At 43.3% G+C, this 136,155-nt stretch overlaps 5 protein-coding genes across 5 annotated transcripts in view; all 5 read right to left on the reverse strand.

The window, feature by feature from the left end:
* The window catches only part of LOC148064540 (NLR family CARD domain-containing protein 3-like), a 13,904-nt gene extending 10,382 nt beyond the window's left edge, over positions 1 to 3,522 (reverse strand). Inside the window, exons 1-3 of the mRNA XM_087808554.1 lie at positions 3,303 to 3,522; positions 1,379 to 3,173; positions 168 to 341 (exon numbers count right to left, since the gene is read on the reverse strand). Of these exons, the coding sequence (XP_087664680.1) occupies positions 168 to 341; positions 1,379 to 3,173; positions 3,303 to 3,504 (2,171 nt within the window). The 5' untranslated portion in view covers positions 3,505 to 3,522. The remainder of the gene's footprint in view (positions 1 to 167; positions 342 to 1,378; positions 3,174 to 3,302) is intronic.
* Positions 3,523 to 4,005: 483 nt separating this feature from the next.
* On the reverse strand, positions 4,006 to 8,040 carry LOC148064541 (uncharacterized). Its single transcript, XM_087809705.1, has 4 exons — positions 8,016 to 8,040; positions 4,490 to 4,568; positions 4,267 to 4,416; positions 4,006 to 4,183 (listed from the first exon to the last, which is right to left on the reverse strand). The coding sequence occupies exons 1-4, from the start codon at positions 8,038 to 8,040 to the stop codon at positions 4,066 to 4,068; spliced, it is 372 nt and encodes a 123-aa protein (XP_087665831.1). The 3' UTR covers positions 4,006 to 4,065.
* Positions 8,041 to 40,669: 32,629 nt separating this feature from the next.
* On the reverse strand, positions 40,670 to 46,006 carry LOC148064542 (stonustoxin subunit alpha-like). Its single transcript, XM_087809706.1, has 4 exons — positions 45,942 to 46,006; positions 42,016 to 42,189; positions 41,661 to 41,707; positions 40,670 to 41,220 (listed from the first exon to the last, which is right to left on the reverse strand). Exons 1-4 carry the CDS (start codon positions 46,004 to 46,006, stop codon positions 40,679 to 40,681), a joined length of 828 nt encoding a protein of 275 aa, XP_087665832.1. The 3' UTR covers positions 40,670 to 40,678.
* An 18,325-nt stretch (positions 46,007 to 64,331) lies between these two features.
* On the reverse strand, positions 64,332 to 78,427 carry LOC148064543 (protein NLRC3-like). The gene is made up of 8 exons (XM_087809707.1): positions 78,416 to 78,427; positions 78,038 to 78,257; positions 76,114 to 77,908; positions 72,612 to 72,788; positions 66,077 to 66,250; positions 65,843 to 66,016; positions 65,488 to 65,534; positions 64,332 to 65,047 (listed from the first exon to the last, which is right to left on the reverse strand). Exons 1-8 carry the CDS (start codon positions 78,425 to 78,427, stop codon positions 64,506 to 64,508), a joined length of 3,141 nt encoding a protein of 1,046 aa, XP_087665833.1. The 3' UTR covers positions 64,332 to 64,505.
* A 372-nt stretch (positions 78,428 to 78,799) lies between these two features.
* Positions 78,800 to 82,169, reverse strand: LOC148064544 (uncharacterized). The gene is made up of 4 exons (XM_087809708.1): positions 82,095 to 82,169; positions 79,230 to 79,308; positions 79,001 to 79,156; positions 78,800 to 78,917 (listed from the first exon to the last, which is right to left on the reverse strand). Exons 1-4 carry the CDS (start codon positions 82,129 to 82,131, stop codon positions 78,800 to 78,802), a joined length of 390 nt encoding a protein of 129 aa, XP_087665834.1. The 5' UTR covers positions 82,132 to 82,169.
* Positions 82,170 to 136,155: the final 53,986 nt, after the last annotated feature.

Here is a 136,155-nt window from a genome sequence, read left to right on the forward strand (position 1 = left end):
ACCCAGCAGAAGAACAAATCAAGTTCAAGTGTGAGAACCTGCTGAAGACTGAGGTCACTTAGAATCATCTGCTTCATTGAAGAACTCACTGGAGACTCAACTTTGACTCTCTGGAGTCTCACCTCTGACTTTCACATGTTCTGAAGCTGAAGACATGATGTTCTGACCTGAGAGTCTCCAGGTGACAGTGTGGACTCTTCAGTCCAGCAGACAGCAGCTCCACTCCTGGATCCTTCAGTTTGTTGAGACTCAGGTCCAGTTGAGTCAGACTAGAGGACGGAGAGCTGAGGACTGAGGACAGAAGTGAACAACTTCTCTCTGACAGTCGACAGTTTCTCAGCCTGTGAAAGAGACGAGTGTCGTCAACAAGAGGATTGATTTGTGTTTATATGAGAAACAAACACAAGATAACATAAGGAAAAATAAAAAGAGTCACAAAACAAACAACAATGACAAATGAAAATAAAAGGTTGTTACATGTATATTGATCATAATAACACATCATTGATTCTTTTTCTATTCACTTACTTATCTCTGTGTTTTTGTGTGTTTTCTCTCAATTGTTGTGTCTAATTCTTTTCCAGAGTAAAAATATCTTCAATTTAATCAAGACACTGATTCAATCGTGAAGATTCACTTCAGTCAATTTATTCTATTTGTTTTTTAACCTTAAATTCAATATGAACAGGTTTACAAAGTTTTTATTCATAACAGTGTCAGGTGTGAGTGTGAAGGTGTTGCAGGTAATACAAGCTCAAACAATGTGTGTGTGTTTGTCACTCACACTCCTGCACTCTCTCAACATTGTTGTCTTCATTTGAATGTTTACAGTTAGAAAATTCAAGGTGAATTCTCTCCATCTTTGGATCCAGTGGATCTATGTTGTGACACAGATGGAGTTTCAATCATCCTCCGTCACATTCACCTTCATTTCTTCTCCATGTTTGCTTCACATGCACTCAATTACTTTCAACTTTTGAGTCAAGTTTGGAGACTATTTTTGAAGGAGGTTGTTTCTGAATGTTATTTTCTGTTCTATTAACACTGGTTAAACTTTTCATTTTCTTCATTTATGTTCCGTTTTCACGCTGGATTTTGGGGACAATCCTAAAATAAACCCTGTCTGTGCCTGAGGGAGAAACATACAGTTGTTCATTCCCTGTTTGTGTGTTTGTGTCCACGACACATGTTCAAGTGTTTGCTCATGAAATTCAAATATAAGTTGAAAAGTGACTTTAGAAAATGATGGATTTACAAAACAACGTGAAAAAAGACCATGAAGAGAGAAAGGAAGTTGGAGTTTCTCAGCCTGAATAAAATGAAGAAGGAAATCAAACATTCATGGTTCATATCAGAGATGTTTCAATGATCCACTTACAGAACTTCATTTGAAGCTTGAACCACCGGCAGAAGCCTCTCAAGAACCTCCTCTGAGGTAGAGTATTTCTTCAGGTCAAACACTTTCAGATGTTCCTCTGAGGACAGTAAGATGAAGGCCAGGCTGGACCATTGAGCAGGAGACAGTTGATCTGTGAAGAGACGTCCTGATCTCAGCTGCTGTTGGACCTCCTCCACCAGAGAAGTGTCCTTCACTTCATTCAGACAGTGGAACAGGTTGATGATTCTCTCTGGAGACACATTCTCACTGATCTTCTTCTTGATGAGCTTTGCTGTGTCCTGATTGGTCCAGGAACTACTTCCTGTCTGTGTCAACAAACCTGTCAGGAGACTCTGGCTGGTCTGCAGAGAAAGACCCAGAAGGAAGCGCAGGAACAAGTCCAGATGTCCATTTGGACTTTCTACAGCTTCATTGATGGTTCTCTGGTAGAACCTTTCGATTGGAAGTTTGTTGCTAAACATTCTTGACAGTCTGGATGGTTGTTGTGAATCAAGCAAGTTGACTCCAGACTTGATGAAGTTCTGGTGAACATGAAGAGCAGCCAGAAACTCCTGAAGACTCAGGTGGATGAAGCAGAACATCTGGTCCTGGTAGAGTCCTCTCTCCTCTCTGAACATCTGAGTGAAGACTCCTGAGTGAAGTGAAGCAGCTGTGATGTTGATGTCACACTCTGTCAGGTCTGATTCATAGAAGACCAAGTTTCCTTTCTTCAGGTGCTCAAAAGCCAGTTTTCCCAGAGACTCCATCATCTTCCTGCTCTCAGGATCCCAAACTGTGTCTGTCCCAGATCCTCCGTCGTACTTCAGCTTCTTGACTTTGGACAGAACCACCAGGAAGTGGATGAACATCTCAGTCAGGGTGTTGGGCAGCTGTCCTGTCTCTCCTCTCTTCAACATGTCCTCCAGAACTGTGGCAATGATCCAGCAGAAGATCGGGATGTGACACATGATGTGGAGGCTTCGTGAGGTCTTGATGTGAGAGATGATGGTGCTGGTCTGCTCCTCATCACTGGACCTCTTCCTGAAGTACTCCTCCTTCTGGAGGTCAGTGAACCCTCTGACCTCTGTCACCATGTCCACACACTCAGGAGGGATCTGATTGGCTGCTGCAGGTCGTGTGGTCATCCAGAGACGAGCTGAGGGAAGAAGATTCCCTCTGATGAGGTTTGTCAGGAGGACGTCTACTGAGGTGGACTCTGTAACTGCTGTCAGGACCTGACTGTTGAGGAAGTCCAGAGGGAGTCGACACTCGTCCAGACCATCAAAGATGAACAGGACCTGGATTCCTTCAAAACTGCTGAGATCTTTGGTTTCAGGAAAGAAAAGATGAACAAGTTCCATCAAACTCAACTTCTTCTCTTTCAGCAGGTTTAGCTCTCTGAAGGTGAAAGGAAACATGAGGTGGAAGTTCTGGTGGGCTTTGTCTTCAGCCCAGTCCAGAGTGACCTTCCGTGTCAGGAGGGTCTTCCCAATGCCAGCCACGCCCTTCGTCAGCAGGCTCCTGATTGGTGGGTCTCTCTCAGGTGAGGCTTTAAAGAGGTCTTCTGTTCTGATGGTAGTTTCTGGTCTGGTCTGGTTCCTGGTGGCTGCTTCGATCTGTCGGACCTCGTGCTCCTGGTTGACCTGGTCTGTGCCCCCCTCAGTGATGTAGAGCTCCGTGTAGATCTGATTCAGAGGAGCAGAGTTTCCTGCTTTAGCGACCCCCTCAGACACACTGTGGAACTTCTTCTTCAGGCTCCTCTTCAGTCGTCTTTGACGCTTTCCAGCATGACTTCCTGAAGAAGAGAAGTCACATGAACCTCAAGATTCTAGAAGATCAATCTTCTCATCAGCTGCAGGAACTTCCATCACAAATTTACTTCAAGACGTCATATTCAGCAGGTTGAAGGTTCAAATCCTCTTACTTCCCCACAGGCGACCAGCAAGCTCCTCCTGCTTCATGCTCCTCAGGAAGTTCAGGATGATCTTCAGGAAAGCTTCTCTGCTGCTCCTCATCTGCTCCTCTTCACACTTCGACTCCTCCTCTTCCTTATCATCCAGTTGTTTCTGCTCACCTGGTCTGAGAAACTTCTTCACTCTCTCCAGTTCCTCCTTCACCAGGGTCATGACCTTCTCCTCCAGCAGCTGAAACACACACGGACACATGTGACTAGAGGCAGGTCTCAACTTTCTTCACGAGCAGGACGTGATATTACGTCTCTTATTGACGTCATAGAAGGAAAAATTCAATTTAAATCTCATCTTCTCTCCAGAACCAAACAAGAGTCTCAGCCACACCAGACCTTCTGGTTCATGTAGGAACAGCTCAAGTGTGAAGCTGACAGATGCAGGTGTCCAGTACTCAGAGCTTCATGAAGCATGCAGAAGCAGCTGCTGTAGTTCGCAGGTGAGGCTGAAGAACGTACCTGAATCGTGGACTCCACATCTGTCTGATGCTGCTGGACACACTGGAGAACATCTGAGACCTGCTGATCCTCTCTGTGAAGAACATCAGGTAGTCGATAAGTTCTACTATTACAATGTCACCAATGATCTGAGCAAGACTTCATGGCTTCAGTTTGTTGCTTCTTCTCTTGGATGTTGACTTTCTTTCACGACTGTCTGCAGCACTTTTGACTAACAGTTCATGAGCAGTTGGTATCAGTGGAGAAAAGAGAGAAGAAAACCTCACCTGTCTCCTGAAGACTCTTGTCCACCTTTGAAATCAATAGGATTTGCCATTGATGCTTCACTCTTCAGAGACTCACAGTTGAGTTCAGACTCTTCTTGTTTCTCCTGGTAGATCCTGAAAGAGACACAACTCTGATCAACACTTCTGTCGTTCACCATCTGACCAGAAGATGTCATGTTGCTCCTGTTGTCTCTCACCTCTGATGCTTCTGTTCACCTTTGAAGTCAATCGATCTTCCTATAGATCTGTCACTCTTCAGAGACTCACAGCTGGGAGCAGGTCCAGGTCCAGGTCCAGGTCCAGGTCCAGGTCCAGGTCCAGGTCCAGCAGATGTACGTAGCTTTGATCTGAACACACACAAGTTTCAGTGAGAAGAAGATTCCAGTATTTGTAGGTGTGACAGAGACGTGATCTTCTCACCTCTGAGCTCTGGTCTGACTGTCATGGTCTTCACCCAGAGGAGGTTTAGAGGCAGGATCTTCCTCCTCTGTGTCCACACCTGCACACAAACACAACAGCATCATCACTCGTCATCATTGTGTTGTTGATACTATAATAAAACCTCATCAGTACAAACAACATGTTGTTGCTCAACCACACATTCATGTGTTCACTCTCTGATACTGACTGATGTAACAACTTGTTCAGTAACAAGCCTGAGAGGATCATTGAATCTTATTATCTCCTCACTGGCTTGTCGGATCACAATATGACTCATGTTGCAAGGAAGTTGACAAAAAACAGGTTTACTTACCAGCAAGAGATAATTAAACATTACTATGGAATAAGTAAACGGGACATGAATGCATTTAAGGAAGAAATAAGCCAAACTGATTGGAGTGATGTTCTACTCACAGATGATATAGAGGCCTCTTGTGAATCATTGTTAGATGCCATAAATAGAATTAAAGAAAAATACACCAAAACGTTCAGAAATGGACACCCCAAGGTCAACCTGCCTTGGTTCAATGACAACTTGTGAAAACAGCACTAAATCAATTAATGATGGACGAGTTTTTACTTCGTAACAAATGAGTGAATGAACCAAAGAAGGCAAAGGCCAACTTTTTTTATGGACATTATCAAAGAAGGAAAGGGAAATAGACTGATGTGGAGGAACATTAATGAATTCACAAAGAGAGAGCCGGATCAGGTAACTGGACATAAATTGAAAATACATAGAAATTTAACCAGTGATTGTAATGAAATTACCTCTGCATTTAATAATTATTTTATTGAGTCAGTGCAGAATCTATCACATACATTTGGTGCAAGAATTAAAGACATAGCAGCACCAAATTATACCAAACCTGTTTTTAAGATAATTAAAGTACTATGCTAAGCTGTGCAGTGTCCCTGTTAAATAAAGGAAAAAATCGAATGTATTCACATTGATTCATTTATTCACCTCACTCTTGATTCATGTATTAACTTCACTCTTGATTCATTTATTCACCTCACTCTCGTATCATGTATTCTCCTCACTCTTTATTCACCTCACTCTCGTTTCATGTATTCACTTCATTCTTGATTCATTTATTCACCTCACTCTTAAATCATGTATTCACCTCACTCTTGATTCATGTTTTCACCTCACTCTTGATTTATTTATTGACCTCACTCTCGTATCATGTATTCACCTCACTCTTGTTTCCTTTATTCTCCTCACTCTTGATTCCTTTATTCACCTCACTCTTGATTCATTTATTCGACTCACTCTTGATTCATTTATTCACCTCACTCTTGATTTGTTCATTCACCTCACTCTTGATTGGTTTATTCACCTCACTCTTGATTCATGTATTGACCTCAGTCTTGCTTCATTTATTCACCTCAATCTTTATTCATGTATTCACCTCACTCTAGATTTGTTAATTCACCTCACTCTTGATTCATGTTTTCACCTCACTCTTGATTTATTTATTGACCTCACTCTCGTATCATGTATTCACCTCACTCTTGTTTCCTTTATTCTCCTCACTCTTGATTCCTTTATTCACCTCACTCTTGATTCATTTATTCGACTCACTCTTGATTCATTTATTCACCTCACTCTTGATTTGTTCATTCACCTCACTCTTGATTGGTTTATTCACCTCACTCTTGATTCATGTATTGACCTCAGTCTTGCTTCATTTATTCACCTCAATCTTTATTCATGTATTCACCTCACTCTAGATTTGTTAATTCACCTCACTCTTGATTCATGTATTCACCTCACTCTTGATTCATTTATTTACCTCACTCTTGATTCATTTATTCACCTCACTCTTTATTCATGTATTCACCTCACTCTTGATTCGATTATTCACCTCATTCTTAATTTATGTATTCACCTCAATCTTTATTCACGTATTCACCTCACTCTTGATTGTTTAATTCACCTCACTCTTTATTCATGTTTTCACCTCACTCTTGATTCATTTATTCACCTCACTCTTGATTCATTTATTCACTTCACTATTGTATCATGTATTCACATTACTCTCGATTCATTTATTTACCTCACTCCTGATTATTGTATTCACCTCACTCCTGATTATTGTAATCACCTCACTCTCGATTAATTTATTCACCTCACTCTCTTTTCATGTATTCACCTTACTCGTGATTCGTTTATTCACCTCACCCTCGTATCATATATTCACCTCACTCTTGATTCATGTATTCACCTCACTTTTGATTCATGTTTTCACCTCACTCTTGATTTATTTATTCACCTCACTCTCGTATCATGTATTCACCTCACTCTTGATTAATTTATTTACTGCAGTCTAAATCCATGTATTCACCTCACTCTCGATTAATTTATTCACCTCACTCTCTTTTCATGTATTCACCTCACTCGTGATTCGTTTATTCACCTCACTCTCGTATCATGTATTCACCTCACTCTTGATTCATGTTTTCACATCACTCTCGTATCATGTATACACCTCACTCTTGATTAATTTATTTACTGCAGTCTAAATCCATGTATTCACCTCGTTCTTGATTAATCAATTCACCTCAGTCTTGATCCATGTATTCACGTCAGTCTTGATCTATGTATTCACGTCAGTCTTGATTCATGTGTTCACCTAAGTCTTGATTCATGTATTCACCTCACTCTTGATCCATGTATTCAATTCAATCTCGATTAATTTATTCAACTCAGTCTTGATTAATTTATTCACCTAACTCTTGATTAATTTATTCACCTCACTCTTGATTCATTTATTCACCCCAGTCTTGATTCATGTATTCACCTCACTATTCATTTATGTATTCACCTCACTCTTGATTCATGTATTCGCCTAACTCTTCATTTATGTATTCACCTCACTTTCGATTCATTTTTTCACCTTAGTCTTGATCCATGTATTCACCTCACTCTTGATTCATGTATTCACCTCAGTCTTGATTAATTTATTGACCTCACATACTCTTGGTTAATCTATTCACCTAACTCTTTATTAATTTATTCACCTCACAAACTCCCTCTTGACTCATGCATTCACACTCTGGCTGGGGAACATGGCAGCATGAAAAAAGTCACTGACCTGTGAGCAGCTCTCTGCTCTGAAGACTTGTGTCCATGTTTGTAGGTGAAACTTCCAGGTGAGCTGAGCTGCTTGTGATCCAGACTCAGGGAAACACTGATCAACCGTCAGTGAGGAGGTGTGTCCTGTCAGAGACATCAGTGCAACATAGTGTGTAGTTGACTCACACTTTTATAACATAGTTCAACAACACAACATGTTCTGACAAGTTCAGACACGATCTTGCTCTAGAAGAAGGAATGCAGTCTTGTTCACCTGTCGCTGCCACACCTGTCGCTGCCACACCTGTCGCGATCACAGCTTTATCTCTTTCACTTGTTTATTATCCAGTTTCATCTAGTTTTGTACTTTTCATCCAAACAAGTCTTGGTTCTGATCCGGGTGGTAGTATATCACCATTATACGTTGACTGAGTTGGTAGTCGGCCATCTTGTTCGTGTTTATGGCGGTGGTTGGACGTTAATCCCGTAGTTGTAACGGCTCAGGAATAAGTGCTACCCAGGCCCCTTTACAAGTTTGGCGAGCCAAGCTTAGAGGTCAATCACCGTATCGATCCACGAGCCTGTCGAACTGGGAGGTGGAGGCCCGGTGAAGGTGAAGGCGGCTTTCAGGAGCAGGGACAGAGGGGCCATGAGGTCAGCAAAGCAGGAGGTGAAGCGATGCTGGGGAAAGTACAAACGCTGTAGAAGACTTCCTGTATAGTTCCAGTCCCGAAAAAGATCCGGCCGAGCGAGCTGAATGATTACAGACCGGTGGCGCTGATGAAGACACTGGAGCGACTGGTCCTCAAACATCTCAGGCCACATGTCCAGCACGCACAAGCCCCCCGGTGTAGAAGATGCCATCCTTCACCTCCTGCATCGGACCTACTCCCACATGGATAAAGGAAGTGGCTCAGTGAGGATCCTGATCCTGGACTTTTCTAGTGCCTTTAACACCACCCAGCCCACTCTGCTGCAGGACAAACTGACAAAGATGCATGTGGACCCTGGTCTGGTCACCTGGATCTCGGACTATCTCACTGATCCACCACAGTATGTCAGGCTGGAGGACATCACTTCTGACACTGTGGTGTGCAGTACAGGAGCACCTCAGGGGACAGTACTGGCCCCTCTCCTCTTCACCATCTACACTTCAGACTTCTGCTACAACTCTGAGCTGAGTCTCGTCCAGAAGTATGCTGACAACACTGCCATTGTTGGATGCATCAGGGACAACAGCAAGGACGAGTACAGAAGTCTGATACATGACTTTGTGGACTAGAGTGAGAGGAACCGCTTGCAGCTGAACACCTCAAAGACCAAGGAGCTGGACTTTGGGAGGTCCAGGACAAAGCCATGTCCAGTGACAGTTAACTGACACAGACCATGTGTATAAGAAAGTTCAGAGTAGACTGTACTTTCTGAGGAGGCTCCGTTCATTTAAAATCTGCAGGAAACTGCTCTGCATGTTCTACCAGCCTGTGGTAGCCAGTGTTTTGTTCTGAGGTGTGTTGGGTTGGGAACAGAAGTGTCAACAGGTTGGACAGGTTGATCAGGAGGGCTGGCTCTGTGGTTAAAGCTAGACTCACTAGTAAACTCCTGTGCATTATGTTCTATTTGTAGTTTTACGACTAATTCTACTTCTACTTTTACTACTCATTCTACTACGCCTTTTACTATTTATACTACTTATACATTTACTACAAATTCTACTTCTACTTTTGCTACTAATTATACTACTGCTTTTACTACTTATACTTACCCTACTTTAAATAAATAATAAATAAGTAATATAATAATAAAAAATTAAATAAAGAGATGTTTGGAAATGTCTGTCAATGGTACAAGAACAAAAATTCACAAAGGGTCCAAAATCACATTAATAGGACGAGAAAGAAAAAATTAAGCATACCAAAAGTTCACAATTAAATAAATAATACCTGACCTACATTACAACTACAGTTAGACATTTCTCTAAAACTTCCATACACCATACCACCTCTGAGTTCAAGCCCAAACAAAACTATCTATTTCCTTTTTTTTTCATTTTTCTCAATTTTATTTTTTATTTTTGTTAAAAAATATTTTCTTTTCACAATTAAATTCTTTTTCTTCTCCCCTTTGTGTGATTTGTTTCTTCTCTGTCAACTCTTTCATCCCTTTCATTGCATACTTTCAGTCGTGATGCAAATATTTTTATTCTTTTTTTATCTGGTTTTAGACACACCCCTGTCATTGGCCCGGATGTAGAGAATTGACCAACATGATGTTCTGAACTCCATTCCACGAACCATATGGTCTTTACCAAATGTTTGGTTAATGGTAGGAAAGGGGGTGATAAGGGTGAAACACATCAATCTGTGTATCAGTGACTCTATTGCCAGGAACCCTATGGACACCCTGGGACCATCTTAGATGAGTTGGATGACATTCAAGGTCGTACAACAACCTTGGCCTTGATAAACATCGACGGTTTCCCCACAATGACCAAAGGGGGATTTGTATTCATTTCTTTTCTGAATAGTGTAAAATAGCAGATTATAATATTCATTATAAAATGATCTATGTTTTCTTAATTAATACTGATTATTAATTTGGTGAATAAAAACATATGAATAACTTTAATAAGTAACTACTGTGTGTTAATTTATGATCAATATTGATGGTTAATGTAACTGATGTGAACATCTCAACATGGTCACTGAGGGCCGCCACATGGTCGAACCAGCTGAATCGGGCGTACGCCACCTTGCGGGAATTCTGAACGTTGCACTGCTCTTTTCAGTGTTGATACATATGGACTTTGAAAGGTGAAGAGTTTTACGGATCGAAGAAATGGGAGTTCTTCGACGAGAGCGAATCAGAATTCTCGCTGCCGAGTTTTGTTTGAACTGCAGGTGAGACAGATCCTTCTTGTTCAGACACCAACATAAACTCGAGTAATAAATAATAGACTCTTATAACCTGAGTTTTCTGGGATGTTATTGAACGTTGACATCATTCCTGCAGATCATCATCATCTGGAACAGTGAGAAAGCTCTGCCCAGTCGGAGCAAGTGGCCGCTCATGCTGGTTCCTCTCACGGTGACGGACGGCAGACGGAAGGTAAGAATCTCGTCCTCTCTGTGACAGGTGTGTCGCTCATGTCCCGTCCTGACTTGTTTGTGTCGCAGGCCTCCAGTTGGTTTCTACCTCACGTTGCCATAGAAACGGAAGCTGTGCTGAGCCTGGACGAGGACACGGTTCTGCTGACCAGTGAGGTTTGTGGACACGATGGCGAGAAGGAGGAGCTTCAGGATTGACTCTTGTCGTTCAGGTCAACTTCGCCTTCCTGGTGTGGAGGAGCTTCCCCGAGAGGATCGTGGGTTACCCGCCCAGGAGCCACTTCTGGGACCCCCTTCTACCACAGGTGACCACCTGAAGAACTTCTTCCATCTGAGGCCGACGTGGAGCTGTTGTTCGTCCAGAAAAGTCTCAATAGTCTCCGTTACAGACGCTCGACATGTGCTGCTGTCAGCTCGACCTTCATCAGAGCCACAGAGTTCAAAAAAGGCTGAAAGTAAAGTCGCTCCAGCTCAACGTGTGGTTCTCTCTTCACCATGTCGAGGGTGAACATATCCTGAATCCAGGGTTCCATCATCTGAGCTCTAGTCCATCATCACGTCATACTCTGACATGAAAGAAGCTCATCACGGAAGGAATAAGATCCACGACTGACACATCAAGCGTTTTATAAACTGTTCAAACACTTAAACATCATCATTAAGAGAAGAATCTCAAGAATAAACCATGATTTCACAGATAATTCAACAGAAGAAAATAAATAAAATAAAATAAATAAAAATAATGACACAAACTGTTTACTAACATTAAAAAGTCAATCAAACACATCAGTTGCACAATGAGAAAAATATATTAAAAGAAAGTGGATTTTGATCAAAAACAATATAATTAATACAAAAAAGTTTTTTCAAAACAAAATATTTAGTTCAAGAAAAAATGCATTTAAAGATTTTTCCTTTATTTGAACCGTTTTCTTCTATTGAATCATCTTTTTTTTAGTTTAAGCCTTAATATCGTAAAACATTAATTCTTTAATCCTAAAGTTTCTATAATAAAAAGATATCTTTTTAAGTTCAAAAGGTTGGAAGTAGTTTTGTATCGATTGCTTTTATGGTTTACTGAATAATAAAGAAACAAATGTTCAGACGTTAAAGGTTGAACTTCTGATGTGACTGGACAAGAAGTCTGTGAGTCTGAAGCGACCTCTAGTGTTCGCTCTGAGAACAGCAGTTTCATAGGACTGTGGTAACATGTTTCAAACTCTGGATATGTTCGCAGGTACTACCACTACCTGTTCACTCATTACCTGCCCCAGTCCCTGAGAACTCTGGTGGACCGCTCGTGCAACTGCGAGGACATCCTCATGAACTTCCTGGTCTCTGCTGCGACGCACCTGCCGCCAATCAAAGTGGTCCAGAGGAAGCAGTCCCAGGAGCTCCCGGGTCCACAGGTGGGCGATCCTCTTCCTGAGATCCTGCCGATGCTCTTAGTCTCACCACCTTCTCTTGACTCAGTGTGTGTGTGTGTGTGTGTGTGTGTGTGTGTGTGTGTGTGTGTGTGTGTGTGTGTGTGTGTGTGTGTGTGTGTGCATGTGTGCGTATGTGTGTGAGTGTGAGTGATTGTGTGTGTGTGTGTGTGCATGTGTGCGTATGTGTGTGAGTGTGAGTGATTGTGTGTGTGTGTGTGTGCATGTGTGCGTATGTGTGTGAGTGTGAGTGAGTGTGTGTGTGTGTGTGCATGTGTGCGTATGTGTGTGAGTGTGCGCGAGTGTTTGTGTTTGCTTGAGTGCGTATGTGTGTGAGTGTGAGTGAGTGTGTGTGTGTGTGTGTGTGCATGTGTGCGTATGTGTGTGAGTGTGCGCGAGTGTTTGTGTGTGCGCGAGTGTTTGTGTGTGCTTGAGTGCGTATGTGTGTGAGTGTGAGTGAGTGTGTGCGTATGTGTGTGTGTGTGCGAGTGTTTGTGTGTGCTTGAGTGCGTGTGTGAGTATGTGTGAGTATGTGTGAGTGAGTGAGTGAGTGAGTGAGTGAGTGAGTGAGTGAGTGAGTGAGTGAGTGAGTGAGTGAGTGAGTGAGTGAGTGTGTGTGTGTGTGTGTGTGTGTGTGTGTGTGTGTGTGTGCTTGAGTGTCTGCTGTGTCGGGATGGTTGCAGAGCAAAGGAGGTGATTCCACAAAAGGTCAGATAAATAAATAGATTCTAAAATGCAACTCTAGTGTAGTGAAGTCCTTCATGTTTGATTTTGCTTCCACTAAAACACCAAAGTCCTCGTTTTACGACTTTTGAATGCAGACCCTCCCCCATCTATCTTCTGCTATCTAAAGGCCGGCCATTAGCCACACATGGCCGGAGAACCAGAATGACCTCAGAGAACCACAAGATGTCTTTCAGAAGATTAAATGTCATCTTCTTGTTCAATAACATATTTTCATACATCATACATCTCAATATTGTGTTTTCATAAGAAGTAATGTTTGACATCATACTGATCCTTAGAAAGAGCTGGAAAGTTAGGATAAGTTAGCATTATGTGTGAGCCTCAGATCTTTCAATAACGTCAAATAAAAGAAGTTTTAAAGTCAAGACCCAAGAGCACCCCAACGTCAGCGCTTCCAGCCGCCACGCCGTCTGCACCGTGGTCCCTGCCAAGTCACTCCAAAACACAACTGGATCCAGGGCCTCGGCTTCTTGAGCCTGCTGCTGCTCATCTTCCTCCTCCTTCTCACCTTAACCTCCTCGTCATCATCACTCCTTCCTCTCTCCTCTCGACGACGTAAGAAACTGTAACATTGTCACTCATGCATTGGTTGATGTGTTTGGATTTTTCAAATTGATCCGAGGTCGCAAGATTAGCTTAAGATAAGTTGTAAAGCTTTCCCAGAAATTGACCATTATCAAAGCCTTCAAGTCCGTTACGTTCTGAGTAATTATTATTGTTCCTTCCATGATATCAAAGTAAGCATCATCGTTCCATTCCATTGTTCTTAACTGTTCTTCCTCTTCTCTTTGTTTCTGTCAATAAATCCTATAAAAAGTACGTCAGTTGCCTTTAAAACTTTTCATATTTTTGTATAATCAATTTAGAAGCCTCTTACTCAGTAAAGAACATTAATCACGACAACAAGTAGTGACTTCAGTAAATGAGATTGATTTATTAAACTAGTGTTTCATAATTATTATTAAGGCCACTTAATTAATTATTATCCACGTAAATGTAATAGTTTCCTTTGGACTAAGACTCAAAGGTGGTGCTCCATTATTCCAGGTATATTCTTAAAATATTACATTGTAATATTTGTAATAACCATAGTGCTGGTCGTTCTGTTAAAATGTAACCCTATATTTACTACACTTCAATACTATCAATACTATCAATACTACACAGTTCTCGCTTAAGTTATTTCTAGAATTAACCTGACAGTTTTCCAGTAAAAAACATACCACTCACAGAGCAACATTGAGACTAAATGAAGATTCTGGGAAGTCAAAGTCAAAGACTTTAGAGATACAGGTCTACCATCAGGGGAGAGCAGTCGAATATCAACGAGCGAGACGTCTCCCTGAAGGTCAGAGGTCACAGACAGCAAGGGTAGGACATCTTCACTACACAAACGCTTATGACCACCTGTTCAATGTTTCAGAAGCTTTTTTTACATTTTTTTAAACTTTTAAAAAATAATTTTACAACAAACTATTGAAGAGTAAATGATGTAACCTTTTTTTTTATTAGTTGCAATTAAACCTCCGACCTCTAGATGGCAGCAGTCGTTACGTCCTCCACAGCTAAAGGAAGAATGATGACTGAGGACGAGAGGATACAGTGAGTCCAGCAGCTTTTAAAGCTGATGTTTGTACATATTTTGGTTTGAAAACAAATGAAAGCAGTTACGACTTTGTCAAGAGTCATGTGGTCTGTAAATACTACAACACCAGAGTCAAGTACTGGACAATGCTACACATATATACTTGTTACTACACTATCACAACACCAGAGTCAAGTACTGGACAATACTACACATATATACTTGTTACTACACTATCACAACACCAGAGTCAAGTACTCAACAATACTACACATATATACTTGTTACTACACTATCACAACACCAGAGTCAAGTACTGGACAGTACTAGAAATATATACTTGTTACTACACTATCACAACACCAGAGTCAAGTACTGGACAATACTACAAATATATCCTTTTACTACACTATCACTATATATCACTTTATATCGTATCCTTGTATTGTGATACGTATCAACACAATCTTGACAAAGACACACTCTTACTTACAGGGACATCCTCAGATGTGTGTAGTACTTCAGGGATACATGAGTAAGTCGTACTTTCTGTGGACTCATTCAAGTTTATTTACGGTGCAGCAAAATAAGTCTCAGAAGTAACTTTGAGTGATACAGTAACTTCCAACATATCTTTTTATTATAATTCCAATAAAAATACATAAAAAACATTATATATAAAAAATAAAAAATATATATAAATGTTGTTATAATAATATAATAATCTTGTCAGATTATTCGATTCAAACTTAAATTCAAGCTGTGAAACTACCACTAGAAGGAAACTAAACACTGTTTCTTGTTGATCATAACCACACGCACTCTGCTGTGATTGGTCAAGCACAGAGGTTTGCATGGAACCTGGACGGAATCTTTTCATTGTTCCTCCTCAAAGTGACTGTAAATCCTGCAGTGACGGAGCGAAGGCGACACACTCGGCTGCTGCTGATTTACATCCACATCCTCTAAGCGGCGTCAAGTGTTGCTGTGTGAGGGTCACACTGGCCCTGATGTCACGCTTTCATATTCCCTTTGTTGCAGCAGAAGCTCTCAGGGATTGTGTGACCCAGCAGTGACCCTCGCACACTTAAGTTTTTTAACTTTACCTTCACTAAGAGTTTAACTTCAAGTAAATGTTCTTCTCTCCAAGACGCAGTAACTTCTCATCATGACCATGTTTTACACTCATTACTTTATAAAGTTGCTCTGAAATCAAAGGCTGAGGACAGATCCAAGAGAACCAGAACAGTGGATTTACCCGAGTCAGCCGACATCATGGTGTCACTGGACACTTTCAATAAAGCTGTCTCCGTAGAGGGATGTTTACGGAAGCCAGACTGAAACTTCTCATGGATGTCGCTCTGATCCAGGAACAGCTGCTCAGACACCACCTTCTCCAAGATCTTGGACAAGAAAGGGAGCTTAGAAATAGGCCTGAAATGACTGAGGTCAGTTGGGTCTAAGCCTCTTTTTTTGAGCAGAGGCTCCACAATGGCATGTTTAAATGCATTGGGAAAAACCCCTGAGGAAAGGGAGAGGTTCACCATATTGGTAACCCAGGGGCCAATTACATCAAATACTTTGATAAAAAGCCTACAAGGAAGGACGTCATCTGAGCAAGAGGAGGGTTTCATCTTGTTCACTAGTGCCGAAATATCACCCAAAGATACAGCAGTGAAGGGGTAGCAGTAGGGGTTCCAAACAAAGGGGGAGAGATTTTCTCTTTGATCAATTTAATTTTGTCAATGAAAAATCTCAACAATGCATTGTTGTCAGCTTCACAGAAGACAAGCGTGATTTGAGGAGCAGGAGACACGAGAGAATTAATCGTGTCAAACAACACTTTGGGGTTTTTCTTATTTGCTGCTACCAGTTTTCTGATGTAATCAGATCTAGCAGTTTCTACCATCTCATTGTAAGAAGTCTTCAGATCCCTGAGGTGAAGTCTGTGCACCTCAAGTTTAGTGGACTTCCAGAGACGCTCAGTCCTTCGACAAAGTCTCTTCAGACTCAGGAGATCTTCATTTGTCCAAGGGCACCGTTTTTTATGAATTTTCAAGTTCGATTTAACAGGTGCCACTTGATCCAGTATTTCAACACAATGATCAGTGAAACAGTGAATCAAACTGTCCACGTCTGGGCAGTCAAAGGAAAGACGTTCAAACATAGCAGAAAAACTGTCTGCAGTATCGGCTGAGATGACACGTCTCTGAGACCTAACTTTCAAAGGCTTAGGTTCAGGGATGAAGTCCAGGTTAAACAAGACAAGAGAATGATCACTCAGATGGACATCATGTACAGATACATTAGAGATGTCCAGGCCAAGAGTAAAAACTAAGTGTAAAATGTGGCCTTTTTGATGAGTGGGTTCAGAAACATGTTGCTCAAAATTAAAGGCTTCAGTTAAAGTTAAAAGTTCTTTATCAGAACAAGATGTGACGTCATCAACATGAAGATTACAGTCTCCAAGAATAAGAACAGATTCCATTTGAATAATGGAAGATAAGAAGTCACTGAAGTCTTTCAAGAACACCGCCGCAGGACCAGGCGGGCGGCAGATTGACACACAATAGAAAGGTCTTGTAGAACCAACCAAGGTCATCTGAGACTCAAAAGAAGTGAATTATTTTGAAGCGAACAGCGGTCACGTGGGTACCAGCTGTCACTCACGTTCAACTCGGTAGTAAAAGCCGAATTAAAGAGTGGAAATGAAATAATCTTACCAACTTTCGTTGAGGTCTTGACAGACGGCAGCGCTGACGTGTCGTCATGCTCTGCAGCGAGAGGAATGTCGATCAAACATCGATGACGTCCGAGTTGTTCCGAGCGATCGCGACTGCGCGTCTCATCCGGACCTGTACTCCAGACCGACTCGATCGCTTGTGGAAATCGCCCGGTACCCGAGAGATCAAACGATATTCCACAGAGTCCAAGTCGATGAGAAGCGTAGCCGGAAACACGTTCACCGGACGTTGGAAACGGCCGCGATTATAATCCTCCATCGACTCTCTGATGTTGAAAAGAGCATCCCGATCATAGATGCTTGAGACATATCTTTAGTGATATGAGCATAACATCCGGACAAGTAGTCGTTAAAACGATTGTTTTTGTCAATTATTGCAGGAGCTTATGTTCAAGCAGCCGATCAAAGGCTCACCGGAAGACGATAAATAAAACATTAATGAATACCATATTATAATAGATAAATAAAATAATAATGAATACCATATTTGTCAGGGTGCGGAAGGAAACCAAGGCGCAGAAAGTGTCTGGTTGTCAAACTTGACAGATTTATTGACAGCAGGCAGAGGGATCGTCACAGGTAGTCCAGGCAAAATACATCCGACAGGTACGAAATCCAGAAAACAGGTCAAGGGCACAGGCAGGCAGAGAAACTAGAAGACGTACCAGGGGTCAAAACCGGCGAAACAAAAACAATCTCGAACAGGGAGTCTAAAACGTGAAACACGAACTAGATGAACAGGGAGCGACAAGTGTGACCTACCGACAAAGACTGAGGGGGAGTGAGCAGACTATGAAGGCTGCCAGCAATCACTGGCAGCTGCAGGAAACAAGACAGGTGAAGACAATAACAATCAGCAGGGGGAGGGACCGGAAAGGGAACTCAGACACAGAAACAGGAAACACCAAGAAAGACACACGAGACATAACAATATTATATTAGATTCATAAAATAATAAAACAATAATGAATACCATAATATAATAGATAAATAAAATAATAAAACAATGATGAATACCATATTATAATAGATAATAAAATAATAAAACAATAATGAATACCATATTATAATATATAAATAAAACAATAATAAATACCATATTATAATAGATACATATAATAATAAAACAATAATGAATGCCATATTATAATATATGAATAAAATAATAAAACAATAATGAATACCATATTATAATAGATAAATAAAATAATAAAACAATGATGAATACCATATTATAATAGATAAATTAAATAATAAAACAATAATGAATAACATATTATAATATATAAATAAAACAATGATGAATACCATATAATAGATAATAAAATAATAAATCAATAATGAATACCATATTATAATATATAAATAAAACAATAATAAATACCATATTATAATAGATACATATAATAATAAAACAATAATGAATGCCATATTATAATATATAAATAAAATAATAAAACAATAATGAATACCATATTATAATAGATAAATAAAATAATAAAACAATAATGAATACCATATTATAATAGATAAATAAAATAATAAAACAATGATGAATACCATATTATAATAGATAAATTAAATAATAAAACAATAATGAATAACATATTATAATATATAAATAAAACAATAATGAATACCATATTATAATAGATAAATAAAATAATAAAACAATAATGAATACCATATTATAATATATAAATAAAACAATAATGAATACCATTTTATAATAGATAAAAAAAAAATAAAACAATAATGAATACCATATTATAATATATAAATAAAACAATAATGAATACCATATTATAATAGATAAATAAAATAATAAAAAATAATGAATACCATATTATAATAGATAAATATAATAATAAAACAGTAATGAATACCATATTATAATAGATAAATAAAATAATAAAACAATAATGAATACCATATTATAATAGATAAATAAAATAATAAAACAAAAATGAATACCATATTATAATAGATAAATAAAATAATAAAACAATAATGAATACCATATTATAATAGATAAATAAAATAATAAAACAATAATACGATAAAATCAATAATAATGATTGGCTATTTGAGTATTAATAAAACAACAATCATTAAAACAATAATAAATACTAAAATATAATCAAAATAACAAGATGAATATGTAAATAGTAATACAATAAAAGCAGTAATAACAAAAACAACAATAATTAAAAAACATTTTTTTCAATCGAAAAAGTAACAAGAAAAAAGAGCCAAGTTCATGTACTAGTGGATCAGGTGAAAACATATATTAATAAGACCAACAATTAACGTCTTAAGAGAATAATAATAATAAAAGAGTTAAGGTTTATCATTGAAAACGTTGAAAAAATGTCTAGAAAAATACGTGAAAAAGACTCAAATACTTAAGTTCAAGTCCCAGCAGACCATGTGACCACGAATAAATGTTGGAGAAATTGTGAGTTTCTGAAGTTTGAAGTCTGTAAAGGAATAACAATGTAACAAAATGTCTCTAAAAACAGGAGGAAAAAATGCTTAAAGACTAAAATGTTACAGAAATTTGAAAAGTCCAGAAAAAAACTCAACATTTTTTTTTCATTCAATAAAGTTGAAAAAAATGACTGTGAACTCAAGGAAATGTTAGCAGAATGAGAAGTTGTAAAAACCGGGAAAAAAAACACCTTTTTATAAACCAACGTTGTGACACAGCTTTCCTGGTGTGTACTGTTAGGGGTTTCTCTGTTCCTCGAACACCGACCCCTCCCCAGTCTCGTACGTGGTGGTGGATAAGAAAGACAGACACAGTATTGAGTTCAAGAGAAAAAATGCTTGTTTAGTGAATTATGCAAAAGTCAGAGATAAGAACTTACGTGATCATGGGCGCTAGCAAGCAGAGATATCTATCGCAGACGTCTTCGAATGCCAGAACGCAAAGATCTCACAAAACGGTGGATCTTTATAGTAGAATATTCAGGTTAACGCCTCTAGTCAATTCTGAATGTAGGATTGGTCAGTAACTGTAAACACTTGATTCTAAGATGGCCGTCGCACGTGGTCGTAGTGGAAATTTACCAAAGGTTGTTGTTTTCTAGAGAGAGAAACTGTTCCCAGCGACTTGCTGGCCTGTTGTGTCTTTCAGTGTGAGTTCTCACACAGGTGTCCAGAGACTTGCTGGGAATCTGGGATTGTTTAATCTTTCTGTGTGTGTGACCTGACCTGTGGATGTGAACCTGAGTAGTTTGAGTTTAGTTTAAGTGAATGCAATGCAAGACCATGATTATTTAACATGAATTAAATATATAAGATTATCAGTTAATCAAGTGACTATTTGAAATGTGTGTTAAATCTAGATGATTGATTACAGTAAAGTTGTCATTTCCTTACATTCCCCCTGATTGCATCATGAAATAATGATGCTTAAAACAAAGACAAGTCTGATTTCAAAATAATCGCGAATCTGATTATAAACTAAGCATGCTAAACTATCATCCCTATAGTGCCACACAAAGATTAAATTTGGTGAGAAAGCAACATAGTAAACACATATTCATGCGGAACACTATTCGGGTGGACTGATCATGGCGAGGTTCAGCTCCAGTTAAGTCTTGCCACATCTGGAGACACCGGTGTATGTACTCTCCAGGTTCCTCCATTGGCTTCGGTGGCAGATTAGAAAGTTGTGAAGCAGAAGTGAAGCAGACAGGAAACTGTCGTCTGATAGCATTATACACAGCCACGCGGTGATACTTCGAAAGGATCGTCAGGATTGACGTCTTGAGTATTTGCTTCCTGTTCAATATTAGCTGCAGCCGTTGCGCCAGCAGCCCTGGAAGTGATGATGCGGAAATCTCTCATACACAGTTTGTCGCCCATAGTGTGATGTTCAATGCTACGAGTCCAAGGTGCACCTCCCTGAGAGAGAGGAGGCATATTCTCCACTATTGACTGCAAATCCTTACGAGTGTAAGGAGAGTATAGGGCTTGTGTAGGATTGTTAGGAAAAGAAACCATGGGCATTTGAGGAGTACCACGGGAAGGGTTCCTTGCATACTCTTTTAGTGATCGTAAATTATATTCACGTTTCGGCTTATTCGAGTCTTAGACTTTGCACCTCTAGGAGGTTGGGTAACTACTGGCGCCAGAAAATCTTCATTTTCAGGATCACCTTCAACAAAGTCACATGCTTCCGATTTTGCAGTTGGAGAACCATCATGTGCAGTCATGTGAAGCGAACTAAATGCAACAGGTGGGATTAACTCACATAGCTGGTCCCTTGAGGCTTGCTCAGCCTTACCTGCGGGAGTACTACAAGTATTTGCAGCTGACATTTGGGCACGTATATTTCTTGTCGGATCCTGATTTGGCATTTCCTCAGTCAACTCTGCGTCTTGGAATTCGGCTTTCAACCACTTTCTCAGGTTTCGGTTTCTGTCATTAGTGCTAACCAAATCAAGCATCCCAGAAACCATGGTGACAAGTGGAGCTTGAATATCAGATATCATCTGATTGTTTATCTGAGGACATTGTTTTACCATTGTCTTTGATGTATTCAAATCTGTATCAAAATCTGTGACACAGTGGCGTGATAATGCAGCTTTAGCTTCTTCATAGGGGTCAGGATTTTGAGCAGCCATTGCAGAGGGTCTACAGGAATGAATGGGTGGAGCCACAGGAAATAATGTATTCTTTTTTTTTGGCCTCTGGAAAAACTGCTAATATCTATACTGACTCAGCATCATGCTGTCTATATTGATCTTCCTCATTGGAAGAGGAAAGGGTTTGTTACAGCCACAGTGGCTCCAATTAAACATCTCTCTGAAATGAATGACTTTTTGATGGGTTTATCATCACCACGTGAGGTTGCAGTATTGAAATGCAAAGGTCATCAATCAGGGACTTCTGTGGTTTCTAAAGGTAATGCTGAAGCTGACAAGGCCGCTAAGCTAGCGGCTAGCTATCGTGCTAATTTGATGGTTGCTTTACCGGTCCTTCAGGGGGAGGTTTCTTCCGCCATTTCTGAAGAAACAGTTGAACAGTTGCAGTCTTCAGCCAGTCACGAAGAAAAATCTTTGTGGTTGAACAGAGGTGCTGTGAAAGTGGGTAAACTCTGGAGGCATAGTGATGGGAGACTTATTGCTCCAGCGGTAATACTAACGAGTTTGTGGCAAGAGAGTCATCATCTTGGTCATGTTTCCAACAAGAAAATGATGTCGAAAATTGAAAGGTTCTGGTGGCATCCCTACTTGAATGATGTGGCTAAACTGACTGTTTTGGACTGTCAGGCATGTCAAAAGTACAATCCTAGAGCTACCCTCAAAGTGGGGATGGGTTCATTTCCGCCCCCTAGTGGACCATGGAAGGAGATTGTTATTGACTTCACAGACATGGGACTTGACAACAGGGTAAAAGGTTTGAGATACATACTGGTGTTTGTGGATGTGTTTTCTAGGTGGGTTGAGGCTGTTCACACTAGAACTGAATCGGCAGCGGAAGTGATTAAGTGGTTGATACCTAGGTTTGTCCTTCCTAGGCGCATTAGGTCTGATAATGGTACACACTTTTCTAACAAAGACTTGAAAACAGTGGAAGACTTATTTGGCATCAAACATAGTTTTGGTTCTGAGTATCATCCTGCTTCGCAAGGTCTGGTTGAGTGAGCCAATGGGACACTCAAGAGGATGTTGGCAAAACTGAAGTGGCTTGATGCATTGCCATTAGCGATGATGGCAATGAGATCTTGCCCTAACGAGACTTTAGGTCTCTCCCCTCATGAGGTATTGACCGGAAGGTTGATGCCTGGACCTAGCACATCTGGTCCATTTAGAGAACTGGACGGTTCCCTTGAAGACATTAGAGTTGATCTTTCAGATTATATCTCTGCCTTGAATAAGATTGCACAAACTCTCACTCACCAGGTGCCGGAAATCCTTCAGAGGGACCTGGAGGAAGGAGATCTACAACTGAAGCCAGTGGATTGGATCTGGCAGAAACCCTTTAGGGTTCACTGGAGTCTTCCAAAGGGGAAGGGTCCGTTTGAAGTGTTGGAAGCCAAAACTCATTCCATTAAGGTTTTGAAGGAGGGAAAGCCCCCCAATTGGATACATCTCAGCCACTGTGCAAAAGCTGAGGATCCCAAAAGATCCCTCTCTGATATCAGATCTGACCTAAAAGCAATATGTCAGACAACAGCCGAAAGACCTGGCATCCCTTAAAGAGACCAAGAATGTTCAGAATTTTAGCTAAAATAATAATTCTGATACTCATACTGGAAACAAATCTCTCCATCTCAGATACATTCACTAAGGCCACTGATTCTGCTACAGCCAAGATCAAAACAAAATCTGTAGTATTGGCCAAGCCCATGAATTTGTCTGCAAGACAAAAGCGTCAGGCCCCAAACTATCCTCCTATCTACAACACCAAGGAAGGAAAGGATCTGACATTTCAAATTGACCGAAACTGCCACGCTCTAGATTTATTGTATGGCGTTGTGTCTGACAGTACTATTCCTCCAATTTTTACTCCCATTAAGAATGATTACACATGTCTCAATAGGGTGGGATGGGTGAACGAGAGAATACGTAATTATGGTTGGTTAACTGATAATTGGTGCCCTACTAATATTAATGTTACAACTTGGAATAATGCTACATCTTTGCCAGTCCGTAGAGCTGACCTGTTCTGGTATTGCGGTGGTCGTACCCTTCACAACATACTTAAGAAGAATTGGGAAGGGCAGTGCGCTCTTGTAAGATTAATGCTGCCGGTAACTATGATTGGCCCCGAACTATCCTCTGATTTGTCTGTTGATTGGAACCATTTAGATCCCTTAAATAACTACTTGAGCAAAAGACCAAGAAGGGCAGCTTTTGATGTAGATTTAGATCTTTCAGAAGGAGGTATCACTTACTATGACGCTATTGGAGTACCTAGGGGGGTGCCTGAAGAGTAAAATGGCTAATGAGATACTATCAGGATTTGAGTCTATCTTTGTTTGGGTCACTGTCAATAAGAATATCAACAGAATCAATTTTCTCCATTTTAATATTCAGATGTTGCAGAATCTCACCCGGAATGCAATTCAAGGTTTAACCGATGAGCTTTACCAGAATTCTCTTATGACTTATCAGAATCGGCTTGCTTAAGACATGTTACTGGCTAATAAAGGGGGTGTGTGTTACATGTTTGGTGATTCTTGTTGCACGGTTCTGCCGAACAACACTGCTGAAGGGGGCTCTGTCCAGATTGCGTTGAATGGGTTAAGATTATTGGCGGAGAAAACAGCTCGTGAATCAGGTATAAGCAATCCTGTGTCTGACTATCTGTCTGATCTATTTGGTAAATGGAAGGGGGTAATTATGTCTGTAGGTACTACCCTACTGACTGTTGTTGGAGTCCTAGCACTAGGTTGCTGCTGTGTCATTCCATTACTGAAAAAAATGTATTGAGGAATGTATTGTTTCTGCTTTGTCCAGAGAATGCGATGCTGTTCATCTCTTTCCTATGTTTCAGGACGAGCTCAATGATGCACTGTTGACGGGGAGTACGTCAACAACGCTTCACCAGACGAGCCGACATCCATGGTCGCCGAAAACGGGGCTGCTCCTTCCTTTTTACCTTAAGAAGTGGATACTGGCTCTATATCAATATATATTCTAACAAAATCTTTACTTCAATATAGGCTAATGAGATTTTAGTTAGCTAGTGAATATGTTTGTTTTGATTACTTAGCATTCAATGAATCTAGTTTTAATGCATAATTACAGTAAAGTTGTCATTTCCTTACAGTACTGCAGTTGATACAAAACTCTGTAGCCAGAATTCCGAGCCGCTCCAGTCGTTAAAAGTTTCAACTCGTGAAGAAAAGTCAGTCTTTCATATTTTATTAAGTTCCATAAACATCAATAACTCTTCAGTTGTGATACAAAAAAATGAAAGTAACCAAGTCGACAGTTCTTTGTACAAACACACTGGAACCTTTCAGTCGCTGCCGTAGCTTATTACTGCACTCGGGTGGGAGGAGGCCCCGGGTCCGGGCCGCCCCCCCCTGCGGACTGTACAACATCGGGAAAAACCCCCAAGAAAGTCTTTTGTCTGATTTCGCACACGGAGACGATGAGAAAAAAGGCAGATGGAAGTTTGGAGTCTTTTCTTGGAGGTAAACGGTTCTGACCCGCCGGGAGGTCCGGTCCCCGACAAGAAGGTCCCTACGAGAGTCGGACCGGTTGGCTACGAGTCTAAGACGCCGGAGACTTGTTGTTGTGTGACCTGGACGGGAGAGAGGAACGGTTGAGAACCCGGAGTCTGTCCCGCAGCACTCGGCAGCCATGTTGGATCGAGTCCCAGAGTTTGACCTTTGACCTTATCCGTCAACGCTCCCCCTCCAGAAGAGTTTGTGCTCACAAACAAACATGTTTGTTTTTTAACTGTAAGGAAATGACAACTTTACTGTAATCTAGATGATTTAACACACATTTCAAATAGTCACTTGATTAACTGATAATCTTTCATATTTAATTCATATTAAATAATCATGGTCTTGCATTGCATTCACTTAAACTAAACTCAAACTACTCAGGTTCACATCCACAGGTCAGGTCACACACACAGAAAGATTAAACAATCCAAGATTCCCAACAAGTCTGTGGACACCTGTGTGAGAACTAACACTGAAATACACAACAGGCCATCTTAGAATCAAGTGTTTACAGTTACTGACCAATCCTACATGTACAAGTGACTAGAGGCGTTAACCTGAATATTCTACATTAAAGATCCACCATTTCTTTTTTTATTGAAATTTTTTATTTTCATTTTTTCAGAACAAAATAGTACATGCAAGTATAAAGTAAAGATTGAAAAGAAAGATGAAATACAAAGTAATAGTAATGAAAAACAAATTACATAAAATTTACAAAATACATATATTTTTCAAGAGTAAGAAAAAGAAAGTAAATGCATCTAAACAGACAGAATGGAAAATAATGGTTTGACATATTCTGTCCATTTGGTCCACATCCTGTAGAAATTGTCCATTTCTGTTTGGAGGTCAAAGGATAACTTCTCCATCTTATAGATGTCGTAAATGATGTCTATCCAGTTCTGTCGTGGTTCAACTTGGAACCACTTCCTCGTGATACATTTTTTACTCGCTGCCAACAATATGAAAAAAAAAATTCTTGTCTCCATTGTTCCAGTTTTCGGTTGGTAGGTCACCAGGTACATGTTTTCACCTTTACAGGGAAGATCCACACCAAAAATGTTGTTAATATGGCTGTGGATCTCTGTCCAAAAAGTTTTGATTCCACTGCAGCTGCAAAAGACATGCCAGTGATTTGCTCCATTATACCCGCAAAGTCTCCAACATGCTTCATCCGTGTTTTTTTGAACGGGTGTGATTAAAAAATCGAATAATATTCTTCCAACAGAACTCCCGCCATGTATTTGATCTTGTTGAAAACCTTTGTAGATGACAATTTTTTTCCCAGATCTCATTTGTGATTGATACATATCTCCATCCTTTTCCCATCGCTGCCTTATATATCCTGTGTTCTCTTGTTTAGATTGTAGAAATCCTTTGTACAATTTAGATACTATTTTATTACTATTATTTGCCTCCAATAATGAAATAAAAATCTCTAGTAATCCTTTTTCACATGCATCAATTGGCTTTTTCAAATTTTGATTAAAATAATTTTTGACTTGTAAGTATCTGTAAAAATCCTTTTTTTTCTAAACCGTGTTTTTTCTGAAGGTTTTCAAAACTCTGAAAATTCCCTTTGTGAATAAATGATTGATAATCAGTTATACCTTTTAAGATCCAAGTCTTAAATCTGCCGTCCCTTTTATTGCGCACAAAATTTTAGAAAAATGCTTGTAAAAGTATCATCTTCAACCTTCACTTCATCCTGCAGCTTCTTGTCTGCCATGAGAGCAATCAATGGAACAGCATTTACGCTAGAACCTTCCAAGTTCTTCCAGCCTTCAGTGTAAGATCTCGAACAGAGACAGATTAAGGGCCTCAACTGTGCTGCATGGTAATAATGTTGAAGGCAGGGCAGGCCCAGACCTCCCTTCTCTTTACTTAATTGCAGTGTTTTATATCTGACCCTGGGTTTTTTCCCTTCCCACACAAATCTTGAAATTAATCTGTCCCGTTCTATAAATTGTTTTGGTGGAATTTTGACCGGGAGACATTGGAAAAGATATAATATTCGTGGCAGAATATTCATCCTGATGGAGTCTTTCCTTGAGATTTAAATACGGTATAGTTGCCCATCTTTGTAAATAAAACTTAATTCTTTCACTCAAAGGTCCATAATGGATGTCATACAGTCTCAGCACGTCTCTAGATAGGGACACCCCTAAAAATTTGATGAGTTTTGCATCCCATTTCCAGTTATACATAGTCCTGATGTTTGATGGTGGGTCATAGTTCAGTGTTAGAACTTGGGTTTTATCAATGTTAATTTTGTAGCTGATAACATCTCCATCACTTTGGGGAGTGTCTGAGTAGGTTGTGTTATGGTCAACAGTAAATCATCAGCAAACAACGCAAGCTTTTGCTCCCCCGTGGACATCATGACCCCTTGGATTTCTGCCCTCTGCCTGATCCATTGACCCAGAGGTTCTATGAAAATGACAAACAAAAGTGGTGACGCACAACAGTCTTGTTCCTCTCTCCACAACAAATGATTTGGTTAAATCTCCATTCATTTTAATTCTAGCCGTTGGTTTTTTGTACAATGCTGCAAAAGTATCAATTATAGTTTCATGAAATCCAAATTTTGATAAAACTTTATATAAAAATGACCAACTTACCGAGTCGAACGCCTTTTCTGCGTCCAGACTCAGTAACAACGTTTCCAAGTTTTGATTCCCAGCTTGTCTTATAATGTGTAATGCTCTCCTGATGCTATCTTGAGTTTGTCTATTTCCAACAAAGCCTGTCTGATCCTCATGAATTAATTTCGGTAAGATTGGTTCAATTCTTCTTGTAAGTATGGAGGTGAACAGTTTATAATCGATGTTCAAAACACTCACTGGACGATAATTCCCACATTCCATAGTATCTTTCCCTTCTTTGGGAATGACAGATATGATCGCTTCGCTCCATGAGGTACAACTTCATGTTCTAAAACCCAGTTAAATGTTCTCAGGAGTGTAGTAATTAGTTGATCTTGCATTATTTTGTACCACTCGGAGGTAAATCCATCTGTCAGGGGATTTCCCTCCTTTTAATCTTTTAATTGCTGATCGAAGTTCATCTTCTGTGATTTTTGATGTTAATTTTTCGTTTTGTTCATTGTTAACCTTTGGAAGCTCAATTTGGGATAAGAATTTGTCAATCTGGTGGACATTAGCTGTTTGAGGTTGAGAATAGAGCTTTTCATAAAATTTGAAGAAACATTTCTGAATGTTTTGTTGATTAGTTTCCACTTTTGTGTATAGACCGGTCAGCTTGCTGTTTTCTCAACTTGTAGGACAGGAGCCTCATAGATTTTCCACCAGCCTCGTAGTATTTTTGCTTGGTGAAAAGTAGTTTTTTTTTGTATTTCCTGTGTATTTACTTCATCTATTTCTTTTCTTAGTTTTTGGACTTTCAATTTAGTGTCATCATCTAAGGACTGGGAGTGTTTCATTTGAGTTGTCCTCAGTTTGTCTTCTAGTTCCATAAGTTCTTGTTGTCTAAGTTTCTTCTCATATGAAGAGATAGAAATTATTTTACCCCTCAACACAGCCTTAAGAGCATCCCATAATATAGGTGGTGATACTTCCTTGTTATCATTTAATTCTAAATAGTCTTCAATTTCAGCTTTCAGTTTATCTTTAATAGCGTGGCTATTTAGAATGTTTGAATTTAGTCTCCAGACTGTTGATCTACGCTTTTTCCCAGACCAACCGTCATGTAGACCGGACCGTGGTCGGAAACACTACTGGGGCCTATTTCACACTTGTTTACCCTTTGATCCGTTTTAAACATGAAGAAATAGTCAATGCGAGAGTAAACATTATGCGCTGCTGAGTAATGTGTATATTCTCCATTTTTTGAGTTCAACTCTCTCCAAGTATCAATAATTCCCACTTCTTCCATAATATTGTTGAACATTTTGTTGATGTTTCTTGTGTCTGACTTGCCATTAGATGAGTCCATTTTGGGGTTAAGTCGAATATTGAAGTCGCCCACAAATCAACATCCCTTGGTTTTTTGTTGTCATTATTTCAAGTAAACGTTTATAGAACCAGTCGCTCCAGGTGGAACATACACGTTAAAGAAACTCACCAATTCCTCTTCAACTTTACCTGTAATTATTATAAATCTACCTTCATTATCTTTATACTCTGAAATGTGCTGGTAATTTACTGTTATCTATGAGGATCACACTCCCCTCCTTCTTCCTGAACTATGAGAAGCAAAATAGACGTGTTTAAATCCTGATTTATTCAGTTTACCATGTTCTGTGTCATCAAGATGTGTTTCTTGTAAGAAAGCAACGTGAATTTTAAGTTTTGACAATATCTTCGCCCTCTTAACTGGGTTGAATACGCCGTTAATGTTAAACGACACAATATTTATTGATCTTTTATCCATTACTGGTGTCCTTTTCCAACAATTTCACAAAACTGTTTCAAAGCTCCCTCCCCCCCCTCAAAAAACGAATAAACAAAGCCAGAAAAAACAAACAAACTCAATAATACATTCAACTTAATAAACCATTTGAGTGACTCCCAAAGGAGGGGTCTCAGGAACTGACCCTGTTCAGCCATATTAGGTGGCTTGAAGGGAAACCCCCCCATCCCAATCCGCAGGGGGCCCTTAGGTGTGAGGCACCATGACTTAAAGCAAGAGTCTCAAAGAAACCTTTTCAATTCTACGTTTTCCTTCCGCTGATGTTAATTATGAATAATAATAATAATATTCGTGTCACAAACCGCTGATGGAGAGTCAGTTGATGGGCGGAGCAGGTGAGGATCTTCTGAAAGTTTCTCCTTGTAGCTCTGATCCTGACGTGGAAGTGTCTCAGTGACTCTGGTCTGACCAGTGTGACGTCGAATCGTTTTCTCATGTCCTCTGTTGCTTCCTCCACTGTAGGTTCTGGTTCCGTCTTTGTATTTCACTCGTAGTCTGGCCGGGAAGAGAGTCTGAAATTGAACTTGGTTTTCCTTCAGGACTTTGCGCACTTCTGCAAACTCGCGCCGCTGTTTGATGATGGCTGGAGGATAATCATGATCCATGTTGATTTGGTTAGATTTCCAGGAGAATCCTCTGCTCTGCCACACCTTGCGAAGAATCGATTCTTTCGTAGTGAAACTCAGAAACTTGACGACGATGGAGGTCTTGCTGTCGGGCAGCTGAGGTCCAGCGTCGCTCTCTCCATCCTCAGCTCCGCTCTCTGTCGTCCCAAGTCCGTCACGAAGCAAGTTCTCCAGAAAAGTTATCATGGAGGATGACTCCTCAGCCTCCTCCGGAACGCCATAGATCCGTATATTTTCCCTTCTAGATCGGCTTTCCAAGTCCACCATCTTCCCCTCGACTCTCGCGTGTAGCTTTAGCATCTCTGTAGCAACTTCCTCGATGTTCTGAAGCCTTTCTTCTGCCGTCACAATCTGTCCCTATGCCTCTTCCATCCTTTTCTTGAGCTTCGACATCTTCTTTTAATGATTGAAATTGAGTTTTACTCTCCTGTCGGAACCTCTCAGTTCTTGCAGGATGAGATCCATGTCGGCCATGTTGGTTCGTTAGCTTCGTTGTCTGCGCCGCTACAGGTGTTTTCGCTGTCCTTTGAGACACTTGTCTTTCGGGTCCAAATCACGGAAGAATTCTTGCCCCCTTTGTTTAAAATGTAAAATCTTTAGAAATTTCTGTGGTTATTTAGTAAATTTATCAGGTTCTATTGAGAGCTTCTTCACCACGCTGCCATCACATCGGTGTTCTCCCGGAAGCCCATTTAATACTTTATATAAAAGTTTATTTTTTAATATTGAATCATTTAATACCTTATTTAAAGGTTTATTTTTTAATATTGAATCATTAAGAGAAGTCCAGAAACTTTTGGTAGAGAAGTCCAGAAACCTTTGGTAGAGAAGTCCAGAAACTTTTGGTAGAGAAGTCCAGAAACCTTTGGTAGATAAGTCCAGAAACTTTTGGTAGAGAAGTCCAGAAACCTTTGGTAGATAAGTCCAGAAACCTTTGGTAGAGAAGTCCAGAAACGTTTGGTAGAGAAGTCCAGAAACCTTTGGTAGAGAAGTCCAGAAACCTTTGCCAGAGAAGTCCAGAAACCTTTGCTAGAGAAGTCCAGAAACCTTTGGAAGATAAGTCCAGAAACCTTTGCTAGAGAAGTCCAGTAACCTTTGGTAGAGAAGTCCAGAAACCTTTGCTAGAGAAGTCCAGAAACCTTTGCTAGAGAAGTCCAGAAACCTTTGCTAGAGAAGTCCAGAAACTTTTGGTAGAGAAGTCCAGAAACCTTTGGTAGAGAAGTCCAGAAACCTTTGGAAGAGAAGTCCAGAAACCTTTGCTAGAGAAGTCCAGAAACCTTTGCTAGAGAAGTCCAGAAAACTTTGGTAGAGAAGTCCAGTAACCTTTGGTAGAGAAGTCCAGAAACCTTTGCTAGAGAAGTCCAGTAACCTTTGCAAGGGAAGTCCAGAAACCTTTGGTAGAGAAGTCCAGAAACCTTTGGTAGAGAAATCCAGAAACCTTTGCTAGAGAAGTCCAGTAACCTTTGGTAGAGAAGTCCAGAAACCTTTGCTAGAGAAGTCCAGAAACCTTTGCTAGAGAAGTCCAGAAACCTTTGCTAGAGAAGTCCAGTAACCTTCGGTAGAGAAGTCCAGAAACCTTTGGTAGAGAAGTCCAGAAACCTTTGCTAGAGAAGTCCAGAAACCTTTGCTAGAGAAGTCCAGAAACCTCACCACTATCGAACTCGGTGCAGCGTCAGAGTCGCTCTCTTCATTTGAAAGTTAATGGTGGTAGTTGATGGTCGACTTCAACGTTTGTTGCAGAAAACTCTTCATGTTCTCACCCTCAGCTCCTTCTGGAACTTGATATATCCGGAGATTTTTTCTTCGCGACCTATTTTCCTCATTCCGGGCTGTCAGGTTGCTTCTCGTTCAGAAGATAAGGAACGTTTGTCCGTGTAGCTTCTGTGTCTCTTCACCACAACTTATTGTGTTTGTGTTGTCGCTCCTCCAGCTGCTTGATACCTTGAGTTCTTGAAGTGAAGTCTCCAGTTCAGTCAGAGTCTGGTGTGACTCTGGCCTTCTCTCTTCACGGAGGCTGGTTAGCTCCGCCATTAGCCTCGACTCCGGCTCGTCAGCGATATCATGTTATTTTCAAGTTCTTGTCCAATTTGTCTTGTCGACTCGTTCCCTTTCCTCTGAATGAGGTTGATGTTGTTCGTGTCTTTTTTGACGAGCAAATTCAGTTTATTTAGTTTTCTTAGTTTTAATGACGGAGCTGAAGTTCTACACTGTTGCCTGTGTCATGGCGTCACCGGAACTCAAAAGTTTATTTTTTAACATTGAATCATTAATATCATCAATACTTTATTTAAAGGTTTCTTTTTTAATATTTAATCATTTAATACTTTATTTATTTAAAGGTTTCTTTTTCATATTGAATCATTTAATACTTTATCTAAAGGTTTATTTTTTAATATTTAATCATTTAATACTTTATTTATTTAAAGGTTTCTTTTTTATATTGAATCATTTAATACTTTATCTAAAGGTTTATTTTGTAATATTGAATCATTTAATACTTTATTTAAAGGTTTCTTTTTTAATATTTAATCATTTAATACTTTATTTATTTAAAGGTTTAATTTTTAATATTGAATCATTTTACATTATTTATTTAAAGGTTTAATTTTTAATATTGAGTCATTTAATACTTTATTTAAAGTTTAATTTTTTAATATTCAATCGTTCAGCTGAATCTCAGTGTGTGAAAGAACCACATTTCCCAGAGTGCACCAGCAGCAGCTGCTTCAGTCATTGTCACTAATGAGCAGCACCTGTGAACTGTGAGGTAATGGAGGGTCTCAGTCAGTCAGTCAGTCAGAGAGAGAAGACGCTCCAAGTTCACAACAATGGCTTCAGTCCAAAGACGCCAATGGTCGGTGAAATGTTTTCTTTACTTTGATTTAGTGCTTGTTATTAACAATAACATATAAACATATAGAACCTAGCTTCTCCACCAGCAACCACAGCAAGAGCAACACGAGGGACAGAAGTGTCAGAGAGCATAGAGAACCTTGTTCAGTAGTTAGTTCAGCAGCCACACCATCAGGACCACAAAAATGTCATCACAAGAGTCAAGTTCATGTTTGCGACCAGATCGTGCCATTTGTCTTCATCATCACGTTCATCATCATCCCAGACATAGTTCTTAGTGCAGTGTGGGGGGTCCAAAGGTGGATCATAGGAATGAAGTCTCATAAGTCTTTTCAAGATCAGAGAAATCAGATAATCATAATCATCTATAGACAGCCAGGTTTAAGCAGAATAAGTCAATGGTTTTATCTGACATGAGTTCATTAATTAGTGCAGCTTTTGAGGATCGGATATTCAACAATCCACACTTAATTCTCCTCTACAATGGTAGTGCAAGTATTTATTTGATTCAGATTTATTTGAATTTTCTTTAACAGCTCTTCTAGTGACATTTCTTCTTGTTTTTACTAAGTGGGTCAGATTGACCCTCTCTATGCGGTTAAAGGCAGGTGGCTGTTGTAGGAGCAGAAGAAGGTGAAGATGCAGTTCTTCTGATCTGTGCTCTGAGTCACGTTACACTAAAACTCTCAACACTGCTAGACAAGAGAGATGCTCCTTCCAACGTGGGATGGATCAGTCTCTCCTAAGCAGACCAGGTTTTCCCCAGAAGGTTTTCCAGTTGTTAACAAAGCCAACCCCATTTGCGGGGCAGCACTGCGACAACCAGCCATTAAATGATGAATAGCGACTAAACATATCATCATGTTGGGAAGAATCCAGAGAACACTACGGAGTCCGACATTGTTTGTGCGAACAAACACACCGACGCACTTCATCCAGCTGTGACGGAGAGAAACGAACGTGACGGAGCGAGAGAGAACGAGAAGGAAGACAGAAGAAGAAGTAAAGGAGGTCATTTAAGAACAAATAAAGAAGTGTTGAAGAAGAAATGACAAGAAAGAATGATAAGAAAAGAGAAGCAAGAATAAAAGAAAAATGAAGAATGATAAAGAAGAGAAATGGAACGAAGAAGAAGAAAAAGAAAAGGAGATGAAGAGGATGACGTCATAGAGTCTTCTCACCCTGGTTGAACTTTGACTGCAGCCTCCACACTGTTCCTCACGTCCTTCTCGCCTCCGTCAGGACAATACGCCACTGTGCCTGTGGCGCCCTCTGGTGCCGGCACCGCCACAGTGCAGCCGGACACGGACTGCAGGAATGACTTGGGAGCGCTGGAGAGAAAGTTTATTTATTCATTTTCAATCATTTAATACTTTATTTAAAGGTTTCTTTTTTAATATTCAATCATTTAATACTTTTGTTATGTCTTGTGTGTCTTTCTTGGTGTTTCCTGTTTTTATTTTGAAACCTGCTCCCTTCTGTGTCTTTGAGTTTCCTTTCCGGTCCCTTAACCTGCTGATTAGTTATTGTCTTCACCTGTCTTGTGTTCTCCTGCTGATTTAGTTATTGTCTTCACCTGTCTTGTGTTCTCCTGCTGATTAGTTATTGTCTTCACCTGTCTTGTGTTCTCCTGCTGATTAGTTATTGTCTTCACCTGGTCTTGTGTTCTCCTGCTGATTGTTATTGTCTTCACCTGTCTTGTGTTCTCCTGCTGATTAGTAATTGTCTTCACCTGGTCTTGTGTTCTCCTGCTGATTAGTTATTGTCTTCACCTGTCTTGTGTTCTCCTGCTGATTAGTTATTGTCTTCACCTGTCTTGTGTTCTCCTGCTGATTGTTATTGTCTTCACCTGTCTTGTGTTCTCCTGCTGATTAGTTATTGTCTTCACCTGTCTTGTGTTCTCCTGCTGATTAGTAATTGTCTTCACCTGGTCTTGTGTTCTCCTGCTGATTAGTTATTGTCTTCACCTGTCTTGTGTTCTCCTGCTGATTAGTTATTGTCTTCACCTGTCTTGTGTTCTCCTGCTGATTAGTTATTGTCTTCACCTGGTCTTGTGTTCTCCTGCTGATTAGTTATTGTCTTCACCTGTCTTGTGTTCTCCTGCTGATTAGTTATTGTCTTCACCTGTCTTGTGTTCTCCTGCTGATTGTTATTGTCTTCACCTGTCTTGTGTTCTCCTGCTGATTAGTTATTGTCTTCACCTGTCTTGTGTTCTCCTGCTGATTAGTAATTGTCTTCACCTGGTCTTGTGTTCTCCTGCTGATTAGTTATTGTCTTCACCTGTCTTGTGTTCTCCTGCTGATTAGTTATTGTCTTCACCTGTCTTGTGTTCTCCTGCTGATTAGTTATTGTCTTCACCTGGTCTTGTGTTCTCCTGCTGATTGTTATTGTCTTCACCTGTCTTGTGTTCTCCTGCTGATTAGTAATTGTCTTCACCTGGTCTTGTGTTCTCCTGCTGATTAGTTATTGTCTTCACCTGTCTTGTGTTCTCCTGCTGATTAGTTATTGTCTTCACCTGTCTTGTGTTCTCCTGCTGATTGTTATTGTCTTCACCTGTCTTGTGTTCTCCTGCTGATTAGTTATTGTCTTCACCTGTCTTGTGTTCTCCTGCTGATTAGTAATTGTCTTCACCTGGTCTTGTGTTCTCCTGCTGATTAGTTATTGTCTTCACCTGTCTTGTGTTCTCCTGCTGATTAGTTATTGTCTTCACCTGTCTCGTGTTCTCCTGCTGATTAGTTATTGTCTTCACCTGGTCTTGTGTTCTCCTGCTGATTAGTTATTGTCTTCACCTGTCTTGTGTTCTCCTGCTGATTAGTTATTGTCTTCACCTGTCTTGTGTTCTCCTGCTGATTGTTATTGTCTTCACCTGTCTTGTGTTCTCCTGCTGATTAGTTATTGTCTTCACCTGTCTTGTGTTCTCCTGCTGATTAGTAATTGTCTTCACCTGGTCTTGTGTTCTCCTGCTGATTAGTTATTGTCTTCACCTGTCTTGTGTTCTCCTGCTGATTAGTTATTGTCTTCACCTGTCTTGTGTTCTCCTGCTGATTGTTATTGTCTTCACCTGTAAAGGTAGTAGTATGTCTCAAATCAAACTCTGCTGCTACACACTAGCAGGAAATGACGCGACAGCTTCTTCTTCTTCTACTAATTAACGATGATTGCAATCAGCTGTTGGAACGATATCGACACCTGCTGGCAGCACGTTTTGAAACTTTGGGAGAAAAAGAAATGAAGAAAAATATGAATAACGAAATATTCAAGAGTTATTTACGCCGCTATCAGCAGCGAAGACGTCTCATCCTTCTACTGCTGGCAGAAAATGTACCTGTAAGTATATGAATATATATGCATATATAAATTTATATATAGATAGATATGCATATATATGAGATTTTCTTTTTTTTTTTACCTGATAAACTGTGTTCTTTGCTAATAAACTTTATGTGAAGGAAGGAAAGAAGGAAAAAAGGGAGGACAGACTAGAGGTAGGGAACAGATCAATCGGATAAAAAAAAGAAAAAACGTAGGTCTGTGATAAACGGAAGGAAAAACTTATTGTGGATGGAAGAAGGAAACAGATTGGGTCAACTTGACCCAGAGGTATAACAGGTAAATATATTGTAAATAGGATATATAGATTTGGTTATGCTCAAGATGAAAAAATAATCATAACAGGTGTTGGGAAAACATCTTCTAGTCCTACAGCAGTGACGGTGTTAATGTCCTTTGAAAACCAACTAGACAGTAACGTATAACTGCTGCCCTACCAGTCAAGCATAATTGTAAAACACAAGAAGATTTAATTAATATAACTTTATTAAAACATGAACTTTTTTTCCTCCAACAGGCTCCAAACCCCAGGCAGTACTGCCAAATAAATGCCACTTTACTGTACTTCGATAGTGGAGACCTCCGTCCCGACTTCTGCCTCTCCAGGCCATCTTTTAATGCCCTGATGGTTGCCCTCGGCGAGGCGAGTGACCATGGCTGGGGACCCGTCATTGAGGCCTTAGTTTTTTTTTCTTTGGTTAGCCAGTGGGACCTCTTACCTTGTGGTGGGAAGAGCCTTTGGCATGCACCGAGCCACAGTCCACCGTGCCATACACAAAACGAGCACAAAGGTCCTCACCCTCCTCTCCAAGGTCGTCCGTCACCCATCAGAAGAGGAACTGCCACTGGTGGGAGCTGGTTTTGCCCGTTTGGCTTGGACAGCAGCCTTCCACAATGTTGTTGGCAGCGTCCACAACGTCCTCAACATCCTCAACGTCCTCAACGTCCTCAACATCCTCAACGTCCACAACGTCCTCAACATCCTCAACGTCCACAACGTCCTCAACGTCCACAACGTCCACAACGTCCTCAACGTCCACAACGTCCACAACATCCTCAACGTCCTCAACGTCCTCAACGTCCACAACGTCCACAACGTCCTCAACGTCCTCAACGTCCTCAACGTCAATCGCCTCATCCATCGAGGTGGACCACTTCCAGGATGCGGCAGTGACTTCACCCCCCTCTGTGCTGACCCCAGTTGACTTCAGCTTCTGTGAAGGAAAGAATTAGAGGGAATGATATTTTTTACATCTCTATCCTTATTGTCATATGAAGCCATTTAACTTCTAATAATGTTTCTGGGAGTAATGTGTTTGCCAGCAGCACATCTTAGCTTGAAAACCAACCTTGTATGCTTGCATAAGGTTTTCCCACTTCTTTTTGACGTAGGCTGGGGTCACCTTCCCCCCCAGCTCCCGGGCCTTAATGAACACCCTGATTGAAATACAAGTTGACACAACTATGCAATGACACTCCTTACAGTAACATCAATGTCTACAAACATGTAAGTTATGAAAGGTGTCATTCATGTTAGCATGATCAAATATGTTGTTCATTCACTTCCTCATAGCCAGTGATGGCTGCATTGATCGCCACTCAATGAGGGCCCTTGTGTCTTCATCGCCCCCTTAAAAATAAATACATTTTTAAATGAAAATAAATACAATAATATCTATACTCAGAACAGTAAAAACAATAACGTTTATATACTGTGTGCTGATACGCTAGCTTCAGCATTTCGGCTGTGAACACACATCTTATAGTACAATAAACGTAACGTACATGTCATGACCTATGTTTAGTGAGTGTTCGCTCACAAGCTAGCGAAATAACATTAGCATTCACGTTTTCATCCAAAATACAAATAAACAAACGTTACTGACGTTTCTATACAACAGCACTAGTGCAAACATATGAAATGAAAAACTTACATCGGTATAAAGTTGAAAAATTGACCGAGGGGGCGTCGCTCTCAACGTGCTCTCTTGCCTCCATTTGACTGGTAGTGACGTAACTTCCGTTCACAACGTCAACGTCATTAATATGGCGGCCATTTAGGGTGGTTAGTGTCCATCGAACCATACTCAGTTCTGTGGGAATGTTAGTAGAATCAGAATCAGAATCAGAATCAGAAAACCTTTATTAGTCCCGCGAGGGGAAATTCGGTTTAACAGCAGCAAGAGAAATAAAAACACCCAGAAATAAAAACGAGAAATAGAATAAAAGATAAATCTGCGCTATATAATATATACACAATCATATTTACATAAATAACAAGAGGTGCAGTTAAATAGTTATCTTGGTGTGTTCTTGTTGTGGAGTCTGATGGCAGCAGGGAGGAAAGACCTGCGGTACCTCTCCCTCACACACCGGGGATGGAGCATCCTATCACTGATGGAGCTCCTCAATGCCCTCAGTGTGTGCTGGAGAGGGTGAGACAAGTTCCTCCTCATGGAGCCCAGCTTGCTCCGCATCCTCCCTCCAGTCACTTCCTCCACAGGATCCAGGGGGCGCCCTAGGACGTAACCGGCCTTCTTAATAAGGCTGTCCAGTTTAGCCCTATCCTTTGCTGTCATGCTGCTCCCCCAGCAGACCACACCGTTGAAGATGGCAGAGTACGCCAATTTAGTGTGCATGGCGCACTTAATTTCGCATACTATGAATACTAACTTTGAGTAGCTAGTATGCGATTTGAGACACAGCACTGCTTCAGTCATTGTCACTAATGAGCAGCACCTGTGAACTGTGAGGTAATGGAGGGTCTCAGTCAGTCAGTCAGTCAGAGAGAGAAGACGCTCCAAGTTCACAACAATGGCTTCAGTCCAAAGACGCCAATGGTTGGTGAAATGTTTTCTTTACTTTGATTGTGTATTGATTGAATGCTTCTGAGATGTTCAAATGGATGTTTAACTGCGTTTAATATTAGTTAAGGAACACATTGCAGCATTATATGGATTTTGTGTCAGATCAAAAAAAGTAAGTGTGTGTGTGTGTGTGTGTGTGTGTGTGTGTGTGTGTGTGTGTGTGTGTGTGTGTGTGTGTGTCTTTTAGAAGTCCTTCTTAATGCACGCCTGCACACCAACACATGACACAGTCGCAGTAGAAAAAACATGAAGGAAGTTTACCGGCGATATGAAGAAGTGTGATCTATCACCACGGTGACGAGGTATTATACCTGTAGGCCTTTATTTTCTAAAAATATAGAGCCACTCGATCCGTCCTTGAATTTGAAACGTTGTTGATTATTGTCGACCGTCTCAACATCTTCATGCTGGTCATCTGCATATTCAGAGGCAAGACCGTCAACTGCTGAACCCACATGGTCGGCATAATCGTCAGCAGTTCCCCCAGGAAGTTGGTCAACGGCGATGACATGAAAATCTTTTGTGGGGCTCACTGGCGATGAGAACACCTTCCTGGGTCGTGGCATCAAAGGCGACTGTGATGTCTTTGGTCTTCATGCACATGTGTGAAGCTTGAAGATCTGCAACGACACCTGATCCACGAGCATCTGTTCAACAGTCTTGAAACAAAAGTATCATTTGTTTAAATGTAAAACAGTGGATACATAAAGCAAAGTGACGTCGTATTGAATTGATGAACTTCATGAAATCAGGCGGAAGTGACGGAAAATGTCAACATGACTCGTGCGACTCCAACAGGAAACGGCTCCAAAAAAAACCACGTGCGAATCGATCGATTCAGAAGATACTTGGCAGACTGACAGGTAAATATGTACTTTATACCTGTCTGACCTCACATCTACCCGTCTGACCTTCTTTCTAACCTTTTATTGTGAAGTGACCTTGAGTCTCTTGAAAGTTTTAAACCAAATGTTTTATTATATCATGATGAACATCATAAGTGACACTTGCTCCACTGAACTTCAAGTCTTCAGTCGACTCAACAAGTGATGAAAGAGTTTCTTCAACAACATTCAGATCAACACGTTTGTTTCAGGAGCAGATTTCTTCCATCATCACTGTCAGCACTTTAATGATGATTGACAGCAGCAACACACGTGTGTTGGAGGAACACACTCACACACTCAGGTCACACACACACACTGAGGAACCAGAACCAGGAACCTCTGTGACTCCAAATCCCAGGTACAAAGGTTCAGTGGAGGTGAAGAAGGTGTCGAGGTGTTTCTTTCCATCAGAGGAGACACTGTAGAAGGTTAAATATCCAGGTTCACTAAAGTTCATCAACATTCCTACTCTGTGAGAAACTTCTTGACTCTTGATGACATATTCGTTCTTATCGTGACAGAATTTATATCCATCATCATCAGAGCAGCTCAGACTCCAGGAATAACGGTTCTGTCCAAACTCAGACTCGTCTTCTTTCCCTCCGTCTCTTCTGAGAGTCAGTGCGATAGAAGCTCCTCCTCTCCACTCCAGCTCCCAGTAACATGGTCCAGTCACAGCTTCTCTGCTCATCACCTGAAGACACCGGTGGAAACTGACGGGATGGTCCAGATAATCCTGATCCTGCGTCACAAGTTCCACCGTCCTGTTGTCGTTGGACAGTAGGAGGCGCCGGTGTGCTGTGTCCGGGTCCAGTGAGAGTGGACGGAAGTCTGAGAGAAGAAGACACGAGAGGTGATGATGGTGGAAGAACTTTCTCTTCAACACAATCATGGACTCAGTGTCCCAGCAAGCTAGGGAGGGCTGCTCTGTTTGTTGACATCTAGTGGAGATCATCTTCAAAGTGAAGTCAACAGTCTTCTGAGACTGGGACCACCTCCAGAGAAGAACCAGGAGGAACATGCCAGAATCATCTTGTCACATTTGATTGACACCAGTGTGTCCATATCAAGTCAGCAGCTAAACTAGCATGTAGCTAACATGATGTTTCTTCATGTTCTTGAAACATCTCTGCGTTCATCTCCACCATCATCCTGGACTTGATGAAGCTCCATCAGCAGATTCAAGTGTAACAACATCTCAACATCACAACTGCTCCACTAGAAGCTGACAGAGTCAAGGAGTTCTCATCCATCAATCAAATCAAACTTACACTTCTTCCATCCAGATGTTAACCTCTGTGGTCCACAGTGATCCAGCCTGGAGGAGGAAACATTGAGAAGATCAGATTCATTTGACTTCAGATGCTAAGTGGACGTTCTTTCATGACTGTGTTGACCACAACAAAGATGGATCTAGAAACACTCGCTCAGTCTCCACTGTCTCCTTGTTCTTCCACTGGTGTCCAGCAGGAGAACATGGAGAAGCTCTGAGAGTTGGATTCATGTGCTCAGTTCAGATGAAGAGTCTGAGCAGCGTCACACACTCACATCTCTCTGCTTCTGATCACATGTTCAGTCTGAAGATCTTTGGAGCTCAGTCAGTGAGTTCTGCTGCTCCGTCCATACCTGAGAGTCTCCAGCCTCCAGTCTGGACTCTCCAGTCCAGCAGACAGCAGCTCCAGTCCTGGTCCTCCTGGATGATTGAAGCTCAGGTCCAGCTCTCTCAGATGGGACGGGTTAGATGTCAAAGCTGAGACCAGAGAAGAACAACCTCCTGCTGAGATCTGACACGCTGACAGACTGTAATGAAGGAGAAACAGTTTCATTAAATCAGAAGAACTGAAGACATGATGTTCTGACCTGAGAGTCTCCAGGTGACAGTGTGGACTCTTCAGTCCAGCAGACAGCAGCTCCACTCCTGGATCCTTCAGGTCGTTTCTACTCAGGTCCAGTTGAGTCAGACTAGAGGACGGAGAGCTGAGGACTGAGGACAGAAGTGAACAACTTCTCTCTGACAGTCGACACCTGATCAGCCTGTGAAAGAGACGGAAACGTCAACAAGAGATTTTTTCTCTATTTTGACTTGAAAGCCTTGATTGGAGGAAACACTGAACTCTTGACGTTCATAAGATCATCACATGATTGTGTGAACATTTGAAGACTTTGATTTCAATCAGGATCAACTTGATCAAACACATGAAATAATGAAGTTTTCATCAGTTCAACACTTGATGTATAAATGATCACATGACTCACTGTTGTGAGAGGATTGATGTGTGTTTGGATGACAAACAAACACAAGAGAAGAAAACATGAGAAAAACACAAGTGTTTGTGTTTAATGTCAGTGTTAGTGTTAGTGTTGTGTAACTCCACTCACACTGTTGTTGTGTAACTCCACTTAAGCCTCATTATATTTCTGTCAATCTGTTTGCATAACCTTATCACCTGTATTCGTTCATTATCATTGAGTGTTCTATTCAATAAAGGTCAAGCCCGAACACTCAGGAAACGTGTCAATAACTTCTGTCTGTAACTTTCACCCCATTAGTCAGACATAACACCAGCTGAATGTTACCTTATAAGGACTTGTGTGCAACAGTAGACAGACAACGGCCTTGTAAGATAACGGCCTTGTAAGAATATATGTGCGTTTGTTCACACTCGTAACTCAGAGCTCTGAGCTTATCGGAAGAATAAACGAAATGGAGGCGGAAGGCACTTCGAAATTAACATTGAAAGGGAGAAATAGAGCAGGAAGAGTGAAAAATCTTCAAGACACATAATGTTTGGTAAGATGGTTGCATCTGTCCACTGCTCTGCTTGTGACTAAATCAGTTACAGGAAGTACAGCTGCTGGTATCAAAGGGGTGGAGTCAATCCCGCCCTCTGAGAAAGAGGCGGGGGAAGATTGGAAAGGAAAGTTGAAACGAGGCCTTTTCGATTCCGAGACGAACTCTGAGCTGATTGTTCTCCAGGCAACCAGGGATCCCACTATACCTTACTTCAAGAATCAGGTGAGAAAGATTTTATCTTATTTTCCTCATAGATTTATAATCTAAAATTAAGTTTATATTTGGTTAGGAAAAGATTACATATATATTTTATATTAGTTTTGGTTGCCTGGAAGAATAAACGTAAGTCTCTGGTTCTGTCACAAATTTAGATTATATTTTTCAATAGTGCTTTCTCAAGCTGATGCTCGTTTTTTGGGGTATTGCATGATCAGGATTTTATAATGGATTTTAATTAGTTAATTTAAGTTTTGGTTCTTAATTTAGATTTTTAAATTCTTCCTCTTTTATATTTTCATTTAATTATTTTTTGATAATCGCTTCTTTACTTATTATTATTATTATTATTTTTAGCATTATTATTAATATCATTAATATTATTATTAATTTGTTCTATTCATTTATTGACAAGACAAAAGTAACTATTACTACAGGTGACAAGTTAAAGCTCCTGACAGGGAAGAAAAATAAGAAACTTTAAACTCTGTTTTAACTTAATGGTAATTAATTACACAAAGTGCCCTTATTGAGCTCTTGAGCTAGCCAGATACAGCTAATTAGGATTCAACTTAAAGACTTAAAAGAGCTTCTCTAAAAATAGAGAGATGATAGTTGATGATAGTTCTAGGGTCCTATCATAGCTCCCTATTGGCCACTGGCTGGAGTGCATGGGTGTGGCAGGAGAAGAGGACGAGGGTATGGAAACAAACAAAGAATTTTGTTCAACAATGGCGCATTTTTGGCTTTTAGTCCAGGAACTTTGGTCCAGTTCCCTATTGATGACACCTACAGTTGAAGAAATCTTTCTGAGCTGAACAAACAAGAACTCAACCTCAACAACTCTCCACCAAGAATGAACTTCTGCTCCAGAGAGGGAGGAGCTGTACTGGTTCAACGTGATTGAACATCTGATTTCTCTGATCTTGAAAAGACTTTTGAGACTTCATTCCTATGATCCACCTTTGGACCCCCCACGCTGCACTAAGAACTATATCTGGGATGATGATGAACGTGATTATGAAGACAAATGGCACGATCTGGTCGCAAACATGAACTTGACTCTTGTCTGCGTGACAATTTTGTGGTCCTGATGGTGTGGCTGCTGAACTAACTACTGAACAAGGTGTTCTCTATGCTCTCTCTGACACTTCTGTCCCTCGTGTTGCTCTTGCTGTGGTTGCTGGTGGAGAAGCTCGGGCCCTGAGATAAATGATTAAGAAATGCAAAGTTGTTTGTGATTTGACGAAAAAGTACACAAATCTAGCCTGTAAGAGACATATCTTCCTGAGTCTAAAATGTAACAGTAAAAAAGTAAATCCCAGAATAACATACTCTGATTGCTCCACTCAGAGCTATGAAGAAAGCAGCCATAAGAAAATTAAACAAAAACTTGTGTGGTCGACTGATGCAGAATTTTATTTAAACTAATTAAAAGTGACTCTGTCTAGAGCTGCTGACTTGTCACCTCCAGAGACTAGACTATAGAGACTAAAATACTGTAGGAGGAAAGGTCAAAGAAAAAAAATAATAGATTAAGAGATAAATTAAAAGAAACACTGAGAAATTTAAATATGACATTCTTCTCTCTAGAAGAATAAACCAAATAACTATAGACTAATAGGAAATCTCCTTGAAGTGAATATTTGAAACTAGTTAAGATAAGCAAAAGAGTAATCTAGAATAGATACTGTATTTCTGTTGTGGGTAAATAATTAAAGAGCTATGACTGACACCTGATCTAATTAACCATTACATTCATAAAACACATTTGAACTCACACAATACTCTCGGACATTCACATAGATATTACAAATAACACTGAGCTCAGAGATAAACAACCAAACACATGATGTTTTCAATTTAAATTGAATAAGATAAAGAGGTGTCTCTGCTACGACCTGCTCCCTGTGTGTGTGAGAGAAGAAAGAATTCCCTCGAACCTCCGCCTCGGTTTCTCTCTTCACCATGAAGTCAAAACATACTGATAATTTGAACTCTCTGCTAACTTCAAGGTTTATTAAAAAAAAAAAAACACATGACAAACTTTAACAGACATCCACAGATCGAAGTTATGACTACACAACTCGTGACACACACACAATATCCTCATCATCACCTGAATAGATTCAAAACTGACCTTCTCATAACTTCTGATCATTCTTATCCTGTTAGAGGTGGTGTTGAGAAGCCCTCCAGAGAGGGAGAAATAAGAAGCCACTGTCCACTGCAGACTTAAATATATCATAGAAGGTAAACAAGAAATATGAGCCAGCATGAGTAAAGCTAAAACTTGCCTAGCAAGTTTAAATATAGTTTAGGAAACTACTCTTTGGACATGTGGTGATATAGTTAAGATGTGTAAATTACCAAACACAAGAAATCATGATTTAAGATAAATACAACTTCCCTCAAACTAATAAGACTTTACTTAATGCTAAAAGAAGGAACATAGTGGTGTTATATATTTAAAAGGACATTCAATCGGACTTGACAAAATATCAAAAGGTAATCGTGCGGCAGATGCATTGGCAAAACAAACCGCGGGTTATCAGCCACAAGGGCAAATGATGGTGGTTCCAGCTGAAGAAATGGATGGGCAGTCATCTTGGTCAAAAATTCTTCACATTCAATCTCAAGCATCACCTGAAGAAATTTCAATGTGGATAAATCAAGGCTTAGGGAAAACAGAAGAAGGTGTCTGGTGTAAAAGGGGACGCCCGGCTGCACCAGTAGCCTATCTGAAATCTCTAATCCTTGAGGCACATGGTCCTACACATGTAGGCAGAGAAGAAACAATTCGAAGATTGGACAATTGGTGGCATCCATTTAAAAACCAAATGGTGAAACAAGCACTAATCTCGTGTAATGTTTGCAATCAAGCTGCAATTAGGCCTACTCTCAAACCATTACCAGGACTAACACACCCTTCAGTTTTCTTTCCAGGACAAATGGTTGTTATCGACTATACTGACATGTTGGTCCCAGTTTCTGGATACAGGTACCTGTTGGTGATGGTGGACGCCTACTCAGGATGGCCAGAAGCATATCCTTGCCGGAAAGAAGATGCAAAAAGCGTCTCTAAACATTTGGTTAACCATTACATTCCAACTCATGGTTTTCCCCATTGTCTGAAAAGTGACAATGGCACGCATTTCAAGAACACCCACTTACAACAGGTGGAGCGCCAATTGGGCCTCAAACACAAGTTTGGTTCTGTTTACCACCCCGAGTCACAGGCACAGGTGGAGAAAATGAACAGGACGTTGAAGGACAACCTCAACCGAGTCATGATAAGTACCGGAGTCAACTGGCTCGCGGCACTACCAATGGCACTGATAAGTGTTCGAATGTCTGTTAATACCCGGACGGGCTACTCTCCATTCGAACTCCACACAGGTTGCTGTTTTCCAGGACCCCACGCTCCATTACCAATATCAAACCTAAGGGGTTCTCCAAGCAGACTGAAGAGGACCCCAAGCAACCCGTCCCACTGCAGGTCACCCCGTGTGTCTACCTGAAGGTGCTCAAGCGAAAGTGGACGGAACCACGCTGGACTGGTCCTCATCGCGTACTGGAAAGGACGTCTCACGCCCTCCGGCTGGAAGGCAAAGGAGACACCTGGTTCCACCTGACGCAGTGTGCATAACACCATCTGGATGTTACCTTATAAGGACTTGTGTGCAACAGTAGACAACAGCCTTGTAAGAAAATATGCGCATGTTTTCACAACAGTAGATAACGGCCTTGTAAGAATATATGCGCGTGTTTTCACACTCGTAACTCAGAGCTCTGCGCACCTGTCGTTGTTATACATCTTGTGTAACTTCTTAATAAACCTTTTTGCCTGACTTCACGGACCGGACTCTGTCTCTCTACCCAAAGGATCCAACGAATCTGCTCGACTACTTCAGGACTCATCATGTATGTGAACAATCGTTGGTGTAACCCTGGACATATCTCTGTGAAGAAAGTCTCATGTTGCCGTAATCTCGAGCTACTAGCTGTTAGCCTGCGGCCATATTATCTGCCGAGGGAAATCAGTCACGTAATCAAGCTTTGTGTCTACATTCCCCCAAACACTGACGCAGCCACTGCCTGTGAGAAAATCCACTCCGTCACATCCAGGCTTCAGACACAGCACCCTGATGCACTTGTGATCCTTTCTGGGGACTTTAATCATGTAACTTTGGACAGTACATTGGCTGTGTTTAATCAAGTTGTTGATTGTCCCACACGGAACAACAGGACAATAGATCTCCTGTATGTTAATGTTAAAGACGCATACAGAGCGACTCCCCTCCCCCCACTAGGGAAGTCTGATCACAACTTGGTTCACCTACAGCCTTTGTACACCCGCCTGGTCCAAAAGTTGCCTGCTGCAACGCGATCCATCAGGAGGTGGTCCCCAGAGATGGAGAATGCCCTGAAAGACTGTTTTGACACCACGGTTTGGGATGTGCTGCTGGACCCGCATGGAGAGGGGATGACACACTGCCTGACGGATTACCTGAACTTCTGCACTGACGTGGTCTCACCTGTCAGGACTGTTCGCTGCTACCCTAATAACAAGCCCTGGGTTACGCAAGAAGTCAAGGCTGTTCTCAACAAGAAGAAAGTTGCCTTCAGGAGCAGAGACAAGGAGGCCATGAAGGCTGCACAGCAGGAGGTAAAACTCTGTGTGAGGGAAGCTAAGGACACCTACAGGAGGAAGGTGGAAGAAAAGCTGAGGGAGAACAACATGAGGGACGTCTGGGAAGGTGTGAGGACCATCACTGGTCTTAACACAAAGACCAAAGCCACAGGGGGGGACTACTGAGAGGGCTAATGAACTTAACACCTTCTTCAACCGCTTTGACCAGTCCCTACCCCCCACGCCCTCATCCCCACGGCAGCCACATCTCCTTCTTCCCTCAACACACCTCCCCCCAGACACCTCATCACCCCACCTCGTCTCCCCTACTCCCAAACAATCCCCGCCTCACCTCACCACAGACCAGGTCAGAGGACAGCTGAGGAAAATCCGACCCAGGAAAGCAGCAGGCCCAGACAAGGTGTGTCCAAGGGTACTGAACACATGTGCTACTGAACTGGGTGAACCAATCCAACGCGTGTTCAACCTTAGCCTGAAGCTAAGGAGAGTGCCCACCATTTGGAAGACATCATGCATCGTCCCCGTTCCAAAAAAGAACCGGCCCAACGAACTAAATGACTTCCGACCAGTGGCACTCACTTCGCATCTGATGAAGACTATTTCTCAACCCCAGGTACAACATGCCCAGGACAACCTTCAGTTTGCCTACCAGCCAGGTGTTAGTGTGGAGGATGCCATCCTCTACATGTTACACCGAGCCCACTCCCACCTGGACAATGGAAGCGGCACAGTGAGGATTCTTTTCCTGGACTTCTCTAGTGCCTTCAATACCATCTGGCCAACCTTACTACGGGACAAACTGGGCGGGATGGGAGTGGACCCCTTTCTGGTAGACTGGATCTCTGACAACCTCACTGGCAGGCCCCAGTACGTCAGGCTAAAGAACGCCACGTCTGACACGGTGGTCAGCAGCACGGGAGCACCCCAAGGCACAGTTTGGCTCCTGTTCTCTTCACCCTGTACACCTCAGACTTCTGCTACAACTCGGAGCTATGCTACATACAGAAGTATGCAGATGACACAGCCATTGTTGGGTGCATCAGGGATGACAGAGAGGAGGAGTATAGGAGACTGGTGGATGACTTCGCTGCATGGAGCCACACAAACCACCTACAGCTTAACACCTCAAAGACAACGGAGCTGGACATTGACTTTAGGAGGTCTACCGCACTAAATTCGCAAGACACGCCCCTACCGCGCGAAATTCGCAAGACACGCCCCTACCGCGCTGAAATTTGCAATACACGACCCTACCACGCGAAATTCGCAAGACACGCCCCTACTGTGCGAAATTCGCAAGACACGCCCCTACCGCGCGGAAATTTGCAAGACACGCCCCTACCGCGCGTAATTCGCAAGACACGCCTCTACCGCGCGAAATTTGCAAGACACGCCCCTACCGCGCGAAATTTGCAAGACACGTCCCTACCGCGCGAAATTCGCAAGACACGCCTCTACCGCGCGAAATTTGCAAGACACGCAACTACTGCGCGAAATTCGCAAGACACGCCTCTACCGCGCGAAATTTGCAAGACACGCCCCTACCGCGCGAAATTTGCAAGACACGTCCCTACCGCGCGAAATTCGCAAGACACGCCTCTACCGCGCGGAATTTGCAAGACACGCCCCTACCGCGCGAAATTCGCAAGACACGCCTCTACCGCGCGAAATTTGCAAGACACGCCCCTACCGCGCGAAATTCGCAAGACACGCCTCTACCGCGCGAAATTTGCAAGACACGCCCCTACCGCGCGAAATTGGCAAGACACGTCCCTACCGCGCGAAATTCGCAAGACACGCCTCTACCGCGCGAAATTTGCAAGACACGCCTCTACTGCGCGAAATTCGCAAGACACGCCTCTACCGCGCGAAATTTGCAAGACACGCCCCTACCGCGCGAAATTTGCAAGACACGTCCCTACCGCGCGAAATTCGCAAGACACGCCTCTACCGCGCGGAATTTGCAAGACACGCCCCTACCGCGCGAAATTCGCAAGACACGCCTCTACCGCGCAAAATTTGCAAGACACGCCCCTACCGCACGAAATTTGCAAGACACGTCCCTACCGCGCGAAATTTGCAAGACACGCCCCTACCGCTCAAAATTTGCAATACACGCCCCTACTGCGCGAAATTCGCAAGATACGCCCCTACTGCGCGAAATTCGCAAGACACGGCCCTACCGCGCGAAATTTGTAAGACACGCCTCTACTGCGCGAAATTCGCAAGACACGCCCCTACCGCGCGGAAATTCGCAAGACACGCCCCTACTGCGCGGAAATTTGCAAGACACGCCCCTACTGCGCGAAATTTGCAAGACACGCCCCTACCGCGCGAAATTTGCAAGACACGTCCCTACAGCGCGAAATTTGCAATACACGCCCCTACCGCACGAAATTCGCAAGACACGCCCCTACCGCGCGGAAATTCGCAAGACACGCCCCTACTGCGCGGAAATTTGCAAGACACGCCCCTACCGCGCGAAATTTGCAAGACACGTCCCTACCGCGCGAAATTCGCAAGACACGCCTCTACCGCGCGGAAATTCGCAAGACACGCCCCTACTGCGCGGAAATTTGCAAGACACGCCCCTACTGCGCGAAATTCGCAAGACACGCCCCTACTGCGCAAGACAGGCCACTACCGCGCGGAAATTCGCAAGACACGCTTCTACCGCGCGAAATTTGCAAGACACGCCCCTACCGCGCGAAATTTGTAAGACACGCCTCTACTGCGCGAAATTCGCAAGACACGCCTCTACCGCGCGAAATTTGCAAGACACGTCCCTACCGCGCGAAATTTTCAATACACGCCCCTACTGCGCAAGACACGCCCCTACTGCGCGGAAATTTGCAAGACACGCCCCTACTGCGCGGAAATTTGCAATACACGCCCCTTACCGCGCGAAATTCGCAAGACACGCCCCTACCGCGCGAAATTCGCAAGACACGCCCCTACCGCGCGAAAATTTCCAAGACACGCCCCTACTGCGCGGAAATTTGCAAGACACGCCCCTTACCGCGCGTAATTCGCAAGACACGCCCCTACCGCGCGAAATTCGCAAGACACGCCCCTACTGCGCGAAATTCGCAAGACACGCCCCTACTGCGCGAAATTCGCAAGACACGCCCCTACTGCGCGAAATTCGCAAGACACGCCACTACCGCGCGGAAATTCGCAAGACACGCCTCTACCGCGCGAAATTCGCAAGACACGCCTCTACCGCGCGAAATTTGCAAGACACGCCCCTACTGCGCGAAATTCGCAAGACACGCCCCTACTGCGCGAAATTCGCAAGACACGCCACTACCGCGCGGAAATTCGCAAGACACGCCTCTACCGCGCGAAATTTGCAAGACACGCCCCTACTGCGCGAAATTCGCAAGACACGCCCCTACTGCGCAAGACAGGCCACTACCGCGCGGAAATTCGCAAGACACGCCTCTACCGCGCGAAATTTGCAAGACACGTCCCTACCGCGCGAAATTTTCAATACACGCCCCTACTGCGCAAGACACGCCCCTACTGCGCGGAAATTTGCAAGACACGCCCCTACTGCGCGGAAATTTGCAATACACGCCCCTTACCGCGCGAAATTCGCAAGACACGCCCCTACCGCGCGAAATTCGCAAGACACGCCCCTACCGCGCGAAAATTTCCAAGACACGCCCCTACTGCGCGGAAATTTGCAAGACACGCCCCTTACCGCGCGTAATTCGCAAGACACGCCCCTACCGCGCGAAATTCGCAAGACACGCCACTACTGCGCGAAATTCGCAAGACACGCCCCTACTGCGCGAAATTCGCAAGACACGCCCCTACTGCGCGAAATTCGCAAGACACGCCACTACCGCGCGGAAATTCGCAAGACACGCCTCTACCGCGCGAAATTCGCAAGACACGCCTCTACCGCGCGAAAATTGCAAGACACGCCCCTACTGCGCGAAATTCGCAAGACACGCCCCTACTGCGCGAAATTCGCAAGACACGCCACTACCGCGCGGAAATTCGCAAGACACGCCTCTACCGCGCGAAATTTGCAAGACACGCCCCTACTGCGCGAAATTCGCAAGACACGCCCCTACTGCGCAAGACAGGCCACTACCGCGCGGAAATTCGCAAGACACGCCTCTACCGCGCGAAATTTGCAAGACACGCCCCTACCGCGCGAAATTTGTAAGACAGGCCTCTACTGCGCGAAATTCGCAAGACACGCCTCTACCGCGCGAAATTTGCAAGACACGTCCCTACCGCGCGAAATTTTCAATACACGCCCCTACTGCGCAAGAAACGCCCCTACCGCGCGGAAATTCGCAAGACACGCCCCTACTGCGCGGAAATTTGCAATACACGCCCCTTACCGCGCGAAATTCGCAAGACACGCCCCTACCGCGCGAAATTCGCAAGACACGCCCCTACCGCGCGAAAATTTGCAAGACACGCCCCTACTGCGCGGAAATTTGCAAGACACGACCCTACCGCGCGTAATTCGCAAGACACGCCCGTAGCGCGCGGAAATTTGCAAGACACGCCCCTACCGCGCGAAATTCGCAAGACACGCCCCTACCGCGCGGAAATTTGCAAGACACGCCCCTACCGCGCGAAATTCGCAAGACACGCCTCTACCGCGCGAAATTTGCAAGACACGCCTCTACCGCGCGAAATTCGCAAGACACGCCTCTACCGCGCGAAATTTGCAAGACACGCCCCTACCGCGCGAAATTTGCAAGACACGTCCGTACCCCGCGAAATTTGCAAGACACGTCCCTACCGCGCGAAATTCGCAAGACACGCCTCTACCGCGCGAAATTTACAAGACACGCCTCTACTGCGCGAAATTTGCAATACAAGCCCCTACCGCGCGAAATTCGCAAGACACGCTCCTACCGCGTGAAATTTGCAAGACACGCCCCTACCGCGCGGAAATTCGCAATACACGCCCCTACCGCGCGAAATTTGCAAGACACGCCCTTATTGCGTAATTAGATGACCTGTGTGAGACAGATGGAGAGGATGCAAGGAGGAGAAGGTAAACTTTTGAAGAGGGCAACTGACACCTGATGACAGCGAGCAACTGTCACCTGATGACAGCGAGCAACTGACACCTGATGACAGCGAACAACTGACACCTGATGACAGCGAGCAATTGACACCTGATGACAGCGAGCAACTGACACCTGATGACAGCGAGCAACTGACACCTGATGACAGCGAGCAACTGACCAAACTGCTTTTGGCAGTGGAGAAGGGGACTCTATCACAGTATCAAGATCTTACTCTTGGTGACATCGATATTGACCCTGAAGGTATGGATACATCTGTGCATGTTGGTGTATATTTGTACAATATATTAATTCAGATGCTGGGGCAACCCATGCTTTTTTACTAATGATAAATGCATCACCAGTACTCTTTAACATTAAGGTAATGTTTATGCTGTATTTGGTAATTGAGGTCTTGAGATGAAGAACCTTTTCAATCAGTTTCAATTTGGAAGAATGGAAATGCAGTGTAACAGGTTGAATATAGATTACTTTCTCCTTAGATAGTGATAAATTGATGTATAACACTATACCTAAACATTTTGATTTAATGTGGGCCATCAGAATCAGAATCAGAATCCTTTATTTGTCCCGCGAGGGGAAATTCGGTTCAACAACAGCCAGAGTAATATACCAAGAAAATAAAACACCCAGAAATAAAAAAAAATAGGTCCAGGCGGTTCTCGAGGTGAACACCCAGGAACTTGTAAGACGTGACAATCTCAATGTCCTGTCCCCGGATGTTCAGTGGTGGGGGGAGATGGAGGGACACCGCCGGAAATCCACAATCAACTCCTTAGTTTTGCTGGAGTTGATCTTGAGGTGGTTTTCCAGGCACCAGTCAACAAAGTCCTGGACAAGTCCCCGGTACGACCCGTCATCCCCGTCCTTAATGAGGCCGACGATGGCGGAGTCGTCCGAGAACTTTTGCAGGTGACTGGTGGGAGACAGGTGTTGGAAGTCTGTAGTGTACAGTGAAAAAAGGAACGGTGCCAACACTGTTCCCTGGGGGACCCCTACACTGCACAGTAGAGTCTTCGAAACACCATCCCGGGTCCTCACGAACTGTGGACGGTTGGTGAGGTAGTCCACAATCCAGTCCGTGAGGTGAGTGTCCGCTCAAGACAGCTCCAGCTTGTCCCTCAGGATGTCTGACCTGATGGTGTTGAAAGCACTGCTTAGATCCAGGAAAAGGATCCTCACAGTGCCTCCAGGCGACTCCAGGTGAGAAAGTGCTCGGTGGAGAAGGAAGATGATGGCGTCCTCCACGCCGATGTCAGGTTGGTAGGCAAACTGCAACGGATCCATGGAGGAGCGCACCAGAGGACTCAGGTAACTAAGGACCAGCCGCTTCAGAGCCTTCATAAGGTGGGATGTCAAGGCCACAGGTCTGTAGCAGCTGGGATCCTTAGGGTGCTGAGTCTTCGGCACCGGTACCACACAGGACGTCTTCCACAGTAGTGGAACTCTTCCCAGGGTCAAGCTCATGTTGAACAGAAGTCCAACAATTTCACTTAACTGGTCAGAGCACGTCCTGATTACTTTGCCACCGATGCCGTCTGGTCCAGGGGCCTTTGTTGTCCTGGTTCTCCTGAGCTGATTTCTCACCTGGAGAGGTGTGAGGGACAGGTTGGGATGGGGGGGCATTGTCCCCTGTGGAGTCAGCGGGGGGGCTGAAACAATACAAGCTCGGGGGGGAGGAGAAGGTAAAAGAAGAGGTGTGAATGGTGTAATAGCGGGGCGGGGGGAGCCGACACCTCAAACCTTGAAAAATAACTGTTTAAGTTGTCGGGCCAATTTTTATCCCCCGCCGCTACAGAGAGCCTGGTCTGATGTCCGGATATGGATTTCAAACCTCTCCAGACATCTCTGGTGTTGTTGCTGGCCAGACTCTCTTCCATCTTCCTCCTGTACCTCTCCTTTCCCTCCCTGATCTTTCTTCTGAGCTCCTTCTGAACTGCCCTCAGATCCTCTTTGTTTCCTGACCTAAAGACTCTCTTCTTCTCCTTTAAGAGAGCCTTTATATCAGGATTAATCCAGGGTTTGTTGTTGGAGAAGCATCGTACAGTTCTGGTTGGTACAATGCTCTCCACACAGAAGTTGTAGTCCGTGACACAAGTGGTTAGACCGTCAATATCCTCCTTGTGGGACTCACTGAAGATGCTCCAGTCCGTGGTCTCAAAGCAGACCTTCAGAGCTTCCTCAGCTTCTTCAGACCACTTCTTGACCGAGCGAGTCACTGCTGGTTGCCTGCTCACAAGTGGCATGTAAACAGGTAGGAGATGGACCAGACAGTGGTCATCTCGTCCCAAAGGAGGAAGGGGGGATGATGAATAAGCGTCTTTAGTGTTCGCATAAAAAAGGTCCAGTGTGTTATTGTCCCTGGTGGCACAAGTGACGTACTGCATGAATTTGGGCAGACAGGAAGAGAGAGATGCATGATTAAAATCACCGGAGATGATAAAGAGGGCCTGAGGGCTCTGAGTCTGTAACCCGTTCACCACTCCAGTGATGACATCACATGCTGCCTCCGCGCTCGCCGACGGTGGGATGTACACAAGCACCGCGACAACATGTGAAAACTCCCGTGGCAAGTAGAAGGGTCTCAGACTCAGCGCCAAAAGTTCAATGTCAGGAGAGCAGTGTTGATCCTTTAAAGTGACGTGCCTGGAAAGGCACCACTTCTCGTTAACGAACACCGCCAGCCCTCCGCCCTTTCTCTTCATTTAGATTTGACTGTTGGTTTTTCTTCTTAAGGCTAAAACTGCTGAAGCTATGCTATATTTGTTTTATTTTCATATTTTCTTCCATTTTCACAACAGAAAGAGTTGATTCCTCACAAGAACATGTCAAGTGATGAGGGAATATTGAGTCGTCTACTGAGGCAACAGGTGAAGGACCAGGAGCCACCAGACACTCCAGCTTTACTTCCGACCACGGTCTCCAGTTCCACCCAGTGTTCTTCGCAATCAAGGTTAGTCTTGGGTTGGATTTTCTGCAATATGAATCTAACCTAATAAACTTGGGGCCTCATGTACTGAGGAGTTTTACGCACAAAAAAGCATGCTGAGCAACATTTCCAAGTCAATATGTATTAATACTGCAAAGAGCGGTACAAAGTTCATAATTCCCTCCAGGTCTGTAGGTACGCAAGGATCAGGTGTGCAGATGCACGTCTCACTAGTCAGGTTGAGATGTTTACATCAGTTACATTAACCATCAATATTGATCATAAATTAACACACAGTAGTTACTTATTCAACTAATTAATATGTTCTCATTCACCAAATTAATGATCCGTATTTAATAAGACAACATCCATCATTTTATAATGAATATTTTAATGCGGTATTTTACTGTATTCAGGAAAAAAAGGAAGAATTATGAGATTGTTTTTATAATATAACAAAGAAAGTTATTCTGAGGCTTCAAGTCAACAAAAGTCATGAATATTTTTGTGAAACAACGTTTGATCAAAGTGAAGCTGACGAATGAAAGCAGCTGAAGCTGTGATCACGTGATTTGAGTTTCCGGACATATTTAGTAGAAGATCTATGAACTTCTTAGTACATGAGGCCCCTGGTCTTACTGCTCAATACTGACACCTTCAAGTAATTGTGCAGCAAAACCATCCACTCTTGTACTGTGGATATGTTTTAAATTGTGGTAAAAATAAAGATGGATATTCAGAGCTTCCTTTTTCCACTTAGGCAATTTAATGATAAATGGAAATGATGGCTTCATGATGGCCTTCATGATCTTGAACTTTAACAGTACTACTAAAAGAAAGAAGAGCTTGTGAAATCATTTTTGGATGGACTTTAAAAATTGATTTTTGTAATCAGACACGTCTATTTTTTCCTCCCAAATGACGGAGGTCTTGCCTCCAGATGAAAGTGTGAAGACAGCGAGGTGCCTGCAGTGAACGACACAAGTGAAGGTTCCTCAAAAGATCTTCTGCAGGAACTGCATCGATGCAGAGCCGTCACTCGAAGAACCTGGACTGGAGTAAAGAATGATGTCAGGAATCGTGTCACTAAAGAGACAGACTTGTTCTAAGAACTCACTATAGCTACTGGTTGTGTTTTTTATTTTAGACGCTTATGTTACTTTTGTTTTTTTTCCCAAAGCCCTTGTTTGTTATGTAGCCGGGTCTTGTTGTAGATTAGATCACTTATCATGTTGTTAGCAAGACCATGAAAAAAAATGTTCAAATTGAAACCTGATCGTTCTCAAGTCAATATGTCGACTGAATGATTTCATCATGTTCCTAAAACACAAGTGAACAGCAAAAGTGTGTTTGTTATTATTTCATGCAGATGTTCATTGTGGTGCGACTGAGACATGTTGAGTCTCTGGACCTGCATCACTGGTCTGGAGAGTCTTTTGTGATTGACAGGTATTCGTGATACAATAGGACAGACGTTTATCACGGTATGTTGGGATCACGACTGACATTGTTGAAGTTATCAATATATAACTTTGTGACACGTCATCATAGGACAGATGATGCTACTGTAGACCAGTGTTACTCCATCAAACATCATACTGTAGACCAGTGTTACTCCATCAAACATCATACTGTAGACCAGTGTTACTCCATCAAACATCATACTGTAGACCAGTGTTACTCCATCGAACATCATACTGTAGACCAGTGTTACTCCATCAAACATCATACTGTAGACCAGTGTTACTCCATCAAACATCATACTGTAGACCAGTGTTACTCCATCAAACATCATACTGTAGACCAGTGTTACTCCATCGAACATTTTATGTAGACCAGTGTTACTCCATCAAACATCATAATGTAGACCAGTGTTACTCCATCAAACATCATACTGTAGACCAGTGTTACTCCATCAAACATCATACTGTAGACCAGTGTTACTCCATCGAACATTTTATGTAGACCAGTGTTACTCCATCAAACATCATACTGTAGACCAGTGTTACTCCATCAAACATCATACTGTAGACCAGTGTTACTCCATCAAACATCATACTGTAGACCAGTGTTACTCCATCAAACATCATACTGTAGACCAGTGTTACTCCATCAAACATCATACTGTAGACCAGTGTTACTCCATCAAACATCATACTGTAGAACAGTGTGACTCCATCAAACATCATACTGTAGACCAGTGTTACTCCATCAAACATCATACTGTAGACCAGTGTTACTCCATCAAACATTATACTGTAGACCAGTGTTACTCCATCAAACATCATACTGTAGACCAGTGTTACTCCATCAAACATCATACTGTAGACCAGTGTTACTCCATCAAACATCATACTGTAGACCAGTGTTACTCCATCAAACATCATACTGTAGACCAGTGTTACTCCATCGAACATTTTATGTAGACCAGTGTTACTCCATCAAACATCATACTGTAGACCAGTGTTACTCCATCAAACATCATACTGTAGACCAGTGTTACTCCATCAAACATCATACTGTAGACCAGTGTTACTCCATCGAACATTTTATGTAGACCAGTGTTACTCCATCAAACATCATACTGTAGACCAGTGTTACTCCATCAAACATCATACTGTAGACCAGTGTTACTCCATCAAACATCATACTGTAGACCAGTGTTACTCCATCAAACATCATACTGTAGACCAGTGTTACTCCATCAAACATCATACTGTAGACCAGTGTTACTCCATCAAACATCATACTGTAGAACAGTGTGACTCCATCAAACATCATACTGTAGACCAGTGTTACTCCATCAAACATCATACTGTAGACCAGTGTTACTCCATCAAACATTATACTGTAGACCAGTGTTACTCCATCAAACATCATACTGTAGACCAGTGTTACTCCATCAAACATCATACTGTAGACCAGTGTTACTCCATCAAACATCATACTGTAGACCAGTGTTACTCCATCAAACATCATACTGTAGACCAGTGTTACTCCATCGAACATTTTATGTAGACCAGTGTTACTCCATCAAACATCATACTGTAGACCAGTGTTACTCCATCAAACATCATACTGTAGACCAGTGTTACTCCATCAAACATCATACTGTAGACCAGTGTTACTCCATCAAACATCATACTGTAGACCAGTGTTACTCCATCGAACATTTTATGTAGACCAGTGTTACTCCATCAAACATCATACTGTAGACCAGTGTTACTCCATCAAACATCATACTGTAGACCAGTGTTACTCCATCAAACATCATACTGTAGACCAGTGTTACTCCATCAAACATCATACTGTAGACCAGTGTTACTCCATCAAACATCATACTGTAGACCAGTGTTACTCCATCAAACATCATACTGTAGAACAGTGTGACTCCATCAAACATCATACTGTAGACCAGTGTTACTCCATCAAACATCATACTGTAGACCAGTGTTACTCCATCAAACATTATACTGTAGACCAGTGTTACTCCATCAAACATCATACTGTAGACCAGTGTTACTCCATCAAACATCATACTGTAGACCAGTGTTACTCCATCAAACATCATACTGTAGACCAGTGTTACTCCATCAAACATCATACTGTAGACCAGTGTTACTCCATCGAACATTTTATGTAGACCAGTGTTACTCCATCAAACATCATACTGTAGACCAGTGTTACTCCATCAAACATCATACTGTAGACCAGTGTTACTCCATCAAACATCATACTGTAGACCAGTGTTACTCCATCAAACATCATACTGTAGACCAGTGTTACTCCATCAAACATCATACTGTAGACCAGTGTTACTCCATCAAACATCATACTGTAGAACAGTGTGACTCCATCAAACATCATACTGTAGACCAGTGTTACTCCATCAAACATCATACTGTAGACCAGTGTTACTCCATCAAACATTATACTGTAGACCAGTGTTACTCCATCAAACATCATACTGTAGACCAGTGTTACTCCATCAAACATCATACTGTAGACCAGTGTTACTCCATCAAACATCATACTGTAGACCAGTGTTACTCCATCAAACATCATACTGTAGACCAGTGTTACTCCATCGAACATTTTATGTAGACCAGTGTTACTCAATCAAACATCATACTGTAGACCAGTGTTACTCCATCAAACATCATACTGTAGACCAGTGTTACTCCATCGAACATCATACTGTACACCAGTGTTACTCCATCAAACATCATACTGTAGACCAGTGTTACTCCATCAAACATCATACTGTAGACCAGTGTTACTCCATCAAACATCATACTGTAGACCAGTGTTACTCCATCAAACATTATACTGTAGACCAGTGTTACTCCATCAAACATTATACTGTACACCAGTGTTACTCCATCAAACATCATACTGTAGACCAGTGTTACTCCATCAAACATTATACTGTACACCAGTGTTACTCCATCAAACATCATACTGTAGACCAGTGTTACTCCATCAAACATCATACTGTAGACCAGTGTTACTCCATCAAACATCATACTGTAGACCAGTGTTACTCCATCAAACATCATACTGTAGACCAGTGTTACTCCATCAAACATCATACTGTAGACCAGTGTTACTCCATCGAACATCATACTGTAGACCAGTGTTACTCCATCGAACATCATACTGTAGACCAGTGTTACTCCATCAAACATCATACTGTAGACCAGTGTTACTCCATCAAACATCATACTGTAGACCAGTGTTACTCCATCAAACATCATACCAGTGTTACTCCATCAAACATCATACTGTAGACCAGTGTTACGCCATCAAACATCATACTGTAGACCAGTGTTACTCCATCAAACATCATACTGTAGACCAGTGTTACTCCATCAAACATCATACTGTAGACCAGTGTTACTCCATCAAACATCATACTGTAGACCAGTGTTACTCCATCAAACATCATACTGTAGACCAGTGTTACTCCATCAAACATCATACTGTAGACCAGTGTTACTCCATCAAACATCATACTGTAGACCAGTGTTACTCCATCAAACATCATACTGTAGACCAGTGTTACTCCATCAAACATCATACTGTAGACCAGTGTTACTCCATCAAACATCATACTGTAGACCAGTGTTACTCAATCAAACATCATACTGTAGACCAGTGTTACTCCATCAAACATCATACTATAGACCAGTGTTACTCCATCGAACATCATATTTCATCACTAGGATCTGAATGTGCAGGTCATGACCTTGAATGTCCCCAAAGGACAGCGAGGACCCCAAAAGGGACATTTATCAGTGTGTATGTGTGTGTAGCTGAAGTCCCCACAATGGACGTTAACATTATTTTGTCCCCAATCTCAAGGTAAAAACACTGATGGGACAAAAGAGGCTGAAAACAAAAATCTCAACTGATTTTCATAGTCAGGAATTTTTTTGTAATGTTTTCGTGTTGCCAGCATCTCTGTAACACATTCAGAAAGGTCTGTCCTCGAAGGGGGGTATTGAGAGGCGCGCCCCCAAAAAGGACATAAGTAAGTATGTGTGTGTGTGTGTGTGTGTGTGTGTGTGTGTGTTTTCAAAGTAAGGTAAGGTAAGGTAAGGTAAAACTTTATTGATCCCTCAGGAGGTCTCCTTCGGGAAATTGTTTAAAAGTCCTTCTTAATGCACGCCTGCAAACCACCACATGACACAGTTGCAGTAGAAAAAACATGAAGGAAGTTTACCGGCGATATGAAGAAGTGTGATCTATCACCACGGTGACGAGGTATTATACCTGTAGGCCTTTATTTTCTAAAAATATAGAGCATCCCTTTGGGTCACCCTTTCTGTACTTGTACCTTATTTATCTGAAGTACTAGATCACCTGCCAGACAGTCTTTACCAAAGAACTTTGTTCACTTCCAGGGATTTTAAAGTTGATGGACATGAACTGGTATCAAGAGGGTGAAGATGGCAGTTTAACTCCTTGAGAGTTTTACCCCATCTCTCGTGTACTGGTTTACTGCCACTCGATCCGTCCTTGAATTTGAAACGTTGATTATTGTCGACCGTCTCAACATCTTCATGCTGGTCATCTGCATATTCAGAGGCAAGACCGTCAACTGCTGAACCCACATGGTCGGCATAATCGTCAGCAGTTCCCCCAGGAAGTTGGTCAACGGCGATGACATGAACATCTTTTGTGGGGCTCACTGGCGATGAGAACACCTTCCTGGGTCGTGGCATCAAACGCGACTGTGATGTCTTTGGTCTTCATGCACATGTGTGAAGCTTGAAGATCTGCAACGACACCTGATCCACGAGCATCTGTTCAACAGTCTTGAAACAAAAGTATCATTTGTTTAAATGTAAAACAGTGGATACATAAAGCAAAGTGACGTCGTATTGAATTGATGAACTTCATGAAATCAGGCGGAAGTGACGGAAAATGTCAACATGACTCGTGCGACTCCAACAGGAGACGGCTCCAAAAAAAACGACGTGCGAATCGATCGATTCAGAAGATACTTGGCAGACTGACAGGTAAATATGTACTTTATAATATAACGGGGGTTCAGAATAATATCTTACCCACCTAAGAAGATTCGTGGCACGTGTACTGGACCAAACCGAAAGTTTTAATATTCCACAGAAACCATGTCTTCGACGTCATCAGCATCAATAAATATTGGTGAACGAAGCCGTTTGACGCGAATACATGATCCTGCAGATCTTCAGGTCAAAAGTGACACGTGGACGATCGTTTGAAGAATCTTTGCAAACACACTATTAAAACTAACTTCTCCTCCTTTTTTCAGATGAATGTCATTGGAAACCAAGAAATGGTTGATTAACGTAAGGTTGACGAATGTGTAAAGTGTAGTTCCTCCTCAGGTGTGACACGTGGTAATGTTGAGCTCAATATTAATCCTCACAGTAGAGGATCTTAGGATCTGTGGGAGACACTGTGAAAAAAGGGAGTTGATAGAAGAAAGTGATTCTTTCAAAGGATTTCATATGTTGAACATGTACTTTATAATTACTGCAGTACTTTTGACAAGACATCAGGCAAACTTCACTCTTAGTACACACATAGAAACTACATGACAAAATTCACAAAAACACATTAAAACGTGTTTTGAAATTGATTTGTCCCAATAGTTTGACCCCTGACCCTTCAGAAGTGCACCAGTGTGAGGAGATCCTGGAAGTAGGAAAAAGAGACAAAGAGAGGGTTAGAGTTCGGCTTCTGTTATGAAAGACAAATGAATGACAAAGAGACGAATGAGACGCACCTGCCGCCAATCAAAGTGGTCCAGAGGAAGCAGTCCAAGGAGCTCCCGGGTCCACAGGTGGGCGCTCCTCTTCCTGAGATCCTGCCGATGCTCTTAGTCTCACCACCTTCTCTTGGCTCACCAGGGCACCAGGACGGTTCCTTGGGTCAACCCCGAGCACTTCAGTCAGCGGCAGGAGTGCATCAACACCTTCAGCTGGTTTGGCTACATGCCTCTGGTGCACTCGCAGCTGCGCCTGGACCCGGTGCTCTTCAAGGACCAGGTGTCCGTGTTCCGCAAGAAGTACAAGGACCTGGAGAGAGCGTGAACATGGGAGACAGGACTGGAGGCTGGACCAGACGACAGACCCTGGAGGACTGTCTCTGGAGCCACGAGTCTGTGTGTGTGTGTGTGTGTGTGTGTGTGTGTGTGTGTCAGAAATGATGGTTGTCGATCAAAGGAGGTGATTCCACAAAAGGTTCAATGAATAAATAGATTCTAAAATCAACTCAATAGATTCACAAAATCATGGTGTTTGATTTAACATCTACCTGTCTGACCTCACATGTACCTGTCTGACCTCACATCTACCCGTCTGACCTCACATGTACCTGTCTGACCTCACATCTACCCGTCTGACCTCACATGTACCTGTCTGACCTCACATCTACCTGTCTGACCTCACATGTACCTGTCTGACCTCACATCTACCCGTCTGACCTCACATCTACCCGTCTGAACTCACATGTACCTGTCTGACCTCACATCTACCCGTCTGACCTCACATGTACCTGTCTGACCTCACATCTACCCGTCTGACCTCACATGTACCTGTCTGACCTCACATCTACCCGTCTGACCTCACATCTACCTGTCTGACCTCACATCTACCTGTCTGACCTCACATCTACCTGTCTGACCTCACATATACCCGTCTGACCTTCTTTCTAACCTTTTATTGTGAAGTGACCTTGAGTCTCTTGAAAGTTTTAAACCAAATGTTTTATTACATCATGATGAACATCATAAGTGACACGTGCTCCACTGAACTTCAAGTCTTCAGTCGACTCAACAAGTGATGAAAGAGTTTCTTCAACAACATTCAGATCAACACGTTTGTTTCAGGAGCAGATTTCTTCCATCATCACTGTCAGCACTTTAATGATGATTGACAGCAGCAACACACGTGTGTTGGAGGAACACACTCACACACTCAGGTCACACACACACACTGAGGAACCAGAACCAGGAACCTCTGTGAGTCCAAATCCCAGGTACAAAGGTTCAGTGGAGGTGAAGAAGGTGTGGAGGGGTTTCCATTCATCAGAGGAGACACTGAAGAAGTTTAAATATCCAGGTTCAATAAAGTTCATCAACATTCCTACTCTGTGAGAAACTTCTTGACTCTTGATGACAGTTTCTTTCTTATCGTGACAGAATTTATATCCATCATCATCAGAGCAGCTCAGACTCCAGGAATAACGGTTCTGTCCAAACTCAGACTCGTCTTCTTTCCCTCCGTCTCTTCTGAGAGTCAGTGCGATAGAAGCTCCTCCTCTCCACTCCAGCTCCCAGTAACATGGTCCAGTCACAGCTTCTCTGCTCATCACCTGAAGACACCGGTGGAATCTGTCGGGATGGTCCAGATAATCCTGATCCTGCGTCACAAGTTCCACCGTCCTGTTGTCGTTGGACAGTAGGAGGCGCCGGTGTGCTGTGTCCGGGTCCAGTGAGAGTGGACGGAAGTCTGAGAGAAGAAGACACGAGAGGTGATGATGGTGGAAGAACTTTCTCTTCAACACAATCATGGACTCAGTGTCCCAGCAAGCCAGGGAGGGCTGCTCTGTTTGTTGACATCTAGTGGAGATCATCATCAAAGTGAAGTCAACAGTCTTCTGAGACTGGGACCACCTCCAGAGAAGAACCAGGAGGAACATCCCAGAATCATCTTGTCACATTTGATTGACACCAGTGTGTCCATATCAAGTCAGCAGCTAAACTAGCATGTAGCTAACATGATGTTTCTTCATGTTCCTGAAACATCTCTGTGTTCATCTCCACCATCATCCTGGACTTGATGAAGCTCCATCAGCAGATTCAAGTGTAACAACATCTCAACATCACAACTGCTCCACTAGAAGCTGACAGAGTCAAGGAGTTCTCATCCATCAATCAAATCAAACTTACACTTCTTCAGTCCAGATGTTAACCTCTGTGGTCCACAGTGATCCAGCCTGGAGGAGGACACATTGAGAAGATCAGATTCATTTGACTTCAGATGCTAAGTGGACGTTCTTTCATGACTGTGTTGACCACAACAAAGATGGATCTAGAAACACTCGCTCAGTCTCCACTGTCTCCTTGTTCTTCCACTGGTGTCCAGCAGGAGAACATGGAGAAGCTCTGAGAGTTGGATTCATGTGCTCAGTTCAGATGAAGAGTCTGAGCAGCGTCACACACTCACATCTCTCTGCTTCTGATCACATGTTCAGTCTGAAGATCTTTGGAGCTCAGTCAGTGAGTTCTGCTGATCCGTCCATACCTGAGAGTCTCCAGCCTCCAGTCTGGACTCTCCAGTCCAGCAGACAGCAGCTCCAGTCCTGGTCCTCCTGGATGATTGAAGCTCAGGTCCAGCTCTCTCAGATGGGACGGGTTAGATGTCAGAGCTGAGGCCAGAGAAGAACAACCTCCTGCTGAGATCTTACACCCTGACAGACTGTAATGAAGGAGAAACAGTTTCATTAAATCAGAAGAACTGAAGACATGATGTTCTGACCTGAGAGTCTCCAGGTGACAGTGTGGACTCTTCAGTCCAGCAGACAGCAGCTCCACTCCTGGATCCTTCAGGTCGTTTCTACTCAGGTCCAGTTGAGTCAGACTAGAGGACGGAGAGCTGAGGACTGAGGACAGAAGTGAACAACTTCTCTCTGACAGTCGACAGCAGATCAGCCTGTGAAAGAGACGGAAACGTCAACAAGAGACTTTTTCTCTATTTTGACTTGAAAGCCTTGATTGGAGGAAACACTGAACTCTTGACGTTCATAAGATCATCACATGATTGTGTGAACATTTGAAGACTTTGATTTCAATCAGGATCAACTTGATCAACACATGAAATAATGAAGTTTTCATCAGTTCAACACTTGATGTATAAATGATCACATGACTCACTGTTGTGAGAGGATTGATGTGTGTTTGTGTTTAATGTCAGTGTTAGTGTTAGTGTTGTGTAACTCCACTCACACTGGTGTTGTGTAACTCCACTCACACTGGTGTTGTGTAACTCCACTCACACTAGTGTTGTGTAACCACTCACACTGGTGTTGTGTAACTCCACTCACACTGGTGTTGTGTAACTCCACTCACACTGGTGTTGTGTAACTCGAGTCACACTGGTGTTGTGTAACTCGAGTCACACTGGTGTTGTGTAACTCCACTCACACTGGTGTTGTGTAACTCCACTCACACTGGTGTTGTGTAACTCCACTTTGACCTGTTGTGTGACTCATGTTATTTGACTTGTGTTGTGTGAGTACTGTTGTGTGACTCGTGTTGTGTGACTCGTGTAGTGTGACTTGGGTTGTGTGACTCGTGTTGTGGGACTTATGTTGTGTGACTTGTGTTGTGTGAGTACTGTTGTGTGACTCGTGTTGTGTGACTCGTGTAGTGTGACTTGGGGTGTTGTGTGAGTCGCGTTGTGTGACTTTTGTTGTGTGACTCTTGTTGTGTTGTGTGAGTCGTGTTGTGTGACTTGTGTGAGTCGTGTTGTGTGACTTGTGTTGTTTGACTTGTGTCAAGTGAGTTGTGTTGTGTGAGTCTTGTTGGGTGAGTTTTGTGGTGTGACTTTTGTTGTGTGACTTTGTTGTGTGACTTTTGTGGTGTGACTTTTGTTGCGTGACTTTTGTTGTGCGACTTTTGTTGTGTAACTTTTGTGGTGTGACTTTTGAGGTGTGACTTTTGTGGTGTGACTTTTGATGTGTGACTTTTGTTGTGTGCCCTTTGTGGTGTGACTTTTGATGTGTGACTTTTGGTGTGTGCCTTTTGTCGTGTGACTCGTGTCGTGTGACTTGTGTTGTGTGATTCATGTTGTGTGACTTTTGTCGTGTGACTTGTTGTGTTGTGTGAGTCGTGTTGTGTGACTTTTGTTGTGTGACTCTTGTTGTGTTGTGTAAGTCGTGTTGTGTGACTTGTGTGAGTCGTGTTGTGTGACTCGTGTCATGTGAGTTGTGTTGTGTGATTTGTGTTGTGCGACTTGTGTTGTGTGATTTGTGTTTTGTGATTTGTGTTGTGCGACTTGTGTTGTGTGATTTGTGTTTTGTGATTTGTGTTGTGCGACTTGTGTTGTGTGACTTGTGTTTTGTGATTTGTGTTGTGCGACTTGTGTTGTGTGATTTGTGTTTTGTGATTTGTGTTGTGCGACTTGTGTTGTGTGATTTGTGTTTTGTGATTTGTGTTGTGTGACTTGTGTTGTGTGATTTGTGTTTTGTGATTTGTGTTGTGCGACTTGTGTTTTGTGATTTGTGTTGTGCGACTTGTGTTGTGTGATTTGTGTTTTGTGATTTGTGTTGTGCGACTTGTGTTGTGCGACTTGAAATATTATACATGACCTGAAATATTCTTCACCTTCCTGTTGTGTTCATGAAATATCAACTTCTAGAACCAAGTTCATGAGTCGAGGAAAAGTCATTCAAATCCTTCTCAGAGTGAAAAAGGTTTCATGAAGAAACATGAATCCATTCACTGTTTACATCCATGTGTGTGTTTGTGTTTGTTTGAAATGATGTTCTGACCTGAGAGTCTCCAGGTGACAGTGTGGACTCTTCAGTCCAGCAGACAGCAGCTCCACTCCTGGATCCTTCAGTTTGTTGAGACTCAGGTCCAGTTGAGTCAGACTAGAGGACGGAGAGCTGAGGACTGAGGACAGAAGTGAACAACTTCTCTCTGACAGTCGACAGTTTCTCAGCCTGTGAAAGAGACGAGTGTCGTCAACAAGAGGATTGATTTGTGTTTATATGAGAAACAAACACAAGATAACATAAGGAAAAATAAAAAGAGTCACAAAACAAACAACAATGACAAATGAAAATAAAAGGTTGTTACATGTATATTGATCATAATAACACATCATTGATTCTTTTTCTATTCACTTACTTATCTCTGTGTTTTTGTGTGTTTTCTCTCAATTGTTGTGTCTAATTCTTTTCCAGAGTAAAAATATCTTCAATTTAATCAAGACACTGATTCAATCGTGAAGATTCACTTCAGTCAATTTATTCTATTTGTTTTTTTAACCTTCAATTCAATATGAACAGGTTTACAAAGTTATTATTCATAACAGTGTCAGGTGTGAGTGTGAAGGTGTTGCAGGTAATACAAGCTCAAACAATGTGTGTGTGTTTGACAATCAAGGAGTCGACTACTTCCACTATACATGGACTACTATCAACCTTCAGCTAATGCCAACATGACTGACCAAATGACTGATGTAGTTCAACATATGGAGGACAGTGAGCTGAGACTATGGTATCCCATCCAAGGACGACAGCCCCTCCATCAGCCCCACACAACAGCTCAGGAGCCCATGATGGTTCAAGTCACTTCCCAACGGACATTTCTAGATTCTCTCATGTTAGACACGAAACACAAAGAGAACTCAAGGCTCCTCTTGTTTTCCGTGGGGATGTTCAGACAAAGTTGAGTTGGAAGAATGGCTCGAGTTGATGGAAGATTATTTCAAGAAACGTGATGTTCAACTGGAGAGTCGGGTCGAAGAAATTCTCACACATTTAAGGGCTCGAGCTAAAGAGTGAAGTTTGGGATAGAAATGGAGAGATAGATGTTGCACGCCGTCCTCACGCTGTGTATGGTCTCTTGAGGAAACATTTTTCTTCCGAACGATATTCATGGTGCCTTTCGTTCAACTCTCACAGATGAAGACCCGTTTGACTACTGGCTTCGCCTCAATAAAGCTGCTGCAGTCGCCACAGGTTGCTTGTGGGAACAAGGCAAATGTTTGATCACCCAGATCTGGCTCACATTCCGGTCCATCCTTTGGATAAATGGTCAGCCGTGAAGTGCAGGACGAGTTGGATGAATTTCATAGACTAGTTTGAAGACACCAGCCAAACATAGTGAAGAGGTGAACATGGATAGAGTTGAAGTTAACCTACAGCAGCCTGTGAACCACCTGAGAGACAGCAGCCAGTTGATCAAGACTCTTCTACAATGGAGAGGTTGCTGGGGTTGTTGGAAAAGATGCTGCTGCAGAACCAGAGTCAGAACCAAGTTATGGTTCTTTCTCAAAACACAAAATGGATTGTGTTGAGGCAACTGAATATGTATATATAGAATCTGTTTGGACGACAAGCCTTTCAGACTGCAGTACCCCCGTGTCCCCTCTAGTCAATATGAGAAACTGAGGATCGCCAGTCAGTTAAACTAATAGTTATAATTATAGTTAAACTTATATTTATACTTATAATTATAGTTCAACTTATAGTTATACTTATAAGTATAGTTTAACTTATACTTATAGTTATACTTAAACTTATAGTTATACTAATAATTATACTCTCCTTCACTCCTCCAATACTCTACTCATTAAATACTCTACTCCTTCACTCCTCCACTTTTTCAATCCTCTACTCCTTCACTCGTAGTATAACTACACGTACGAGTACTACTACAAATACTAGAACTACTACGAGTACTACAAATACTAGTACTACTAAGAATATTAGTACACGTACTAGTACTACAAGGAGTACTACAAATACTAGTACTACTAGGAGTACTACAATTACTAGTACTACTACGAGTACCACAAATACAATTAATACTACAATTAATACTAGTACTACTAGGAGTACTAGTACTACAAGTACTAGTACTACTACGAGTACTTATACACGTACTAGTACTACTATGAGTACTACACGTACTAGTACTACTATGAGAAGTACAAATACTAGTACTACTACGAGTACTACGATTACTAGTACTAGTACGACGGGTACTAGTACTACTATGAGTACTAGTACTATGAGTACTCATACTACTACGAGTACTTATAGTACTACAAGTACTAGTACTAAGAGTAATTCATAATAATAATAATAATTTAATTGTGTAAATTGTAAAAGTGTGTTATCATAACAAAGTTATCTGAAGACACTTTACAGTTGAAGTAATACTCTAGTGGAGAAAGTAAAAACAGATCAATAATAAAGTACAGTGTGGCTGGAGCAGGAAAAATGTGCTTTTAGAAGAACCTGGAGCAGAAGTAAACAGTTGATGAATGAAAACAAGAGCGTCCAGGTTTACTTGTTGAACAAAGACCAAGATGACACGATTGATCAGGTGAAAGCAATCGTGGATAAACGAACACATGACTTCCTCAACCAGACCCTGCGATGGATCACAGATTCACTGATGCACTGAGACAACAATGTTTTTAGAACCTATGAAGAACTCAAAGACAAAATCAAAAAAACAGGAACCATTGCTTAATACTGTAAAGATATATCAAAAAATAAATGTCATTTGTTTCATGGCTTGATGGTCTAGTGGTATGAACCTCGCTCTTGATGACTGAGGTCCTGGGTTCAAAACCCAGAGGTGACATATGACTTTATATATATGCTTTGTTTATAGTCTGTGGAAAAGTTCTCTTTTATCTCTTCCATTCTTTCTTTTATTCCTCTTTTTCTACCCTTTTCCCCTGTTCATTTCAATGAGGAAACTCTTCAACTCAACTTTCAACTCCTTCCACTGTAACCTACTACTTCTACTACTAATTCCACTACTACTTCTACTACTAATTCCACTACTACTTCTACTACTAATTCCACTACTACTTTTACTACTAATTCCACAACTACTTCCACTACTAATTCCACTACTACTTCTACTACTAATTCCACTACTACTTTTACTACTAATTCCACTACTACTTCCACTACTACTACTTCCACAACTACTTCCACTACTAATTCCACTACTACTAATCCAACTACTTCTTCCACTACCAGTTACACTTCTACTGATTCCACTACTACTACATACGGTACTACCAATTGTGTGAATGCTGCTCAGCATTCACACTGCATTTTCGTCCGGAGATGCGTGTGTGTGTGTGTGTGTGTGTGTGTGTGTGTGTGTGTGTGTGTGTGTGTGTGTGTGTGTGTGTGTGTGTGTGTGTGTGTGTGTGTGTGTGTGTGTGTGTGTGTGTGTGTGTGTGTATGATGTGGCTCTTTGCGGTAACAGAGTAAAAAAATGTGGCTCTTAGGCTCTGACTGGTTGGCCACCCCTGCACTAGACAAACTAAACAAAATTCCTTGACAGCTGAAGAATTATCAGCCGTTTTTGGAGCACAAATCTCCGGTGGAATGAGCCAGAAAGAAGGCACAAAACCTCCTCTTCCTCAACTTGTGGACATCACTCAGTCTGACTCATTAACTAAAAGTGAAATAGCCAGACTGCAAGAACAGGACAACATTCTAAACATGGTCTGCTGAGAAATCTGTCAATCAAAGCGTGGATGTACTTGTTGTGACTGATCATTTCTCAAAAGCTAAGCAGGTATCCCGTCGACTGGGTTCGCACCCTTTTTCCTCATGTTTGGCAGGACACCACGATAACCTGTTGATGTTGTGTTCCAGCATGCTCTCCCTGATTCCACTGTTGTTGACCATCATGACTTTGTGTCTCGGTTGAAGCAGGAGTTAGCCAAAGCTACTCAAATTGGCCAAAATCTACCCGCAGAGCTAGGGGCATGTCTCTTGCTGTTGGTGATCGGGTTCTGCCCTCTTGACAAATGAGCGATTAGTGATAGTGTAAACACATCATTCCTCTATAGACCTAATGCACTGTAGGAGCGAGTGACACTGTACCAAGATGGCCGCCCTGTATACACACCGCTCTAGTGGGCGGCAGCAGTCGATGCGGCGTCCATGTAAATATGTCTATGGCCTCGAGGACTGCGATGAGGTAGGAGGAGGAGATGCTCTGTGAGCATTAGTGTAGAAAAATATGTTAGAAACACCTTTTTCTTTCAATTGTCATATTTTATGTTCTTTGTTTAGTAGCAGTTTTATTGTATATGTTTTTTTAATTGTTTAGCGTTTAACTTATTGTGTGGTGTTTCTAGAGCGAGAGCAACGAGTGTGTGAGCGATCCATCCTCAAACAGTATTTTGATTTATGTGCAGAATCCTACAAATAAAAGACGAGTGATCCACGCGCAGCTTTGACTCTCTGGAGTCTCACCTCTGACTTTCACATGTTCTGAAGCTGAAGACATGATGTTCTGACCTGAGAGTCTCCAGGTGACAGTGTGGACTCTTCAGTCCAGCAGACAGCAGCTCCACTCCTGGATCCTGCAGGTTGTAGTTGTTACTCAGGTCCAGTTGAGTCAGACTAGAGGACGGAGAGCTGAGGACTGAGGACAGAAGTGAACAACTTCTCTCTGACAGGAAACAGTCGATCAGCCTGTGAAAGAGACGAGTGTCGTCAACAAGAGGATTGATTTGTGTTTATATGAGAAACAAACACAAGATAACATAAGGAAAAATAAAAAGAGTCACAAAACAAACAACAATGACAAATGAAAATAAAAGGTTGTTACATGTATATTGATCATAATAACACTGTCATGAGTCTACATGTTCCTCCTTGTGTTTCCGGTTTTATTGTGAAATCCGCTCCCTTCTGTGTCTGTGCTAGTCTTACTTCCTCCTGTCTGAGTAGTGATTGGTCCAGCCGTGTCTTGTTAGTCCCGCCCCCAGCTGCTGCTGATTGCTCCCCTGTGTTCTTAAGCCTCCACTCTCTGTCACGTCCTTGTCTTGTCGTCACCGTTTTCCAGTACCTGTATCCTGGGTTTCTCAGTTCCATCGTGATAAACACATCATTGATTCTTTTTCTATTCACTTACTTATCTCAGAGTTTTTGTGTGTTTTCTCTCAATTGTTGTGTCTAATTCTTTTCCAGAGTAAAAATAGGGTTCAGTTTTAGGACCACTGTTATTTACCCTGTACATGAACAGCCTTGGACAAAATGTCCAGAAAGCATCTTTCCATTTCTATGCGGAAGACACCGAAATTTATTGTTTTGCATCCTCACTTAATAAGGCTTTTGAGTTCATGCAACGTGCTTTTGATCAAGTGCAGGCTCAGCTTTGTCAACTGAAGCTTGTTCTCCATGCTGATAAGACCAAACTTATGGTATTTTCAAATTACAAAAAGATTGAGATAAATCACAATATTTTAACTTCCCAAGGTCCTTCAATTGAGGAGTATTTTCACAAATACTTGGGTTTTATGATTGATGACCACATCTCTTTAAAATTCACATACAAAACCTGGTAAATAAACTGAAACTAAGGTTAGGCTCGACGACGAGTCGAAGCTACCTTCCTGACCGTTCTTGATTCTGGAGATGTGTTGTACATGAATTCATCAGCTCACTGTCTAAAGATGTTGGACACTGTGTAACATGGAGCCTTGAGGTTCATGACAAACTGAAGACCCTTAACCCATCACTGCACACTATACTCAAGAGTTCACTGGCCTTCGCTCTCTTGGCGACGACTTAGTCATTGGCATGTTTGTTTCTACAAGGAGATTATAGGTTATGAATGTTCCTCCAGCTCGTACTGAACTGGGTAAAACAGCTTTTAAGATTTCTGCGCCGTCATCGTGGAAGAAGCTGAAGAAGCAGCACAAGTTTGAGAATCTAGTGACTTTTAACAAATTCAAGGCTGTTGTCAGGAATTTGACGTCGAACTCTATCAGCAAGTGTGAATGTTTTTAGTCAGTAATCTTTTATCTTTTTCTGATATTGTACCAATGGACTTAATACTGTAAGAAATAGTTTTTATGTGTAACTGTTTTGCTGTCCATCCTGTCCAGGTCTCTCTTGTAAAAGAGATTTTAATGTCAATGAGACTAACCTGGATGAATAAAGGATAAATAAATAAAATAATAATACAGAGTTATTCATTCACTGTTTGTGTGTTTGTGTCCACGTCACATGTTCAAGTGTTTGCTCATGAAATTCAAATGAAAAGTTGATGTTATTTCAAAAAGTGACTTTAGAAAATGATGGATTTACAAAACAAGGTGAAAGAAAAACCATGAAGAGAGAAAGAAGGAGTGAGTTGGTGACACAGAGATGAGTTGAAATGAAAGATATGAGCAGGATGTGAGACGACACTGATGAATATTGTGATGAAGAAGAACATGTTTGACTTTTCATACAGTTGCTGATGTGTTCATCACACATGCTCACATCACCATGAACATTACCCTGCATTGAAATCTAGCAACAGAACAAGTGATGACATCACAAGAGTCTCTCAAATGTGTTTGAATGGATCTGAGATCAGTAAATATGTGTCAACATACTGAACAGCACGACCCAGCAGAAGAACAAATCAAGTTCAAGTGTGAGAACCTGCTGAAGACTGAGGTCACTTAGAATCAGCTGCTTCATTGAAGAACTCACTGGAGACTCAACTTTGACTCTCTGGAGTCTCACCTCTGACTTTCACATGTTCTGAAGCTGAAGACATGATGTTCTGACCTGAGAGTCTCCAGGTGACAGTGTGGACTCTTCAGTCCAGCAGACAGCAGCTCCACTCCTGGATCCTTCAGGTTCCAGTTGTGACTCAGGTCCAGTTGAGTCAGACTAGAGGACGGAGAGCTGAGGACTGAGGACAGAAGTGAACAACTTCTCTCTGACAGTCGACACCTGATCAGCCTGTGAAAGAGACGAGTGTCGTCAACAAGAGGATTGATTTGTGTTTATATGAGAAACAAACACAAGATAACATAAGGAAAAATAAAAAGAGTCACAAAACAAACAACAATGACAAATGAAAATAAAAGGTTGTTACATGTATATTGATCATAATAACACATCATTGATTCTTTTTCTATTCACTTACTTATCTCAGTGTTTTTGTGTGTTTTCTCTCAATTGTTGTGTCGAATTCTTTTCCAGAGTAAAAATATCTTCAATTTAATCAAGACACTGATTCAATCGTGAAGATTCACTTCAGTCAATTTATTCTATTTGTTTTTTAACCTTAAATTCAATATGAACAGGTTTACAAAGTTATTATTCATAACAGTGTCAGGTGTGAGTGTGAAGGTGTTGCAGGTAATACAAGCTCAAACAATGTGTGTGTGTTTGTCAATCACACTCCTGCACTCTCTCAACATTGTTGTCTTCATTTGAATGTTTACAGTTAGAAAATTCCAGGTGAATTCTCTCCATCTTTGGATCCAGTGGATCTATGTTGTGACACAGATGGAGTTTCAATCATCCTCCGTCACATTCACCTTCATTTCTTCTCCCATGTTTGCTTCACATGCACTCAATTAGTTTCAACTTTTGAAACATTTGTCAAGTTTGGAGACTATTTTTGAAGGAGGTTGTTTCTGAATGTTATTTTCTGTTCTATTAACACTGGTTAAACTTTTCATTTTCTTCATTTATGTTCAGTTTTCACGCTGGATTTTGGGGACAATCCTAAAATAAACCCTGTCTGTGCCTGAGGGAGAAACATACAGTTGTTCATTCCCTGTTTGTGTGTTTGTGTCCACGACACATGTTCAAGTGTTTGCTCATGAAATTCAAATCTAAGTTGATGTTGTTTCAAAAAGTGACTTTAGAAAATGATGGATTTACAAAACAATGTGAAAGAAAAACCATGAAGAGAGAAAGGAAGTTGGAGTTTCTCAGCCTGAATAAAATGAAGAAGGAAATCAAACATTCATGGTTCATATCAGAGATGTTTCAATGATCCACTTACAGAACTTCATTTGAAGCTTGAACCACCGGCAGAAGCCTCTCAAGAACCTCCTCTGAGGTAGAGTATTTCTTCAGGTCAAACACTTTCAGATGTTCCTCTGAGGACAGTAAGATGAAGGCCAGGCTGGACCATTGAGCAGGAGACAGTTCATCTGTGAGGAGACGTCCTGATCTCAGCTGCTGTTGGACCTCCTCCACCAGAGAAGTGTCCTTCACTTCATTCAGACAGTGGAACAGGTTGATGATTCTCTCTGGAGACACATTCTCACTGATCTTCTTCTTGATGAGCTTTGCTGTGTCCTGATTGGTCCAAGAGCTTCTTCCTGTTTGTTTCAATAAACCTATCAGGAGACTCTGGCTGGTCTGCAGAGAAAGACCCAGAAGGAAGCGCAGGAACAAGTCCAGATGTCCATTTGGACTTTCTACAGCTTCATTGATGGTTCTCTGGTAGAAACTTTCGATTGGAAGTTTGTTTCTAAACATTCTTGACAGTCTGGATGGTTGTTGTGAATCAAGCAAGTTGACTCCAGACTTGATGAAGTTCTGGTGAACATGAAGAGCAGCCAGAAACTCCTGAAGACTCAGGTGGATGAAGCAGAACATCTGGTCCTGGTAGAGTCCTCTCTCCTCTCTGAAGATCTGAGTGAAGACTCCTGAGTGAAGTGAAGCAGCTGTGATGTTGATGTCACACTCTGTCAGGTCTGATTCATAGAAGACCAAGTTTCCTTTCTTCAGATGCTCAAAAGCCAGTTTTCCCAGAGACTCCATCATCTCCCTGCTCTCAGGATCCCAAACTGTGTCTGTCCCAGCTGCTCCATGGTACTTCATCTTCATGACTTTGGACAGAACCACCAGGAAGCGGATGTACATCTCAGTCAGGGTGTTGGGCAGCTGTCCTGTCTCTCCAGTCTTCAACATGTCCTCCAGAACTGTGGCAGTGATCCAGCAGAAGATCGGGATGTGACACATGATGTAGATGCTTCGTGAGGTCTTGATGTGAGAGATGATGCTGCTGGTCTGCTCCTCATCACTGGACCTCTTCCTGAAGTACTCCTCCTTCTGGAGGTCAGTGAACCCTCTGACCTCTGTCACCATGTCCACACACTCAGGACGGATCTGATTGGCTGCTGCAGGTCGTGTGGTGATCCAGAGACGAGCTGAGGGAAGAAGATTCCCTCTGATGAGGTTTGTCAGCAGGACGTCTACTGAGGTGGACTCTGTAGCTGCTGTCAGGACCCGACTGTTGATGAAGTCCAGAGGGAGTCGACACTCGTCCAGACCGTCAAAGATGAACAGAACCTGGAGTCCTTCAAAACTGATGAGATCTTTGGTTTCAGGAAAGAAAAGATGAACAAGTTCCATCAAACTCAACTTCTTCTCTTTCAGCAGGTTCAGCTCTCTGAAGGTGAAAGGAAACATGAGGTGGAAGTTCTGGTGGGCTTTGTCTTCAGCCCAGTCCAGAGTGACCTTCCGTGTCAGGAGGGTCTTCCCAATGCCAGCCACGCCCTTCGTCAGCAGGCTTCTGATTGGTGGGTCTCTCTCAGGTGAGGCTTTAAAGAGGTCTTCTGTTCTGATGGTAGTTTCTGGTCTGGTCTGGTTCCTGGTGGCTGCTTCGATCTGTCGGACCTCGTGCTCCTGGTTGACCTGGTCTGTGCCCCCCTCAGTGATGTAGAGCTCCGTGTAGATCTGATTCAGAGGAGCAGAGTTTCCTGCTTTAGCGACCCCCTCAGACACACTGTGGAACTTCTTCTTCAGGCTCCTCTTCAGTTGTCTTTGACGCTTTCCAGCACGACTTCCTGGAGTAAAGAAGGCACATGAAGCTCAAGATTCTAGAAGATCAATCTTCTCATCAGCTGCAGGAACTTCCATCACAAATTTACTTCAAGACGTCATATTCAGCAGGTTGAAGGTTCAAATCCTCTTACTTCCCCACAGGCGACCAGCAAGCTCCTCCTGCTTCATGCTCCTCAGGAGGTTCAGGATGATCTCCAGGAAAGCTTCTCTGCTGCTCCTCATCTGCTCCTCTTCACACTTCGACTCCTCCTCTTCCTCATCATCCAGGTGTTTCTGCTCACCTGGTCTGAGAAACTTCTTCACTCTCTCCAGTTCCTCCTTCACCAGGGTCATGACCTTCTCCTCCAGCAGCTGAAACACACACAGACACATGTGACTAGAGGTAGGTCTGAACTTTCTTCACGAGCAGGACGTGATATTACGTCTCTTATTGACGTCATAGAAGGAAAAATTCAATTTAAATCTCATCTTCTCTCCAGAACCAAACAAGAGTCTCAGCCACACCAGACCTTCTGGTTCATGTAGGAACAGCTCAAGTGTGAAGCTGACAGATGCAGGTGTCTAGTACTCAGAGCTTCATGAAGCAGCAGAAGCAGCTGCTGTAGTTCGCAGGTGAGGCTGAAGAACGTACCTGAATCGTGGACTCCACATCTGTCTGATGCTGCTGGACACACTGGAGAACATCTGAGACCTGCTGATCCTCTCTGTGAAGAACATCAGGTAGTCGATAAGTTCTACTTCTACAATGTCACCAATGATCTGATCAAGACTTCATGGCTTCAGTTTGTTGCTTCTTCTCTTGGATGTTGACTTTCTTTCACGACTGTCTGCAGCACTTTTGACTAACAGTTCATGAGCAGTTGGTATCAGTGGAGAAAAGAGAGAAGAAAACCTCACCTGTCTCCTGAAGACTCTTGTCCACCTTTGAAATTAATAAGATGTGCCATTGATGCTTCACTCTTCAGAGACTCACAGTTGAGTTCAGACTCTTCTTGTTTCTCCTGGTAGATCCTGAAAGAGACACAACTCTGATCAACACTTCTGTCGTTCACCATCTGACCAGTAGATGTCATGTTGCTCCTGTTGTCTCTCACCTCTGATGCTTCTGTTCACCTCTGAAGTTAATCAATCTTCCTTTAGATCTGTCACTCTTCAGAGACTCACAGCTGGGAGCAGGTCCAGGTCCAGGTCCAGTACCAGGTCCAGGTCCAGGTCCAGGTCCAGGTCCAGCAGATGTACGTAGCTTCGATCTGAACACACACAAGTTTCAGTGAGAAGAAGATTCCAGTATGTGTTGGTGTGACAGAGACGTGATCTTCTCACCTCTGAGCTCTGGTCTGACTGTCATGGTCTTCACCCAGAGGAGGTTTAGAGGCAGGATCTTCCTCCTCTGTGTCCACACCTGCACACAAACACAACAGCATCATCACTCGTCATCATTGTGTTGTTGATACTATAATAAAACCTCATCAGTACAAACAACATGTTGTTGCTCAACCACACATTCATGTGTTCACTCTCTGATACTGACTGATGTAACAACTTGTTCAGTAACAAGCCTGAGAGGATCATTGAATCTTATTATCTCCTCACTGGCTTGTCGGATCACAATATGACTCATGTTGCAAGGAAGTTGACAAAAAACAGGTTTACTTACCAGCAAGAGATAATTAAACATTCCTATGGAATAAGGAAACGGGACATGAATGCATTTAAGGAAGAAATAAGCCAAACTGATTGGAGTGATGTTCTACTCACAGATGATATAGAGGCCTCTTGTGAATCATTGTTAGGTGCCATAAATAGAATTAAAGAAAAATACACCAAAACGTTCAGAAATGGACACCCCAAGGTCAACCTGCCTTGGTTTAATGACAACTTGTGAAAACAGCACTAAATCAATTAATGATGGACAAGTTTTTACTTCGTAACAAATTAGTGAATGAACCAAAGAAGGCAAAGGCCAACTTTTTTATGGACATTATCAAAGAAGGAAAGGGAATAGACTGATGTGGAGGAACATTAATGAATTTACAAAGAGAGAGCCGGATCAGGTAACTGGACATATGAATAGTGAGGTGAATACATGAATCACCTCACTCTTGATTCGATTATTCACCTCATTCTTAATTTATGTATTCACCTCAATTTTTATTCATTTATTCACCTCACTCTTGATTCATGTTTTCACCTCATTCTTGATTCATGTTTTCACCTCACTCTTGATTTATTTATTCACCTCACTCTCGTATCATGTATTCACCTCACTCTTGATTAATTTATTTACTGCAGTCTAAATCCATGTATTCACCTCGTTCTTGATTAATCAATTCACCTCAGTCTTGATCCATGTATTCACGTCAGTCTTGATCCATGTATTCACGTCAGTCTTGATTCATGTGTTCACCTAAGTCTTGATTCATGTATTCACCTCACTCTTGATGCATGTATTCAATTCACTCTCGATTAATTTATTCAACTCAGTCTTGATTAATTTATTCACTTAACTCTTGATTCATTTATTCACCTCACTCTTGATTAATTTATTCACCCCAGTCTTGATTCATGTATTCACCTCACTATTCATTTATGTATTCACCTCACTCTTGATTCATGTATTCGCCTAACTCTTGATTTATGTATTCACCTCACTTTCGATTCATTTTTTCACCTTAGTCTTGATCCATTTATTCACCTCACTCTTGATTCATGTATTCACCTCACTCTCATTTCATGTATTTACCTCACTCTTGATTCATGTATTCACCTCACTCTTGATTCGATTATTCACCTCATTCTTAATTTATGTATTCACCTCAATTTTTATTCATTTATTCACCTCACTCTTGATTCATGTTTTCACCTCATTCTTGATTCATGTTTTCACCTCACTCTTGATTTATTTATTCACCTCACTCTCGTATCATGTATTCACCTCACTCTTGATTAATTTATTTACTGCAGTCTAAATCCATGTATTCACCTCGTTCTTGATTAATCAATTCACCTCAGTCTTGATCCATGTATTCACGTCAGTCTTGATCCATGTATTCACGTCAGTCTTGATTCATGTGTTCACCTAAGTCTTGATTCATGTAATTACCTCACTCTTGATCCATGTATTAAATTCACTCTCAATTCATTTATTCAACTCAGTCTTGATTAATTTATTCACCTAACTCTTGATTAATTTATTCACCCCAGTCTTGATTCATGTATTCACCTCACTATTCATTTATGTATTCACCTCACTCTTGATTCATGTATTCGCCTAACTCTTGATTTATGTATTCACCTCACTTTCGATTCATTTTTTCACCTTAGTCTTGATCCATTTATTCACCTCACTCTTGATTCATGTATTCACCTCACTCTCATTTCATGTATTTACCTCACTCTTGATTCATGTATTCACCTCACTCTTGATTCGATTATTCACCTCATTCTTAATTTATGTATTCACCTCAATTTTTATTCATTTATTCACCTCACTCTTGATTCATGTTTTCACCTCATTCTTGATTCATGTTTTCACCTCACTCTTGATTTATTTATTCACCTCACTCTCGTATCATGTATTCACCTCACTCTGGATTAATTTATTTACACTAAATCCATGTATTCACCTCGTTCTTGATTAATCAATTCACCTCAGTCTTGATCCATGTATTCACGTCAGTCTTAATCCATGTATTCACGTCAGTCTTGATTCATGTGTTCACCTAAGTCTTGATTCATGTATTTACCTCACTCTTGATCCATGTATTAAATTCACTCTCGATTAATTTATTCAACTCAGTCTTGATTAATTTATTCACCTAACTCTTGATTAATTTATTCACCTCACTCTTGATTCATTTATTCACCCCAGTCTTGATTCATGTATTCACCTCACTATTCATTTATGTATTCACCTCACTCTTGATTCATGTATTCGCCTAACTCTTGATTTATATATTCACCTCACATTCGATTCATTTTTTCACCTTAGTCTTGATCCATGTATTCACCTCACTCTTGATTCATGTATTCACCTCAGTCTTGATTAATTTATTGACCTCACATACTCACTCTTGGTTAATCTATTCACCTAACTCTTTATTAATTTATTCACCTCACAAACTCACTCTTGACTCATGCATTCACACTCTGGCTGGGGAACATGGCAGCATGAAAAAAGTCACTGACCTGTGAGCAGCTTTCTGCTCTGAAGACTTGTGTCCATGTTTGTAGGTGAAACTTCCAGGTGAGCTGAGCTGCTTGTGATCCAGACTCAGGGAAACACTGATCAACCGTCAGTGAGGAGGTGTGTCCTGTCAGAGACATCAGTGCAACATAGTGTGTTGTTGACTCACACTTTTATAACATAGTTCAACAACAAAAGATGTGCCACGAGGATAAAGACGTTTGACAAGTTCAGTCACAATCTTGATCTAGAAGAAGGAATGCAGTCTTGTTCACCTGTCGCTGCCACACCTGTCGCTGCCACACCTGTCGCTGCCACACCTGTCGCTGCCACACCTGTCGCTGCCACACCTGTCGCAAACACAGCTTTATCTCTTTCACTTGTTTATTATCCAGTTTCATCTAGTTTTGTACTTTTCATCCAAACAAGTCTTGGTTCTGATCCGGGTGGTAGTATATCACCATTATACGTTGACTGAGTTGGTAGTCGGCCATCTTGTTCGTGTTTATGGCGGTGGTTGGACGTTAACCCCGTAGTTGTAACGGCTCAGGAATAAGTGCTACCCAGGCCCCTTTCCAAGTTTGGCGAGCCAAGCTTAGAGGTCAATCACCGTATCGATCCACGAGCCTGTCGAACTGGGAGGTGGAGGCCCGGTCCAGGGGGCAAAAATATCCACCATTGCGTACACCCGGGCACAGTCAGACCTCTGGTCTCTGGAGGAGTTCCTGGCCTGTGGGTTCTCGCACAATGACCTACACTTGGAAGGTCCGATCATAAACTGGTCCACCTTCAGTCACAGTACACTCCTCTGGTGCAGAGACAGACTGTGACCACTAGGAAAATCAGAAAGTGGACGCCAGCTGTGGAGGACGCCATCAGAGACTGCTTTGACACCACAGACTGGGATGTGCTGCTGAAGTCTCAAGAGGACATCAAGGGTCAGAAACACTATATAAGGGATTATATATTTAGATTTCTGCTAAGACGTTGTCGCCCCTGCTAAGACTGTCCGCTGTTACCCTAATAATAAATTAATTTAACGCCGTTGGTAACAAAGGAGGTCAAGGACGTCCTTAACAGAGAGAAGGCGGCTTTCAGGAGCAGGGACAGAGGGGCCATGAGGTCAGCAAAGCAGGAGGTGAAGCGATGGTGGGGAAAGTACCAACGCTGTAGAAGACTTCCTGTATAGTTCCAGTCCCGAAAAAGATCCGGCCGAGCGAGCTGAATGATTACAGACCGGTGGCGCTGATGAAGACACTGGAGCGGCTGGTCCTCAAACATCTCAGGCCACATGTCCAGCACGCACAAGCCCCCCGGTGTAGAAGATGCCATCCTTCACCTCCTGCATCGGACCTACTCCCACATGGATAAAGGAAGTGGCTCAGTGAGGATCCTGATCCTGGACTTTTCTAGTGCCTTTAACACCACCCAGCCCACTCTGCTGCAGGACAAACTGTCTAAGATGCATGTGGACCCTGGTCTGGTCACCTGGATCTCGGACTATCTCACTGATCCACCACAGTATGTCAGGCTGGAGGACATCACTTCTGACACTGTGGTGTGCAGTACAGGAGCACCTCAGGGGACAGTACTGGCCCCTCTCCTCTCCACCATCTACACTTCAGACTTCTGCTACAACTCTGAGCTGAGTCTCGTCCAGAAGTATGCTGACGACACTGCCATTGTTGGATGCATCAGGGACAACAGCAAGGACGAGTACAGAAGTCTGATACATGACTTTGTGGACTGGAGTGAGAGGAACCGCTTGCAGCTGAACACCTCAAAGACCAAGGAGCTGGACTTTGGGAGGTCCAGGACAAAGCCATGTCCAGTGACAGTAAACTGACACAGACCATGTGTATAAGAAAGTTCAGAGTAGACTGTACTTTCTGAGGAGGCTCTGTTCATTTAAAATCTGCAGGAAACTGCTCTGCATGTTCTACCAGCCTGTGGTAGCCAGTGTTTTGTTCTGAGGTGTGTTGGGTTGGGAACAGAAGTGTCAACAGGTTGGACAGGTTGATCAGGAGGGCTGGCTCTGTGGTTAAAGCTAGACTCACTAGTAAACTCCTGTGCATCATGTTCTATTTGTAGTTTTACGACTAATTCTACTTTCTAAGTAGAAGAACATTTCTCCGATCCTTAAAACTCTTCACTGGCTTCCAGTTTCTTTCAGGATCAACTTTAAAATTCTGGTTCTTACTTTCAGAGCTATTCATGGTCAGGCTCCTCCTTACATCACTGATCTGATCCAGCCTTACACCCCAGCTCGGTCTCTGAGGTCTGTGGATCAGAATCTACTTATGGTTCCACGCACACGGCTCAGGACCAGAGGAGAGAAATCTTTTCAGGCTGTTGCTCCTAAGCTTTGGAACAATCTTCCTCTCTCTTTGCGCTTGATGGAGTCTACTGACTCCTTTAAGAAACATCTTAAGACGTTTCTATTTGTTCAGGCTTTTCCTTGAATTTCTCGAACTCCTGTGTTGTTCTCAGTATTATCTTGATCTTTGAAGTATGTACTGTTTTGAGTATTGTTTTGATTGTTAAAGCGCTTTGTGACCCTGGTCTCGAAAAGCGCTATATAAATAAATATTACTTACTTACTTACTTACTTACTTTTACTACTCATTCTACTACGCCTTTTACTATTTATACTACTTATACATTTACTACAAATTCTACTTGTACTTTTGCTACTAATTATACTACTGCTTTTACTACTTATACTTACCCTACTTTAAATAAATAATAAATAAATAATATAATATAATATAATAATAAAAAATTAAATAAAGAGATGTTTGGAAATGTCTGTCAATGGTACAAGAACAAAAATTCACAAAGGGTCCAAAATCACATTAATAGGACGACAAAGAAAAAATTAAGCATACCAAAAGTTCAAAATTAAATAAATAATACCTGACCTACATTATAACTACAGTTAGACATTTCTCTAAAACTTCCATACACCATACCACCTCTGAGTTCAAGCCCAAACAAAACAATCTTTTTACTTTTTTTTTCATTTTTCTCAATTTTATTTTTTATTTTTGTTAAAAAATATTTTCTTTTCACAATTAAATTCTTTTTCTTCTCCCTTTGTGTGATTTGTTTCTTCTCTGTCAACTCTTTCATCCCTTTCATTGCATACTTTCAGTCGTGATGCAAATATTTGTATTCTTTTTTTATCTGGTTTTAGACACACCCCTGTCATTGGCCCGGATGTAGAGAATTGACCAACATGATGTTCTGAACTCCATTCCACGAACCATATGGTCTTTACCAAATGTTTGGTTAATGGTAGGAAAGGGGGTGATAAGGGTGAAACACATCAATCTGTGTATCAGTGACTCTATTGCCAGGAACCCTATGGACACCCTGGGACCATCTTAGATGAGTTGGATGACATTCAAGGTCGTACAACAACCTTGGCCTTGATAAACATCGACGGTTTCCCCACATTGACCAAAGGGGGATTTGTATGTAAGTAAGTTAGTAAGTAATATTTGTGTAGCGCTTTTCCTTCATGTTTGATGTTGCTTCCACTAAAACACCAAAGTAAATTATGATAATTATAATATTATCCATGTAATTTTAATAGTTTCCTTTGGACTAAGAGTCAAAGGTGGTGCTCCATTATTCCAGGTATATTCTTAAAATATTACATTGTAATTTCATTCTGCAGCTTCACTTTGATCAAACATCTTTTGTTGACTTAAAGCATAGTTTTCTTTGTTATATTATAAAAAAATATTAAATAATCATTATTCATTTCTTTTTCTGAATAGTGTAAAATAGCAGATTAAAATATTCATTATAAAATGATCTATGTTTTCTTAATTAATACTGATTATTAATTTGGTGAATAAAAACATATGAATAACTTTAATAAGTAAATACTGTGTGTTAATTTATGATCAATATTGATGGTTAATGTAACTGATGTGAACATCTCAACATGGTCACTGAGGGCCGCCACATGGTCGAACCAGCTGAATCGGGCGTACGCCACCTTGCGGGAATTCTGAACGTTGCACTGCTCTTTTCAGTGTTGATACATATGGACTTTGAAAGGTGAAGAGTTTTACGGATCGAAGAAATGGGAGTTCTTCGACGAGAGCGAATCAGAGTTTTGTTTGAACTGCAGGTGAGACAGATCCTTCTTGTTCAGACACCAACATAAACTCGAGTAATAAATAATAGACTCTTATAACCTGAGTTTTCTGGGATGTTATTGAACGTCGACATCATTCCTGCAGATCATCATCATCTGGAACAGTGAGAAAGCTCCGCCCAGTCGGAGCAAGTGGCCGCCCATGCCGGTTCCTCTCACGGTGACGGACGGCAGACGGAAGGTAAGAATCTCGTCCTCTCTGTGACAGGTGTGTCGCTCATGTCCCGTCCTGACTTGTTTGTGTCGCAGGCCTTCAGTTGGTTTCTACCTCACGTTGCCATAGAAAAGGAAGCTGTGCTGAGCCTGGACGAGGACACGGTTCTGCTGACCAGTGAGGTTTGTGGACACGATGGCGAGAAGGAGGAGCTTCAGGATTGACTCTTGTCGTTCAGGTCAACTTCGCCTTCCTGGTGTGGAGGAGCTTCCCCGAGAGGATCGTGGGTTACCCGCCCAGGAGCCACTTCTGGGACCCCCTTCTACCACAGGTGACCACCTGAAGAACTTCTTCCATCTGAGGCCGACGTGGAGCTGTTGTTCGTCCAGAAAAGTCTCAATAGTCTCCGTTACAGACGCTCGACATGTGCTGCTGTCAGCTCGACCTCCATCAGAGCCACAGAGTTCAAAAAAGGCTGAAAGTAAAGTCGCTCCAGCTCAACGTGTGGTTCTCTCTTCACCATGTCGAGGGTGAACATCTCCTGAATCCAGGGTTCCATCATCTGAGCTCTAGTCCATCATCACGTCATACTCTGACATGAATGAAGCTCATCACGGCAGGAATAAGATCCACGACTGACACATCAAGCGTTTTATAAACTGTTCAAACACTTAAACATCATCATTAAGAGAAGAATCTCAAGAATAAACCATGATTTCACAGATAATTAAACAGAAAAACATAAATAAAATAAAAATAAATAAAAATAATGACACAAACTGTTTACTAACATTAAAAAGTCAATCAAACACATCGGTTGCACAATGAGAAAAATATATTAAAAGAAAGTGGATTTTGATCAAAAACAATATAATTAATACAAAAAAGTTTTTTCAAAACAAAATATTTAGTTCAAGAAAAAATGCATTTAAAGATTTTTCCTTTATTTGAACCGTTTTCTTCTATTGAATCATCTTTTTTTTAGTTTAAGCCTTAATATCGTAAAACATTAATTCTTTATTCCTAAAGTTTCTATAATAAAAATATATCTTTTTAAGTTCAAAAGGTTGGAAGTAGTTTTGTATCGATTGCTTTTATGGTTTACTGAATAATAAAGAAACAAATGTTCAGACGTTAAAGGTTGAACTTCTGATGTGACACGACAAGAAGTCTGTGAGTCTGAAGCGACCTCTAGTGTTCGCTCTGAGAACAGCAGTTTCATAGGACTGTGGTAACATGTTTCAAACTCTGGATATGTTCGCAGGTACTACCACTACCTGTTCACTCATTACCTGCCCCAGTCCTTGAGAACTCTGGTGGACCGCTCGTGCAACTGCGAGGACATCCTCATGAACTTCCTGGTCTCTGCTGCGACGCACCTGCCGCCAATCAAAGTGGTCCAGAGGAAGCAGTCCCAGGAGCTCCCGGGTCCACAGGTGGGCGCTCCTCTTCCTGAGATCCTGCCGATGCTCTTAGTCTCACCACCTTCTCTTGACTCAGTGTGTATGTGTGTGTGTGTGTGTGTGTGTGTGTGTGCGTGTGCGTGTGCGTGTGCGTGTGTGTGCGTGTGTGTGCTTGAGTGCGTGTCTGCTGTGTCGGGATGGTTGCAGAGCAAAGAAGGTGATTCCACAAAAGGTCAGATAAATAAATAGATTCTAAAATGCAACTCTAGTGTAGTGAAGTCCTTCATGTTTGATTTTGCTTCCACTAAAACACCAAAGTCCTCGTTTTACGACTTTTGAATGCAGTCCCTCCCCCATCTATCTTCTGCTATCTAAAGGCCGGACATTAGCCACACATGGCCGGAGAACCAGAATGACCTCAGAGAACCACAAGCTGTCTTTCAGAAGATTAAATGTCATCTTCTTGTTCAATAACATATTTTCATACATCATACATCTCAATATTGTGTTTTCATAAGAAGTAATGTTTGACATCATACTGATCCTTAGAAAGAGCTGGAAAGTTAGGATAAGTTAGCATTATGTGTGAGCCTCAGATCTTTCAATAACATCAAATAAAAGAAGTTTTAAAGTCAAGACCCAAGAGCACCCCAACGTCAGCGCTTCCAGCCGCCACGCCGTCTGCACCGTGGTCCCTGCCAAGTCACTCCAAAACGCAACTGGATCCAGGGCCTCGGCTTCTTGAGCCTGCTGCTGCTCATCTTCCTCCTCCTTCTCACCTTAACCTCCTCGTCATCATCACTCCTTCCTCTCTCCTCTCGACGACGTAAGAAACTGTAACATTGTCACTCATGCATTGGTTGATGTGTTTGGATTTTTCAAATTGATCCGAGGTCGCAAGATTAGCTTAAGATAAGTTGTAAAGCTTTCCCAGAAGTTGACCATTATCAAAGCCTTCAAGTCCGTTACGTTCTGAGTAATTATTATTGTTCCTTCCATGATATCAAAGTAAGCATCATCGTTCCATTCCATTGTTCTTAACTGTTCTTCCTCTTCTCTTTGTTTCTGTCAATAAATACTATAAAAAGTACGTCAGTTGCCTTTAAAACTTTTCATATTCTTGTATAATCAATTTAGAAGCCTCTTACTCAGTAAAGAACATTAATCACGACAACAAGTAGTGACTTCAGTAAATGAGATTGATTTAAACTAGTGTTTCATAATTATTATTAAGGCCACTTAATTAATTATTATCACGTAAATGTAGTTTCCTTTGGACTAAGACTCAAAGGTGGTGCTCCATTATTCCAAGTATATTCTTAAAATATTACATTGTAATATTTGTAATAACCAGAGGGCTGGTCGTTCTGTTAAAATGTAACCCTATATTTACTACACTTCAATACTATCAATACTACACAGTTCTCGCTTAAGTTATTTCTAGAATTAACCTGACAGTTTTCCAGTAAAAAACATACCACTCACAGAGCAACATTGAGACTAAATGAAGATTCTGGGAAGTCAAAGTCAAAGACTTTAGAGATACAGGTCTACCATCAGGGGAGAGCAGTCGAATATCAACGAGCGAGACGTCTCCCTGAAGGTCAGAGGTCACAGACAGCAAGGGTAGGACATCTTCACTACACAAACGCTTATGACCACCTGTTCAATGTTTCAGAAGCTTTTTTTACATTTTTTAAAACTTTTACAACAAACTATTGAAGAGTAAATGATGTAACCTGTTGTTTTTTTTGTTTTTTTTAGTTGCAATTAAACTTCCGACCTCTAGATGGCAGCAGTCGTTACATCCTCCACAGCTAAAGGAAGAATGATGACTGAGCACGAGAGGATACAGTGAGTCCAGCAGCTTTTAAAGCTGATGTTTGTACATATTTTGGTTTGAAAACAGATGAAAGCAGTTACGACTTCGTCAAGAGTCATGTGGTCTGTAAATACTACAACACCAGAGTCAAGTACTGGACAATACTACACATATATACTTGTAACTACACTATCACAACACCAGAGTCAGGTGCTGGACAATACTACACATATATATTTGTTACTACACTATCATAAAACCAGAGTGAAGTACTGGACAATACTACACATATATACTTGTTACTACACTATCACAACACCAGAATCAAGTACTCAACAATACTACACATATATACTTGTTACTACACTATCACAACACCAGAGTCAAGTACTCAACAATACTACACATATGTACTTGTCACTACACTATCACAACACCAGAGTCAAGTACTGGACAATACTAGAAATATATACTTGTTACTACACTATCACAACACCAGAGTCAAGTACTGGACAATACTACACATATATACTTGTTACTACACTATCACAACACCAGAATCAAGTACTGGACAATACTACACATATATACTTGTTACTACACTATCACAACATCAGAGTCAAGTACTGTACAATACTACACATATATACTTGTAGCTACACTATCACAACACCAGAGTCAGGTGCTGGACAATACTACACATATATATATATTTGTTACTACACTATCATAAAACCAGAGTCAAGTACTGGACAATACTACACATATGTACTTGTCACTACACTATCACAACACCAGAGTCAAGTACTGGACAATACTAGAAATATATACTTGTTACTACACTATCACAACACCAGAATCAAGTACTGGACAATACTACACATATACACTTGTTACTACACTATCACAACATCAGAGTCAAGTACTGTACAATACTACACATATATACTTGTAACTACACTATCACAACACCAGAGTCAGGTGCTGGACAATACTACACATATATATATATTTGTTACTACACTATCATAAAACCAGAGTCAAGTACTGGACAATACTACACATATGTACTTGTCACTACACTATCACAACACCAGAGTCAAGTACTGGACAATACTAGAAATATATACTTGTTACTACACTATCACAACACCAGAATCAAGTACTGGACAATACTACACATATATACTTGTTACTACACTATCACAACATCAGAGTCAAGTACTCAACAATACTACACATATATACTTGTCACTACACTATCACAACACCAGAGTCAAGTACTCAACAATACTACACATATATACTTGTCACTACACTATCACAACACCAGAGTCAAGTACTCAACAATACTACACATATATACTTGTTACTACACTATCACAACATCAGAGTCAAGTACTGTACAATACTACACATATATACTTGTAGCTACACTATCACAACACCAGAGTCAGGTGCTGGACAATACTACACATATATATATATTTGTTACTACACTATCATAAAACCAGAGTCAAGTACTGGACAATACTACACATATGTACTTGTCACTACACTATCACAACACCAGAGTCAAGTACTGGACAATACTAGAAATATATACTTGTTACTACACTATCACAACACCAGAATCAAGTACTGGACAATACTACACATATACACTTGTTACTACACTATCACAACATCAGAGTCAAGTACTGTACAATACTACACATATATATATATTTGTTACTACACTATCATAAAACCAGAGTCAAGTACTGGACAATACTACACATATGTACTTGTCACTACACTATCACAACACCAGAGTCAAGTACTGGACAATACTAGAAATATATACTTGTTACTACACTATCACAACACCAGAATCAAGTACTGGACAATACTACACATATATACTTGTTACTACACTATCACAACATCAGAGTCAAGTACTCAACAATACTACACATATATACTTGTCACTACACTATCACAACATCAGAGTCAAGTACTCAACAATACTACACATATATACTTGTCACTACACTATCACAACACCAGAGTCAAGTACTCAACAATACTACACATATGTACTTGTCACTACACTATCACAACACCAGAGTCAAGTACTGGACAATACTAGAAATATATACTTGTTACTACACTATCACAACACCAGAGTGAAGTACTGGACAATACTACACATATATACTTGTAACTACACTATCACAACACCAGAGTCAAGTTTTGGACAATACTACACATATATATTTGTTACTACACTATCATAAAACCAGAGTCAAGTACTCAACAATACTACACATATGTACTTGTCACTACACTATCACAACACCAGAGTCAAGTACTGGACAATACTACAAATATATCCTTTTACTACACTATCACTATATATCACTTTATATCGTATCCTTGTATCGTGATACGTATCAACACAATCTTGACAAAGACACACTCTTACTTACAGGGACATCCTCAGATGTGTGTAGTACTTCAGGGATACATGAGTAAGTCGTACTTTCTGTGGACTCATTCAAGTGTTTATTTACGGTGCAGCAAAATAAGTCTCAGAAGTAACTTTGAGTGACACAGTAACTTCCAACATATCTTTTTATTATAATTCCAATAAAAATACATAAAAAACATTATATATAAAAAATAAAAAATAAATATAAATGTTGTTATAATAATATAATAATCTTGTCAGATTATTCGATTTGAATTTAAATTCAAGCTGTGAAACTACCACTAGAAGGAAACTAAACACTGTTTCTTGTTGATCATAACCACACGCACTCTGCTGTGATTGGTCAAGCACAGAGGTTTGCATGGAACCTTTGTTTGTCGTGAAAAACAAATATTATATGATCGGTAGTTTATAAAAGTAAACCAACCAAATGTTTCTGATGAGACTCACCTACAAACATGGATATGTGTTTGTGTGTTGTGTTGTGTTGTGTTGTTCCGGCTGTGAAGAGATTTTCTACCTCCTGGACGGAATCTTTTCATTGTTCCTCCTCAAAGTGACGCACTCTGGCGCAGCGGCGTCAAGTGTTGCTGTGTGAGGGTCACACTGGCCCTGATGTCACGCTTTCATATTCCCTTTGTTGCAGCAGAAGCTCTCAGGGATTGTGTGACCCAGCAGTGACCCTCGCACACTTAAGTTTTTTAACTTTACCTTCACTAAGAGTTTAACTTCAAGTAAATGTTCTTCTCTCCAAGACGCAGTAACTTCTCATCATGACCGTGTTTTACACTCATTACTTTATAAAGTTGCTCTGAAATCTGGATGAACGAGAGGTTACGAGAGTCCATTATGACGTAATAGCCAGCTTATACAAACACACACATACAATGTTTGAATAATACAATAATATAAATATATAATATAATATAAAACAATAATATGAATGTTTGTAGAACCAACACAGACCCAGACAGTCCCACTTCATCCCTCAGTCTACTTAGCAGGATCTGGTGATCAACTGTGTCAAAGGCTGAGGACAGATCCAAGAGAACCAGACCAGTGGATTTACCCGAGTCAGCCGACATCATGATGTCACTGGACACTTTCAATAAAGCTGTCTCCGTAGAGTGATGTTTACGGAAGCCAGACTGAAACTTCTCATGGATGTCGCTCTGATCCAGGAACAGCTGCTCAGACACCACCTTCTCCAAGATCTTGGACAAGAAAGGGATCTTAGAAATAGGCCTGAAATGACTGAGGTCAGTTGGGTCTTAGCCTGTTTTTTTTAGCAGAGGCTCCACAATGGCATGTTTAAATGTATTGGGAAAAACCCCTGAGGAAAGGGAGAGGTTCACCATATTGGTAACCCAGGGGCCAATTACATCAAATACTTTGATAAAAAGCCTACAAGGAAGGACGTCAACTGAGCAAGAGGAGGGTTTCATCTTGTTCACTAGTGCCAAAGATACAGCAGTGAAGGAGGACCAAGAGGAGGAGAGGGGCTCAGAGACAGTAGGGGTTCCAAATAAAGGGGGAGATTTTCTCTTTGATCAATTTAATTTTGTCAATGAAAAAATCTCAACAATGCATTGCTGTCAGCTTCACAGAAGAAAGGCGGGATTTGAGGAGCAGGAGACACGAGAGAATTAATCGTGTCAAACAACACTTTGGGGTTTTTCTTATTTGCTGCTACCAGTTTTCTGTTTTAATCAGATATATCAGTTTCTGTCATCTCATTGTAAGAAGACATCAGATCCCTGAGGTGAAGTCTGTGCACCTCAAGTTTAGTGGACTTCCATCCATCATCTTTCGACAAAGTCTCTTCAGACTCAGGAGATCACCATTTGTCCAAGGGCACCGTTTTTTCTAAATTCTCAAGTTTGATTTAACAGGTGCCACTTGATCCAATATTTCAACACAATGATCAGTGAACCAGTGACTCAAGTTGTCCACATTTGGGCAGTCATCAAAGTAAAGAGGGTCAAACATAGCAGAAAAACTGTCTGCAGTATCAGCTGAGATGACACGTCTCTGAGACCTAACTTTCAAAGGCTTAGGTTCAGGGATGAAGTCCAGGTTAAATGTTCCCTTTTTGATGAGTGGGCTCAGAAACATGTTGCTCAAAATTAAAGGCTTCTTTTAAAGTTAAAAGTTCTTTAGCAGAACAAGATGTGACGTCATCAACATGAAGATTAAAGTCTCCAAGAATAAGAACAGATTCCATTTGAATAATGGAAGATAAGAAGTCACTGAAGTCTTTCAAGAACACCACCACAGTCCCAGGGGGGCGGTAGATTGACACACAATAGAAAGGTCTTATAGAACCAACCAAGATCGTTTGAGACTCAAAATAAGTGAATTCCTGTGTCTAATCATTTTGCAAGAACTCTCCTTAAAAACTGTAGCAAGACCTCCCCTACAACCAGAGAGACGAGGCTTCTCCAGGACAGCGCTCCCTACTGGACAGAGTTCGTTAAGATGAATAAACTCTTCCTCTCTCTGCCAAGTCTCATAAAGACATAATAAATCCAAATTAACTCTTGTGAAAAGATCATTAAGAATAAAGGATTTATTAGTAATGGAGCGAACATTCAGAAATAGAAACAGGGTGTGTGAGTGTGTGTGTGTTTGTGTGTGTGTCTACATCATATCCACCTGAAGTCTGTGTAACCGCCGGACTTTTTATAAAGCAGTGGAGACTGAAGAGGGAATTCAAGGTTAGAAGACGAACATGTCATTAGTTTGATTATTATTCGCTCTCGTTGAGCACATTAACGTTATGTTGTCTTTTAATAAACTATGGCAGCAACTTTAATGCTTTCACTAGGAACCTTTCTGCATGTTTCCGGTCGGACCGTTACTCGTGTTACACCAGTGAAGAGGTTTTACCGTCTATAAAAGCTTGTTCCTCCTTTTGAAAAGGTTGGTGTCATTGGAAAGCTTAACGACGAAACAGAACAAATGTGTTAATTATATTCATCATTTTTAATTGATTCATTGATGAATGGTCAGGTAGAAAAAACACTCAAAATATGCATAGAAAGAACAAATTAATATCCCACATCGAGCAAACACAAGTTGTAAATACACAGAAACATGGAACATAGTTATGGTGTATTATTTGTACTTTTTAATTGATAACGTTTTGAAATTAGAATTGGATACGACGGAAAATATCAGTTAAGAAATAAACAGAAAAAAAGAGCTTCCCTTATATAATGATGTAAATATTGTATTTTATAATCCTTCAATTCCAAAGTTTTACATGCAAAACTAGATACATTTTTGGATTATAAAGACATTAAACTACCATAACTATTACGATAACAATGCTGCTGTACATCAATACTTTCAGAATAATAGGTGCAATCAAGTCATTAAGGTTCAACTCTATCTGAGGTGCAAGAATCAACAGGTTATATGTAAGTTATATATTTGTAATAAACATGCTCGTCTAAAGTTCTCAAGAAATATATACAATGTCAGTCCATTAAAGAAATGACATATTTTAGCGTAGAAAGGAGGCCCCACACTCAAGGTCAGCACCAAGTTCATTCTTTGAAACGTTTCTATTGCAAAATCATAAGATTCAGCCCAACATGCAACAGTGTAATTGTTTACTTGTCCTTTTCTTTTCTTAACTTTCTCAATGCTTCCCTAGTAAACTATCTTTTCTTTGGTTTCAGCATTAAACCAGGTCAATGTTACGACCTACTGCATAACCAGGTAACATATCGACAAAGGTCAACCGTGGAATTTTCACTGAATTCTGAAGCAAACATTGTTTTGATATTATCTATATCGACATCTTTCAATTTCTTCTCCACCTATTTCGTTTGCTTTCTTTTGTTTCTTCATGGCTGCTCCATTTGAAAGTTCACGGCGAACTTGGACTTGTTTTTGGCGGCGGGTCTTTGGCTTCTTTCCAACTATACACACAGCCCAGCTGATGTTTCTTGTACGGCTGGTCAAGGTATTCAATGACATGATTTTTCCATCGATGCGTTCTTTGAACTTTGTTTGTCAGCGCTGAACATTCCTACCAGTTCCTCGGCATCGATATTGTTTGAACAAGCTGAGTTTCTCGCTGAAGATCCTCTGTAATCTCCATATCAAAATATCTTTTGTAATGTCTTTCGAGGACAGAAATCACATTAAATACCTTTCACCAACTAGTACTGACTCATGTGAAGTAAATAGATGTCATTGCCATGATATACAGGTATTATGTCAAACAAGGATAGGTTCGAGCCATCCCTGTGACAACATTCAATAAAAACTACTAACACTACCTCAACACTAACCAACTTAGTCCAAATTAAGATTTTTATTGTAGAGAAAGAAAAAAGGTTTTAACTGTATAGAACAATAAATGTTTTGATTTGAACTGAATTGTTCATAGTATAATTTGAATAACTAGCCAGCACATACAGTATGTGTTCTGTGAAAGCAGGTGTAGGTAAAGTCATCATCATTTCATCTAATCTGTGATCAGTCGGCAAGAGGAAAATCTGCTGTTGATGAGGTTTGACAAGGTTTTACAAGGAAACACTGATCCCAACCATCACAATGAACAATTAAGCAGGTGAACCTGATATACTGTAGACAAATTGATCATAAAGAGATGAACTTTATTTATATCTTATAGTCACTGTTGAAGTCACAAAATCAACACACATTATAAACTCCTTCAATAAATTGATAAATCAAAATCAACTAAAAGAAGGTGGTCATGATAGAAAGTTAAGTTTACCATCCCCCCCCCTCCTTCTGCACCTGCACGAGACACGCCCCTACCGCACAAAATTCGCAAGACACGCCCCTATTGCGCGAAATTCGCAAGATACGCCCCTACCGCGCGAAATTCACAAGACACGCCCCTACCGTGCGGAAATTTGCAAGACACGCCCCTACTGCGCGGGAATTCGCAAGACACGCCCCTACCGCGTGGAAATTCGCAAGACACGCCCCTACCGTGCGAAATTCGCAAGACACACCCCTACCGCGTGAAATTTGCAAGACACCCCCCTACTGTGTGAAATTTGCAAGACACGCCCCTACCGCGCGAAATTGGCAAGACACGCCCCTACCGCGCAAAATTCGCAAGACACGCCACTACCGCGTGGAAATTCGCAAGACACGCCCCTACCGCGCGAAATTTGCAAGACACGCCCCTACCGCGTGAAATTTGCAAGACATGCCCCTACCGCGCGAAATTCGCAAGACACGCCCCTACCGCGTGGAATTTCGCAAGACACGCCCCTACCGCGCGAAATTTGCAAGACACGCCCCTACCGTGTGAAATTCGCAAGTCACGCCCCTACCGCGTGAAATTTGCAAGACACGCCCCTACCGCGCGAAATTCGCAAGACACGCCCCTACCGCGCGAAATTTGCAAGACACGCCCCTATTGCGAAATTAGATGACCTGTGTGAGACAGATGTAGAGGATGCAAGGAGGAGAAGGTAAACTTTTGAAGAGGGCAACTGACACCTGATGACAGCTCAGCGAGCAACTGACACCTGATGACAGTGAGCAACTGACACCTGATGACAGCGGGCAACTGACACCTGATGACAGCGGGCAACTGACACCTGATGACAGCGGGCAACTGACACCTGATGACAGCGAGCAACTGACACCTGATGTCAGCGGGCAACTGACACCTGATGACAGCGAGCAACTGACACCTGATGACAGCGAGCAACTGACACCTGATGTCAGCGGGCAACTGACACCTGATGACAGCGAGCAACTGACACCTGATGACAGCGAGCAACTGTTACCTGATGACAGCGAGCAACTGACACCTAAAAGGATTAAAACTTAGTCCGTTTCTGACGCTCCAACACGACGTCACGTCCGGGTCTTAATACTTTGCTTTATGGAGAGAAAAGGTCAAAATCCAGAGTGTACGGGTCGTTTATTCGCCGCTTCAAGTCAAACAAAGATACAAACTTTATGATCGAAAGGACTCGCTCTTTGCCGGCAGCTCTACTGGTCAATAGCTCCGGGAAAGACGGTCCCGTGTTATGGGGCTTCACTGTATTTAAGGTAAAATTTCCTGTCCAGGGGGTCGTCTCTTCCGGGGCAGTGGTTCTTTCAATTTTCTTCATGTCTCGGGTCACCTGGAGAGTAACTTCCTTGCGTCCCTGTTGTGTGGGCAAATTCCTTTGTCTTCCAGCCCCCCTTCTTTGGGTGTGTTCCGTTTTGCTCTTTTGTTTCACGCCCACAGGTGTGAGCCGGGCAGACGGATGTTTGGAGTAATCGCTGTTTTTAGCTCTACGTCTGCTCCAAGCTTGTCTTGAACCAGTGTGAATCAGTCTGAGTGGAATGTTGATTGTGAATGTGTATTCAAACGTTTAAGCTCTTAGATGAAGCTAGTAATTTATACTTTATATTTTGATTATCTTTTTGGCATTAATTTAACTATGGCGTATACGTATAGTGTATAATAATTTTCAATCTAACAACTCCCCCTGTTGATGTGGCCTTTACAGGTCACGTCATAAACCAAAAATAAATCAATTTTCTAAATCAATGGTTGTTCCGCAGCAACATTTTATCGTTTTTTTATCTAATATTATCATTTATATAACATATTATTATCATCATGTACCTCCACACGCTATATGTATAACCGAAAATATAATCATCTGTCTGTAATATTAATATTTTTTTAAACGGTGACACAAAGTTTGGCCTAATTCAGAAGTGGTCTTTCATCATTCTTTCATGTTTCTCAGCAGTCCAGTCCATCAGCCTTATCGTTATCATCATCCTCTGCAGTCGGTCTGTTCGTTCTTCATCTTCCGTAGTCGGTGTGACTGTTCTTCTTCGTCATCTAGTCCTCTTCGTCCATGTCCCGATTCCAGGTGTTCAGAGGAAAAACCGACCCGATCCGTCTTCTTCGATCTTCTCCGAGTCCATCTTCTTGAACCTACACACAAACAACCTTCATTCAGGAGTAGCTCTGACCAAAAAAATGTTTTTTATTAATGTAATAGAATTGGGTAATTTCCCCATGAACTTATCCGCTTGTTTCTTCTGATGGGGAATGTGGTTGATGCTTCTGAGTGCGTTTACTCATCCAGGTCAGAAAATCCTGCGTCCACTGATTTTGACCCTGGTTGGAGAGAGTAATATACACGTCCGCTGCCCTCTGCCTGTTATCTGGCAGTATGAGCGACCACAATACATGTTCTTTTACCCGATTTGTTTTGTTGTTCGTGTTTATTTTGTATTTTTTATTATTTCCATATTGGTTCTTATTAACATTTTTTATATATTTTTTTATTTCTACTTTTAATATATATTTTATTTCTTCTTTAGTTTATTTTGAATCTAGTTCAGTTTTAGTTTTAATCTAAATGAGCTATTTTTTATTGTTAGTGTAGTTTAAGTTTTAGGTTCATTCTTAGTTTTTGTTTGCTTATTTTTTCATTTTTCTTTTCTTTTTCGCTTTGATTTACCCGGGGCGTCCCCCATTTAGGACATAAAATCAGGAATCCCCAAATTAGGAACATCACTTTCATCAATACTGTTCACTGTTCATTCATTGCTCATTCCATTCATTCCATTCATACATCAATTTCCCCTCGAGGACACACAACCTATTTTTATGTTACCTGTCCTTTGGGCTACTGTTGTCTGATCATCTCAAAGATCACCTTGATCCAACTCCCCCTGTTTAACTACACCGTCTCTGCTGTAGTCCTTCTTGTGGAACCTGTGAGAGTCTTAAGATGTTATTTTACCAGGTTTTCTTCTTATGGTGGTGTGACTGTTCTGCACTGGTGTTGGTGCCACCCCCTGCTGTGTCACATTCCAGGTATCTCCACCTGAATGCTAATTTAAACCTGGATCCTCCATGACCTTTGTTAGGTCATTTTTAAGGCTTCCTTTGTCTCCTTCAACTGTAAAAGGAGAACTAGACATATTCGTTAAATACAAGAAAAACATGCAACTTTTCTTTCTGCAAAATTGAAACTGGGGTGTTATGTTGTCTGACCTCACCTGTGCTGAACTTTGGAAATCATTCCTTTACCATTCAATTAAAACCTACATCTATTTTATATGAAATCTTTTAAGTTATTTTTCAAATGAATGGCACCACTATTTATTTATGTTGCTAAGACTTCCCTGTCAGAAACAAGTCTTCTAAATGAGATTGTAAAGCATTGTACAGTAAGGATGCAAGAGTAACCATTTTCACTTTCATTGATAAATTCAACTTCTGTAATTAACAAATTCCTGATAAAAACATATCTCATGGGCTTTGCAATGCAATTATTATTATGTTTTTAAAATTAATTACCCAGAGACCTTTCTTAAATGACCATTTCAGCAACTGATTCACACCTCCATTGCTGCTCAAAATTCTTCTCCTTACCTACAACCTACAACTGGACACAGAAGTCACTTTCTCCATGAGCCTGACATCATCTCCTCTGTTGCACCACGGCTCATGTGGAATTGTTTACAACCTGTGGAATGTCAGCAGGGGTCCGTGTCCTTTGTTTTAACTGTCCTCACAACACAACTCGCTCAAGCCTCTGTGCAGCTGATTTAAAACATCTCCTTTCCTGGAATTACTGTAATGAACTAATTTCATTGGAAAACACCTGTGAAAGCTCCCCCACTCCTCAGGATCTGTGTCAACATTCTTCCGATGATAAGAAAACCCAACACTGGGTGGAATTGGCATTTCACAAACTTCGAGTGAGTAATCACAGCAGAGGAGGGATATTTCAAGGCAATAAAGTCCATTAGCCCGACTTCCCGAAGCAAGGAGGATTAGAAGTTTGACGAACGGTCAAGCTAAACCTTCAGAGTTCAACACTTCATGGTGAGATTCTGACCAACCAAGATCAGATAAGAACTTTTATGGCTTCCTGCAGATGCAGAGTTTGTGAACCAACATTGAAAGTGCTAACAGATGTCTTCACAGGCAAAATGTGTGTGTGTGTGTGGGTCTTGGATAATATTCATTGAAATGTGTATTACCTGCTTAAAGAAATATACTTGTAAGTGAATGGAGCTACGTGCAAGGTGTTTGAAGTTATCAAAATGAAGAAAGTAATCACAGATGAAATATAATAATTGAATTAATCATTATCAAAACCTTAATTTTGTAATACGTGTTCTACATTGGTCATGTTTGGTGTTATTTGAATGTCCGCGCTCCGTGGGAAAAGAATGTAGAAAGAACAAATCGTTTTAAAGCATTTTTAATGTACATATGATTTTTCTTGTGTGTCGAGAAGAAAAGACAATTGGAGAGGTAAGGAGGAGGAGGAGGGGGTGTCAGTCTGGAAGACCCTTTTCCCGCCGAAGAAACGTCAACCAATCATAAGGGTTTGCCCCTTTTTACGATCACTAAGTTTCAACATAAGAACTGTGTTCAACTTAGAGAATTCGTGTTGTTTCCTCCAAATGATCAGAGCGTACCTCTTAACATCAGAGCGTACCTCGTAACATCAGAGTTTATCACCTCCCGCGTGATAAACTTGGTCTTCACCACCGGCCTTCAAGACGATCTACGGCCTCCTGCTGAGCTCCTGCAAGTCCAAACTGAGGACCGCACTGAAGGACCCGCTTCCAGCATCCTTCCAGACTCCGTTTTCGTGAGTTTATTTTTAATCTTGACCAGACCGGTCCGATTATTCCAATATTCGCAGCACGTCTCCCAGACTGCGAATCTCCATCAAGAACAAGCAACCCGTGAATCATCCTTACCTCCCGTAAGAAGAAAGTGTTCCTGACCTCAAGACTTTCCCTCAGCGAAGTGAACATTCCAGGCGTTCAGGTGAGTTGTCTACAACCAGGAAGCCGACACTGTGATTCATCGGACCGCTTGGCCCCCTCGTCGAAAGAACTTTGATTCCCTCGTTCCTGACTGTCTTCCTCATCATCCTCTCCTTCATCCTCATCCTCCAACTCCGTCATCCACCCGCTTGCCGCCTTCATCTGGTCTCCAGCTGCTGCCTTAACCTCCATTCACCATCTACCGTCAAGTAAGAAGCTGATCACTTCATCTTGAACAAATTGATTTGTGTCTGGGTTGTTTAATATGCGGGTAGTCTATTAAGATTTCGTCCACGATTCTTTTCCTGTTTCCGTTTTATTCTCGGTTCCGAAACTTGCCATAACATACTTATTTTTGTCCTTCATTATTCATTCCTTTTTAAATAAATCTATAAAACGTTACGTCGTTGTTCCTTTTTATAAGGCCTATAAATCACTACATTACACAACTTAACACATTCAGTTAGTAATAGCCATGAAATTGAATTCCTTCGTCTTGCTGATTATTTATCTGTTGTTTTTAGCTTTTCTTTCTGCTATCACTAGTTTGATGAGGGCTGAGGATTCATATCAGGTAGGGGCAGTAGATGCCGGCCCCTTCTACTCGGCTTGCGGAACTGTTGTCCTGCATGACTACTGAAAAATCTACATCCCCTTTTTATTTTAAGAGATTTGTAATGTGCTGGGATCTATGGGTAGAAAGGACATTCATTTCTCCAGTGACCTGGTTGTCCACATGAAAAGCAGCAGTCGTTGCCTGGTGTGAAATACTGTTGGGCTGCAGCCATTTGCTGCCGCTGTTCAGCTTCCCCATCTTTGTGCATGCATGACATCAGTTCATTCACATCCACCTTTGTAGGGAACACCTTTCTCATGGCCTTAAATATTCGTTTTGCATGAGGAGAAAAAAGTGCTTGATATGGCTCCCTACAAGTTCATGCTTTTAATTTTTAACAAATTATCAAAATCCACACATGCCATAACAATTTGTCTCCAATCTCCAATAGCCAATACAATTCCTGTCACATTGTTGCAAAAAACATTAATCCACGGACCTGCTCCCCTTTCCAAAGGAGGAAGTTTTTCTTTCAGACATTGTACATCCATCATAGTTGCTGAGACGTAATCAGTATAATCCCTCTTTCTTCTACTCTTCATCACTAGAGGAAACTGTCCATGAGGTCCTGTTCCCAATCCATCTAGTCTCCCTTTCTCACCTTTTCTAGTTTTAACTTTATGTTTAGAGGGGGTCAGTGGCGTGCCTGGGTCAAGTCTATAATTACAATGATTGTCTTGTTCCTCATTCTTACTGCTGCTTCTTTCCTCACTGTCATTTTTCTTTTTCAATTTTTCTGATTTGTCATCTACCTCCTCACAAAGCTGCTCTATAGTTCCAAGTGTACTTGTCATGGCTGCACTCACATCTTTATCTACTTTTTCTTGTCTTACTGCTATTTCAAATATGTTAAGTGTTTTTTTCTGTTGTGTCTAACAGATCTCTTGTGAGAATGTCTTGCCTATGTGTTATTATTGCTACATTATCTATTATCTCTTTTAAATGTATCATTTTTGTTTTATCTATTTCATTACCATCTTGATCCATCATCAGCTGCCCTCCTGTAACATTGAACACTGGAGCCTGGGTGTTCACTTTCTCTTTCATTACCATTTGTTGCAATCTATCAGACAACATTTGTGAGTTTACATTTTGGTTTCCACCTTCTAGGTAAGGTGGTGGTGAATCAGTTTTTTCAGTTACATTATTTTCATCAACAACTTCCTTTTTAACAGCTTTCACTGGTGCCATCACTTCAGTATTTAACTTAATCATTTTTACCATTTCCATAATCACAAAAAATCTGTCTCTATCAGTTTTAGTTTTTTCTAACAAAGCCAGTCTATATTTTTCACTAAACAACATGCTTGTTTTTCTCCTCCTAATGACTTCAAGTTCTAGATTAATATTTTTCACATTTTCACCAAGAATATCTTCTTCAGGCATACGCATGCCCCAATCAGGCAGATTTCCAACCTTTCTTTGCTTTTTAGCCCATTTATACCAGTTTTTTACAACATTTTTCCGATCCAACGGAGCAATTTTTTCCACATACGAACTTACAGAGTGAAACAATAAAGCAACACATCATCCTATTCCACGAGACTGCCATTTTACCCGCAGTTCAGATAAATCCATTTCTTATTTTTATTTTTATTTTTAATTTTAATTTTAATTTTTATTTTTTTTCCTTATTTTTTATTTTATTTTATTTTTTCCTTATTTTTTTATTTTTATTTTATTTATTTTTACACCAATTGTTCGTCTCCCTCTCTATAAGAGAACTGTCACGCTTGAATACCTATATTATAATCCCAAACTTTATAAGGACATGACAATCAAATAAAGTTATTTTTACCCTTTAAAAAAAAACTCATAGAACTTACAAGGAAAAACTCTTTTTTAAACCAATAGAAACTGAAGAATTTCTTTCCACAAAACTTGAAAAAACACGTATAAGCATTAACGTCGCATTTAGTCAAGAAAGTCGTAATTTTTTTTTTCCCATTCACACACCATCCGTACTCAAGGGGATTAAGCATCTCTGAAAAGGGTGAATTAAATGCCTTTAAAACGTGCTAATAGAGATGACTGGCCTCAGTCGCCGTCTTTTCGTCCAAGAATCTCCAAACAAATCCGAGGGTCACTCGCACCAATTAAAACGATTAAAACTTAGTCCGTTTCTGTCGCTTCAACACGACGTCACGTCCGGGTCTTAATACTTTGCTTTATGGAGAGAAAAGGTCAAAATGCAGAGAGTACGGGTCGTTTATTCGCCGCTTCAAGTCAAACAAAGATACAAACTTTACAAACGAAAGGACTCGCTCTTTGCCGGCAGCTCTACTGGTCAATAGCTCCGGGAAAGACGGTCCCGTGTTATGGGGCTTCACTGTATTTAAGGGAAAATTTCCTGTCCAGGGGGTCGTCTCTTCCGGGGCAGTGGTTCTTTCAAGCTTCTTCATGTCTCGGGTCACCTGGAGAGTAACTTCCTTGCTTCCCTGTTGTGTGGGCAAGTTCCTTTGTCTTCCAGCCCCCCTTTCTTGGGTGTGTTTCGTTTCGCTCTTTTGTTTCACGCCCACAGGTGTGAGCCGGGCAGACAGATGTTTGGAGTAATCGTTGTTTTTAGCTCTACGTCTGCTCCAAGCTTGTCTTGAACCAGTGTGAATCAGTCTGACACTGACACCTGATTACAGCGAGCAACTGACACCTGATGACAGCGAGCAACTGACACCTGATGACAGTGAGCAAATGACACCTGATGACAGCGAGCAACTGACACCTGATGACAGCGAGCAACTGACACCTGATGACAGTGAGCAAATGACACCTGATGACAGTGAGCAAATGACACCTGATGACAGCGAGCAACTGACACCTGATGACAGTGAGCAAATGACACCTGATGACAGCGAGCAACTGACACCTGATGACAGCGAGCAACTGACACCTGATGACAGCGAGCAACTGACACCTGATGACAGCGAGCAACTGACACCTGATGACAGCGAGCAACTGACCAAACTGCTTTTGGCAGTGGAGAAGGGGACTCTATCACAGTATCAAGATCTTACTCTTGGTGACATTGAGATTGACCCTGAAGGTTTGGATACATCTGTGCATGTTGGTGTATATTTGTACAATATATTAATTCAGATGCTGGGGCAACCCATGCTTTTTTACTCATGATAAATGCATCACCAGTACTCTTTAACATAAACAAGGTAATGTTTATGCTGTATTTGGTAATTGAAGTCTTGAGATGAAGAACCTTTTCAATCAGTTTCAATTTGGAAGAATGGAAAGGCAGTGTAACAGGTTGAATATAGATTACTTTCTCCTTAGATAGTGATAAATTGATGTATAACACTATACCTAAACATTTTGATTTAATGTGGGCCATGCATTTAGATTTGACTGTTGGTTTTTCTTCTTAAGGCTAAAACTGCTGAAGCTATGCTATATTTGTTTTATTTTAATATGTTCTTCCATTTTCACATCAGAAAGAGTTGATTCCTCACAAGATCATGTCCAGTGATGAGGGAATATTGAGTCGTCTACTGAGGCAACAGGTGAAGGACCAGGAGCCACCAGACACTCCAGCTTTACTTCAGACCACGGTCTCCAGTTCCACCCAGTGTTCTTCACAATCAAGGTTAGTCTTGGGTTGGATTTTCTGCAATATGAATCTAAGCTAATAAACCTGGGCCTCATGTACTGAGGAGTTTTACGCACAAAAAAGCATGCTGAGCAACATTTCCAATATGTATTAATACTGCAAAGAGCGGTATAACGTTCATAATTCCCTCCAGGTCTGTAGGTACGCAAGGATCAGGTGTGCAGATGCACGTCTCACTAGTCAGGTTGAGATGTTCACATCAGTTACATTAACCATCAATATTGATCATAAATTAACACACAGTAGTTACTTATTAACTGATTAATATGTTCTCATTCACCAAATTAATGATCCGTATTTAATAAGACAACATCCATCATTTTATAATGAATATTTTAATCCGGTATTTTACTGTATTCAGGAAAAAAAGAAAGAATTATGAGATTGTTTTTATAATATAACAAAGAAAGTTATTCTGATGCTTCAAGTCAACGAATTCAAAGTCTTGAATATTTTTGTGAAACAACGTTTGATCAAAGTGAAGCTGACGAATGAAAGCAGCTGAAGCTGTGATCACGTGATTTGAGTTTCCGGACATATTTAGTAGAAGATCTACGAACTTCTTAGTACATGAGGCCCCTGGTCTTACTGCTCAATACTGACCCCTTCAAGTAATTGTGCAGCAAAACCATCCACTCTTGTACTGTGGATATGTTTTAAATTGTGGTAAAAATAAAGATGCATATTCAGAGCTTCCTTTTTCCACTTAGGCAATTTAATGATAAATGGAAATGATGGCTTCATGATGGCCTTCATGATCTTGTACTTTAACAGTACTACTAAAAGAAAGAAGAGCTTGTGAAATCATTTTTGGATGGACTTTAAAAATTGATTTTTTTAATCAGACACGTCTATTTTTTCCTCCCAGATGACGGAGGTCTTGCCTCCAGATGAAAGTGTGAAGACAGCGAGGTGCCTGCAGTGAACGACACAAGTGAAGGTTCCTCAAAAGATCTTCTGCAGGAACTGCATCGATGCAGAGCCGTCACTCGAAGAACCTGGACTGGAGTAAAGAATGATGTCAGGAATCGTGTCACTAAAGAGACAGACTTGTTCTAAGAACTCACTATAGCTACTGGTTGTGTTTCTTATTTTAGACGCTTATGTTACTTTTGTTTTTTTTCCCCAAAGCCCTTGTTTGTTATGTAGCCGGGTCTTGTTGTAGATTAGGTCTCTTATCATGTTGTTAGCAAGACCATGAAAAAAAATGTTCAAATTGAAACCTGATCGTTCTCAAGTCAATATGTCGACTGAATGATTTCATCATGTTCCTAAAACACAAGTGAACAGCAAAAGTGTGTTTGTTATTATTTCCTGCAGATGTTCATTGTGGTGCGACTGAGACATGTTGAGTCTCTGGACCTGCATCACTGGTCTGGAGAGTCTTTTGTGATTGACAGGTATTTGTGATACAATAGGACAGACGTTTATCACGGTATGTTGGGATCACGACTGACATTGTTGAAGTTATAATATATATATATATATAACATTGTGACACGTCATCATAGGACAGATGATGCTACTGTAGACCAGTGTTACTCCATCAAATATCATACTGTAGACCAGTGTTACTCCATCAAACATCATACTGTAGACCAGTGTTACTCCATCAAACATCATACTGTAGACCAGTGTTACTCCATCAAACATCATACTGTAGACCAGTGTTACTCCATCAAACATCATACTGTAGACCAGTGTTACTCCATCAAACATCATACTGTAGACCAGTGTTACTCCATCAAACATCATACTGTAGACCAGTGTTACTCCATCAAACATCATACTGTAGATCAGTGTTACTCCATCAAACATCATACTGTAGACCAGTGTTACTCCATCAAACATTATACTGTAGACCAGTGTTACTCCATCAAACATCATACTGTAGATCAGTGTTACTCCATCAAACATCATACTGTAGACCAGTGTTACTCCATCAAACATTATACTGTAGACCAGTGTTACTCCATCAAACATCATACTGTAGACCAGTGTTACTCCATCAAACATCATACTGTAGACCAGTGTTACTCCATCAAACATCATACTGTAGACCAGTGTTACTCCATCGAACATTTTATGTAGACCAGTGTTACTCCATCAAACATCATACTGTAGACCAGTGTTACTCCATCAAACATCATACTGTAGACCAGTGTTACTCCATCAAACATCATACTGTAGACCAGTGTTACTCCATCAAACATCATACTGTAGACCAGTGTTACTCCATCAAACATCATACTGTAGAACAGTGTGACTCCATCAAACATCATACTGTAGACCAGTGTTACTCCATCAAACATCATACTGTAGACCAGTGTTACTCCATCAAACATTATACTGTAGACCAGTGTTACTCCATCAAACATCATACTGTAGACCAGTGTTACTCCATCAAACATCATACTGTAGACCAGTGTTACTCCATCAAACATCATACTGTAGACCAGTGTTACTCCATCAAACATCATACTGTAGACCAGTGTTACTCCATCGAACATTTTATGTAGACCAGTGTTACTCCATCAAAAATCATACTGTAGACCAGTGTTACTCCATCAAACATCATACTGTAGACCAGTGTTACTCCATCAAACATCATACTGTAGACCAGTGTTACGCCATCGAACATTTTATGTAGACCAGTGTTACTCCATCAAACATCATACTGTAGACCAGTGTTACTCCATCAAACATCATACTGTAGACCAGTGTTACTCCATCAAACATCATACTGTAGACCAGTGTTACTCCATCAAACATCATACTGTAGACCAGTGTTACTCCATCAAACATCATACTGTAGACCAGTGTTACTCCATCAAACATCATACTGTAGAACAGTGTGACTCCATCAAACATCATACTGTAGACCAGTGTTACTCCATCAAACATCATACTGTAGACCAGTGTTACTCCATCAAACATTATACTGTAGACCAGTGTTACTCCATCAAACATCATACTGTAGACCAGTGTTACTCCATCAAACATCATACTGTAGACCAGTGTTACTCCATCAAACATCATACTGTAGACCAGTGTTACTCCATCAAACATCATACTGTAGACCAGTGTTACTCCATCGAACATTTTATGTAGACCAGTGTTACTCCATCAAACATCATACTGTAGACCAGTGTTACTCCATCAAACATCATACTGTAGACCAGTGTTACTCCATCAAACATCATACTGTAGACCAGTGTTACTCCATCAAACATCATACTGTAGACCAGTGTTACTCCATCAAACATCATACTGTAGACCAGTGTTACTCCATCAAACATCATACTGTAGAACAGTGTGACTCCATCAAACATCATACTGTAGACCAGTGTTACTCCATCAAACATCATACTGTAGACCAGTGTTACTCCATCAAACATCATACTGTAGACCAGTGTTATAATTTTCTGTTTTTTATTAATTTTTTACTATAATTTTTTTAAATGGATACTTTTGAACATGGAGAGAATCGTCTTGTTTACTCAAGAGAGGATCTACTGTCGCTGAAGTCAATGGCACGGGCTGGAGATCACCACGAGATCCCGATCGAACTTCAGCGCCGTTACAGAGGCTTCTCGGGCAGGGAGGAGGCTAAAGGCTAAGCTAACGGACAATCGGAGACGTCACAGACCAACGATCCCAACGATCACGATGGGGAACGTCAATTCACTGACGAATAAGATGGACGAGCTGTCTGCCCTCAACAACCAGCGGATCTACAGAGAGAGCAGCTTGTTTATCTTCACGGAGACGTGGCTCACTCAGCGGACTCCGGACTCACACGTGGATCTGCCTGGTTTCAGCTCCGTCAGAGCGGACAGAGACGCGTGCGCGTGTGGGAAGCGCAGAGGAGGAGGTCTGATCATGTACGTGAATAAACGCTGGTGTAGCCCGGGACACGTTACTGTGAAGAAAGTCTCTTGTTGTCAAGATTTAGAACTGTTGGCTGTCAGCATGCGTCCATATTATCTACCGCGTGAGTTCAGTCACGTGATCGCGCTGTGTGTCTACATTCCTCCGAGCGCTGCGGCTGCATCTGCCTGTGAGAAGATCCACACAATGACAGCTCGACTTCAGAATCAACATCCTGACGCGTTTATCATCATCTCTGGAGACTTTAATCATGCCAACCTGGACTCTACTCTGCCTACTTTCCATCAGGCCGTGGATTGTCCCACCAGGAATAACAGGACAATTGACCTTCTTTATTCCAACTTGAAGGACGCCTACAGAGCCAAACCTCTTCCTCCACTTGGAAGGTCCGATCACAACCTGGTCCACCTTCAGTCACAGTACACTCCTCTGTCGCAGAGACAGACTGTGACCACTAAGACAATCAGAAAGTGGACACCAGCTGTGGAGGACGCCATCAGAGACTGCTTTGAAACAACAGACTGGGATGTGCTGCTGAGGTCTCATGGTGAGGACATCGAGGGACAGACACACTGTCTAACAGATTATTTAAATTTCTGCTTGGACGTTGTCGCCCCTACTAAGACTGTCCGCTGTTACCCTAATAATAAACCGTGGGTAACAAAGGAGGTCAAGGATGTCCTTAACAGGAAGAAAGTGGCATTCAGGAGCAGAGACAGGGACGCCATGAGGTCAGCTCAGCAGGAGGTGAAGCGATGCTTGAAGGAGGCAAAGGACACCTACAGGAGGAGGTTGGAGGAGAAGCTGAGCCGAGAAGAAATAAGAGAGGTCTGGGATGGTGTTAAAACCATCACTGGACACAAGACCAAGGCCTCTCTGACTGCAGTGGACACGGTGGATGAGGCAAATGGACTGAACAACTTTTTCAACAGGTTTGAGCAGGTCACCTCACCCTCACTGCTGCCCGCCTCAGGACCTGCCCCACCTTCTTGTGCCCCCCCCCAGCTCCACAGAACCACTTCCCAGCTTCACCTCACTCCAGGTACAGGATGTACTTCGGAGGATTCGTCCAGGGAAGGCTGCTGGTCCTGATAAGGTGTCTGCTCGACTGCTAAAGACCTGCGCTGCTGAACTAGCTGAGCCACTCCAGCATGTCTTCAACCTCAGTCTACGGCTGGGGAAAGTACCAACTCTGTGGAAGACTTCCTGTATCGTTCCAGTCCCTAAAAAGATCCGACCGAGTGTGCTGAACGATTACAGACCGGTGGCACTGACTTCGCAGCTGATGAAGACACTGGAGCGGCTGGTCCTCAAACATCTCACGCCACAAGTCCAGCACGCGCAAGACCCCCTGCAGTTTGCCTACCAGCCAGCAGTTGGTGTGGAAGATGCCATCCTTCACCTCCTGCATCGGACCTACTCCCACTTGGATAAAGGAAGCGGTTCAGTGAGAATCCTGTTCCTGGACTTTTCTAGTGCCTTCAACACTATCCAACCCACTCTGCTGCAGGACAAACTGACTAAGATGCATGTGGACCCTGGTCTGGTCTCCTGGATTACGGACTACCTTACTGATCGACCACAGTATGTCAGGCTGAAGGACATCAAGTCTGACACTATGGTGTGCAGTACAGGAGCACCTCAGGGGACAGTACTGGCCCCTCTCCTCTTCACCATCTACACTTCAGACTTCTGCTACAACTCAGAGCTGAGTCTCGTCCAGAAGTATGCTGACGACACTGCCATTGTTGGATGCATCAGGGACAACAGCGAAGACGAGTACAGGAGTCTGATACGTGACTTTGTGGACTGGAGTGAGAGGAACCACTTGCAGCTGAACACCTCAAAAACCAAGGAGCTGGTCTTGGATTTCGGGAGGTCCAGGACAAAGCCACGTCCAGTGTCCATCAGAGGCGACGAGGTGGAGATAGTGGACAACTATAAGTACCTCGGTGTGTGGATGGACAGTAAACTGGACTGGTCCTGCAACACAGACCATGTGTATAAGAAGGTTCAGAGTAGACTGTACTTTCTGAGGAGGCTTCGATCATTTAACATCTGCAAGAAGCTCCTCTGCATGTTCTACCAGTCTGTGGTGGCCAGTGTCCTGTTCTATGCTGTGGTGTGTTGGGGTGGAAATGTGTCCAAGAGGAGTGTCAACAGGTTGGACAGGTTGATCAGGAGGGCTGGTTCTGTGGTTGGAATGAAGCTGGACTCACTGGTGACAGTTGCTGAGAGGATGTCGTTGAACAAACTGCTGTCCATCATGGATGATGACAGTCATCCTCTGGACACTGTCATCAGTGAGCAGAGAAGCAGAATGAGTGCACGAATGCTCCTACCCAGGTGCAAAACAAATAGACTCAGGGACTCATTCATCCCTCGGGCTATTAAATTGTACAATTCTGAGTTCGGGGGCAGGAGTGGAGTGAAAGTATCTGGATGTTCTGTTCCATGTTAGTCTTTGTATCTTTGTCTTTGTTGTTTTTTTTTTTGTTTTTTTGTTTTTTTTCCTTGACCTATGTTCTTTGTCTTTGTCTTTAGACTTAGATTGTGTCATCTTGTTCTTCCTCTTTATGTTCTTCTTACTTTATTTTTTATGTATTATTTTTTATTGTTTATGAAAAATTGCTGGCTATTGGTAAAAAACAATTTCCCAAAGGAGACCTCCTGAGGGATCAATAAAGTTTTACCTTACCTTACCTTACCTTACCTTACATCCTCAACGTCCACAACGTCCTCAACGTCCACAACGTCAATCGCCTCATCCATCGTCCTCAACGTCCACAAGGTCCTCAATGTCCTCAATGTCCTCAACGTCCTCAACGTCCTCAACGTCCACAACGTCCACAACGTCCTCAACGTCCTCAACGTCCACAACGTCCTCAACGTCCACAACGTCAATCGCCTCATCCATCGTCCTCAACGTCCACAACGTCCTCAACGTCTTCAACGTCCACAACGTCCTCAACGTCCACAACGTCCACAAGATCCACAACGTCCTCAACGTCCACAACGTCCTCAACGTCCACAACGTCCTCAACGTCCTCAACGTCCACAACGTCCACAACGTCCACAACGTCCTCAACGTCCACAACGTCAATCGCCTCATCCATCGTCCTCAACGTCCACAACGTCCACGACGTCCTCAACGTCCTCAACGTCCACAACGTCCTCAACGTCCTCAAGATCCACAACATCCTCAACGTCCACAACATCCACAACGTCCTCAACGTCCTCAACGTCCACAACGTCCTCAACGTCCACAACGTCCACAACGTCCTCAACGTCCACAACGTCCACAACGTCCACAACGTCCACAACGTCAATCGCCTCATCCATCGTCCTCAACGTCCACAACGTCCACAACGTCCACAACGTCCACAACGTCCACAACGTCCAAAACGTCCAAAACGTCCTCAACGTCCTCAACGTCCACAACGTCCTCAACGTCCACAACGTCAATCACGTCCACAACGTCCTCAACGTCCTCAAGGTCCACGTCATCCTCAACGTCCTCAAGGTCCATTACGTCCTCAACGTCCACAACGTCCACAGCGTCCACAACGTCCACAACGTCAATCGCCTCATCCATCGTCCTCAACGTCCACAACGTCCACAACGTCCACAACGTCCTCAACGTCCAAAACGTCCTCAACGTCCTCAACGTCCACAACGTCCTCAACGTCCACAACGTCAACAACGTCCACAACGTCCTCAACGTCCTCAAGGTCCACGTCGTCCTCAAGGTCCACAACGTCCTCAACGTCCACAACGTCCACAGCGTCCACAACGTCCACAACGTCCTCAACGTCCTCAACGTCCACAACGTCAATCGCCTCATCCATCGTCCTCAACGTCCACAACGTCCACAACGTCCTCAACGTCCTCAACATCCACAACGTCCTCAATGTCCTCGACGTCCTCGACGTCCTCGACGTCCACGACGTCCTCGACGTCCACAACGTCCACAACGTCCTCAACGTCCACAACGTCCACAACGTCAATTGCCTCATCCATCGTCCTCAACGTCCACAACGTCCACAACGTCCTCAACGTCCTCAACGTCCACAACGTCCACAACGTCCTCAACGTCCACAACGTCTATCGCCTCATCCATCGTCCTCAACGTCCACAACGTCAATCGCCTCATCCATCGTCCACAACGTCCACAACGTCCTCAACGTCCTCAACGTCCTCAACGTCCACAACATCCTCAACGTCCTCAACGTCCACAACATCCTCAACGTCCACAACGTCCTCAACGTCCACAACGTCCACAACGTCCTGAACGTCCACAACGTCCACAACGTCCTCAACGTCCTCAACGTCCTCAACGTCCACAACGTCCTCAACATACAAAACGTCCTCAACGTCCACAACGTCCTCAACGTCCTCAACGTCCACAACGTCCTCAACGTCCACAACGTCCTCAACGTCCAAAACGTCCCCCACGTCCCCCACGTCCACAACGTCCACAACGTCCTCAACGTCAATCGCCTCATCCATCGTCCTCAACGTCCACAACGTCCACAACGTCCTCAACGTCCACAATGTCCTCAAGGTCCACAACGTCCACAACGTCCTCAACGTCCACAACGTCCTCAACGTCCTCAACGTCCACAACTTCCTCAACGTCCTCAAGGTCCACAACGTCCTCAACGTCCACAACGTCCACAGCGTCCACAACGTCCACAACGTCCTCAACGTCCACAACGTCAATCGCCTCATCCATCGTCCTCAATGTCCACAACGTCCACAACGTCCTCAACGTCCTCGACGTCCTCAACATCCACAACGTCCTCAACGTCCACAACGTCCACAACGTCCTCACCGTCCTCAACGTCCACAACGTCCTCAACGTCCTCAACATCCTCAACGTCCACAACGTCCACAACGTCCTCAACGTCCACAACGTCAATCGTCTCATCCATCGTCCGCAACGTCCACAACGTCCACGACGTCCTCAACGTCCTCAACGTCCACAACGTCCTCAACGTCCTCAACGTCCTCAAGATCCACAACATCCTCAACGTCCACAACATCCACAACGTCCTCAACGTCCACAACGTCAATCGCCCCATCCATCCTCCTCAACGTCCACAACGTCCACGACGTCCTCAACGTCCACAACGTCCTCAACGTCCTCAAGATCCACAACGTCCTCAACGTCCACAATGTCCTCATCGTCCTCAACGTCCACAACGTCCACAACGTCCACAACATCCTCAACGTCCAAAACGTCCTGAACGTCCTGAACGTCCACAACGTCCACAACGTCAATCGCCTCATCCATCGTCCTCAACGTCCACAACGTCCTCAATGTCCTCAATGTCCTCAACGTCCTCAACGTCCACAACGTCCACAACGTCCTCAACGTCCTCAACGTCCACAACGTCCTCAACGTCCACAACGTCCACAACGTCAATCGCCTCATCCATCGTCCTCAACGTGCCCAACGTCCACAACGTCCTCAACATCTTCAACGTCCACAACGTCCTCAACGTCCACAACGTCCACAACGTCCACAACGTCCTCAACGTCCACAACGTCCTCAACGTCCTCAACGTCCACAACGTCCTCAACGTCCTCAACGTCCACAACGTCCTCAACGTCCACAACGTCCACAACGTCCACAACGTCCTCAACGTCAATCGCCTCATCCAACGTCCTCAACGTCCTCAACGTCCACAACGTCCACAACGTCCTCAACGTCCACAACGTCCTCAACGTCCTCAACGTCCACAACGTCCACAACGTCCTCAACGTCCTCAACGTCCTCAAGGTCCTCAACGTCCACAGCGTCCACAACGTCCACAACGTCCACAACGTCCACAACGTCCTCAACGTCCACAACGTCAATCGCCTCATCCATCGTCCTCAACGTCCACAACGTCCACAACGTCCTCGACTTCCTCAACATCCACAACGTCCACAACGTCCACAACGTCCACAACGTCCACAACGTCCTCAACGTCCACAACGTCAATCGCCTCATCCATCGTCCTCAACGTCCACAACGTCCATGACGTCCTAAACGTCCACAACGTCCTCAACGTCCTCAACGTCCTCAAGATCCACAACATCCTCAACGTCCACAACGTCCACAACGTCCACAACGTCCTCAACATCCACAATGTCCTCAACGTCCTCAACGTCCACAACGTCCTCAACGTCCACAACGTCAATCACCTCATCCACGTCCACAACGTCCACAACGTCCTCAACGTCCTCAACGTCCTCAACGTCCTCAAGGTCCACAACGTCCTCAACGTCCACAACGTCCACAGCGTCCACAACGTCCACAACGTCCTCAACGTCCACAACGTCAATCGCCTCATCCATCGTCCTCAACGTCCACAACGTCCACAACGTCCTCAACGTCCTCAACATCCTCAACGTCCTCAACGTCCACAACGTCCTCAACGTCCACAACGTCCACAACGTCCACAACGTCCTCAACGTCCACAACGTCAATCGCCTCATCCATCGTCCTCAACGTCCTCAACGTCCACAACGTCCTCAACGTCCTCAACGTCCACAACTTCTTCAACGTCCACAACGTCAATCGCCTCATCCATCGTCCTCAACGTCCACAACGTCCACAACGTCCTCAACGTCCTCAACGTCCTCAACGTCCACAAAGTCCTCAACGTCCTCAAGGTCCACAACATCCTCAACGTCCTCAACGTCCACAACTTCCACAACGTCCTCAACGTCCACAACGTCCTCAACGTCCTCAACGTCCACAACATCCTCAACGTCCACAACGTCCTCAACGTCCACAATGTCCTCAACGTCCTCAACGTCCACAACGTCCACAACGTCCACAACGTCCTCAACGTCCAGAACGTCCACAACGTCCTCACCGTCCACAACGTCAATCGCCTCATCCATCGTCCTCAACGTCCACAACGTCCACAACGTCCTCAACGTCCTCAACGTCCACAACGTCCTCAATGTCCTCAACGTCCTCGACTTCCTCAATGTCCACAACGTCCACAACGTCCTCACCGTCCACAACGTCAATCGCCTCATCCATCGTCCTCAACGTCCACAACGTCCACAACGTCCTCAACGTCCTCAACGTCCTCAACACACTCAACGTCCACAACGTCCACAACGTCCACAACATCCTCAACGTCCACAACGTCCTCAACGTCCAACGTCCTCAACGTCCACAACGTCCACAACGTCCACAACGTCAATCGCCTCATCCATCGTCCTCAACGTCCTCAACGTCCACAACGTCCTCAACGTCCACAACGTCAATCGCCTCATCCATCGTCCTCAACGTCCTCAACGTCCACAACGTCCTCAACATCCTCAACGTCCACAACTTCTTCAACGTCCACAACGTCAATCGCCTCATCCATCGTCCTCAACGTCCACAACGTCCACAACGTCCTCAACGTCCTCAACGTCCTCAACGTCCACAACGTCCTCAACGTCCTCAAGGTCCACAACATCCTCAACGTCCTCAACGTCCACAACTTCCACAACGTCCTCAACGTCCACAACGTCCTCAACGTCCTCAACGTCCACAACATCCTCAACGTCCACAACGTCCTCAACGTCCACAATGTCCTCAACGTCCTCAACGTCCACAACGTCCACAACGTCCTCAACGTCCACAGTGTCCACAGTGTCCACAACGTCCTCAATGTCCTCAACGTCCTCAACTTCCTCAACGTCCACAACGTCCACAACGTCCTCACCGTCCACAACGTCAATCGCCTCATCCATCGTCCTCAACGTCCACAACGTCCACAACGTCCTCAACGTCCACAACGTCCTCAACGTCCTCAGCATCCTCAACGTCCACAACGTCCACAACATCCTCAACGTCCACAACGTCAATCGCCTCATCCATCGTCCTCAACGTCCACAACGTCCACGACGTCCTCAACGTCCTCAACGGCCACAACGTCCTCAACGTCCTCAACGTCCTCAAGATCCACAACATCCTCAACGTCCACAACATCCACAACGTCCTCAACGTCCACAACGTCCTCAACGTCCACAACGTCCTCAACGTCCACAACGTCCTCAACGTCCACAACGTCAATCGCCTCATCCATCGTCCTCAACGTCCACAACGTCCAAAACGTCCTCAACGTCCACAATGTCCTCAACGTCCTCAACGTCCACAACGTCCTCAACGTCCACAACGTCAATCACCTCATCCACGTCCACAACGTCCACAACGTCCTCAACGTCCTCAACGTCCTCAAGGTCCACAACGTCCTCAACGTCCACAACGTCCACAGCGTCCACAACGTCCACAACGTCCTCAACGTCCACAACGTCAATCGCCTCATCCATCGTCCTCAACGTCCACAACGTCCACAACGTCCTCAACGTCCTCAACATCCACAACGTCCTCAATGTCCTCGACGTCCTCGATGTCCTCGACGTCCTCAACGTCCACAACGTCCTCAACGTCCACAACGTCCTCAGCGTCCACAACGTCCACAACGTCAATCACCTCATCCATCGTCCTCAACGTCCACAACGTCCACAACGTCCTCAATGTCCACAACGTCCTCAACGTCCACAACGTCCTCAACGTCCTCAACATCCTCAACGTCCACAACGTCCACAACGTCCTCAACGTCCACAACGTCAATCGCCTCATCCATCGTCCTCAACGTCCTCAACGTCCACAACGTCCTCAACGTCCACAACGTCCACAACGTCCACAACGTCCTCAACGTCCTCAACGTCCTCAACGTCCTCAACGTCCTCAACGTCCACAACGTCCTCAAGGTCCACAACATCCTCAACGTCCTCAACGTCCACAACTTCCACAACGTCCTCAACGTCCACAACGTCCTCAACGTCCTCAACGTCCACAACATCCTCAACGTCCACAACGTCCTCAACGTCCACAATGTCCTCAACGTCCTCAACGTCCACAACGTCCACAACGTCCTCAACGTCCACAGTGTCCACAGTGTCCACAACGTCCTCAATGTCCTCAACGTCCTCAACTTCCTCAACGTCCACAACGTCCACAACGTCCTCACCGTCCACAACGTCAATCGCCTCATCCATCGTCCTCAACGTCCACAACGTCCACAACGTCCTCAACGTCCACAACGTCCTCAACGTCCTCAGCATCCTCAACGTCCACAACGTCCACAACGTCCACAACGTCCTCAACGTCCACAACGTCAATCGCCTCATCCATCGTCCTCAACGTCCACAACGTCCACGACGTCCTCAACGTCCTCAACGGCCACAACGTCCTCAACGTCCTCAACGTCCTCAAGATCCACAACATCCTCAACGTCCACAACATCCACAACGTCCTCAACGTCCACAACGTCCTCAACGTCCACAACGTCCTCAACGTCCACAACGTCCACAACGTCAATCGCCTCATCCATCGTCCTCAACGTCCACAACGTCCACAACGTCCTCAATGTCCACAATGTCCTCAACGTCCTCAACGTCCACAACGTCCTCAACGTCCACAACGTCAATCACCTCATCCACGTCCACAACGTCCACAACGTCCTCAACGTCCTCAAGGTCCACAACGTCCTCAACGTCCACAACGTCCACAGCGTCCACAACGTCCACAACGTCCTCAACGTCCACAACGTCAATCGCCTCATCCATCGTCCTCAACGTCCACAACGTCCACAACGTCCTCAACGTCCTCAACATCCACAACGTCCTCAATGTCCTCGACGTCCTCGATGTCCTCGACGTCCTCAACGTCCACAACGTCCTCAACGTCCACAACGTCCTCAACGTCCACAACGTCCACAACGTCAATCACCTCATCCATCGTCCTCAACGTCCACAACGTCCACAACGTCCTCAATGTCCACAACGTCCTCAACGTCCACAACGTCCTCAACGTCCTCAACATCCTCAACGTCCACAACGTCCACAACGTCCTCAACGTCCACAACGTCAATCGCCTCATCCATCGTCCTCAACGTCCTCAACGTCCACAACGTCCTCAACGTCCACAACGTCCACAACGTCCACAACGTCCTCAACGTCCACAACGTCAATCGCCTCATCCATCGTCCTCAACGTCCTCAACGTCCACAACGTCCTCAACGTCCTCAACTTCTTCAACGTCCACAACGTCAATCGCCTCATCCATCGTCCTCAACGTCCACAACGTCCTCAACGTCCTCAACGTCCTCAACGTCCACAACGTCCTCAACGTCCTCAAGGTCCACAACATCCTCAAGGTCCTCAACGTCCACAACTTCCACAACGTCCTCAACGTCCACAACGTCCTCAACGTCCTCAATGTCCACAACATCCTCAACGTCCACAACGTCCTCAACGTCCACAATGTCCTCAACGTCCTCAACGTCCACAACGTCCACAACGTCCACAACGTCCTCAACGTCCACAACGTCCACAACGTCAACAACGTCCTCAACGTCCACAACATCCTCAACGTCCACAACGTCCTCAACGTCCACAACGTCAATCGCCTCATCCATCGTCCTCAACGTCCACAAGGTCCTCAATGTCCTCAATGTAGTCAACGTCCTCAACGTCCTCAACGTCCACAACGTCCACAACGTCCTCAACGTCCTCAACGTCCACAACGTCAATCGCCTCATCCATCGTCCTCAACGTCCACAACGTCCTCAACGTCTTCAACGTCCACAACGTCCTCAACGTCCACAACGTCCACAAGATCCACAACGTCCTCAACGTCCACAACGTCCTCAACGTCCTCAACATCCACAACGTCCACAACGTCCTCAACGTCCACAACGTCAATCGCCTCATCCATCGTCCTCAACGTCCACAACGTCCACGACGTCCTCAACGTCCTCAACGTCCACAACGTCCACAACGTCCTCAACGTCCTCAACGTCCTCAAGATCCACAACATCCTCAACGTCCACAACATCCACAACGTCCTCAACGTCCTCAACGTCCACAACGTCCTCAACGTCCACAACGTCCTCAACGTCCACAACGTCCACAACGTCCACAACGTCAATCGCCTCATCCATCGTCCTCAACGTCCACAACGTCCTCAACGTCCAAAACGTCCTCAACGTCCTCAACGTCCACAACGTCAATCACGTCCACAACGTCCTCAACGTCCTCAAGGTCCACGTCATCCTCAACGTCCTCAAGGTCCACAACGTCCTCAACGTCCACAACGTCCACAGCGTCCACAACGTCAATCGCCTCATCCATCGTCCTCAACGTCCACAGCGTCCACAACGTCCACAACGTCAATCGCCTCATCCATCGTCCTCAACGTCCACAACGTCCACAACGTCCTCAACGTCCACAACATCCTCAACGTCCACAACGTCCTCAACGTCCACAACGTCAATCGCCTCATCCATCGTCCTCAACGTCCACAAGGTCCTCAATGTCCTCAATGTCCTCAACGTCCTCAACGTCCTCAACGTCCACAACGTCCACAACGTCCTCAACGTCCTCAACGTCCACAACGTCAATCGCCTCATCCATCGTCCTCAACGTCCACAACGTCCTCAACGTCTTCAACGTCCACAACGTCCTCAACGTCCACAACGTCCACAAGATCCACAACGTCCTCAACGTCCACAACGTCCTCAACGTCCACAACGTCTTCAACGTCCTCAACATCCACAACGTCCACAACGTCCACAACGTCCTCAACGTCCACAACGTCAATCGCCTCATCCATCGTCCTCAACGTCCACAACGTCCACGACGTCCTCAACGTCCTCAACGTCCACAACGTCCTCAACGTCCTCAACGTCCTCAACGTCCTCAAGATCCACAACATCCTCAACGTCCACAACATCCACAACGTCCTCAACGTCCTCAACGTCCACAACGTCCTCAACGTCCACAACGTCCTCAACGTCCACAACGTCCACAACGTCCACAACGTCCACAACGTCAATCGCCTCATCCATCGTCCTCAACGTCCACAACGTCCTCAACGTCCAAAACGTCCTCAACGTCCTCAACGTCCACAACGTCAATCACGTCCACAACGTCCACAACGTCCTCAAGGTCCACGTCATCCTCAACGTCCTCAAGGTCCACAACGTCCTCAACGTCCACAACGTCCACAGCGTCCACAACGTCAATCGCCTCATCCATCGTCCTCAACGTCCACAGCGTCCACAACGTCCACAACGTCAATCGCCTCATCCATCGTCCTCAACGTCCACAACGTCCACAACGTCCACAACGTCCTCAACGTCCTCAACGTCCTCAACGTCCACAACGTCCTCAATGTCCTCAACGTCCTCAACGTCCTCAACGTCCACAACTTCCACAACGTCCTCAACGTCCACAACGTCCTCAACGTCCTCAACGTCCACAACATCCTCAACGTCCACAACGTCCTCAACGTCCACAATGTCCTCAACGTCCTCAACGTCCACAACGTCCACAACGTCCTCAACGTCCACAGTGTCCACAACGTCCTCAATGTCCTCAACGTCCTCGACTTCCTCAACGTCCACAACGTCCACAACGTCCTCACCGTCCACAACGTCAATCGCCTCATCCATCGTCCTCAACGTCCACAACGTCCACAACGTCCACAACGTCCTCAACGTCCACAACGTCCTCAACGTCCTCAACATCCTCAACGTCCACAACGTCCACAACGTCCACAACGTCCTCAACGTCCACAACGTCAATCACCTCATCCATCGTCCTCAACGTCCACAACGTCCACGACGTCCTCAACGTCCTCAACGTCCACAACGTCAACAACGTCCTCAACGTCCACAACATCCTCAACGTCCACAACGTCCTCAACGTCCACAACGTCAATCGCCTCATCCATCGTCCTCAACGTCCACAAGGTCCTCAATGTCCTCAATGTCCTCAACGTCCTCAACGTCCTCAACGTCCACAACGTCCACAACGTCCTCAACGTCCTCAACGTCCACAACGTCAATCGCCTCATCCATCGTCCTCAACGTCCACAACGTCCTCAACGTCTTCAACGTCCACAACGTCCTCAACGTCCACAACGTCCACAAGATCCACAACGTCCTCAACGTCCACAACGTCCTCAACGTCCACAACGTCCTCAACGTCCTCAACGTCCACAACGTCCACAACGTCCACAACGTCCTCAACGTCCACAACGTCAATCTCCTCATCCATCGTCCTCAACGTCCACAACGTCCACGACGTCCTCAACGTCCTCAACGTCCACAACGTCCTCAACGTCCTCAACGTCCTCAAGATCCACAACATCCTCAACGTCCACAACATCCACAACGTCCTCAACGTCCTCAACGTCCACAACGTCCTCAACGTCCACAACGTCAATCGCCTCATCCATCGTCCTCAACGTCCACAACGTCCTCAACGTCCAAAACGTCCTCAACGTCCACAACGTCAATCACGTCCACAACGTCCTCAACGTCCTCAAGGTCCACGTCATCCTCAACGTCCTCAAGGTCCACAACGTCCTCAACGTCCACAACGTCCACAGCGTCCCATGTCCACAACGTCAATCGCCTCATCCATCGTCCTCAACGTCCACAGTGTCCACAACGTCCACAACGTCAATCGCCTCATCCATCGTCCTCAACGTCCACAACGTCCACAACGTCCTCAACGTCCTCAACGTCCACAACGTCCTCAACGTCCTCAAGGTCCACAACATCCTCAACGTCCTCAACGTCCACAACTTCCACAACGTCCTCAACGTCCACAACGTCCTCAACGTCCTCAACGTCCACAACATCCTCAACGTCCACAACGTCCTCAACGTCCACAATGTCCTCAACGTCCTCAACGTCCACAACGTCCACAACGTCCTCAACGTCCACAGTGTCCACAACGTCCTCAATGTCCTCAACGTCCTCGACTTCCTCAACGTCCACAACGTCCACAACGTCCTCACCGTCCACAACGTCAATCGCCTCATCCATCGTCCTCAACGTCCACAACGTCCACAACGTCCTCAACGTCCTCAACGTCCACAACGTCCTCAATGTCCACAACGTCAATCGCCTCATCCATCGTCCTCAACGTCCTCAACGTCCACAACGTCAATCGCCTCATCCATCGTCCTCAACGTCCTCAACGTCCACAACGTCCTCAACGTCCTCAACGTCCACAACTTCTTAAACGTCCACAACGTCAATCGCCTCATCCATCGTCCTCAACGTCCACAACGTCCACAACGTCCTCAACGTCCTCAACGTCCTCAAGGTCCACAACATCCTCAACCTCCTCAACGTCCACAACTTCCACAACGTCCTCAACGTCCACAACGTCCTCAACGTCCACAACGTCAATCGCCTCATCCATCGTCCTCAACGTCCACAACGTCCACGACGTCCTCAACGTCCTCAACGTCCACAACGTCCTCAACGTCCTCAACGTCCTCAACGTCCACAACATCAATCGCCTCATCCATCGTCCTCAACGTCCACAACGTCCACAACGTCCTCAACGTCCTCAACGTCCACAACGTCCTCAACGTCCTCAAGGTCCACAACATCCTCAACGTCCACAACATCCACAACGTCCTCAACGTCCACAACTTCCACAACGTCCTCAACGTCCACAACGTCCTCAACGTCCTCAACGTCCACAACGTCCTCAACGTCCACAACGTCCTCAACGTCCACAATGTCCTCAACGTCCTCAACGTCCACAACGTCCACAACGTCCACAACGTCAATCGCCTCATCCATCGTCCTCAACGTCCACAACGTCCTCAACGTCCAAAACGTCCTCAACGTCCTCAAGGTCCACAACGTCCTCAACGTCCACAACGTCCACAGCGTCCACAACGTCAATCGCCTCATCCATCGTCCTCAACGTCCACAGCGTCCACAACGTCCACAACGTCAATCGCCTCATCCATCGTCCTCAACGTCCACAACGTCCACAACGTCCACAACGTCCTCAACGTCCTCAACGTCCTCAACGTCCACAACGTCCTCAATGTCCTCAACGTCCTCAACGTCCTCAACGTCCACAACTTCCACAACGTCCTCAACGTCCACAACGTCCTCAACGTCCTCAACGTCCACAACATCCTCAACGTCCACAACGTCCTCAACGTCCACAATGTCCTCAACGTCCTCAACGTCCACAACGTCCACAACGTCCTCAACGTCCACAGTGTCCACAACGTCCTCAATGTCCTCAACGTCCTCGACTTCCTCAACGTCCACAACGTCCACAACGTCCTCACCGTCCACAACGTCAATCGCCTCATCCATCGTCCTCAACGTCCACAACGTCCACAACGTCCACAACGTCCTCAACGTCCACAACGTCCTCAACGTCCTCAACATCCTCAACGTCCACAACGTCCACAACGTCCACAACGTCCTCAACGTCCACAACGTCAATCACCTCATCCATCGTCCTCAACGTCCACAACGTCCACGACGTCCTCAACGTCCTCAACGTCCACAACGTCAACAACGTCCTCAACGTCCACAACATCCTCAACGTCCACAACGTCCTCAACGTCCACAACGTCAATCGCCTCATCCATCGTCCTCAACGTCCACAAGGTCCTCAATGTCCTCAATGTCCTCAACGTCCTCAACGTCCTCAACGTCCACAACGTCCACAACGTCCTCAACGTCCTCAACGTCCACAACGTCAATCGCCTCATCCATCGTCCTCAACGTCCACAACGTCCTCAACGTCTTCAACGTCCACAACGTCCTCAACGTCCACAACGTCCACAAGATCCACAACGTCCTCAACGTCCACAACGTCCTCAACGTCCACAACGTCCTCAACGTCCTCAACGTCCACAACGTCCACAACGTCCACAACGTCCTCAACGTCCACAACGTCAATCTCCTCATCCATCGTCCTCAACGTCCACAACGTCCACGACGTCCTCAACGTCCTCAACGTCCACAACGTCCTCAACGTCCTCAACGTCCTCAAGATCCACAACATCCTCAACGTCCACAACATCCACAACGTCCTCAACGTCCTCAACGTCCACAACGTCCTCAACGTCCACAACGTCAATCGCCTCATCCATCGTCCTCAACGTCCACAACGTCCTCAACGTCCAAAACGTCCTCAACGTCCACAACGTCAATCACGTCCACAACGTCCTCAACGTCCTCAAGGTCCACGTCATCCTCAACGTCCTCAAGGTCCACAACGTCCTCAACGTCCACAACGTCCACAGCGTCCCATGTCCACAACGTCAATCGCCTCATCCATCGTCCTCAACGTCCACAGTGTCCACAACGTCCACAACGTCAATCGCCTCATCCATCGTCCTCAACGTCCACAACGTCCACAACGTCCTCAACGTCCTCAACGTCCACAACGTCCTCAACGTCCTCAAGGTCCACAACATCCTCAACGTCCTCAACGTCCACAACTTCCACAACGTCCTCAACGTCCACAACGTCCTCAACGTCCTCAACGTCCACAACATCCTCAACGTCCACAACGTCCTCAACGTCCACAATGTCCTCAACGTCCTCAACGTCCACAACGTCCACAACGTCCTCAACGTCCACAGTGTCCACAACGTCCTCAATGTCCTCAACGTCCTCGACTTCCTCAACGTCCACAACGTCCACAACGTCCTCACCGTCCACAACGTCAATCGCCTCATCCATCGTCCTCAACGTCCACAACGTCCACAACGTCCTCAACGTCCTCAACGTCCACAACGTCCTCAATGTCCACAACGTCAATCGCCTCATCCATCGTCCTCAACGTCCTCAACGTCCACAACGTCAATCGCCTCATCCATCGTCCTCAACGTCCACAACGTCCTCAACGTCTTCAACGTCCACAACGTCCTCAACGTCCACAACGTCCACAAGATCCACAACGTCCACAACGTCCACAACGTCCTCAACGTCCACAACGTCAATCGCCTCATCCATCGTCCTCAACGTCCACAACGTCCTCAACGTCCACAACGTCCACAACTTCCACAACGTCCTCAACGTCCACAACGTCAATCGCCTCATCCATCGTCCTCAACGTCCTCAACGTCCACAACGTCCTCAACGTCCTCAACGTCCACAACTTCTTAAACGTCCACAACGTCAATCGCCTCATCCATCGTCCTCAACGTCCACAACGTCCACAACGTCCTCAACGTCCTCAACGTCCTCAAGGTCCACAACATCCTCAACCTCCTCAACGTCCACAACTTCCACAACGTCCTCAACGTCCACAACGTCCTCAACGTCCACAACGTCAATCGCCTCATCCATCGTCCTCAACGTCCACAACGTCCACGACGTCCTCAACGTCCTCAACGTCCACAACGTCCTCAACGTCCTCAACGTCCTCAACGTCCACAACATCAATCGCCTCATCCATCGTCCTCAACGTCCACAACGTCCACAACGTCCTCAACGTCCTCAACGTCCACAACGTCCTCAACGTCCTCAAGGTCCACAACATCCTCAACGTCCACAACATCCACAACGTCCTCAACGTCCACAACTTCCACAACGTCCTCAACGTCCACAACGTCCTCAACGTCCTCAACGTCCACAACGTCCTCAACGTCCACAACGTCCTCAACGTCCACAATGTCCTCAACGTCCTCAACGTCCACAACGTCCACAACGTCCACAACGTCAATCGCCTCATCCATCGTCCTCAGCGTCCACAAGGTCCTCAATGTCCTCAATATCCTCAACGTCCTCAACGTCCACAACATCCACAACGTACTCAACGTCCTCAACGTCCACAACGTCCTCAACGTCCTCAACGTCCACAACGTCCACAACGTCCTCAACGTCTTCAACGTCCACAACGTCCTCAACGTCCACAACGTCCTCAACGTCCTCAACGTCCACAACGTCCTCAACGTCCACAACGTCAATCGCCTCATCCATCGTCCTCAACGTCCACAACGTCCACGACGTCCTCAACGTCCTCAACGTCCACAACGTCCTCAACGTCCTCAACGTCCTCAAGATCCACAACATCCTCAACGTCCACAACATCCACAACGTCCTCAACGTCCTCAACGTCCACAACGTCCTCAACGTCCTCAACGTCCACAACGTCCACAACGTCCTCAACGTCCACAACGTCAATCGCCTCATCCATCGTCCTCAACGTCCACAACGTCCACAACGTCCTCAAGGTCCACAACATCCTCAACGTCCTCAACGTCCACAACTTCCACAACGTCCTCAACGTCCACAACGTCCACAACGTCCACAACGTCCTCAACGTCCACAACGTCCACAACGTCCACAATGTCCTCAACGTCCACAACATCCTCAACGTCCACAACGTCCTCAACGTCCACAACGTCAATCGCCTCATCCATCGTCCTCAACGTCCACAAGGTCCTCAATGTCCTCAATGTCCTCAACGTCCTCAACGTCCACAACGTCCACAACGTCCTCAACGTCCTCAACGTCCACAACGTCCTCAACGTCCACAACGTCAATCGCCTCATCCATCGTCCTCAACGTCCACAACGTCCTCAACGTCTTCAACGTCCACAACGTCCTCAACGTCCACAACGTCCTCAACCTCCACAACGTCCACAAGATCCACAACGTCCTCAACGTCCACCACCTCCTCAACGTCCTCAACGTCCACAACATCCTCAACGTCCACAACGTCCTCAACGTCCTCAACATCCTCAACGTCCACAACGTCCACAACGTCCTCAACGTCCACAACGTCAATCGCCTCATCCATCGTCCTCAACGTCCACAACGTCCTCAACGTCTTCAACGTCCACAACGTCTTCAACGTCCACAACGTCCTCAACGTCCTCAACATCCTCAACGTCCACAACGTCCACAACGTCCTCAACGTCCACAACGTCAATCGCCTCATCCATTCTCCTCAACGTCCACAACGTCCACGACGTCCTCAACGTCCTCAACGTCCACAACGTCCTCAACGTCCTCAAGATCCACAACATCCTCAACGTCCACAACATCCACAACGTCCACAACGTCCTCAACGTCCACAACGTCATCAACGTCCACAACGTCCACAACGTCCACAACGTCCTCAACGTCCACAACGTCAATCGCCTCATCCATCGTCCTCAACGTCCACAACGTCCACAACGTCCTCAACGTCCTCAACGTCCACAACGTCCTCAACGTCCTCAACGTCCACAACGTCCTCAACGTCCACAACATCAATCGCCTCATCCATCGTCCTCAACGTCCACAACGTCCACAACGTCCTCAACGTCCTCAACGTCCACAACGTCCTCAACGTCCTCAAGGTCCACAACATCCTCAACGTCCACAACATCCACAACGTCCTCAACGTCCACAACGTCCTAAACGTCCTCAACATCCTCAACGTCCACAACGTCCACAACGTCCTCAACGTCAATCGCCTCATCCATCTTCCTCAACGTCCACAACGTCCACGACGTCCTCAACGTCCACAACGTCCTCAACGTCCTCAACGTCCTCAAGATCCACAACATCCTCAATGTCCACAACATCCACAACGTCCTCAACGTCCACAACGTCCACAACGTTCACAACGTCCACAACGTCCTCAACGTCCACAACGTCCTCAATGTCCTCAACGTCCTCGACGTCCTCAACGTCCACAACGTCCTCAACATCCTCAACGTCCTCAACGTCCACAACGTCCACAACGTCAATCGCCTCATCCATCGTCCTCAACGTCCACAACGTCCACAACGTCCTCAACGTCCTCAACGTCCACAACGTCCTCAATGTCCTCAACGTCCTCGATGTCCTCAACGTCCACAACGTCCTCAACGTTCACAACGTCCACAACGTCCTCACCGTCCACAACGTCAATCGCCTCATCCATCGTCCTCAACGTCCACAACGTCCACAACGTCCTCAACGTCCACAACGTCCTCAACGTCCTCAACATCCTCAACGTCCACAACGTCCACAACGTCCTCAACGTCCACAACGTCAATCGCCTCATCCATCGTCCTCAACGTCCACAACGTCCACGACGTCCTCAACGTCCTCAACGTCCACAACGTCCTCAACGTCCTCAAGATCCACAACGTCCTCAAGATCCACAACGTCCTCAACGCCCACAACGCCCACAACGTCCTCAACGTCCACAACGTCCTCAACGTCCACAACGTCCTCAACGTCCACAACGTCCTCAACGTCCACAACGTCAATCGCCTCATCCATCGTCCTCAACATCCACAACGTCCACAACGTCCTCAACGTCCTCAAGGTCCACAACATCCTCAACGTCCACAACATCCTCAACGTCCACAACGTCCTCAACGTCCACAACGTCCACAACGTCCTCAACGTCCACAACGTCCTCAACGTCCACAACGTCAATCGCCTCATCCATCGTCCTCAACATCCACAACGTCCACAACGTCCTCAACGTCCACAAAATCCTCAACGTCCACAACATCCTCAACGTCCACAACGTCCTCAACATCCACAACGTCCACAACGTCCTCAACGTCCTCAAGGTCCACAACATCCTCAACCTCCTCAACGTCCACAACATCCACAACATCCACAACGTCCACAACGTCCACAACGTCCTCAACGTCCTCAACGTCAATCGCCTCATCCATCGAGGTGGACCACTTCCAGGATGCGGCAGTGACTTCACCCCCCTCTGTGCTGACCCCAGTTGACTTCAGCTTCTGTGAAGGAAAGAATTAGAGGGAATGATATTTTTTACATCTCTATCCTTATTGTCATATGAAGCCATTTAACTTCTAATAATGTTTCTGGGAGTAATGTGTTTGCCAGCAGCACATCTTAGCTTGAAAACCAACCTTGTATGCTTGCTTAAGGTTTTCCCACTTCTTTTTGACGTAGGCTGGGGTCACCTTCCCCCCCAGCTCCCGGGCCTTAATGAACACCCTGATTGAAATACAAGTTGACACAACTATGCAATGACACTCCTTACAGTAACATCAATGTCTACAAACATGTAAGTTATGAAAGGTGTCATTCATGTTAGCATGATCAAATATGTTGTTCATTCACTTCCTCATAGCCAGTGATGGCTGCATTGATCGCCACTCAATGAGGGCCCTTGTGTCTTCATCGCCCCCTTAAAAATAAATACATTTTTAAATGAAAATAAATACAATAATATCTATACTCAGAACAGTATACAATATCGTTTATATACTGTGTGCTGATACGCTAGCTTCAGCATTTCGGCTGTGAACACACATCTTATAGTACAATAAACGTAACGTACATGTCATGACGTATGTTTAGTGAGTGTTCGCTCACAAGCTAGCGAAATAACATTAGCATTCACGTTTTCATCCAAAATACAAATAAACAAACGTTACTGACGTTTCTATACAACAGCACTAGTGCAAACATATGAAATGAAAAACTTACATCGGTATAAAGTTGAAAAATTGACCGAGGGGGCGTCGCTCTCAACGTGCTCTCTTGCCTCCATTTGACTGGTAGTGACGTAACTTCCGTTCACAACGTCAACGTCATTAATATGGCGGCCATTTAGGGTGGTTAGTGTCCATCGAACCATACTCAGTTCTGTGGGAATGTTAGTACGCCAATTTAGTGTGCGTGGAGCACTTAATTTCGCATACTATAAATACTAACTTTGAGTAGCTAGTATGCGATTTGAGACACAGCACTGCTTCAGTCATTGTCACTAATGAGCAGCACCTGTGAACTGTGAGGTAATGGAGGGTCTCAGTCAGTCAGTCAGTCAGAGAGAGAAGACGCTCCAAGTTCACAACAATGGCTTCAGTCCAAAGACGCCAATAGTCGGTGAAATGTTTTCTTTACTTTGATTGTGTATTGATTGAATGCTTCTGAGATGTTCAAATGGATGTTTAACTGCGTTAAATATTAGTTAAGGAACACATTGCAGCATTATATGGATTTTGTGATCAATGGGTTTTGATAAAATAACATTTCATTTGAGTTCGGAAAATTCAAGAAATTAGATTTAGTGCTTGTTGATTCATTTAAAATATTAGATTAAGATGTTTTAAATTAATTTAAAATATTCGAATGTTTGAATGAATTTAAAATGTTAAATTGTTTGAATTCAAAATGTTTCAATGTTCAAGTTAATTTAAAATGAATTTAGAATGTTTAATCTAAATTGATAATTAAAATGGTTTATCTGTCTTTATAGGTTTACAAACTAATCACTGACAATCCAAAATAAAATAAAAGTGATTGAGTGAAACATTTGAGTTTTCATTGTGTCCTTTGGAACGATACTCACAAGTGCTTTTATTTAGATGTAATTATATAATGTCTTCTGTCACTTTTTGGTTTGTTGTCACTGCTTTTGTTTTGTTGTTCAGTCCCACTAAGAGGGAATAAGAGAGAAATGACATGAAGTTGCAGGAAACAGACACAAGGTGGCAGCACTTGCGTATTCCTGGCAACACGTCACGCAAGTGAAACTCATGATCCAAGAGTTGATGAAAACTTGTGGTCTGGTGTCGTTCATTGCATTTCTAGGTTGGTTAAGAACTCCTTCTTTAATTCCTCTTACTTTAAACTGTATATAAGGATTTGTGTGTGTGTGCGCGTCTGAATTGGGCATGTGTGTGTGTGCGTCTGAATTGGGCATGTGTGTGTGCTATGAAGTGTGAAAAGTGTGCTAGCATGCTACATACACTCAGCATGAATGTGCAGGTTCAGACCAGTTATAGGCGCCGCCCTGGTTGAAAGCGCGCTAAAATAAATATGTTATACGGTTTTGTCTAGTTACACTGCAAAAGATATTCATTTTGTTTTATTTAGTGTACACTCCTCCAGCATTCTCAGCCTATAGCAGCTAAGATAAACAGTTAAGTTAGTTATAGCAGCTAAAGATAAACAGTTAAGTTAGTTATAGGCTTTATCGAAAAGTAAGGTTTTAAGATTGTTTTTAAACATAGAGAGGGTGTCTGCCCTCCGGACTGAAGCCGGTAGTTGGTTCCACAGCAGAGGGGCTTGAAAACTAAAGGCCCTGGCTCCAAATCTACATTTAGAGATTTGTGGTATAACTATAATATATATAATAATAATATATTATATATAAACTAATGTTTTCATGTTGCCAGCATCTCTAACATATTCAGAAAGGTCTGTCCTCGAAGGGGGGTATTGAGAGGCGCGCCCCCAAAAAGTAAGTGTGTGTGTCTTTTAGAAGTCCTTCTTAATGCACGCCTGCAAACCACCACATAATAATAATCTCTATTTATATAGCGCCTTTCTAGACCAGGGTCACAAAGCGCTTTGACAGCCATTCACACATACTGATGATGATCACATCAGGAGCAATCAGGGTAAAGTGTCTTGCTCAGGGACACAATGACACAAGCTTGTCAGGAGCTGGGATTGAACCTGCAACCTTTTGGACTGCAGGCAACCACTCTACCATCTGAGCTATGACACCCCCATACTGACACAGTCGCAGTAGAAAAAACATGAAGGAAGTTTACCGGCGATATGAAGAAGTGTGATCTATCACCACGGTGACGAGGTATTATATCTGTAGGCCTTTATTTTCTAAAAATATAGAGCATCCCTTTGGGTCACCCTTTCTGTACTTGTACCTTATTTATCTGAAGTACTAGATCACCTGCCAGACAGTCTTTACCAAAGAACTTCCAGGGATTTTAAAGTTGATGGACATGAACTGGTATCAAGAGGGTGAAGATGGCAGTTTAACCCCTTGAGAGTTTTACCCCATCTCTCGTGTACTGGTTTACTGCCACTCGATCCGTCCTTGAATTTGAAACGTTGTTGATTATTGTCGACCGTCTCAACATCTTCATGCTGGTCATCTGCATATTCAGAGGCAAGACCGTCAACTGCTGAACCCACATGGTCGGCATAATCGTCAGCAGTTCCCCCAGGAAGTTGGTCAACGGCGATGACATGAACATCTTTTGTGGGGCTCACTGGCGATGAGAACACCTTCCTGGGTCGTGGCATCAAACGCGACTGTGATGTCTTTGGTCTTCATGCACATGTGTGAAGCTTGAAGATCTGCAACGACACCTGATCCACGAGCATCTGTTCAACAGTCTTGAAACAAAAGTATCATTTGTTTAAATGTAAAACAGTGGATACATAAAGCAAAGTGACGTCGTATTGAATTGATGAACTTCATGAAATCAGGCGGAAGTGACGGAAAATGTCAACATGACTCGTGCGACTCCAACAGGAAACGGCTCCAAAAAAAACGACGTGCGAATCGATCGATTCAGAAGATACTTGGCAGACTGACAGGTAAATATGTACTTTATAATATAACGGGGGTTCAGAATAATATCTTACCCACCTAAGAAGATTCGTGGCACGTGTACTGGACCAAACCGAAAGTTTTAATATTCCACAGAAACCATGTCTTCGACGTCATCAGCATCAATAAATATTGGTGAACGAAGCCGTTTGACGCGAATACATGATCCTGCAGATCTTCAGGTCAAAAGTGACACGTGGACGATCGTTTGAAGAATCTTTGCAAACACACTATTAAAACTAACTTCTCCTCCTTTTTTCAGATGAATGTCATTGGAAACCAAGAAATGGTTGATTAACGTAAGGTTGACGAATGTGTAAAGTGTAGTTCCTCCTCAGGTGTGACACGTGGTAATGTTGAGCTCAATATTAATCCTCACAGTAGAGGATCTTAGGATCTGTGGGAGACACTGTGAAAAAAGGGAGTTGATAGAAGAAAGTGATTCTTTCAAATGATTTCATATGTTGAACATGTACTTTATAATTACTGCAGTACTTTTGACAAGACATCAGGCAAACTTCACTCTTAGTACACACATAGAAACTACATGACAAAATTCACAAATAAAAAAAAAGTGCACCAGTGTGAGGAGATCCTGGAAGTAGGAAAAAGAGACAAAGAGAGGGTTAGAGTTCGGCTTCTGTTATGAAAGACAAATGAATGACAAAGAGACGAATGAGACGCACCTGCCGCCAATCAAAGTGGTCCAGAGGAAGCAGTCCAAGGAGCTCCCGGGTCCACAGGTGGGCGCTCCTCTTCCTGAGATCCTGCCGATGCTCTTAGTCTCACCACCTTCTCTTGGCTCACCAGGGCACCAGGACGGTTCCTTGGGTCGACCCCGAGCACTTCAGTCAGCGGCAGGAGTGCATCAACACCTTCAGCTGGTTTGGCTACATGCCTCTGGTGCACTCGCAGCTGCGCCTGGACCCGGTGCTCTTCAAGGACCAGGTGTCCGTGTTCCGCAAGAAGTACAAGGACCTGGAGAGAGCGTGAACATGGGAGACAGGACTGGAGGCTGGACCAGACGACAGACCCTGGAGGACTGTCTCTGGAGCCATGAGTCCAGATGAAGAAGAACTTCTAGAACTTTCTCTGAAGCCTCGTGACGGTTCTGATGACAATGAAGAGTGTGTGTGTGTGTGTGTGTGTGTGTGTGTGTGTGTGTGTGTGTGTGTGTGTGTGTGTGTGTGTGTGTGTGTGTGTGTGTGTGTGTGTGTGTGTGTGTGTGTGTGTGTGTGTGTGTGTGTGTGTGTGTGTGTGTGTGTGTGTGTGTGTGTGTGTGTGTGTGTGTGTCTCAGAAATGATGGTTGTCAATCAAAGGAGGTTCAATAAATAAATATATTCTAAAATCAACTCAATAGATTCACAAAATCATGGTGTTTGATTTAACATCTACCTGTCTGACCTCACATCTACCCGTCTGACCTCACATGTACCCGTCTGACCTTACATGTACCCGTCTGACCTCACATCTACCTGTCTGACCTCACATGTACCCGTCTGACCTCACATCTACCCGTCTGACCTCACATGTACCCGTCTGACCTCACATCTACCCGTCTGACCTCACATCTACCCGTCTGACCTCACATCTACCCGTCTGACCTCACATGTACCCGTCTGACCTCACATGTACCCGTCTGACCTCACATGTACCGGTCTGACCTCACATCTACCTGTCTGACCTCACATGTACCCGTCTGACCTCACATGTACCCGTCTGACCTCACATGTACCGGTCTGACCTCACATCTACCTGTCTGACCTCACATGTACCGGTCTGACCTCACATCTACCTGTCTGACCTCACATGTACCCGTCTGACCTCACATGTACCCGTCTGACCTCACATCTACCCGTCTGACCTCACATCTACCCGTCTGACCTCACATGTACCCGTCTGACCTCACATCTACCTGTCTGA

This window comes from Callionymus lyra, chromosome 15, assembly GCF_982586985.1.
Source record: "Callionymus lyra chromosome 15, fCalLyr1.hap1.1, whole genome shotgun sequence".
Taxonomy (NCBI): Eukaryota; Metazoa; Chordata; class Actinopteri; order Syngnathiformes; family Callionymidae; genus Callionymus; species Callionymus lyra.

What these genes read in the sequence shown, in the direction of transcription:
- LOC148064543 (XM_087809707.1), bottom strand. An exon ending in CAAGCTTCAAATGAAGTTCT is followed by an intron (nt 72,789 to 76,113) that starts GTAAGTGGATCA and finishes TCTCTTTCACAG; the next exon opens with GCTGATCGACTGTTTCCTGT. An exon ending in AACATCTGGACTGAAGAAGT is followed by an intron (nt 65,048 to 65,487) that starts GTAAGTTTGATT and finishes TTCTTCTCTCAG; the next exon opens with ACTTCCGTCCACTCTCACTG.
- LOC148064544 (XM_087809708.1), bottom strand. Translation starts at nt 82,131, where the DNA reads ATGGACACAAGTCTTCAGAGCAGAAAGCTGCTCACAG. An exon ending in GAGCAGAAAGCTGCTCACAG is followed by an intron (nt 79,309 to 82,094) that starts GTCAGTGACTTT and finishes GTTTGTGTGCAG; the next exon opens with GTGTGGACACAGAGGAGGAA. An exon ending in AGTCAGACCAGAGCTCAGAG is followed by an intron (nt 79,157 to 79,229) that starts GTGAGAAGATCA and finishes GTGTGTGTTCAG; the next exon opens with ATCGAAGCTACGTACATCTG.
- LOC148064542 (XM_087809706.1), bottom strand. Translation starts at nt 46,006, where the DNA reads ATGACTGCCCATCCATTTCTTCAGCTGGAACCACCATCATTTGCCCTT. An exon ending in CTTGTGGCTGATAACCCGCG is followed by an intron (nt 42,190 to 45,941) that starts GTTTGTTTTGCC and finishes CCTTCATTACAG; the next exon opens with TCTGTCAGCGTGTCAGATCT. An exon ending in TGGAGGCTGGAGACTCTCAG is followed by an intron (nt 41,708 to 42,015) that starts GTATGGACGGAG and finishes TTCCTCCTCCAG; the next exon opens with GCTGGATCACTGTGGACCAC.
- LOC148064541 (XM_087809705.1), bottom strand. Translation starts at nt 8,040, where the DNA reads ATGGCCGACTACCAACTCAGTCAAC. An exon ending in CGACTACCAACTCAGTCAAC is followed by an intron (nt 4,569 to 8,015) that starts GTATAATGGTGA and finishes GTTTGTGTGCAG; the next exon opens with GTGTGGACACAGAGGAGGAA. An exon ending in AGTCAGACCAGAGCTCAGAG is followed by an intron (nt 4,417 to 4,489) that starts GTGAGAAGATCA and finishes GTGTGTGTTCAG; the next exon opens with ATCAAAGCTACGTACATCTG.